Source organism: Enoplosus armatus, chromosome 11 (genome assembly GCF_043641665.1).
Source record: "Enoplosus armatus isolate fEnoArm2 chromosome 11, fEnoArm2.hap1, whole genome shotgun sequence".
NCBI lineage: Eukaryota > Metazoa > Chordata > Actinopteri > Centrarchiformes > Enoplosidae > Enoplosus > Enoplosus armatus.
Window position 1 is genome coordinate 2,691,728 of NC_092190.1, and position 141,950 is coordinate 2,833,677.

The 141,950-nt window shown below is 44.4% G+C and overlaps 8 protein-coding genes across 13 annotated transcripts in view; 4 read left to right on the top strand and 4 right to left on the bottom strand.

Moving 5' to 3' along the window:
- Positions 1 to 7,733, bottom strand: part of armc8 (armadillo repeat containing 8) — a 10,975-nt gene extending 3,242 nt beyond the window's left edge. For 2 of the 4 annotated variants that reach the window (XM_070914430.1, XM_070914429.1), the window contains exons 1-17: positions 7,689 to 7,733; positions 5,933 to 6,009; positions 4,993 to 5,064; positions 4,739 to 4,881; positions 4,529 to 4,626; positions 3,719 to 3,811; positions 3,540 to 3,620; positions 3,342 to 3,417; positions 3,160 to 3,250; positions 2,999 to 3,059; positions 2,662 to 2,862; positions 1,921 to 2,016; positions 1,735 to 1,817; positions 1,154 to 1,235; positions 907 to 993; positions 680 to 772; positions 352 to 501 (exon numbers count right to left, since the gene is read on the bottom strand). In XM_070914430.1, coding sequence (XP_070770531.1) covers positions 352 to 501; positions 680 to 772; positions 907 to 993; positions 1,154 to 1,235; positions 1,735 to 1,817; positions 1,921 to 2,016; positions 2,662 to 2,862; positions 2,999 to 3,059; positions 3,160 to 3,250; positions 3,342 to 3,417; positions 3,540 to 3,620; positions 3,719 to 3,811; positions 4,529 to 4,626; positions 4,739 to 4,881; positions 4,993 to 5,064; positions 5,933 to 6,009; positions 7,689 to 7,733 — 1,629 coding nt within the window. The remainder of the gene's footprint in view (positions 1 to 351; positions 502 to 679; positions 773 to 906; positions 994 to 1,153; positions 1,236 to 1,734; positions 1,818 to 1,920; positions 2,017 to 2,661; positions 2,863 to 2,998; positions 3,060 to 3,159; positions 3,251 to 3,341; positions 3,418 to 3,539; positions 3,621 to 3,718; positions 3,812 to 4,528; positions 4,627 to 4,738; positions 4,882 to 4,992; positions 5,065 to 5,932; positions 6,010 to 7,688) is intronic. The other 2 variants (XM_070914431.1, XM_070914432.1) reach the window with 2 other exon arrangements.
- A 552-nt stretch (positions 7,734 to 8,285) lies between these two features.
- On the top strand, positions 8,286 to 12,720 carry dbr1 (debranching RNA lariats 1). Its single transcript, XM_070915112.1, has 9 exons — positions 8,286 to 8,375; positions 9,071 to 9,405; positions 9,512 to 9,636; positions 9,726 to 9,806; positions 9,891 to 9,976; positions 10,087 to 10,311; positions 10,508 to 10,585; positions 10,690 to 10,835; positions 11,587 to 12,720. Exons 2-9 carry the CDS (start codon positions 9,209 to 9,211, stop codon positions 12,344 to 12,346), a joined length of 1,698 nt encoding a protein of 565 aa, XP_070771213.1. The 5' UTR covers positions 8,286 to 8,375; positions 9,071 to 9,208; the 3' UTR covers positions 12,347 to 12,720.
- Positions 12,721 to 12,923: 203 nt separating this feature from the next.
- rab5b (RAB5B, member RAS oncogene family) lies at positions 12,924 to 18,276 on the bottom strand. The gene is made up of 6 exons (XM_070914383.1): positions 18,209 to 18,276; positions 17,023 to 17,342; positions 16,739 to 16,890; positions 16,283 to 16,405; positions 16,032 to 16,125; positions 12,924 to 15,446 (listed from the first exon to the last, which is right to left on the bottom strand). Exons 2-6 carry the CDS (start codon positions 17,186 to 17,188, stop codon positions 15,331 to 15,333), a joined length of 651 nt encoding a protein of 216 aa, XP_070770484.1. The 5' UTR covers positions 17,189 to 17,342; positions 18,209 to 18,276; the 3' UTR covers positions 12,924 to 15,330.
- Positions 18,277 to 18,661: 385 nt separating this feature from the next.
- On the top strand, positions 18,662 to 24,072 carry lcmt2 (leucine carboxyl methyltransferase 2). The gene is made up of 14 exons (XM_070915246.1): positions 18,662 to 18,773; positions 19,697 to 19,821; positions 20,410 to 20,491; positions 20,653 to 20,833; positions 20,931 to 21,087; positions 21,240 to 21,429; positions 21,582 to 21,689; positions 21,813 to 21,900; positions 22,024 to 22,251; positions 22,506 to 22,751; positions 22,846 to 22,943; positions 23,166 to 23,353; positions 23,462 to 23,597; positions 23,818 to 24,072. The coding sequence occupies exons 1-14, from the start codon at positions 18,726 to 18,728 to the stop codon at positions 23,980 to 23,982; spliced, it is 2,040 nt and encodes a 679-aa protein (XP_070771347.1). The 5' UTR covers positions 18,662 to 18,725; the 3' UTR covers positions 23,983 to 24,072.
- Positions 24,073 to 24,325: 253 nt separating this feature from the next.
- Positions 24,326 to 25,947, bottom strand: crygs2 (crystallin, gamma S2). Of its 2 annotated transcripts, none has more exons than XM_070914396.1 (3): positions 25,939 to 25,947; positions 25,455 to 25,688; positions 24,326 to 24,598 (listed from the first exon to the last, which is right to left on the bottom strand). In XM_070914396.1, the coding sequence occupies exons 1-3, from the start codon at positions 25,945 to 25,947 to the stop codon at positions 24,326 to 24,328; spliced, it is 516 nt and encodes a 171-aa protein (XP_070770497.1). The 2 variants fall into 2 exon arrangements, with proteins under 2 accessions (XP_070770497.1, XP_070770496.1); XM_070914395.1 differs by having other exon boundaries at positions 25,446 to 25,688.
- A 3,024-nt stretch (positions 25,948 to 28,971) lies between these two features.
- tbccd1 (TBCC domain containing 1) lies at positions 28,972 to 32,527 on the bottom strand. The gene is made up of 8 exons (XM_070915232.1): positions 32,465 to 32,527; positions 32,119 to 32,385; positions 31,691 to 31,849; positions 31,384 to 31,500; positions 30,533 to 30,782; positions 30,206 to 30,392; positions 29,589 to 30,119; positions 28,972 to 29,185 (listed from the first exon to the last, which is right to left on the bottom strand). Exons 1-8 carry the CDS (start codon positions 32,525 to 32,527, stop codon positions 28,972 to 28,974), a joined length of 1,788 nt encoding a protein of 595 aa, XP_070771333.1.
- A 1,194-nt stretch (positions 32,528 to 33,721) lies between these two features.
- On the top strand, positions 33,722 to 40,142 carry dnajb11 (DnaJ heat shock protein family (Hsp40) member B11). 2 transcript variants are annotated; one of them, XM_070914719.1, is made up of 10 exons: positions 33,722 to 33,795; positions 34,251 to 34,407; positions 35,525 to 35,622; positions 36,054 to 36,186; positions 36,902 to 37,044; positions 37,346 to 37,428; positions 37,514 to 37,571; positions 37,680 to 37,791; positions 37,951 to 38,110; positions 38,734 to 40,142. In XM_070914719.1, exons 1-10 carry the CDS (start codon positions 33,722 to 33,724, stop codon positions 38,796 to 38,798), a joined length of 1,083 nt encoding a protein of 360 aa, XP_070770820.1. In that variant the 3' UTR covers positions 38,799 to 40,142. The 2 variants fall into 2 exon arrangements, with proteins under 2 accessions (XP_070770820.1, XP_070770821.1); XM_070914720.1 differs by lacking the exons at positions 36,054 to 36,186; positions 36,902 to 37,044.
- Positions 40,143 to 58,333: 18,191 nt separating this feature from the next.
- satb2 (SATB homeobox 2) lies at positions 58,334 to 99,387 on the top strand. The gene is made up of 14 exons (XM_070914461.1): positions 58,334 to 58,925; positions 66,029 to 66,244; positions 69,852 to 70,037; positions 78,576 to 78,702; positions 80,161 to 80,284; positions 80,980 to 81,082; positions 81,869 to 81,919; positions 82,002 to 82,588; positions 83,981 to 84,193; positions 84,392 to 84,478; positions 85,199 to 85,351; positions 87,330 to 87,524; positions 96,332 to 96,538; positions 96,673 to 99,387. Exons 2-14 carry the CDS (start codon positions 66,073 to 66,075, stop codon positions 97,165 to 97,167), a joined length of 2,700 nt encoding a protein of 899 aa, XP_070770562.1. The 5' UTR covers positions 58,334 to 58,925; positions 66,029 to 66,072; the 3' UTR covers positions 97,168 to 99,387.
- Positions 99,388 to 141,950: the final 42,563 nt, after the last annotated feature.

A 141,950-nucleotide genomic window follows, 5' to 3' on the forward strand; every position in this document is an offset into this window, starting at 1 on the left:
ATCTGACGGCAGTCCAGGCAGCCTACATGCTGACCTGTGACAGCACTGAAACCTGAGAAGGGTGCTACTTTGCACACACTTGTTTTCCATGAGATGGATTTGGACAATACTACACTGTACTGCGTAGTGCACACTGTTTCTAAGGATGTTAAAGACCGCAGGAACCAGGAAAAAAAGGCAGCATTCCTGAAATTCAATGACCAGTAAACCCTCCTCATTCAAGGCTGTCATTTCCAAATTATTATTTTTTTTTCAAAAGGATTCTCCAAACATGAATTTACTGTACATTAATAATGCTTTAAGTCTCTAATAATGCTTGTGTGTGTGTGTGTGTGTGTTTGTGTCTCTCACTGGCCGCGTTGACAGCAGATTACGCAGCAAACCGAGGGTCTTCATCAGCACATTGGTGTCAGGGTCTGAGAGCAGCCGGAACAGCTGTTCTGTACCCAAACTCCGGACAATCTCCACCTTCACCTTCTGATCTGCCTGGAACGCCATGTTCTACACACACACACACACACACACACACACACACACACACACACACACACACACACAGCAATGGATCTGCTTTATTATGTTCTAACTCACTGTGGAAATGAGACAAAAAACCAAAACATTTACAGTCCTGGTCCATTCAATAAACTTTCCAGGACTTGGTTGTAAGAAGCCTACTTACCATCAGGGCCCAGATCCCATTGACCCTCAGTGCAGGACTGTCACTCTGGGTCAGACTGCATAGTAATTCGATCACCCCTGACTCCAAGATGGGCTGCAGATAAACAGAACCAAATGGTCTCAGTATTAAAGTAATACAATCTGTTCTCTTTGCAGTGTTATGAATATGTGTGTGTGTGTGTGTGTGTGTGTGTGTGTGTGTGAGTGAGAGAGAGAGAGAGCGCGTACCTCTTTGCTGGGTGAGAACTCCAGCAGTAGATTGCATAGTGTAGAAGAGGCCATGACCAGGACTTCATCTGGGGCGTTCTGCAACAGCTGCATACAACAGAAGCAGCACGTGTGAGTCGGCATGCATCTATTTATTCAGCCTGAGAGATGACAAGTACCCAAATGCAAGTTCTCCCCATACAAAGACGTACAGAGACGTGCTTTGCTGCGTGCACTCAGTCAAACTTTCTTTAAAAAGTCCACTGACCTTCATGAGGGGTTTCCACACCGCGTGGTCATGGAAGCTGGTCCTCAGCTGCTGCACCGACCGCGAAAGACTGTGAAGACACCTGAACCCCCCAAAAAAACAACAAAACAAATATGAACAGACACACAGTTGCTTGGTATTTAGTAGACATTTAACCAGTTAAAAAGGCTGGTTTGATATATCATCCAGATTTGATATTAACACAAGATTCCCAACAAAACCTGAATTAAATCGACAGCATTTTAATATCCCTTCAATGCATTTAAAAACAAGCCTAAAGAGTAAACAGACATGTGGATTCGAGAGGGTGAACTGTATGCAGAGAAACAGGAAAGCGTCTTAAGACCTCTCAGTAAAGAAATATGCAAATTAGAAAGTAATACATATCCTGTTATCTCAGAGGGGAAGAAATGACAGCACAGTTTAAGTTAAATATCAATTCAATGCTCATCAAATTTCGTAGAACTGAATTTTGCTTCACAGTGTCAGTTAAATTCTTGGTACAGGGACGAGGGGGGAATTGAGAGGGTCACTCTTGGTCAAGCCATGTCAGCGTAGGAAGACAAAGCGGGGCACCGTACCTGACAGCCGCCAAACGGACTTTGATGCTGGATTCTGATAGGCCACTGACTATCCTGTCCATCATGTTCTCCGTCTCTGTAATCTGAAGTCACAGAAAAACAGGAGGAGGATGGATTACAATATAAACAACGCGTGGGCACGATTACATATGCAAACAAAAAAAAACACACCCAAGGAGAGGTCACCTTTTTGCGGATGTCCTCGTCGTTGGAGCCGAGTGAGGCGTAAAGTTTGAAAGCAGCTTGTCTCAGCTCATGTGCGTGCTTCAGGTCATGGTCCAGCTGCAAACGGCAGAGTGGACAGAAAGTCAACTGGTGCAACAAGCGACATCGCTGGCGTTGATAAAAGACTCAAACATTTAGATTATAATCACACGCTAACATAAATCAATAAAAAAAAACCTCCTTGGCATCACTTATTAGTTGCTGGGAAACAAAAAGCTGCATATGACACTAAGGCTTACTGGGTCACAGCTGATTATAGTAGACTGGCCAAAATTAAAAGAAGAATCTATTCTTATTAAAAAAAATAATAATAATTGCCTTTAAGTTGGCCTCATTAAGAAAAACATAATAGTGGTTATCATTTTTTTGGCTCTGAAAACCTGCAAAACTAATGATGCTCCCATCAGCCTCAGCTGTCCTTTGTGTTTAGTGCTAATTAGCAAATGCTTGCATGCTAACATGCTAAACTAAGACGATGAACATGATAAACATTCTACCTGCTTCACGTTAGCATGTTAGCATAGCGTTTAGCTCAAAGTACAGCTTCACAGTGTTGCTAGCATTGGCTGTGCACTCTCATTAGTCTGATGTTACAGCCCTAACACACATTAAACACCTGGTGAACACCTGCACCCCCCCCCCCCACCCGCCCACCCTTCACCTCGATATAAGGATGTCACATGAACGTGAACACTGCCTCACCCTCTTGATGTCAGTAATGGCGGACACAGAGCTGGGGTATTTGAAGTAGTCGGCCAACATCGCCACCAGGTGGTCGGTAGTGCTTGCGATCCTCTGCAGCTCCACGTCGGGCTCCATCAGGTAGGCCAGCGTCTCTGCCCCCTCCACCCTCTCCTCAAGCAAGTGCTCTTTACTGCACATCCGCACGAGGCACGGCAGGGTCTGCATGAAGAACAGGAAGTAACACGCACGTTAACTAAACGAAGCGCCATTGAGAGAATACATAATAATATAGAATATCATAACAATAACGATGATGAGCAGAGGCGCAGTTGCAGAGGTCTCAGAAAAGCCGGACCTTTAGGACTATGCAGCTGTCGTCTGTCCTGATGGCACCCGCTCGACACATGTACGTTAGACTGGGACGGAAGAAGAGGGAGGAGGAGTCACATTCAAAGAAAACATATAGTATAATAATAACATATGTATGAATAATTCATTTGGTTTCCCGCCACTCACCATTTGGCTGCCGTTAGCTGCATGTCAATGGGCTGGTCCCTTTGCATCATTCTAACAAATACCTGAGAGAGCAGCTCGCCATCCACCAGCACTGGCAACAAAAATGCAGATACACTGGGGTTGAAAAGTGAAGCTCATATGAAGAGAAGAGACGAGAAAAGACGAGAAGAGAATTTCCTCACCATTCACCAGTGTCATGGAGACCTGAGTGTTCTCATAGGCCAGGACTGAGAAACACTTTAACGCCTGCATCCGGACCTGGAGACCAGAGGTAATGAGGTTGGAAGGGGGGGGGGGGGCAATATACAGAGGTGACCAAGAACTGTGTGTGAAAGGTCTTATCGTCCAACATATACACTCACAGAGAAACAGCCGTATACCTTATAAGAGGGCGAGATAAGTAGAGGGGCAATGTTCTGGATGGCGCCGTGGTTGAAAAGAACCGTCTGGTGCTCCGGAGTCTGGGGACAACAAACGTCCAATCAGCAATGAATCTTGGTTTGGCCACAAGTGTGATGGACTCCGCTGTGTTTGTGTGTGAGCAAATACCAATAAATACCTTACAACAGTGGGAGAAAATCTGTGTGATGTACTCCTGGGTTCTCTGTGAGAGGCTCAGTAGAGACATTAAATGGGGAATCACAGTGGGGTCCTAAAAAAGAAAAATATATATATATACAAATTTAATTTAGAAATAGGAAGGGCGTTAGAACTGGCCTTGTCCTTGCTATAATACACACTTAGAGGTACACTTAACTGATACTATCTGAAGCATAAACATCAGTGCGAATACAGCTTATAAGCACCTGCACTCTGTATGGATTTGTGTGTTTCAAAAGCTACAACAAACACTGAAGACGTGTTCTTCATGCATTTAAATACGCATTCGTCAATATCCGTGATATTATCATTAAACCCAACGTATGTGTAATGTGAAAGGGGTGGCTCGTGGTACAGAAGCGACTGAGATTTAAACTTTTGGTCTCTTTTTGCTCACTGCTTTGGTTTCGCAGCCTGCACCATTTACAGAGCGGCTGAGCGTTGGCCACCTAGTGGCCAAAAATGAATCCATGCAGCCTTAAACTTTTATTAGTGCACAACAGTTTTGTCCGATCTAAATATTACAGTTTGTCGAGGCATAGAGTTTTGTGCACAACAGGCTAAATGTATGTTAAGCTAAGCTGTTATATGAATGAATGTATTTGATGCACACATTTATGTAATTATCACATTTAATGGTATAACAACAATATAAATGACTTAATTAACACTGAGACTGGTACTCTGCACACGGCGTGCTTGCTAACCAGGCAGGTTACGTACTGGCGCTCATGTATATAGCAGGCAGAACATGTGCAAGGCAACCTACAGTATAGAGCAGCTGCACGGGGGTGACTGGACTGATGAAGACCGTTCTGAGACATCGAAGACAAGCTTCAATGAAGATCAGTTCCGGACACAGGAGACCTGCGAGCAAAAAAAAACACACAGGTGTTGTACAGGTGTGTTCCGCTGCAGGTCACCAAAGGTGTTGTCCTCTGCAGTAAGTATTTGCATGCATGAGTATGTGTGTGTGAACCTTGAAGAAGGGCAGGGATGATGTGACAGTCCACCAGGGACTTGATGTTGTTCTCGGTGCCCATGGCTAGGCTGCCCAGCACCACTGCACATTCTGTCCGTAGCTCCAGACTGGACGAGCTCTGCTGGAGCAGGTATAATAACCTGGAACCAATGAACAAACACACTGTAGAGGGCGCTAAGCACCCTGTTATGTACCACCATCGTCATGTCTGCATCTCCAGTTTACTTGAATAAAAAAATGTTGACACATACCTCGGCACGGCCCCGAGGACGATCAGATTGGCCTTCTGCTTGTTGTTTCCTATGACAGCGTTCTTCATGTCACTGAGGTCAGACATAGAGGTCAGGAGAAAAAAGGAACTTTTATTCTAAAACTAAGAAGCATGCTTTAAGTACAGCACATTACGTTTCACCCTGTGGTGTCCTTTGATAATGGAAGTTCAGCTAATAGCCGTCAGACTGTTCAGAGAGTGTGAAGGGCAGACAGCAGGGGACATGAGCTAGATCGTCTGAGAAGTTATAAAGACACCAGGCAGACAAAGGTCAACCAGGCCGTCATTTGCAAATTGGAACAGAGAAAAGTTTACGTCAAGCAGATGCACCACATGTTCTTGTAGGACAAAGAATGAGCCCGTTCATTTGTATTCAGTGCATTTTGTTTTCCATGCAGCGTTTTCCTCTGTTCCGCAAGTGCCCCAGATTATATCAAATAGCAGGTGAGTGAGGCTAGTGGAAAAGTACAGCTGTAGCAGGCAGTCAGATCAGTCAGGTGCTCGGCTAGTGGAGCGGTACAAGCCGTAACCAGAGCTAGTCTCTTCAGAAGTTAAAAATAACGATGAAATAGTCAGAGTCCAGGTCAGGTGGAGAAAGAGAGTGAGTTAGAGTGAGACAGCGATATGAAGTCACACTGAAGAGTGAAATACATTTTGAAATAGACCGTCACATGAAAGCCTGAGCATGTAAACAGAGGTCACGCTCACTCAAGAACGCCACCATCAGTAATGTATTCTATAGAATAAATGTATGATATTCCAAAGAAGTACTTTTTTTATAGCAAATTCAATCGACGACCTGTTAAAGACATTAACAACAGCTGATTAGCTGGAAGAGTGTGGACTTACTTCTACCAACACATTTTAGCACAATTCAGCACCGGCTGAATAAAGTATTTATTAAGTGCTGCTGTACTTACATGACTCCCTGCAGCACTTTCTGTGGGTCGGGGTCAAACAGTCTGTCAACATAATGGCGACTAGTAGCAGTGACTTCCTGCATGAGGACAAATGCAACAAGAACATTAGTGACAAAATTCACTGATATATATATATATATATACATATATACACACATTTCCAAGCTTGGGCTACTTTGCTCGAAAGTCAATGAGACTGTACGTTGCTCAGTTTCTCACATACAGAAACACACACAATCTATAATAACAAATGTAGCGTGCAGATTTGAAGACTTACTGACTTCATACTTAAAGACCTTCTTTTTACATTTGAAGAACAATTTGACAAAACAAGTTAAGTTGGAAAGCTAAGAGAAAGAGCCTGTCAAACTATATGTCTGTCTACAGGTTAATTTCTTGCTGGAAAACTCGAAAGCATTTACCAAACTCCAAATATTAGAAAAACAACAGCAATTAAGCACAATTTTAAACAATCAATTTGTGATCATTTAACCAAAATTAAAATAAAGGCTTTTTAATTGCTTGCAGACACCGACAGACCCACAGTTCACGCACACTGGCACATACAGCAGCCTCCATGGCAGGGCCCTTTAAAAGCTGTTATACATGACACCCAGTGGCTACATGTGACACCAGAAAACTTTGTTTATATCATTGACAGCTTTAACCAGAACTTTCCACATGACCCAGCTGACAACAAGCTGCTGACAAGGTGCTCAGCACATTCTGTACCTGCATAAACCGACTGTCTTTGATGTACATTCATTTTATTTTAGCTTTTTTTTTTAATCAGACAAATACAATACACACAACAACGGAGCTGCTTATGCTCAGAAAAGTAAAGGTGGTCTAATAAAATAAAAGTTACCAAGTAATATCTTGGAGGGTCTAAAACTAAGTCTCCTTTCTACATGCACCTAACGTGGGGGGCGTTTCACCAGTGCAATCCTGAGTATGCTCGTTTTAGGTGCCCATTTAACTAAAAGCAAGTCACACCTGACAGCCATTATCACCTGCTAGAATAAATTACAATAACGTTGCCATACTAATTGGTAGTCTTTCGGCTGCCGACAGAGCTAATTTTACCCAGTCGACAACTCAAGAGGTGGGCAATCAGTGAGTTATGTTAGCTTCTCTAGCTTAACCGTATGCTAATGGTTAGCTAACGTTACTTTGAGCGCCTAATGTTAGCTAGCTTAACAACGTTAAGTTTGCTATTGTAATTAGCAAGCTGCAAAGGTTAAAGGCAAAAAAATATCGAATGGCCGGAATAAAAAGCTAATTCCTGCTACTTATTTTCCACTGTGCATTATGCAATATTTTAAACGCATTTGGATATTTTCAAAATGATCATTAGTGACAGCACTCTCACTCTTAGCAGTTAGCTGCTAACTCATTCCGAGTGACACTGACAGGTACTTCGTTCGTTTGGTTTGGTTTCCTTAATACACCGACGGGACGAACGGACACTTTAACCGCGTGCATCCCTTCACATGTTCAGAACGTCCCCGCCCGTCCGGGCGAGGTCAGGATGAAAACCGTTCTCACCATCAGCTACGTAGGCGGACCGCTACTGTGCTACATGTTGCAAAGCCCTTAACTTAGCTTGCAAGCTAACAGAAGGCATAAACCCTTCATAGTTTGATAGCTCCTAGCTTCTTTATATGACTGATCAAATGACATTAACCACTCACTGTTGGAGTGAGCACACTGTAAATTTGACAATGCTACTTGAAAGTATGAGAGTGACACTCACAGACAGCACACTGATGCGGAGAGGGGCCTCCAACAAGCACGCCATCTCTCTTCCCCCGATCGAGCGCCCCAATCGGCGCAGCACTTTGCAGACACTCCGCCCCCCAGAGCAGCTGTGAGCGGCTTTTAAAAAAGTAACTGCAGCTAAATCAAGCAACTCCTCGCTAGCGTTATAATAAGAACAGGTAACTATATTCCTCTATGGGATCGGTTGTAAACACTAGCAGCAGATACACAACAAAAAACAACACCGCTAACTTGGCGAGCTGTCTGTCAGACAGTGGATTTGTGAATTAAGTAAATTTTGTTTATAAATGTGACGTAGAGGTTGTCTCTTTGAGTTAGTTTCGATACAATAACTTAACCCCATATGAACCATGTAATGGATACAAAAATATACGTAAAAAAAACAGATTGTGTAACAGACACCACTTCTGGCTATGTGTATACAATACAGAATACAGAAATATAAATAGTTGCAGTCCACAAGTATTTTGAGGAATCTGCTGCCAATGATCACAAACGGTTTGCTTAAGTCGGTGACGTACTGCGCATGCGCTTCAAGGGGTAAATGCGAGGTGGGAAAATTCGTTCTATGGTGTCTCTGGTCATCTGTAACATAAACATGATTTTCAGAAAAAGTTTGTAACGTTACGACGTACAAAACTGGACAAAACATTCGTTCACCGTAAGTTTTCAGTTTGTTAGCTTATTTCGTTCTGGTGTGCTCGTGCGAGATGCATGGTTCGATGTTTGCTGTCGGGTCGTTTCAACACGATGTATCGTTACGGTAGCTACGTTAGATGAACTGCGTAGCCTAGCTAGCTATTGCATGTTCTGCTTTGTTGCCAGTCTTTGCCGTTAAAGTTGCTAATAGTGTGTCGTAGCTGGACGTTGCTACACAGAGTAGACTTCATATTGCCAAGGCCTTGTTTACACGTACGAAAGTAGCTGTAGCAGCAGCAGCCCCAGTTGTCAGATACAAAAAGCTGGTTTGGCATTACGTTTCAAGCCAACGGTAAGCCACCAAGAGCTGTACAGTATCATTTTAACCAGTGGTTATTTGTATTCAGAGAAACTGTTTAACCAAGACAATCCAAGATAAAACAAACAACTACTATTTCAGCTCTCTGTACACTGACTGACAGTACTGTTGATGTGTGTGTAACCTAATAGGAGTCAGCTTTTTGTATCAGTCTTATGAGTAATATAATTCATTTTCCATTGTCTGGTTTTTGTGTCCACGTCCATGTATATTCCACCTGTACAAACTTGACATTTAATTGTCCAACCTACTGACCTTAAAACTATATTATTGCTCTCCTGTCATGACTCATACGTTTTAGTGAAAGGAATAGCATCATTTTGTTTTTATCTCCACAGATCGCCAAAAGATTATCTACGAAGGAGCGAGCCTCGCCATCCCTGTGTGTGGCGGCTGGCAGCCCCCAGGCGGGCACAAAATACAAACCAACCCTCCCTGTTTTCTGTGGGGATCCACAGCTTACCTCTTTGCGCAGCATGAAGATTGCAGTAGAAGGCTGTTGCCATGGGGAGCTGGACAAGATCTACGAGACTATCGGCTATCTGGAGAAGAAGGAAGGGGTAAAAGTGGACCTGCTGCTTTGCTGTGGAGACTTCCAAGCAGTGCGAAATGAAGGAGACATGAAGTGCATGGCAGTACCAGCCAAGTACAGAACGATGCAGACCTTTTACAAGTCAGTTCTTTGTTTTGTTTTGTTTTGTTTTTTTCCAATGTTGTATAAAAGTGCAAAATGTGACGGAGAGCATCTAAAACTTTTAATATTACTGTCTTTGTTGCAGATACTATTCTGGAGAGAAGAAGGCTCCAGTCCTGACCATCTTCATTGGAGGCAACCATGAGGCTTCCAACCACCTGCAGGAGCTACCTTATGGAGGCTGGGTGGCACCCAACATTTATTATCTGGGTAGGGACCAGCAGACAGTAGATGTGATTATTCTGTCTACCTGTCTGTATCTGTGAATTCCCCGACCTGACATGACCATATTTCCCTAGGTTATGCTGGTGTTATTCGCTACAAAGGGATTAGAATTGGTGGCTTATCTGGGATCTTCAAGTCACGTGACTACAGAAGAGGTGAGTCTTTTTTTTTTGATTGTCTAAATGGTGGAGGTTTTACACACGTTGCAGTATGTTTACAAGAAATGTGTGCTCTTGAAGGTCACCATGAATTCCCTCCATACAATTCTGACACGCTTCGAAGTGTATACCACATCCGAAACATTGAGGTATTCAAGTTAAAACAGGTAAATATCTTACATTGCAACTTGTTCTCTCGCACACAGCAGCTCAAAATGCTGTCAATATATTTATCTAAACAATGTATATTGATTCATAAACGTTTATTTCCACTCAGATCCAGATGCCCATAGACATTTTCATGAGCCATGACTGGCCTCGTGGAATCTACTACTATGGAAGTACAGGGGAGTTGTTGCGAAAGAAGAAGTTTCTGCGTCAGGAAGTGGAGTCCAACACTCTGGGCAGCCCTGCTGCTGAGGAGCTTCTAGCTCACCTCCAGCCCAGCTACTGGTTCTCTGCACATCTCCATGTGAAATTTGCTGCCATTATGCAGCATCCGGTGAGAGTGACAGTTTTTCTGCAGCTAGCTGTATTGCTGCTAATGTCAGTATTAGCCGCTGATACATTATAGATTATGATTTCAGTAATTCTGGGTGCCAATCTACTACACAAATGTGTTGTGTAATTTCCCCCCAGAGATCAATAAAGTATTTCTGATTCTGATTCTGATACACCAACTCTTCTCTTGTCCTTAGCCTAAAGGTAATGCTGCCCCACGTGTAACTAAATTCCTGTCCCTGGATAAATGTCTGCCCTACAGGGAATTCTTACAGGTGAGAGAGAGTTTTTTTTCCCCCTTAAATATACAAAGGTCACAGTCTAGTTTAAGGTGTAATGGAGATAATACCAAGCAATCATATATACACTTATGTTGCAGATTGTGGATGTTCCAGAGAGACCAGGTTCATCTGAGGGTCTTGAGTATGATCCAGAGTGGCTTGCTATACTGAAGGCCACCAACAGTCTGCAAAGGACTACCCCTCACCCCTGGAACCCCCCAGAGAATAACGGCCTGCACGAACGGTACACTGATATTTAGGCTTAAAATTACAGGCAGAGCAAAGGTGAAAATGAGACATCCAGGTGAAACGTACCCAAGAGTTCCTCAAAGTTCACTCATGGATATGAAGAGGCCTGTACCTATTGATATGATATTTCAATGATTATCTAGCTTACTACAATGTGCTACTTTGACAAGTGGCTCATACCAGCCATCAAGCTAATGCGTACAGGAACATTATAATGTTACAACAACGTTCAACACGCTCATAACATAACAGCGCTGGGCTACACCAAGACTGAATGTGTCACATAACGTTAGCTACAGTACAGCTGTTGGGTAACATTAGTCAACTCATCTAATGGTAAAGTAATGGTTAAGGTACATTACATGAATAAAACATAAGATAGACTTTCATCTGCGATGGTGGTCGTTTACCAGTGAAGACAACAACTCCCATAATGCCATGCTACTTCACAACGTCATCAAACTGCGTCTTTTGCTGTTGTTTTGATCGAGAGACCCCTAGCGGCAGAAATTGCAAAGTGCTTTTAAGCGTTTTCTCTTTTTCATATTCAGTTTACTGACTTATGAGACAAGACGAGCATAACATAGTGTTCGCTATTGATGCTTAAAAAAGTTGTTAAAATTATTTTTGTTCAAATTGACGATTCCTTCTCATACTTTTGCAGTTTACTTAAACATAACGACACAGCTGTTGGGCTAGCAGTTTTGGTTCATGCTGTCTTTTATAACATTGTCTATAACCATCAGGTGGGACTTTAGACCTTCAGAAGCAGCTATGATGCAGGTGGTGGAGGATCTCAGCGGTGAACTTGCCATTCCAGACAACTTTAGCCGGACTGTGCCATCCTATGACCCCAACAGGCCCCAGCCCCATGCCACCCCCAGCTGTAGCACCAACCCTCAGACGACCGAGCTCTGCGCCACGTTAGGTCTCACAGACATCTACGCCCAGTGTGGGCAGGGAGGCGATGAGTTGGGGAGAGTTCAGGGCAGTACTGGAGGGGAGGAGGAGGAGGATGAAGATGGACATAGCGTAGCGAGCGCGGACGAGCCCAGCGAGTACCCGACCGACACTTCGGGATTGTCGAGCTCATTCAATCCTGATGAGATCACAATAGAGGATGAGTGGGAGGAAGAGGAGGTTGAGGGTTCTAACTCAAAAGCAGCAGTGAAGGGAGACGAGCTCTCTGATGCACCTGTAGGTGAAATCCACACCCCCAACCGTATGGTTCTGCCCGAGCCCAAATCTGATTTGTCACCCACTCATCTGTCTGTAATGAACCTGCCGCCTCCCGCCCACTCTACCCCGGCAGTCCCCCGCTCGCACTCTGAAGCAGAAAGAGAAGGACACTGTGAGGGCGATGAGGAGGATGCCGCCGCTGTACGTATCCTAAAACGTACGAGCGATGAGACCGAGGCTCCTGGCAGTAGAGGCACAACTCCCAGAATCAAACGCAGGAACCAGGTCATCTATACAACAGTGGAGGATGAGGAGAGTGAGGATTAGAGGTCAGGGTGAGATGAGGCAGAAGGTGAGGACTCATTCCATACCATTTATCACAGAGTGGACAATTCTCCATTAGTTTATATTGATTTGGAAAAAAACTTGTGTTCATTTATGTATTTACTTTCTGCCTTTTTTATACAGCTACTGACATGAGCTGTACAACGCAGAGGAACGGCTCTATTAAAATGCCCTAAAAGTAGACTGTACACAACAAAAGAGCGCTAGTTTCTGGATTCGATTATAGTCATGAAAATGTTGTCCCTCTGTTTAAATATGATTTTTTTATATATTTTAACCAAACAAAGACAATTTTTAGGAAGCGAGACTTATTTTTTGAAAAGATTTTCTTTTTAGTTTTGTGTTAAATGTTTTTGTACATGTTATTTTGACAATTGCAAGAGGCTGGAAAATTAAAATATCCCTTTTTTTAAATGAATTAATGACATCATACACCATTGTGCAGCCACTTGGCAAATTCTCAAAAGGAACTAATAAAACTAGTTAATGTTATAATGTCTTTTGTTTCACTTATCCGAGGCTCGAGGCAAGTGAAAGAAAAGCAATCAGCATTCTGCACTCACAGCGGCGTTCACAGCTTTATTGAACACTATACATACTCAAGGTACTGATGAGAAACCACACCTTGTTGTAATTACCTTCGTCCTCTTAATTGCACCGAACACTGAACCTACTTGTGATCGCTGCAGAATGAATAAGTGAATGATGAGCTGTTAGTGTCCTCGGAAGAACGAATCATTTTAGCTTTTATTTGAATACTGATTGAAAATGGCATTGTACGTTCAAATGCCAATCTTATTTTGAGAGTCTTTAGTTCACCATATTTTTATCAAAATGCCTTAATATGCATGGTTGTGAATCTGAAAATAAAAAGCAGAGCAAAGTATTTTCCCGGACACCAATCATTTGTTTCAATCAAACAGATTTATAACATTGATAGGAGTCTTTGATAGGAGTTTTTTTTTAAATGATCCATTCCAGGTTCACAGGTGTGCTCTGCTAAAATCAACATACACTTTCATTAAAATTAAAAACAATAACATATAACATACAGTGTATTCAACAAGATCTCTTTACATCCATACAAAGAGCCAATACAGTATATAGCCTAATGACGGTGCCGAGTTATTGGTTTATTGTTCAAGCCGATGTCAGGGAAGTGGTTTTCCTGCACTTTGCCTACGAAGCACACACTTAAAAAGAAAGCCCCAAACATGATTCACATAAAAAGAAAACTGGGAATAGGCACTTCTGTTTTTTTTTTTTTTGTGTGTGTGTTTTCATCAATTCTTTCCTCATTTTCTTGGACAGCAATCAAGCACACAACTCTGTTTTTAGAGCATCATATTAAGTTAAATGAATCAAATCAATAAAACCATTTAAGGTCACTCAGATTTCATGTTCACCACCTTAGCATTAGGATAAGGGACAGATGAGGGACACATTAAACACAAGATGGGCAGATTTGCTCTTAAAGAAGGTGGCACAGGTTTATTACAAGTCTTCCTGCCTTTCATTCTGTCCTGAACAGTTCTACAAGGACACACCGGCCCCCAATATGTCATTTATGTGATGCCAATAATAGATGGACTACTACATTTCCTGCTATTACAAGTAGCTCCATCACTCACTGTAATAACTGAGAAATGAGATTAAGCTATTTATTCAAAACAGGGATTTATTAAGTCTTGTATTTGATGCAACACTACTTTCTTTGGGTTTGAAGGATATGTTTTCTGCTACAGACGTATAATTAGTTAGAGCTAACAGTTTCCTGCTCATACATAGCAATATTAAAGTCGTGTGACTACATACACTCCAAATCAAGTCTATATTGTTGCTGTAAAGAGCGACAGCCTGTGGTACTTCAAATGTTTCTTTATGAGCACTCAAGCAAGGCAATGAAACCCAAAATACTCCCAACACTGCACTTCAGCCATCTTTAAACAAGCAAGTCTGTTAGACCGAATGTTATCTATGAGAAACACAATGTAAAAGCTTCAGTCTGGTAAAGAAAAAAAACATCCCATTAAATCAGAACTTTGTAGAAGTTTAAATGTTTGCCTCACACAATGAGTTTCTATCTGGATAAAAGGAGGAGAAATGTGTGTGGAAGCAGTGCCTCAGAGACACCGGAGGATCACTACCAGCAGTCAAGAGAAGTCAAAACACAGGACAATAAATACGTACAAAGTGACTTGTGTTGGGCAAACTGTGCTGCGGGTCTTATCTAACGTGGGCCCGGACAGTGCCAGTGACACCGGGGAAGGTCAGGCAGGACAGAGAGGGATTATGAATTATGGGATCATTCCAGGGGTACAATATGTGGCGTTATTCACAGCAGGATTTGACTGATTCATGACGAGGAGGCGGCAAAGCAAGCAGGCGCAAGCTCTGACAAAGGGGAAGAAGAAAGCAGCCACAACCTTACCATTTGGCTTCTTTATGTCATGTCTTGACTGTTTTTTTTTGTTTTTTTTTCTCCTTTCCTGTCTTGGCCGCTCGCCAGCGTGTGCTGCTCATTTTGTGCATTTTTTTTTTCCGCGATCGGGCTGAATGATGCAAGGCAGAATGAAAACAAAAGAAAACTCACAATTAGTGCTAAATACTACAACAGGCTCGCCACTGTCTTCCACATTCTTTATTTTCCTCCTCCTCTTCACTTTGCTTCCTCTCGTAAATTCCAAATGCAGAATCTCAGTTGTTGGTCGAGAGACACAGATGTGAAACTGCGTCTTCCTCCTCCATCTCTGCTTGCTCTTCCTTTCCTCTTATTCTCTCCTTTTGATTTTCTGTCTCTGAATTTCCGTCTGCTTGGACAGGAGGATGAATGGAGGGTAAGGGGGTGAGTGGATACTGGGTTACCCCACATCAGGCCCACCCCCTGTAAGTTGGTTGAAGGAGACAGGATGGTGGAAGGGCTGTGGTGGTGTGGATGGTGAAATACTGGTGGGAGTTGTGGAGGCCTAGTTCCCACCACAGCAGGCTCGGGTAGAGTGGGCATCTGGGTCCTGGAGATTGACTCCCCGATGTCGCGCTGCATGTGTAGGGTTTTGGGTGTCTGTTTTTGGCATCTTTTTTGCTACATTAAGAAGACAAATATCAAAGTCAACAACAGGCTCCACTTTCTAACTAGAAGGTACTCAGAGCGCATGTATATCCAAAATCACATCTTTTATTTAGGATGGATTCAAGAGAAACGTTCTAATATCTTGATATTGTTAAGAATGATTAAATCCCTGCAGCCACATCGGAATTTAGATCCACACCAAAAAAAGTGACAGATGATCGTGGATACCTGCCCCAGACTTGTTTTTGTTATTCAGATAACTTCAGTAATTTATCAGATATCAATAAGGGGCCGTGGAGAGAGTCACATTGTTCAGAAATCTTTTGAATAAATCCTGAATCTGGACCTCCACCGAAATCCACATAGTGGATGAGCAATCATGGGATACATGTGTCTGGTAATGCTTTCAAAACATTCTTGGATGTATATCAAAAATATAACCATGTGTCCATTGGCCCATGGCTTTAACTTCCCACCAAATTAATTTCATTGAAGTCTGTGAGCAGGCTCTTGACATGCGCTAACTAACGAACAAACAACCTGGACCGAACACATAACCTCATAAGCGTGGGTGATGACTCCTGAAAGGACACTCACCAATGGCCAGGAAGAGCTCATTGACGTTCATGGCTGTCTTGGCAGAGGTCTCCATAAAGAGCAAGCCAGTGTCTTCAGCGTACGTCTGGGCTTCCTATTCCATACGTCACACAAACAAATACAAACACAACATGAGCAGCCATTTGAAAAAACTGAAACGACAAACACTACAAAAATGCCTGAAGGGGAAAAGAACTAAAATGTCTATCTACAAAAAAAAAAAGCAGACAGTAGCAGTTAGAGTGTGTTACCTCATACTCTACTAGTCTCCTCTCTGCCAGGTCAGCCTTGTTCCCGGCCAGGGCAATAACAATGTTAGGACTGGCCTGCCTCTGCAGCTCCTTCACCCAGGCCTTGGCTCTCTCAAAGGTGTCCTGCACAAACACAGCACCGAGGCCAGACAGACCACCGACACACATGTAAATACCAGGCAAAAGCGGTCATGGAAGCTGTGCATGAATAAATACATCGATAGAGAATTCATTCATCAGTTAGGGGAGCATAGAGCTGGGCAGAATACTGCTATAATATTAATATTAATATCAGATAGGCCTTAAAGGCTGTGTCACAGTCGAGTAAAATAACACCTGCGCTTATCTGACAGTTTTAGCCGAGTTAAATAAACCATGAATGTCTGACAAACACTTCTGCGGGCAGCAGGATGAAAATAAAAGCGACTGTACTGTACGAATCTGTTATTACTATACCGGTTTGGTGATGTCAAAGACAACGATAGCAGCCTGAGCGCCACGGTAGTACATAGGAGCCAGGCTGTGGTATCGCTCTTGTCCCGCAGTGTCCCAGATCTCAAACTTCACTGTGGTATCATCTAGACACACCGACTGAGCCAGGAAAGCAGCTGGATGGAAACGGGGGAAAGGACAGGTTACCAGGTGTTAGAAACCTACCATCACTCACCTCTTTGCCACACCATTTTAACCACCTTCTCCCCCTACATTCACACACACAGTCCACATCTCCCAGTCTTCACCTCCTATGGTGGTCTCCTGGAACTCGTCGAATTGTCCCTTAACGAAACGCAGCACCAGGCTGGACTTGCCCACAGCCATGTCACCCAGGAGCACCAGCTTGAACTGGCAGATCTTGGTTTGCGGTAGTGTGCCGTTGGAGCGGCCTCCACTCCCTCTGGAGCTCATACCGGCCCTTGTAGGAGACGGCAGGGGGGCTGGGCCTCCTACCTGGGGTGGATACAGGCGCTTCTGGGATGTCAGCCACTCGCACTGCCCTCCAAACAGAGTGTAGTCAGGTCTCGCTGACAGTGTCTTGACCTCTCTTCACTCTTTGTTTTGCCTGAATGAAGAGGTGAAAGGTTTTGTTTTGGTGCAAGATTACATCATGCCTTACCCCATATACACTTTTCTTTATTTCTCAAGGCAACAGACTTGTAGGGAATCTACAAGTAGGGACTTGTAGATCAGGGTTTTACAAAGGAGGGGTGGATATCTGAATTCAGGGAAAAGCGAAAGTTTGCATTGCAACTGCCATGTTTTACATTCCCCAGCCCTGAATGTCTACTGTGCCCACATCTCACCTTGCCTCACACACACTTTCTTTCTCATGGCACCAAACGCCTCTCCCAGTGCACCCAGTCTCGAGAAGTCTAAAGATTAGGGTTTAATAATGAAGGGTGGAGATCTCCGTGGCATGAAACCAAGAAATAGCAAGAAGTTTGCCCCGCAGCAGCTGCATTGAATTTACCTAACCCCCCCCCCCTGCATGTCGTCTCTGCTCAGTGAAGCAGAGCCACGTTAAAATATTGCAAGCTGTGTCCCATTATCATGCAGTGAAACTTGAGCTTAACAGGGATGCTGCGCCTCGCGTTGCTGCCCCCCCCTCTTAGACAACAATGCTGAACATCCATCACTGCAGCAAATTGTTCATTTGAAACAAACCCGAACGTCAGATTGAAGCACTTGGACAGAGGACATTTCTGCACTCCGTCAGTGTCATCGTTAAGGTTCCTCCCACAGTATGTTATCAGATCGAAAGCCCTTATCTTGCGTTATGTGCTAACGGGACACCGCTCCGTCCACTCGGGTCAGACGAGACAAAACTGAATCCAAGCTTTATATTTCGACGCCCAATCAAACACACCAATACTACCTGTTCGCGTGAGTAACATATGGCTGCTGAGAGGAAAACATAAAAATATTCACCGTATATTCTGTCGTTTCAGCGGCGCGGGTATCGCAGGCTTCACTGTTGACAATTTGGCTATCAGCTGGTTAAAGCAAATGTTAACGCTTCCTGTAAATTGGCGCAGGCGCACTGAGTGCCGCATTGTCAATGCTGAGAAAGAGAAGAAGAACCGCATTTGCCATTCCTTCAGTGACTGTTCACATTTCACGTTTTACAAATGTTGACTGAATTTGCGAACGTATGTAGCCGAAGAATGAATAATTACCATAAGAAAGGCCCAGTCATCCATATTGCCACCGCAATTAATAATCCGAATGCGGTTTTGAACGGCATTTAAATGACCTAGCGCTTTACCACCGCGGCCTCCGGGCCGCAGGGGGGCGCAAGAACGCAGAAAGGAAGGCACCCGGAAGTCTGTGCCACATGACGGAAGTTTGAGTTATTTTGATCAGTGGACCGCTCGCAGTACCGGCAACCCTCCTGTCACCGCTTATTTATTCCTCTGTACAGTGTGTGTAGGAGTTCACTGACACTATGCCAACGACAAACAGAAAGAAGCAGAAGCAGGGGAGGGACACGGCGGTAAGTCGAACTTATTCTGTCACTGCAGCCAACAAAGCCTGATATGTAAAGTATATAAAAGTCAGTGGTGGATTGTAACTAAATACTGTGTTTTTGATGTGCTTTAGTATCCCCCATTGCATGCCACTGTATACTTATATTCTACTACAATTCAAAGGGGAATGCTTCTACTTTTTACTCCTCTACATTTATTTGACTGTCAAATGAAGATTTCACACACAAAACATGATGGCCTTATACATTATGAAGCATTGTCAAAGATGAATCTACCCAACAGTGTATGAAATACTTGTTTGAGCTCAGCCTACTACAACATAACAATGCTACTTACATATTAATACATAAGTAATCCAGTAACTTAATGTATACCAGTATAACAGTCACAGGAGCCTGCCTAAGATAACTACATACCTTTTAGACTTAGACTTTATTAATCCCACAGCGGGGAAATTTATAGTCACAGCAGCAAAGACAGAAAGGTGCAGAAGCACACAGCAGACAAGCACTGTGTCAATAAGAATTAGAAGTATTTTTTTAAAAAGTAAAACAATATACAAATAATAAATACAGATATAAAAAAAAATATGGGGGACAAAAATAAATATATTCACGGAAAATATAAAGTATGTACAAATTGTGCAGGTTTATGTGCTGTTAAACAGTCTTATAGCTGTAGGCATGAACGACCTGCGGTAGCGCTCCTTCTTACACCGTGGGTGTAACAGTCTGCTGCTAAAGGAGCTGCTCAGGGCCCCCACAGTCTTTTACGGACTTTTACTTGTAATGGCTTGTTTTTAGTGTGATTTTTGCCACTTTTACTTAAGCAAAGGAGTGTGAGCATTTCTTCCACCACTGGAAAAAAAATGTAAACGAATCAAGGCATTTAAAGTTATGATGACTGTGTTTTTGATTGCTTGAGCCAGGTACAGGGAACCAACGACAGCAGTGTGGTGAGCAAGGTGTCGGCCGCAGCGCAGGGCTACTTCCGGGACGTCTTCCTCCAACACTTTGTGTGCAAAGTGGCGAGGAGGGCCCCGCTCATCAACAGGTCAGCAGGGATCTTCGTCTTGTTATACTCAGTTGTGCACGGGACTCAGTGATCAAGGTCACAGTCACTTTGTTGAGCACAAAATACATGTGCAGGAGCTGGCCTTGGTTGACAGTGGTGGTGAAATATATGGAGATCATTTATGCAGTGACAGAACCGCCACACACTTGGAAGGAAGGATGGAATGTGCTGTCATGTGCAAGGGAAGAGTGCCGGAGACATAGCTGTACAATAACTGCAGATATAGAGGGTACAAGATGTGTAAAGCATCATATCTTGTATGTATATGTAGTACAAGGTAATAAAAAGAGTATTAAGTGATAATAATGACACTAAACTGCAATTAAATCAGGATTCCTGTCAATTCCTGTACAGGGCATTGAGGGTAGACATTGGGATTAGGGCTGGAACCACACTAACAATAATTTTCATTATGGATTGATTGACAGATTTGAAAGTGAAACATGTCCGTCACAGTTTCTTAGAGCTCAAAAGTATGTCTTCAAATTGCATGCAGTAGTATACTGAACGCACAAAATACTGATCTGTTGTGCAAATGAGAGTCTTAGGTGTATTTTCTTGTTTTAGGGGCTACTATGTGCGCTGGAGAGCCGTGGACCACTGTGTGAGGAGGTTCCTACACATCACTGGAGACTGCCCCAAGAGACAGGCAGGTTAACAGTATATTGTCCAACACTATTTTGTTTAAAAAGTCAGCATTATGAAGGGTTGTGTATTTTATATGCCATCATTTGTGTGGGGGGGGGGGGGGGGGGGGGTTCACTCACTCTGTCGTTATCTTTCACTTCGCTTGCTATCTTTTTTTTTTAGATTTTGTCACTGGGCGCAGGGTTCGACTCTACGTACTTCCGCCTACACGCAGATGAAGCTCTTGACAGGACTGTTGTGTTTGAGGTCGATTTTCCTGATGTCGCACGGCGCAAGGCAGCCCTGATCAGTGCTGATGTTACACTGAGGGGGACGTTAGACTCCCATTTACCTTCGCTCACAGGTTTGTCAACTCCTTCACAAGTCTGGAAAAAAATTGCACATCGTATAAGAGTATAATGTTAGATTTCATAACCGTTTTTCTGCCTGTGTGTCTTCAGGACCTTTATATGTGTCTAGTGGTCGGTACCATCTGCTAGGGGTGGATGTTAGAGAGGAGTCCCAGGTGGAAGAAGCTCTGGGTGCAGCTGGTCTGGACTGGGCTGCCCCCACCTTAATTCTGTCTGAAGTGGTGCTTACCTACATGGAAACACAATGGTAAGGACTGCAATGCGGTCTATTTAGGGGCCCACATCATCCTTTTATATGCATACATGCTAAATAAGCTGCTGTAGTTTGGTCTTTGGTACAATCGTACGGCTCTAATGTGAATGTCTGTTTGTAGTGGTTATATGTCGTGTGTCTTCCAGGTCCGATGCTGTCATTAGTTGGGCGGCAAAGCTCTTGCCACAGTCGCTCTTCGTTATGTATGAGCAGATGCATCCGCGTGATCCCTTCGGTCGGATCATGCAAGATCATTTCCTGAAACTAAATTCAACTCTGCACGCACTTCGACAATACCCAGACACTGCCGCACAGAGACACAGGTTCCTGGACAAGGCCAGTGTACAGACAATATATATTTTATTTACTACATCTTGTGTAATTGACTTTGAATGAAGTGCTATCTGCAACAGAGGTGTTTTATTTCTTATTTCCTTGATGGTTGGTTACATTCAGAAATATGTGGTGTTTTTTTTGTGTGTGTTCAGGGCTGGGAGCAATGTGTGTGTCTGGATATGAATGACTTCTACCTTGGGCTGGTCCCTGGGGAGGAGAGACGCAGGGTGGAGGGGCTGGAGCCTTTTGATGAATATGAGGTTATCCGTTTAAATGTGTTTATATATTCTTACTCTGTGGAGTTGTGGCCGCCTCTCTGTCCTACCCTTTATAAAATCATACTTCCTAGTATAAATATTGGCTCTATATCTGTCTACCTTCAGGAGTGGCACCAGAAGTGTTCCCACTACTTCATCCTTACTGCATCTCGAGGCCCTTCGTTGGTGCAGGCTTTACTCCCGCGTGCTCCAGGTAGCACCAACGAACAAGTCTTTAAGACACCTTGTTTACAAAGTCTACACACGTTTCGTGGCTGAGGTTGTGACGTTTGTGTGTTTCTGATGTTTGTTTGTTTGTTTGTTTGTTTTGCCTCAGCTTCTCCAGTGCCATCCATTTGCTCATCTTGGAGCTCCACAACCCTCAGTGTGCGGACCATACCAGTTTGTGTGGAGGGGCTGGGGATGGCTTCCACCTTGGTGAGCCCAGGGCAGGTCCTGCTGACAGGAGGCTCTGGCAAAGGAGGCAGGGGGGCAGCGACTAGGATCCTCCTGAGGGGCCAGGAAGGCTGGAGATCTGTCAGCGTGGAACCATCTGTAGATTTGGGTGAGAGGTCTTTCTGCTTCTGTAGTAGTTTTTGCTCTTACACTACATTTAGACAGAATATGCAGACAGTTATAGTTTAATTGATCCTTAAAAAGTGGTTGTAACTAGCACTGACCAAGACATCTGTTCAGAAAAGCTAGCTGCTATCGCCGTATCGATTATTTTTCTTGTTGAATTATCAAATCGTGCAAGTAAAGTGAGACCAGTTTAGCTTCCGGTGTGAACAGTTGAGTTGTTGCGTTGCCTCCTTGCAGGCGTTCGACTCTACCACACCGTTACCTCTCGTCCTGGAGGAGGTATTGTGGTGTACGGCGGTCGCTCGTCTCCACTCAACCCAATCAGAGGCCTTTTCAGAGTAAACCTGGACCCTGGCGGTCCACCTGGTCCTCTCGACTCAGAGGGCCGAGACACAGTGAAACTTTGCGGAGAGCAGATGGTCTGTGGGGGTGATTCACCACCGCCAAGGTGGAGGCACACTGCTACTGTGGTCGGTCACAAAGGTGAGATAAAACAGGAAGTCTCATGTGATTTCTTTCTTTCATCCCTACTTACTTATTGAACAATAAAGACTTTTCTTTTTTTTTTTGTCTGTAGGCAGAGACTTCCTGTTTGTGTTTGGTGGAAAGAATGAATCAGAAGCAGTCCTGGGTGACGGACACTTCCTGTGTCTAGACCAGCAGCACTGGACCGAGGTTTGCTTAGTCCCCATCCATGTTTTTAATTGCACACACACACACACTTGTAGCACTGAGATTGTCTTGTCTCTCTCCACTTTAACTTACATTGGGCCTCATTCCTAAGTGAGACGTCTGAACTATGAACATGTCGACTGTGAAATTCTTCTTTTTACCTTTTGGTAACATGTTTGTGTGTGTGTGTGTGTGTGTGTGTTTGTGTGTATGTATTATTTACAGATTCCAGTAGAGGGCACTGTACCAGAGGCCCGCCATTCCCACTCAGCATGTACCTATCAGGGAGGTGTGGTGTTGTTTGGGGGACTAGACAGAAGGGGAGTGCCACTGGGGGACACAGTGGTGTTAAGGCCAACTGAGAGAGGCTTCTTCTGGGAAAGAATAGACGTGGAGCCCCCTCCTGTTCCCAGGTCTGTTGTGTCAAAACATAACTCTTAAGACCATGTCCCTGAAGTCTCTACTTCAGAAAACCACCCACTAAAGGGCAAAAAGAAATTCAATTGTTTGTTTTGGTTTAGGTACTCTCATTCTGCCCACGTGATTGGTGAAAAGCTGGTTGTAGTTGGTGGAGTTTGGCTGCATTCCGACGGAGTACCAGGTGTTGTCATGATCAACCTCACCACGTGCAGCAGTGTGGAGTTCATCCTGGACACGGTCAGTTCACGTTTAGACACAGACTTCACAGCAATATGTGGCACTCGCTGTATTGATGCATCCGCCGCAGGTTGTAAAGGCCTGTGCTGTGAAAAGAAGCATGTGTGCTACTTATGAAGTCAATTGTCAACATTGCATTTTCATTGATCACGTAGCCTCTGGATGGATCGATTAGACAAGACACTGAATAAGAAATCACTGTGTGTTCTGCCGCCCGCAGACCTCGGTGCCCCGGCCTCTGATGCTCCACTCGTTCTGCTCTGAGCTGACGGACCCGGAAGAACCAGAGCTGCTCCTGATGGGTGGGGGAGGGAACTGCTTCTCCTTTGGGACTCACTTCAACCTTCAGCCTATCACTGTGGACCTCAGACCTGCGCTGGGATGAAATAGCCTCAAGCGTTTCTATAGAGTTCTGCAATCCAAACTCCACCCGTCAGACATCTCAGACAGGATGAAATGGATAAAGTTGAGTTATTTGGGACAGTTTTAGCCTTAAAAGCTCCAGACGTGAAGTGTTATTGAGGCCTGAAGTGTGGATGTCTAAGTAGACAAGGGCGCAACAGGTTCAAAAGACATTAAACAACTCGTGTATGGAAAACCCAAACAAACGTCCTCAGTCTGCTTATTGGACAGGTTTTTATTTGTGAGACCTCAGTTCAAAATCACAAAATAGTCAAATATCAACGTGGTAAGTTGTTTTCTTTTATCGTTTTTGGATGGAGGCGGAATCATTCAGTGAAGCGCCTGAAGGACTGGACCGTAGGACTGACAGCACCCCAGTCGCCAGGCTTGCGGTATTCCCCCTTCTCCAGGAAGTACTGGCGTCCACGGTAGTTGGGGTGCTCGTAGAAAACCCACCAGCCGTCGAAGACCTTACAGGAGTTGACCTCCCTCCAGCGGAACTTCTCCAGAAGTGAGGGACAGTCCTCTGTGGCCTCGAAGGCCTGGCCCCCGAAGTCTGCCTTCTCATAGAGCTGCATCTTGTACAGGGTCCCGCTGGTCTGGAAGGTGACGGGAGGACGCGAGGGAGATGGTAGAGGTATGGGAGTAGGTGACAGGGGGGTTAAAATGGAAGATAGGTGGAGAGTGGTGGATGAAGGGTGGAGGTGGCAGTTAGTGCAGGGGGTTGGGAAAGAATAGGGAGGGGATATGGGGTAAGAGAAAAGGGGAAGGGGGGGTATATAGGGAGATGAGATTTGCGTCTAACGAAAGGAAAAGATGTTTTGTAGCACTGCGTGTATAATTAGGCTCTTAACAATAACACGAGCATCATGGCGGACTAGTCTGGCGTGATCGACCGCGTCAATCGGATAACTGACTTCCCCTCAGTGTTTGACTTCTGTAGGCTCACTGTTTCATGCCGTTATAAATAGCTCAAACTGTACACATGCAGCTTGCACTAACTAGATTGATTTTTTTTTTGTTGTTGTATGAAAGTGGGATCCCTGAATCTGCCTGGAGGCTGTGGGTCGACTGCACCGAAGCCTGATCATACAAATAGACCCAAAGTATTGGTCTCCAATCGACAAAGCCCTGCAGCCACTGGTAGCATCAACGCCACAGCATGCCCTCTCTGATGTGCCCAGTTTGTTTGACACCCCCCTGATCTCACTGCGGCTGTTATCAGTTCACCTAACTGCCTGAGTCATGAACCTCAAGTTCATAACCCACAAAGTCAGACCCCCCCTCCCCCCCCTGCTTCACAGCCGAGGAAAAAAAAAATCCTACTAGGAGTCAAATTTGGACAGGGTAGCGGTTAATTAAGAGATCCGCACGCAGCGTTCGGCAAATTCAATAAAAGAGGTCAGATCTCAGCAGCAGATCAGATCACAGCGATGGCTGACTTACAAAGTGGACCATCTTGCAGGAGCTGAGGCGGTCGTTGAGGCCCATCCAGCGCTGGTACTCTGGGTACTCCCCCCTGGTCAGGACATACTGGTAGCCCATGTAGTTGGGCCTCTCGAACACCACCCAGGCCCCACTCTCCACCCGGATGGAGTTGCAGCGGCTCAGGTAGGAGTGGAAATCCGAGCAGTCGCTGTCGCACTCATAGCGGCGGCCCTGGAAGTTCTTGTCCTCGTAGAAGACGATCTGGGGGGGACAACACATTTCATCCAGTGCAGCTTTGACCTCCAGCTGACTAAAACCATCAATACCTAGCAATGCAAAGTCAGGCCAGTCCTGTCAACAGAGTTTCCAACTCGCCTCGCCTGAAAACCAAACCTGTAGAGCTCAATACTGTACATCCTCGTCCACCGCTTAAACTCGCACATTCATACTTAACCTACATGCCACAGTGTCTCCGGACTGTCAATGCCAGTCCCCCTTTGTCCCGACTCACCCTGCCCATCTTGGATGTGATGTGTGGGATAGCCTTGGTGATGGTAGTGGTGGTTCCCCCCTGAGGTCTCGATGTTGCACTGGCCCCTCACCAGTCCCTTTTATATCCCCGCTTTCCCACGTTTATAAACAGCAACAGCGGAGGGGAAAGGGGAACAATCGCTTTGTCATGAAAATGAGATCCAAAAATTGAGTCAGTGATTCTAGTGCTATTCAGTTTTTCCAGAAAAGCGAGGAAGGATTACGGCATAATGGCCGGGCATGGTAAACGTCCATTGACCCCACTTCTCTACTGGCTGGGTCCAGTGCCCACCACCCGCTCCAGCTCTCGCACCATAATTACACATGCCAGCTCCACCAGCTTGCCCCCACCTGGCGAGGACCTGCCAACTCATGACTTATTTCTGCCTTATGGATGAATCCAGACAGAGCAGTGGTGGGAGAAGTATTCAGATCCTTTATTTAAGTGCAAGTGGCAATGTCGCACTATAAAAATACTACTATTATCAGCAAAATATACTTCAGTATCAAAAGTAGCAAAAAAAAAGGCCCCTGTGAGTGGCGTATTATTATATTTTGCATATATGTTATTATATATGTGATTATTATTGATGTATCCATTTTCAAGCTGCATTTTATGATTGCAGTTGGTCAATGTGGATCACATTTGAACTGTTTTATGCATTGTAGAGTTCAGTGTTGGTACAAAGTCTTGAAAGTTTTGGAAATGCTTAATTATAACCGTTATGTTTTCAAGGTTAGGAATATGCTTGAATTTGAATATACTCTTTGAAAAATGTAAAAAAAAAAAACATACAATCAAAGTTAATATGAACAGCTGGCAAAACAAACAAAGTGACAATATACACTGAATGCTGTGGATATAAAGGAATTCTGATAAAAGGCTTTGAGTTTGGACATTTTTGGTTTAGTGACCTTGAAAGTACTTGTGCTTGAATTTCACTCTACTACTGACTAAAAAGCTGTACGAACCGTGAGAGTTGTTTATAACTTTAATAATAACTGCATGTTTTCTATAGTGGAAAACGAGTGTAGTGGAGTAAAAAGTGCACTATTTCCTCCTGTCACACAAATGTAAAGGCAGAATCAAAACATCCACAACAATAAACAGGAGGTGAACGTGGTTTTTATTCATTTATTTTTTTTTTTTAAACAATCTATATTATGCTCTTCATATAGTAACTGCATAGAGGTGCATGTGTTCAAACCAAAGGGTACATTTTCAAAGTAAGCACCAGCAGTAAGGCATTCTACAGTGTAATCACAGCGACACATCCCAGCATTTTGAAAACTTTTTACGGTAATATTCTCCAATATGTAACAGCACTTTAACAGTATCTATTTTTATCGAGTCCATCTTCCCTTAACGTCCTATAACAAATTAAAATGCTGCGCTGAGGACACACGCAGCAGTTGTTGTTGTTGTTATTGTATGTTAAGTATTTCTCAATCTGAAAACTCGAAGTTTAGCTGGGAAGAGTGGAAGCTAATGAAGCCTGTGCTTCATGCTAAATGCTAAAAAAAAAAAAAAAGGAGCAAGGCAAGGTAGATTTATGAAAAATAATCTTACTATCATGCAAAAATATACATACAGGTGAATCCATTCAAAAATATATTTACATTCAGGCAACAGTCCTGCAAACTGACCAAATATTTGACACATCTGCGATTCAGCCACTTCGGTTGTACTGACGAAATTAGGAAGGACAAGTCGGCAATAAATCAGCGCAGACGATTTGCTGCTGCACTTTCATGTTGTGGCCACACAGCTGTCACTGACGTCAGAGCATAATATTTCCTTTCGAAAACACCTGCTGTGAAATGAATGACTGGGGTGTGGCAATAGATCCAACATGCTGGAAAGGTTGAGCTCGTGGAGAAGCAGTGTAGCTACAGGTATTGTTGACTTATGCTCTACACATACATACATTAATATACCTTCATTTTTCCCCATAATGGGCAATGCTTGCGATTTTATAATATTCTAATAACACAAAAATACTATGACCTGAGTGAGTAACTGTAGGTGCACTAACATGTCCTTAATACCCGTTTAGTTAGCATCTACATCCTCCATCTTTAAACGCAAACGCGTCAACGTCCCTTAATGACGGTTTCTTCTCTTTTACTGAATATAGCACGTAGTTTGCACACGTGGGCGCAGTTTGGGAAGAAATGGGGACAATCGCTCCAGGCTGTATGAAAGAGAGCCAAAGTGTTCACAGCAGTCATGGTTCTCCAGGAACTTGACCATATAGAGCCACAGCTCCCACTAAAGCAGCTACCACCAATGCAGAACGGTGACACCAATCACAAGCGCTTTCAGTTTAAAGTTCCACTAATAGTCGCTAAATACTGACCCCAAAACGTCTGACAATATTGAGTTTACACAAGAAGCAGTGAGTGGGTTTCCAAACTGTGTCTTAATGTAGATTTTAGGAATTATTTTTACATTAAAGAGCGATTAATGCTTCCAGAGACCACAGAAGACTGGCTGACCGGTCTCTCAGCCTGTCAGTCAGGGCCTTGTCCTTGTCCCTCCTCAGCTGCACCCACTTTTTTTTTTTTTTTTGGGACCAAATTTAGATTTTGTGTCTCAAAAAGGGTGACATTCAGCAGTAAACCCAAACCTACGCTTTTTCAAAATGTCCCTTTAAAGTCTGTGGCGATGCTGAAACGCGTGTGCTGACAGCTGCAGCTCTCCTTAAAAGAGTGACACCTGCGATGCTGTTTGACAACATGCCGATCCACTCCCTACTTGGCTTAACCGTGTTAAGGGCTTAGCTGCCTTTTCTTAAGAAGGAACTGTAGGGCAGCCCATGCTAGCCTTCCCCTCAAGAACGAGTGGGACATGAGTTGTAAGGTGTGAACACTCACAAACATACTGCACAATAATACTTGCAGTAAGCATACTCATCTGTTTGCTTAGAACTTACAGGAGCTCCATATGTAGCCCGTCATTTACAGGTACAATCATCCTGCTGACTGAGACCCAAACAACGAACCCAACAGCTCAACAAGCCATAGGCGACTGTCCCACTGCCCGTCCAGTCCTAGTGTGTTTGGTGTCATTAACTAGGGGTGTGTCTGTTGCAGGCCCATCAGAGTCCTTGAAAGAGGCCATCGTGGGCGGGATAAGGCTGTCAAGTTCCTGCCTGTGCCCCTTCTCCAGAAGCCACTCATGGAACTTGACCTCCACCAACTCCTGGAACTGCTGCTTCTGCACCCTTCGGAACATGAAGGAGAAATCAGTTACAACGGGAAAAACTGCAGAGCAGGAAAGAGGCGGGGTGTAGGAGAGATAGGCGTTAAAGCACTGTAATATAGAAATCGATCCTATGATGAGCTCCCTGTGCTGTCAGGGTCAGGTCGAGCGTGGAGCCCCTCGAGCATGTTTTCTGACTCCATGCCTTCACTGAACTACATAATACACCACCAGCTGAGTCGCTAACTCGCATTTTTATTGATCTTTGAATGGCTGCTCTGTTATAACTCTCCACAAATAGCAGGCTGGATAATGGGATAATAAAACTTGTTTTTGCACATGCATAGACGGCCAAGTATCAAAGTGCTATCATATGATTCCACTCATTGATAATAGTGTTGAGAGGTGCCTGACGTGCCACTCACTTGTTCAGCCGGGCCTCCGTCACAGTCTTCTGCCAGTTCTGTATCCTCTTCTGCTTTTCATCAAGTGCCGCCTGATATGGAGGAGGCAATCCGCCTGGCACCTCACACGTGTCGCCCTCCATCTGGAACGGCACAACCAGCGTGTGAAACTCAGCCGGGGGCAGCAGGCGGTAGCAGGCAGGGTCCGGGTTGGATGACGCGTTGAGCGAGGGGTTGACGAGGCCGTCGGTCCCCAGAAGCAAGGCTCGATCCCAGGCATTGGGGACTACAGCCAGCCCCACGCTGGCCATATGATCCTCCAGGGAGGGGTAGAAAGTGTGGAAAGGCCCCAGTGTGATGTCTGTGTTTCCAGGTAGGAGCAAGGGCCGGGTGGGCGTCAAGGCGTGGATAGTGCAGCATGAGGAGGCTCCAACAGCAATCCTGCCGGCAATACACACCACCCGCAGGTTCTGGCAGCTGTGAATGTGGACGCTGGTCTCAACAGGACCCAGAACCACTGTGCTGTCCCGACATTTGTCCACGCTGACTGACCTGAAGGAGGAAACGGAAAACAAAAACCATGACAGATGTCCCAAAAAGTCCATAACACAACCCATCTTAATAGCAGCGCGCCTTACCTGAGAGGTGAGAGAAGGTATATGAAGGCATCTGAGCATCTGTGGATTTTGATGTTGGCACCGGTCAGCTTGTCTGACGTTTTAGCCAGGGTCTGTTTGAAGACCTGCGACATCAGCACCATCTTGCTGCCGGGTGGAGCCATGTGGGTGTTTCGGGCTATTTTGGCTCTCTTCATGGAGCCCTCCACTATCACACACAAACAAAGAACAAAGAGACAGTCAAAGAAATGTAGACCGACAGGTAGAGAGAGAGAGAGAGGGGACTGTAAAGGAGCGAGCTACATAAACTGCAATATAAAACCATAGTTCCAGAAGATTTAAGGATACCTTGTTGAGCCCAGGCTAGCTTCTTGCCTGAGCGCAGGCAGGCGGTCATCCCAAAGGGGTTTAGTGTGAGACTGTGCTGGAGACACGAGAGTAGCTTGTGCAGGGGGAAGGAGCGGCTGAGCGTGGAGTAGCCAGCTTGTGTCTGGAGAGGACCTTTGGTCAGCAGCCTGTGGACAGGCTGCACAGCTCTGCCGTGGCTAACCAGGCCCTCCAGGAGCAGGCCCAAGCTCCGCACAGCCTCCAGGGATATCTGGCAAAACACAACTGTAAAATCAGCTGCAACATGTGAACGGTAGGTTTACTTCGGTCAAAGATAATTATCTCTGCAAAACATGCAGTAGTCATTCTGTAAGCAAAGACGGAACTTTTACGGAAACGGAAAGTTTTCTTTGCCATCTTCAATAACTGATTTTTTTGGCCACTTGGGGGCAGCGCAAACAAGTTGTGAACAACACTGACACATAATCACCTTTTGAGATGATATGGTGAACAACGTTATCATTCATTTGGAGTTGTGTTTCTGGCCACTTGCGAGTCCAGTATTCACTCTCTTTTAGCTGCGTCTTGTCAGAAATATCTGTCTCTTTAGCTGCTACATGCTCCACTAAGTTCACCAGCTCGTCTCTGTCGGCCTGCTGTCTGCTGCTGAGCTGGTGGCGTACAGTGGCTTTATACAGCTTTTTTCTAACTGAAAAAGGACGCCATTGAGAGCAGTGAGAGTGAACCAAAACAGTGAAGTTATAGCCGGACAGACTATGTTCTTTCACACTGTTAAGAAAATATTATATTTTAGCTGCTTTGAATATTGATGCTGTAGAGTATCGCAGGATGTGTGCTGGCTGTCCACAGACCTGGCAGTCTCTGAGGGCCTGTCCAGATTGTGACAATTGTCCTGGCTCCACCAGCAGCTCCAGAATCTCAGCGAGATGACTTTGCACAAATGACAGGTGGGCTTGATCATCCCAGTTCTGCTGAACCAAACAGAAACAACAACAACAAAAAAAATAAAAAGGACCGAGTGGCACACCATGAAGACGACAATAACATTTGCATGTTAACACTGATCAAGTAGATGCTTTGGGCTGGGTAATCTGAATTACAGAATATTGCAATGATGTTATCAGTTATCAGTCTTTCGTCCTTCACAGTCACAGGGACCTTGTTCTGAGAGCTTGTCTTGGCCTCTCGGTCTGATGGAGAGGGGGAGCGAGTGCGTTGACTGGGCCATTCTTCACCGATCAGAGAGGTGCGCAGAGACACGCGGTTCAGCTGCTGGATGTAGAGGAAGAGGAGGAACTGCAGGGTGTCCACAGCCAACTGGAGTGAAGAGGAGAAAAGGAAACAAGAGGTGTACATCAGTGTGTGGCTCCTACTCCGATTTGAGAGCAGTGTTACAACAATATCAACCTCTGCCTGAGGCGAAACACAACAACACAATGAGCGACACACCCTCATGAAAGAATCCCACACGATACAAAGAAGTTGACAGAAGAGACGATGAGATAGTATTACGCTCTTAGGTAAATCGAGCCATTTGCACACGTAATCTTTAACTAAATTGTACCCCACCCCTGTCATCTTTTTACCTTGTTCCTTTGTTCGTCCAGCTCGCTTTTAGAAGAGCACTGAGAAAGACACTCTGCCCACTCCAGCCTCTCCTCTGCAGTGTGGCCTACAAGAAGGTCAAAGGTCTCAAAGTAGAGCCATGCCAGGTCCTCTGGAAGCTGCAGCTTTCCACAGGCAATGTGCCTCCACATGGGCCAGCCCAGAATGGGGAAGCAGCCGTCCCGTGTCCGCACATAGATCGCCATCTTGCGAAGATAGTGCAGGCTGAGCTTGGAGGAGGGAGACACCTACGAGGGCATTAACTCCAGTTACTTTACAACACTGGGTGATGTCATTGCATTGAATAGGTAGGAAGAGTATATTCACCTGCAGGGCTCCCAGTAAGAAGGGTTCCATGCGTGGCCATATGCTCACACGATCTGCCTCCATGTCTGCGGAGAGAGGAAACATGACACACTGATAATACGCGAGAAACTCCCAGTGTAAGAGAGCAGTGAAGTTTAACCACTGAAAGTCAAGCCTTTGACTCACATGACATCACAGTGCAATGATGGTATTATTAGGCTGAGGGCGGAGCCGAGGAGCAGCCTTCCTCAATAACCAGCTGCAGCAAGGCTCAGCGTGCAGGCACACAGCCACGATAATAACAAAAAGCAAGAGTTCACATGTCATTCATTTAACATGGCGGCAAATATCTCCTTCGATGCCCCAGTGACGCTTTGATGCTCCCATGACAACTGGCAACCGGGCTGCTCGTGTCATCTAAACCGGACTGGGCATCATAATATTACGTTTGGCTCGTTAAACTGTTGAAACTCATCCAGTCAGATAGCTAATAAATGTGCACAAAACTCACTACTTCTTATTCTTCCTCTTCCTCCTCTTCTTCTTCTTCTTCTTCTTCTTCTTGACGGAATGTGAAAGGCAGCTTGTTAGCTGGAGGAATGAGTGAACTTCACCAAACTCGGGCTCGCCTGCTAACTTGGCTACCGTTAGCTAGCAAAGCTAGCCAGGCAATGGAGAACAGGGAGCGCGTCTTTACTCTTACCTTCAGCCTGTGCCTTCGTCCAGGCGAACCGGTGTTCCGTCTCGACGGCTCAAGTCGCTCATAAGTGAAAGTAATGATGAGAGCGGGTCCTGTCGTTGATGCGGTTTGTTGTGGTTAGAGGCAGATCCGGGAGTCACACACACATCTGCGGCTCTTCCTATTTGGCGCCCTCCTCTCCATCGGGACCTGAACTGACATCTGTTGCGCGCAGGTCGCGGGGGCGCGCGTTGGTCCGCACTGACGGCCGTTTTCACAAGACGAAGAAGAAGAAGAAGAAGAAGAAGAAGAAGAAGAAGAAAAACGTGCTGTTTCTGCTGTAGCTGAATTCATCCATGCAGTTTGAACACTTCGCTGCAAACCTTTACACAGTGGAGCCAACGGATGCTGCGTTCAAATGAAGCAGCAGACGTGTTTCTTTAATGGTGGGCGGGGTTTTGACCGGGAGGCGGATCTGAACGACATCCAGTGGGTGTGCTTTCTCTGACAGGAGGAAGAAGGCTTGTGACCGGCAGTGGCTTCCAACCCTCAAAAGCCGGCTGTTCTTTTGCTGCTTCCTTTATAAAATACTGGGATCTATGGCTGCCAAAGGGATGAATCTCTGCAGTGTGTGCTGCCTGCTTCTGTATGTTATCACTGCGGTGCTGGCGGGGTGAGTCTGAGAGTCCGCGTAGACAGCGGTGAAACAGCATCGCCAGGTGGTACACATGTTCCACTGTGATTGGTCCAGAGCGGCTCTACATGTGTGGAGTGGACTGGAGCAGGCTGACACCCTGAGCTAACTTGCTAATAAGTGTTTCGTTGTGAGTTGCTGTTACCTAGCTAAGCGTTCACGTTCAGCGAGCACCACGTAGGAGTGTAACGGCCATGTTTTGTAGGACTAGCTAGCTTACTTAGCTAGGAGCTAGCCTTCATACAAGGGAAACTAAACCGGCTTCCTTGTAGCTAGCTAGCTAGCCGGCTGCTTTTTTTAAATGAATAATTCACTCTGTAACCATAACAGCAGCGTTATGTAGCTATAGCTCGTCTTGTCTTGTACATTTTGCTCTTGCCGTCTGCCTCTGTGTTGTGTATAACATCTGTTACTTCCCTGTCTCTCTCCTGTAGGCGAGATTTCTATAAGATATTGGGGGTGAGCAAGAGTGCATCGATCAGGGACATCAAGAAGGCCTACAGAAAGCTGGCTCTCCAGTTACACCCCGACAGAAACCCAGACGACCCAAAGGCTCAAGACAAATTTGCAGACTTGGGAGCAGCTTATGAGGTTGGTATTGTTGTGTTCTTGGTGCCAGCGGGAGCTGAAGAGAGGCGCGGTAAACTTACATTGAATCAAAAGATGGCTGTATTTACATAACTCTCAGGATACCGTGCTGTAGATTCTGTATGAAAGTATGTGATTTGTGTGCGGAAGCGCCTGAGGCACCGACACAAAAGTATCTTGTACGCTGGCTTTTTGGTTGTTGTTGGAAACGGTAGGGTCACCGTGATTGGTTGACTAGACCGTGTGGCTGCACCTGATTGGCTGTTACGCAGCACAGCTGGCACTCAGGAAAACCAGACGTGGTGAGCTGGGAGTGGATTCAGATCAGCAGGTGTTTCCCTATCAAGTGTTCACATTGATCCCAGAAATGACAGTGATTAAACAGTGGTGTCATTTAAGTACATCTACTCAAGTACTGTACATAAGTATATTTTTGAGGTACTTGTACTTTACTGAAGTATTTCCATTTATACTTTTAAACTCTACTATATTTCAGAGGGAAATACAGTATTTCCACTCCATTACATTTACACCTGTGGTTACAAATGCAAATTCAGATTAATAATATAAAATATAATCGACAAATAAGTTATTATGGATAAAGATAAGACTGTATTGTTCCCTTTGTGGAATTCATAAGCTACCCAGCAGTACAGACAGTAAAACAATAAAGTGATGAACACATTAATGAATCAATAACTTATAATTCAGTTATACAGCAGGGACATTCTGCCTAAGAACTAGTGTAAGTTTTTGTACTTTAAGTATATTTTGATGCTGATACTTTTGTACTTTTAGTAAGAAGTAAAATATTGAATGCAGGACTTTTACTTGCAAGAGAGTATTTCTACACTGTGTCTTGCTACTTTTTAGTAAAAGAAGTAAAAGATCTGAGCACTTCTTCCACCACTGGAGATTAGTCTTGTGATTTGATATTACAGAGAGTGGACACCCTTATCACATGAGCACCTGTGCAGTATGATGCAATTCAGCATGCTAATAATACTGCTTTTGCGAATATTCTAATATTCAAGTTCTGTTAAGACTGTGTGAAAGAGGTGTTGACGGTGTTTGAGGTTGTGTTTTGAATGTTGACTGACAGGTTTTTTTTATTTTGTAGGTGCTCTCAGATGAAGAGAAAAGGAAACAGTATGACGCGTACGGAGAAGATGGACTCAAAGAGGGTCACCACGGCTCACACAACGACATCTTCTCCAGGTGGGTTTCATGAGCTCAGGTGGTTTCATACAAAGGCAGCAGCTAAATGGCTGATGTTAGGTCAACTTAAAGGGCCAGTTCAACACTTGATTTCTAGTAACTGTTGACATTGTGTTCTGTGGATTATCGAGAGTAATGTGTCACACTGACTCTTTGTCAGCGTGACACTGATTCTGTAAACAAATACTGCTAAATTATCATTTCAGTCCTTTCAGCAAGACGAGCTAAATTCTGTTCATCTCTGTTAAATTGTTTCGGTAGAGAAATCTGAAATATTTTATCTCAAATCCTGGACAAATTCAACCAAAGCGCTAGATGGAGAAAACAGGGTGAACCAGCCCTTCAGGGAAATTGGTAATGTAATATAATATAATAGACGGATAGAAGTCTACTGATGCTACTACCACTCTGACTCTGTCCTCCTTCTGTAGCTTCTTCGGTGACTTTGGCTTCATGTTTGGAGGCAACCGACAGCAACAGGACAGGAACATCCCCAGAGGAAATGACATCGTACTAGACCTGGAGGTCACGCTTGAAGAGGTGTACTCTGGGAACTTTGTTGAGGTGAGGAGAAAACTACTGTATATTATAAGGCCTTGTATATAATGTTTTGCTCACTTATACTTCCTTATATATCTTATTGTGTGGTATTGTTCACATTATTAGTTATATTAACAATAATTAATTGTGAAAATAATCATGTTGTGAAATTGAATGATTTGGTATATTATAAGATAATGCAAATGCTGTTCAGATCTAAATCAAAGTCACTTCCAGACTGTGTACAAAAGTTTTTATCAGTGCAGGAGAGCAACTATGATTTGAGAAGTACTGTACAAAAAGGAGATGTGTTTCTGTTGTTGGAGTTAAATTATGGAACAATGCTAATATAAATGGAAGTGTGTGTGTATAAGTGCGTAGTTTGCTTTTGGTTTTCAAAAGAATGGTTTACAAAGCTATTTTTGAGGGTTACAAGTGTGAATGATTATTTTTCCTTTTCTTTTATTTCTGGAGGGTAGCTTCAAATTGACGAGAATGTAGGTTAGGCATATATAAGCATGTGTTTATACTATTTATACTTACTGTATTATGTGTGATGACTGAATGAAATACTACTACTACTACGACTACTACTACTACTACTACCTGTTTTCTAAATGAACCACCTGCTCTCATTTATCCACGTTTGAAATTTGTGTGTGTTTTGAAAGAAAGACTGTCAGATTTACTCCCTGCCCATTAACTTGTTTACTTTTCATAAAACCGCTTTGTTGCACAGGTTGTTCGTGTCAAGCCTGTAGCCAAAGAAGCCCCCGGCAAGAGGAAGTGTAACTGCCGACAGGAGATGAGGACGACGCAGCTGGGACCTGGACGCTTCCAGATGACTCAGGAGATGGTGTGCGACGAGTGTCCTAATGTAAAGTAAGTCATTGCTTTGTGGTGAAACTCATTTTGTTATCCTCAATAATGCCGGAAACACCTGTCGCCAATCTAACTGTAACGAAGTACGACTCAGCCCCCCCCCCCCCCCGAAATGATCCGAACTTGAATCAACACATCTCATCACTTTACAGTTTCAACAAAATGAACATCATAACCTTCATGAAGGGAAGATTTATAGCAGTTTAAGCTAGGTGTACCTAATAAACTGGCAGCTGAGTGTACGTTAGAGGTGTAACAACATTGAGTTATTGTGTTTTCTGCGATGTCTTCTTCACCACAGGCTGGTGAACGAAGAGAGAACCTTGGAGGTGGAGATTGAACAGGGCGTGAGAGATGAAATGGAGTACCCTTTCATTGGAGAAGGTAAATCTTTGTAAAGCTTAATATAACTCATCTTTGTTTGTTTTCCAAATATTATCAGTTGTTAACGTCTTACATGTGACCACAGGGGAACCTCACATCGATGGCGAACCTGGAGATCTACGTTTCCGCATCAAAGTGTTGAAGTATGAATACGTTGTATTCCCGGTGTGTTTGTGGCTTGCAAGCAAAATACGTTTATAGTGCCGAATATTGACAATAGTAACGTGGTATGGGGATGCTTTTCTTTTTAGACATCCTGTGTTTGAGCGCAGAGGAGATGACCTGTACACCAACGTCACCATCTCCCTGGTGGAGGCACTGGTGGGCTTTGAGATGGACATCGTGCATTTGGACGGACACAAGGTTCTGGACTGTACATACTGGTGTTTTTACAGAGCTGTCTTAATCGTTTTGTTATCTGCTGTGACTGTTTCAGAACTTAAAACTATTTTGAAGTTTCATATTATTTAAAAAAAAAGGAGCATGTGATTGAATGTTAAGTAGAATTTCTTTGCCTGACAGGTCCATATAGTGAGAGATAAGATCACCAAGCCCGGTGCTCGAATGTGGAAGAAAGGAGAGGGCCTGCCGAACTTTGACAACATAAACATCCGAGGTTCCCTCATCATCACCTTCGATGTGGAGTTCCCTCAGACACAGCTGGATGATCAGCAGAAAGATGGTGAGAATGGAAGGAAGTGTTTAAAGGACGTGCTGGGACACTGGTCCTGGTGGGGTCTTTATTCCAGGACTTACCTCAAATAGAAACCAGGCAAATGCTATTGGTTGTATTTAAAATGTAAGGTCCAGTGACGTTTGTAGCCTGGCCCATACGAGACTAAAAGCTTCTCGAATGGGAGCGTTTGATGCTTTTCTCCGTCTCCATTCATCATAAATGAAATCTTCAGGAAAATGGAGACAAAACATCTTAAACTCCATGATTAGCAATTGTTTTTTTACAGACATTTATAGACTAAATAATTCATTGATACCTTTTTTTTTTCTTTTTTACGTTTTTTTGATGAATTCATAATGATCATAATCATTAGTTGCAGCCATAATTACGACGTATATACCAAGTGACTGAAAGTGTCGCGTTCATCCTATCGAGTCAAATTGGTTTTTCATGCTGACGTACATTCATCAATAATGTGTGCACCTGAAACATGTATTTGTTCCAGAGTTGAAGCTGAGACACGATTGGTTGTGTAGAACATGGTGGGATCAGTAGCCAAAAAGGATCCCGGTACAGTTTTGTAGCTTTTCTGATGTGTTTCTGTTTTCGATATGTTGCTGTCGCTGCAGGTATTCGGGGCCTTCTGAAGCAGGGCTCTGTACAGAAGATTTATAATGGACTACAAGGATACTAACACACCAACAGACACAGCCTGGACTGAGTTATCTGCCACACACAAACACACACACAGACACACACATCTTCAATCAACAGGAGGTGCCCCATCATCTGGCCAGGGTGTATTTATTATTTTCAGATTGTTCTCAGGATGGCTTGAATCCATTTAGTTTTTACTTTTTGACGTTGTACGGTTTGACAGAAGCGGCGCAATTGCAGATGTTCTATTTGAAGCGTGTAAATGGAAAGGAGGCCAACGTCTGTCGTGTACTACTTTCTGTCCCTCCATTATATTGTAATGCGGCCTTTTTTGTTCATTTTCAAAAAAAAGTGATTCGCTTGTTTCCACCTGAGCGAGTGTTAAGATCAAACTAACGCCGTCTACTAACGTGCCCGCCACTGCACCTCTCCGGAGAAGACAGTCTGGTGCAGCCCACTACATCTGCTGAAGGATGAGCCGCCGACAAACGGGACCTCTGAAGAAGAATAAAACCCCCCACCAACCTTTGAACAACTTTCAACCTGTACAAGAGCAGAAGAAGCTCCATTTGACCCTTTATTTAATTCGTTTCACGAATGTAACGGCTTCACCTGTTGAGTGATGAAACTGTTTCTTTGCTCTGGTCAGATTCCTGTTCCAATAATACTTCTTTGTAAATAGGGAAGAACAAAGCTTTCTGTTGTGTTTTAGTTTTCCTAATTTATGTTGCCTCTTACGTTGAGGCGAACTGCCCCCCCCCCCACCCAGGTTCACTGTGACAAGAGTTGACCTCTTACATGAAACAGTGAAGTTTTTATTATTTTGGATAAAAGGGGGGCAGTTTGCACATCCTCCACTGTACTCTCCACAGTTTCACACACCTCTGACGCTCTCCCAGCCCGGGCCGAAGACCTCCTCAGACCACGAGGTATCAGCGTCCCTGTCGGGTAGTGATGGCCGGTTTGATTTATAATGTGGTTTTAGGATTCCCCTTCTCTCTGGCTTTTCCTGTCGACTGCAACGCTGCCTCCCAATTTTAAGAGTGCCGTGGCCTTAAATGTGAATTATTTGGCCGTTTTTACTGAGGGCATAATGTACTTTTGACTGACTATATGAATAAAGATTTCTACAAATTCTGAAGCGATGTCATACCCCAAATTCACCAGCAGATGACATCAGAGTTTAGTTGGAGGCCGTTAGTGAGTAACCCTGAGCTCCAGGGAGTGATAGAGCTGCAGTGAGACCGGCTACGAGCCCTGAATTCGGCCTGTCAGGTAGCAGACCAGAGCTGCCTGAGGGCCATGCCACATCTACATCAGGTGTTCCTTACTGGTCTATTGGTTGTGGGGAACAGCTTAACCTATATTATGGTTACTTGCTATCACAGGTTATATATTTGTCAAAATGAATGAATGTTTTGTTGTTTAATTATGGTTTAGATTTAATGATTTGTTTTGACGATTAAATATATGTAAGGTTTCACCCAATGAAACAACATGTAAAGCTCCGTTGTTTGTGTTGGAGCAGATTTATGAGGGAAAGTTTATCTTGAGCAAGTTAAAAACTTGCCATCAGTGTGTTCTCATGTATCTTGAAAGTGAGAACGGTTTTGGAGAGTGTGGACATTTTCACTATTCTCACTATTTCATGGTTAAACCTGCGTCAATTGATATTTTTTTGCCACCTGTGGGCAGCACAATAAGCTTTAAACACATAATTGACATTTCATCACTTTATTTACACATCCGCCAACTACTGAGGGAAATACTGGACTCTATCCACTATGTTGACCAGTTGATTAATAACTTTGTCTGCTGGTTATTTTTCAGCTTTTTTTGCTGAAAGCAGGTTCTTTCTGTGCAGAGCAGAGAGAGTTGGGGGGGCCATAAAACCAAAGCAATTTGCCAAAAGATGCTAAAACACTTTTCACAAGTCATTTTAAGCCAAAGACGCTCCGATGAACCCACTGTAAACTACCTCCCCAGCACCAGACCAAGTTAGCGAGCATTTAGCGGAATAAAAACTGAATGCAGCTTTAAGAATGCATTATATCAATGAGGGTGGAGGTGTACACGTGTGTGCGGTCCACGTGATAGAAGAACGACCTCTAACATGTCCTGACCCTGTGACCCCTCTGCGGTCTGTTTTACTGTAACACAAGTGGTTCAGTGTCGCAGACATCAGGCCAGCCACTCCGACACACACACACACACACACACACACACACACCCCACACCTTGTGGGTGGAGAGACTGTGGGGGAGTCGGTCTGTATGGGTGGAGCAGGGGATGTCCACAGAAACATATTCACGGATGGTTAGTTCACAGTGTGGTGAATGGTGAACACATCTGCCCACCAGCGCTCATGCCATGGCCGTGTGTGTAACAATCTCCACAATGGATGTCGCATGTGTATTGTACATACAATATGTGTGTGTGCTGCATGTGTGTTTCGAGTGTGTGTGTATGTATAATGAACTCCCACAGAGATAGCAGGGCTGTGGTGAAGGGAGTTTCCTCCCCGGCCCGCCACACATCCCGTAGTCATTTTCAGACTGAAGAGGCTCCAGAGAGGAGGAGAAGAGGAGCTTTGTGATGCAGCTCAGATAAAACATCTCACTGTTCCACCTCCAGCGGTTGCATCCTAATAGGACCAGAGAGATCCAGACCTTTTAAAGGCCACCATAACACACACAGAGCTGTCTGTGTGGGTGAGCTGGATCTCTCAAGTCGAGCAATATTTCTCCGAAGACCTGCACTTATGTCAGACTGTTCTTATTTATTATTCATTTTCACAAAAGCGCACGTATTTCAAGAGCTATAGCACGCATTTCTATTTCCACCGCCCTTTTTTTTGTGCAAAGTCTTTCAAGTCTATCCTAAAACAATACACACATACTGAGATACTGTATGTACATTCAAACTGTTTTTGGATGCAGTAGTTGTTCCTCCTGTCCATGCTGGTCCTGAAGAGATCCATATTAATGTTAGAGGTAGAAAATGCATTTCAACAGTTCAGTCAAAGCTAATGTGAGGCTTCAGTAATGTGAGTTCAATCCAAATCTGCAGTCTTTTAACTCCCTCTTTGTGACTGTAGTGTCTCGCTGAGCAGCAGGAGATATATAGCAGCACTACAGGGGATTTATTTATTTATTACTTTTTACTAAAAACACAGTAACGTTGGAAGATTTGACCAATTTGACTTGTTTGTTCAGCGCTTAGAAGTCAGCATGTGGGTCTCTCTGTACATGAGGTGGCTGTTCGTGACCCTCTCTACGAGAAGTGGCTCCGAGGAGAGCGAGCGGCGTGAGTTATGTTGGGGATTTACCAATCGTCCACAAATAATATCTTCCAACCACTTGTAATTACAAAGCGTGGAGCACATGAGGGCAGCATTGCCTCTTCAATCACATCCGTCTGTAAATCACTTTTTATTACCCACGACGCTCACCAGAGGTCTGCGTAGTTTGAGTGTTTGTGTGTGTGTGTGTGTGTGTGTGTGTGTGCGCAAGAGAAGGCCTGCACTTGCCAGTTGTTGATGCAGATAAGCACAGGGATCACACTTGACCCTGAGTCTAATGACTTATAAGTGTAGCTGCAGGGTTGAGAGAGGCACAGGCTAAAGGAGGGCTAATTGAGCAATCTGTGTGTGTGTGTGTGTGTGTGTGTGTGTGTGTGTGTGTGTGTGTGTGTGTGTGTGTGTGTGGTGGCGCCAACGGGTGTTTTGACCTGCTCTGACTCGGCAGTGTGCTCGGTTAATGGTGCCTGACCTGTCAGACGTTTGTAAAGACTACAGCCGCCAATCGACACCGGAGCAGAGCTTAGAAATGTTACAGTCGTCTCCCATTTTGTTATTTTATTATAGCGTTTCAAAAGCAAAAATGACATTGCTGGAGATTCGCAGGGAGATTTAAAAGCAGATCTGCGTACACATGAACGCCTCGGTTGTGATTTGAGATGTTTGATGCACTGAAACCTCTGAATCCAAAATTGTAATTCAAGTGAATTGCATCTTCCAAAATGTACATGAGAACCCTGATGACTTATTATCATTATGAAATGAAATATTGTTTTGGCTTTTATATTTTGATGAACTGACACAGAGCGGTGATGTCTTGCTGATTTGATCGTGTACCCTCCATGATTTTCTTTTGGCAGCCAAACTAAAATCTCTTTTCCTCCAAGAGACCTAAAACAAATGGTCAGATTTTTCTTTCCCTACACATCGAGGTGTGTGAAAGACACTGCAGATGATTTTTGTTGAGGAACAATATAATTCGGACTCATTTGTCACATTTGAATTCCATAAAAACACTGAGAATGAGCTCCTGCAACAAAACGGAGGCCTTTAAGGGCGAGAAAGGAAACTGGAATTATCACCTTCATGAAGTGAGAAGTCTCTGGGATGAGCGCAGCGCAGGCTGAAGTCACCTCCTTCCCTTCCAGCCGCTGCGGCACATGAATTCAACAGACAACGGGAAAAAAAAAGTCATCCGACTTTTCAATGTGCGTGTAGTTATCGATGGCGTGAAGCACCAACACATGCCGAGGCCAGGGAGGACAGCAGGAGGGTGGGGGGTGGGGGGGGGGGGGGGAGAAAAGGACTCTGCCCGAAATAAGAAATGTTGACGGACAAAGCCTACAATTTGTGGGATCTGAGCATAAAGCAAACAAAGGGCAGCTTTTGTAAGGAATAATGCATGTCAGCCGTGTCCTTCTCCCGCCACAGCTTTGAACGCTGCTGGGGACGTCCATTGCTTCACTGTGTATGTCGTGTTGCTATATTAAAGCCAGTCACCTCAAAGGGAAAAGCCTCAACTATTCAACAATTGAATGGCGGGGCTCTCATTATGGCCAATGTGGGCAGGAAAAAGTGGCTTTGGGGGTTTTCAATTCAGCGACTTAAAGCCCTCCCGTTAGCTGGGACGAGCTGCTGTTTATCCCAGTGCCTTTCTGGGGGCTAAACATAGTCAACTGTCATTATGGATCTCACTCTCTCTCTCTCTCTCTCTCTCTCTCTCTCTCTCTCTCTCTCTCTGTCCTCCCCCTCACTAACATTTATTTATTTCTCTCCCAATTTTGTCATCTAATGACCCGTGTTGTGTTGTTGTTTGAAGGGGCTGATGGCTCTCCGGTCTCCCACATCCTGAGGAAGAAGAGGGGTGGCTGGGATACTGGAGGGCGAGCGCAGGACAAACAGTGCTACAGACCACCTATACGGATGAAAGCCACAAGTCTATGGACAGCATTCCATAGGCAACATGAAGCCCACGAGGCGGCTCAGTACATGCCTGTGCAGCCGTCTGTATATGTATATGCCCCCCAGTAATCCTTCATAAAAGAACCACCTTCACGGTTGTCCTTTTAAAAAAGCAGTTCTATTCCGCCCATCAGTGTCGGGGGCCTGGACGGTTGGAGGAGCAGCTTCCCAGCAGTCTCGGGGCCACATGAATAAGGCCGTATTAGAAAAACTGTATGCAGCAGTATATGAAATGATGTAAATATGTATTAGCGGGTGGGGGGGGGGGGGGGGGGGGGGGTCAGAGGAGACTGCGAGAGAGGTGAAAGCGGTCTTTGTGTTTAGAGCAGAGCCCTCTGGTGGACCCTCCCCTCGGCTGCGGGGTTGCCCAGGCCCTGTGGTGGCGGATCACAGTTAATAACTGTGCGGTGGGCTGTCAGAGGCACTTAGCCTGACGCTGGGCAGGCCGGGGGCCAGGCTGGGCCCGCATACACAGCCTCCTGAGCCTGGACCAGAGCGCTCAGCCGTGAAGGAGAAGAGACAGACGGAGAGAGATGCGAGGGCGGAGAGGATGGGCACATGAAGGAGACAAAAACAAACAGAGAAACCTTCGCTGTGTGTGGATCCTTTTTTGTCTAATAGGCATGAAGAGGGTTCATAACTGGGACAAGGCCAAGCTTTCCAGACTGAGCTCAGGTGTCTTCAGTGCCAACCTCAGTCCAGGATCAAGCATGACGGACAAGTTCACTTTTCTTTAAAAAAAAAGGGTCCCCGGTCACGCTGTATCTAACAATATATGACCAACAACAATATCGAAAATACATTTCTTTGTATTTTCATATCAAAACAACACGCGCTTTCAACCAATGATATCACGGCACACGCCCATCAATCAATCTAACATTCATTAGTTAGCTAGCTAGCTAGCAACTGCATGGTATGCCAGTTAAGACGCGCCCACTTTCAAGCGTTCAAATCAAATTCCTCCCAGCGTCGTTTATCGTCAACTGAACTTTTTACCACCGTTAGAATCGCGACAGGAAGGGGTCTCTTCAGGGCCGGTGTGAACAGGAGGAACAACCAAAATCGGTTTTAACGGACGTGTGGGCATGTAAGTATCGTTTTAAGGTGGACTTTTAAAAAAAATGTGAACCCTCGCACGGGTTGAACAGCTTCAGCCTTTTAAAATATCCTTGAATCTGAATCTACAGACCACAGCACCATCTCCAGTCATCAGCACCAGACGTTATCTGACCCTCAACAAAGCACCGCCACAAAACTCTTATCTGATCCCCACTCATAAAGCGCCGAATGAGGTCCGTCGTGGGGGAATCGACCCGACGAGGGCTCGTCTGATCTTGAGTGGCGTTTTATTCCAGTGCCAAACAATACTAGCAGACAAACTGCTCTGCCTGTCTGCGAACTCCAAAGTCCAGCTCATCCCTGTTGACTAGATTAGATAACCCGGTTTTAAAGGCAGGGATACTGTTTGCTCAGTGACTCCTCTCTGCCCTAATAGCATCTGATCTAATGGGAGATTGCAGGCTGCTTGTTGACAGTGCAGGGCCACACAGCGTCATGGCAATGGCCAAACAACACAGGGAAACAAAGCAGGGCTGAGCTTCAGTACCTGTATTTACCAGATAAATATCAGCTTCTTTGCTTTAAACTGGCAGCAATAAATACGATATGCTGCCTTAATTACAGCTATTTTATTGTCTGTATTGGTTTAAAATGTGAAGGGCGTGTGGAGACCGGACCAAAGTGGTCTTTCATGTTCATTCATTCATTTCTTACGTAGAAAAACACGAACACAACAGTCCTGCATTAAATCCAGGGCTATCATGTGTTGAAACTGTTTTAGAGACGAGTTGATTCAACTGTTTGATCGTTTTGGAGGATGTAGTTTGTGGGCCGCCGTTGGACCGTGTTACATTATACAGAGAGGTGATGCTCTCATTTACCCTTGTTGACATACATGCATTAGCTTTAGTTAGGTGTGCCTAATAAACTGGCGACAAGAAGGAATAGCATACGTGCTAAATGTTGACATTGAAAACTGAATAAAAGGAAAACAATCGAATTGATTTGATACAATTTTTTTATTTGTCTTCTTTGGATCGATCGCAACTCTCTGCGAGATAAGTGCATTTCCCAAGATGTTGAATGATTTAAGTTGGTGTGGTGAACTTATTAGCAAACGGTTTCACATTCACACATCCAGTGGATATAAAGCAGCATTATCCTTCATGTGGAGTCGTGTTTGTGTCACCTGATGGATGTAAGTCTCTGTTAGCTCTGTTTCTGGTCTCCTCCACCTCCTGAGGGAGACATCTGTCTCTTCAGCTGCTAAATGCTCCGCCGTGTTCAGCGGCTCGTCTCTCACTTTGTCTCCCTTTTGTAAGGACAGCAGGTTTATTGGAGCTGTTCGAGCAAAACAACCAGCTGAAAGATGCTGAGAAAGAGCTCCTCGGTGTATTGTCTTATAGAAGTAGTTATGTGATCCAAAGCCGATGGCAACGGAAGAGCGATTGCAGCCGCTTTAGATTAAATGACTGTGTAGCGTGAAACATAACTCAAAGTTTACCTGTTGCTTATAGCTTCGGAGTGAGAGAGAGAGAGAGAGAGACGGAGGGTAAGCAGCTCCGTTGCTGGCGTCTCTGGCGCTCTGTTTAAATCATCACTTCCTGTTCTCAATCCCCACGTCTGCTTATCCATCATTTCATAAGCGTGTGTGTGTGTGTGTGTGTTGATACACTCGGGGTCCTATTGCACCTACCCCTGCCTCCCATGGGTGGTGGCGGTGGGCGAAAAGGGGGCTGCTCCCTCAAGACACCCCTCAAATTATGGCCTAATCAGTTAGCCCCAAGAGCAGGCTCCCAGACAGACAGACAGACAGACCCCCAGACCTACAGCAGCCTCATCTTATCCCCCCCCCCCCCCCCCCCCTCTGCCAGCCACATAACGCCGAGCCTGGCCTTGTCCCTGCAAAGACCTCTTTCTGTCCTCACGTTGAGATAAAACAGGTCCGGCTTCGGTTTGAGAAAAGTGTCGGCCGTTCCTGTCGCTCACTTATCCACTCCTCTTGTCTAGTCTACCTGGCCCTTTCACCTCTCTCTCTCTCTCTCTCTCTCTCTCTCTCACACACACACACACACACACACAGCCACACACACAGCCACACACACAGCCACATGCAGACATACTGTAAGTAGCAGCAGTAGATGTAGTTTCACGCTCTGTTTTTCAGCTGATCTCCGGCTTTTCTTTTCCTCATCCGAAAGGTTTTACGCCCCTTCATGAGTCGACTAAGCTCCGTGAACTCGAGGTCCATGAAACCAGTTCCAAACCCATTGTATAATTTCAAAAAGGCATGTCTGCTGGTCGGAAAGTACCGTTCGTATTCCTGACACTGAAACTCAAAGGTTTCACCCGGTTGGATTTCATGAAAATAATCAGCTGAATTGTTTTGGACTTCTGGTGTAATTACCATCATTTCTATAACAATGGGCAAACAACTGCTGTCCTGCTTTGTTCCGTTTTCATATTTACTGTTGCTGCAAAGTGTTTTGCATGAATCATGTTTGCAAGAACCCGTTCCAAGAAAGTGTTGCAGTCACACTCGATAATCTCTTGGTAATAAAAGAAAAAAATAGCACCGTGAGAAATAAAACAATGTCATGATATCGCTCTGGCAGCAAGTATCTGGCTTTTCCCTGGATCATTAATCTACACACACACACACACACACACACACACACACACACACTTGGACCCACTGCACTAATGTGATGCTTTGTCAACTAAATCATTGCAACTCTACCCGGTTAATCAATGACACATGGCAGGTTCTGGCAATGTCAGACCTTCACTGACTCCATCCCACCATTCCCCTCATCTGCGTTGTCATTCCCATTCCTCTATTACCACCCCCCCTCACACACACACACACACACACACACACACACACACCCCATGTGCCAAACCAGACCACTCGCCGTATACACTAATGCTTCTGTTCCCTCCGAGCAGCTTCATCCGTCATGTTCACCTCGCTTAGGATTCCCATTTGTTTTCATTTCACATCTTTCACAAAAACACCACACACACACACACACACACACACACACACACACACACACACACACACACACACACAGAGGCAAGTATCTGCATATGCATGTGTGCATATGCACTCCCACATGCACACATCTACTATCACCTTTCCTGAACATTTACAGGACGTCACAGAGCAGTAATTCTGTCAAATGCCAAAACAGCAAAGAAAAGGGAAGAGGGAAGCAAACAGGTGTTGCTTCAGAAAACGAGCTAAACGCTGGGATTTATTAGTCAGATGGGACATAAACACTTATATGGATATCAGAGAAAGAACCTCAGGGCTGAGATGGAGGCATGTGAAGGGGCTGAGGAGGAGCGATCCATATCTAGCATCTGAGCTGTGATTATTTGAACCTGGCCCACGGCTCCTGAACATGTTGATTTTACAACTATAAATAATGACCGATTAAGTCTCGTCTCCTTCTTTCTTTCTTTCTTTCACTCACTCTTTGTCTGTCTTACATGTCCAGCTCCAATATGTTCTGTATTAGTGGGTCTTTGTTGAGTGTTTGAAGTACGAAAATGAAGGAGGTGGGTGGGCATCCGACCACCACACTCAGAGGAGACCTGTGACGCACACAGAACTATCCTCTGACTCCATTAGCATACCTCTGCTTGGCACCGCTACAGTCAGCACAACTGCCTCTACAGCTCTCTCATGTGGCTGCTGTTGTGTTTGTATGGAGGCTGCGCCACAGAGGGGCCCGGAGGCTGGGGCCTGTCGCTTAAACACACCAAAATCCTGTGAGATCTGCGGCTTTGAGGACGTCTACGTATAACGAGACTTCCTTATCAGCTGAAGAATCCTGAAAATAAGCCTTTTACCAAAGTCTGAAATGCAGCACGCTCGGCCGTGCTTCGGTTTTGCACTACTCAAAGTTTATGGGCTCATTTTATTTAATTGTCCCTTCAAAAAACACACGTGAAATTCATGTTTTCACATGAGAAATGCCTGAAAATCACATGGACTTTAATGTGAACTGCTGCGATGTTTTTCTGCATGTGATGATTTACATTTCCCACGAGAAACAGCTGAAGATGTGAAATGATGTTCTGCATGTGACCAACGAGTTCTTTTATTAAATGTTTTTTCTACGGAATCTCTGTTCTCTCTTGTGAATATTTGGAGATTATTTGTTTTTAGTCTTGTGTATACGTTGTTTATATTGTTTTATGATAAATTAACAAATAAAGTATCAGATCTAACCTTTTTAAATCACTGTACACACACGTTAGAGAGCCACAACATCAGTCACATCTGGAAACAAGAGAAGCTTGTCGATGAGCTTGTAGAAAGGAAATGTTGGGATTCTGGAAAGATTGACTGGAATGAATACAGTTTATTAAATCTAATCAGGTTGACTTCTCTCATCAACCTTTTAAACTCTCCCGCTGGTGGCTCCATGCCATGCAAGTCAAACATGCAAACCCACAGAAAAACGAAGTTTAATTCTAGTGAAGATCCCAAAATGAAAAAACAAAACAAAAGCAGATATGTTGGTACAATAGTGCGGCCATGACATCACACACCGTCGACGGAGTGAAACACAGAATGTGATGCCGTCACTGGGATTTATTTCTCTGAGTCTGAAGAAATTCGCGTGAAAGCGTTCAAGCGAAACGACGAAATTCAAGACATTGATGTGTTTTTGTTCTTTCAGAATGGGAAACTGACTGGTGATAAGAACCATTGACGTTTTGTGCTGAACACGAGCTGTCAGGTGGTTCAGTTGAGATTACTTTAAAACAAAAAAACAAACGAATCTTATGGGAAATATTAAAGAAAATCACAAAGGAATCCTTGAAAGCAACACTTTTTTTTTTTTTTTTTACCTCAAACCAAAGTACTGTGTGGAAAACCTCTGAGCTCCACAGTAACATGGATCTCTTGTTCCCTGAACATTAGGGGATAAAGAGAGTCACAGTGGGGCCACTTGGGCTCCTGTCCTCCCTGCAGAGGGGTAACATTTCACCAGTTTAGATTAGTCCACTCAGGGCCCATCAACACATGTGGAAGTGACCCTCAGACGCCTCTCACACACTGAGCCCTGTCTGTGTGTGTGTGTGTGTGTGTGTGTGTGAGTCAGAGGAAGTGCACAGACCAGCTGATGCAGTGTGTGCTATGTTAACCCGTCCAAGGGCAGCATAGCAATAACAAACACGAGATCACAGCAGTGAGGTCACCTCTGACCCTGCACCCTCCGCTCAGCCGGCCAGATCATTATCACTCTGACAGCCACTCAGGAATCAGCCAGCACACACACACACACACACATATTCAGACACACTAAATACTCCACAGGCCAATACGGGTGTCCCTCAATGCATGTTTTCAATCATTGACTCCCTTTAGGGGAATCAAAGGGATTTACTTAGGGAGACAAAAGCTTCCTCATTGGTGTCTGACAGTAAATGATTGACAGTTACTTTGAATGCCGTGGCTCCGCCCACCCAGGGGGGGACCTGTGCAAAGTGAAACCATCCACTGTCCCGCGCCCTTGTTTACCCACAAGGCCGTCGGTTCGCCTGCGTCCAAGTGGCGAAGGGTCGGAGACGAGATGTTCGGGAGGTTTGTGACGCCGACGTCGACTGTGGACGAAGCCTGTGAGGACCGCCACGCTTCATGGTAGGGTCTGTGTGTGTGTGTGTGTGTGTGTGTGTGTGTCCTGGTCCTCAGACTCAATCATGTGCAGCTCTTGTATCAATAGTTTTATTCGCCTCAGCTGACATCCTAGAGCTCCACCTGCGACCTCTCCCTCTCTGCACCTCCTCCTCATCTTCATCCTCTCCCTCTTTAATAACTGCAGTTTTTTCCAGCCCTGCTCCACCTCCTGCAACTCCTCCACTTTTAAACCGTATCAGTTTCCGTTTCCTCCACACATCAGCCTGCTCTGGACGCGAGGCTCTCGGCTGCCTGGTTATTAGTCCGGACAGCTTGACGTGGGGAGTGTATGAGCTTGCCAGGGTGATTGTGTCAGCCTTACAGCGAGGTGACCGCTGGGAGCGGAACGGAGTTGAATTTGGAGTGACTTCACGGTGTGTGTGTGTGTGTGTGTGTGTGTGTGTGTGTGTGTGTGTGTGTGTAGCCTAAATGATCTTAGAGCCAGAGAGCATTTCATTTTACTGGCAGGCTTTGTGTGCGCCGGTCTGAAGACTGTCCTGCCTGTTCGGCTGCTGAAGGGCTTCATTTAGATGCTGAATTTTTTAAGGAGAGAAACGAGGATCCATGAAGGAAAACTCGCAGTATAAACAGTCGACTGGCAGGGGCTGAACTGCATTATTTCATTGAGGCTGAATATTAAGGGCCAAGTTGCAAGATGGATCAGGCTCACCTATTTTTTTTTTTTTGATGAGTTGACCCCGTTTGTCTGGGGCACTTTGAGAAACTCAGATTTCCTCATTTCTTAACGCAGTTGGTTGTGAACGCAGCTCAGCTCCACTTCTGGCACGCTGTCCATTTGGAAGACAATCCCTCTGGCAGGTCAAGTAAACCCCGGCCCCCAAACACTGAACACACTTTCCAAACCTCATTACAGAGACCTCCGCTGTTTTGTTGCTCGTGGGCCCCAATCAAATTCTCCCAACCCCCCCACCCCACCCCACCCCAATGCAATTCTTTTCAAATGAGAATTGAATTTCTTTTTCTTTTCCCAAAGTGTTTATGTTATCATTTGTAAATCTTACCAGAGGTGGACCATGAGGCACAAGACGGGAACTCATACACACTTTAATGAAGTATTTACAGATAATTCCAACTGTCAAATACTTGTGCCCAATGACATAGTGCAGAGTGCCGACGCTCGCAACTGCCTTTCTCCCTCCAACTCGCTGCCTCCTCGTTAAGCAGGCGGATTTGATTTCAGGTAAGAACTTATTGGGAGGAAAAGAGGCTGCGGGGGCCGCCTGCGAGGGCCACGGCTTTTACTGGAAGGAAAAACAATCGCAGCTCAAAGGGCCGAGAACTGAGAGGCTGAGATAGACATCAGGACGTTATAACTACTGAAATAAAACTTCTACACAGTGAGTCCGTCAAGTGCTTTTGGACTAAATGAATCTTAAAGCACTTAATGAGTCCTTGTTTAACAGCGATGATGAAGACGTGATGAAGCACTTTTTAACAAGGCACCCAACGTTGGAACTTTATCAACGCATCAGTTAAAAGTCACCAACATAATTTGGGTTTCCTGGTTAAAAGTGTTCGTCAGGTCAACGTGGCGAATATGCAGTTATAAATGTTCATAATCCACCAATAAATACTTAATAAGTAGGTAATATTTTTGTCCAAATCCTCAATGTTATTCACAACCTGGCAACCAAAGGGTTTTTTATTATTAATGGCTTGTAGCTGATCTGCAGCAAATCATTTATTAAGCATTTTAAGAAAGCCATTAGATTTCCCTCAACGTTTAGACTTTTTTTTATTTTTTTTTATTAATGGTGTTTTATTAGTAATTAAAGTAAAATCATTTCATGTCACAGAAACTTTGCTTGCTCGATTCTACACAGTCTTTAATATGTATTAACACATTTCAATTAGAATCCTATCAGAATATTCATCTTCTTAATATCAGCAAAATTAAAATTACAGCCTGGTAATACTTATTCACAAAATAATTGATATAATGATGACCAATACTACTACTAAATTATTATTATTATTATCATCATTATTATTGTTACTAGTATTATTATTTCTTTAAATATCTTTCCAGTGGTAGGCTAATAATTAGTGATAAAAAACTAATTGAAATGAGAGTCCGGTCTCCTCAGCTTCTCGGTGGAAAGAGCGACCAGTGAAATCGGTCTCGAGCAGCAGTCCGTGGCTCGTGACTCGTGGCTCGTGACCTCTGCATGGAAGCAATTTGGAAAAAGTGTTGAAGGTGATTTAAAAGAGGAATTAATCCTCGACGGAAACGAGATACATCCTCTGAAAACAAGCCATTTGGAGCGATTTGGCCGTCAGTTACATGGAGGGAGGGGGGGGGGCACAATAAGGATAATAATAATCGTAATAATAAATTTGGCTTCTTAATATTTCCTATGGATTAATAGAAAATAAATGAATGACTTCGGGCCTTTAAACGTTACACCTTCATCCCCCGTGATTCAGTTCAATCATCTGCTTATTCCTTCTCGTTCGTTCCGACCGAGAGCCGTTCACTCGTTCAGTTCATTTAACACGTTTGTCTCAGTCACGGAATGCTATAATAATAATAATAATAATAATAATAATAACAATAATAATAATAGTGACAATAATCATGTCAATAAACAAATGTCTCTGGTTAGTCTACTATTTAATTTCGAATTAGAATCATTTATTATTATTATTATTATCATTATTATTATTGTTATTATTATTATTATGATAGGTATTTGCAGTAAATATGGAGTTAATTGATTTTAATTCAACATTACGTTATTATAATATTGTGGTTTCCATGATCTACTTCTTCGCTTTACTTTGCACCTGAACCTTCCGACCTCAGGTCAGTTTCTGAGAGTCTTGCCTCCACTTGAAGCATTTTGGCCGCGGCTGACTCGACTTCATATTTTGGCCTTGAGGGCCTTTTCTTGTGTTGTTGTTTTTTTTTTTTGTTTTGTTTTGTTTTGTTTTACACATCATGCTCTGAGGGGGCCTTCTCCCGCCATCAGCCCCACAGAGCTGCCCATGAATAAAGGATCCAGTCTGAGAAGGACAAGCCTCTCAGCTGCACTTCTGAACATATCGCACACCGACAGTCTCCCGGTAAATATCTGCTGTATCATCAGCCCGTCAGACACTGCGCGTTTGAATTGTTTTAACTCCGCCAACAGAGCGTTTTTGTCTGGTTGCGTTTCGGTTCCTTTATTACAAATAACACACTGATTTAAATGTAGTATATATAAATAAATAAATAAATAAATATATATATATGTGTGTGTGTGTGTGTGTGTGTGTGTGTGTGTGTGTGTGTGTGTGTGTGTGTGTTCAGCCTCGACACTCTCGGTTATCGTCATTAGTTCCAAATGGACGATTCTTACATTAATTGGAGTTTAAAGAGAGTAAAAGTGGAGTTTCGGGGGGGAATATAACGCCAACAGAGAGGCTGAAAGGATTCCTGTCTCTGCTGAGAGAGCCATTCAAGAGACGTGGAGCTGTCACTGAATCTGACTTTTAATGAATGGACTCTGGTCTGGCCTCGTTTTCCCCTGTTCTCTCGGTTGTTTCTGTCTTTTCCCCTTCACCACACAGCCGCGCTGTTTGCACAAAGGATGCTTCTGGTTTTCTCAGCCCCTCTGACAAGGTGACAAAATCCTACAAGAGCAAAAAAAAAAAAAAAAACCCCAATACAGGAGCACGACATGTAACCTCGCCTGCAGAGGATAAATGAAACAGCTGGAGATCTTTGTCAGATCATCATCATCAGAAGTAGAAGAAGAAGAAGAAGCACCAATAGAAGCAAAACTGTACAGGACAGCATTTGTTTTCTTTCTTGGCATTTTGTCATGAAGATAAAAGTTTACTGAATTAATATCAAAAGATGAAGCAAAGGCAGTGGATGTTAAAGTGTCTGTGACGCGTCCCATAACGCAAATTCATCATGCAATTCTGGTTATTTATTAATGTTTCATCTCTTGCTTGATCCAAACCAGATGCATTCTCCTCTCAATTGTTCTGCTGACTTCTTGAATTTGAAATGAGTTTCGAGCTCTGCTTAAAATCACAGGGTCGCTTTCTATAAATTGCTCTGCTCCTTGGAAGTGAAATAAATAAAAGCGTGTTATTCTTTTTCTTTTTTTTTTTTTTGGAAAGGGTAAGGAGGAGGAGGAGGGGGGGGGGGGTGATAGGTAGGTGGTACTTAGAGAAGGTGATCGGCCGCAGCACTGAACCCCAGGCCATGCTTCACACACACACACACACACACACACACACACACACACACACACGCACACACACACCTTCCCTGCGCTCTCAATAACTGCCCCCCACATTACACCTCCAATCACTACCATGTCGAACACTCGCATCAATTATTCACTCCGGTCCTCCGAATTTGTTTTCCCATCGGGCTTATTTCAGGGCTCAATATTTCATTCAGCTTCGCGGCATTGCGGAGCTCTTCACGCTCGTTTGGGCTCGCTCCTAGACTCCCAGTTCCCCAAGAAGTGGAAAACAGATAAAGGGACGGTGAGTCGGTGAGTGATGCAGCGGAGGAGCTCTGCGGGCGGACGAGTCCCCGCCGGGCTTCAATAATTCACAGCGCCCGCTGCAGCCGGGAGTCTCCCGCATGATGAGCCGAGCTGCACACGATGCAGTTAGTAAACATTCCTCTGAATAAATACAGCGCGGTGAACATCTCACTTGACCGAATAAAAATAAAGCTCTTGTCGAAATGTTAGAATCAAATGAACTCTGAGTCTCTGTGTGTGTGTGTGTCTTTATTTCTTTTATTCTTTATATTATTTTATTTTATTCCATTCCAAAAATACATTTTTCGTTGGATGAGCTGGATGCGGCCGAGATGAATTAAAGATGAGCTACATGCGTGACACTCCAAATTTAAAAGGGGGGGGGGGGCCTGTGAAGCGACAAACAAAACGAAATATTTATGTGAATCCGGCAGGAGAGGCTGGGAGTTCATCAAGCGCCCCCCCCCCCCCCCCCCCGGCAGCCCCAATTAACTTGAAGACAATTGTCTTTTTATAAATCATAAAAACAGACGCGATGAAGAGGGAGCAGTGTTTGGAGCCTAATATCGCCGCAGACACTCCGGGTTTAACGGGCTGCATGGCGAGAAGTGAAGCTTTAAAACGGCCTTTTAACGCTCTTTGTTTGTAACCTCTAACGAGCTCTTCACGGTGAAACTAAAGCCACTGCGAAGTCTAATGTTTTAATAACATTTTTAATAACTTATCTTTCATATATATATATATATATATATCTACACTCTGTCTGTCTCACACAGGTTTCCATCTCGCGCCCATCGGGCCTGCACTTACTCCTCTACAGCGGACTTTTACTCTCGCGCTGCTGCCGACAGTCTCGCCCGCGCGCACCGACATCACCGTCGGCGTCATTATCATATTTAATAATATTGACGAATGAGCGGCGAGCAGCGGCGAGCCTGTCTCCACTTAATGCTCACTCCGGCGCCTCCGGAGCAGCAGAGCCGCCAGGTGACCGGACGCCGATCACCAGACTTCATTCGGAAGGTGAGTGTTTTACGGCGGCGTTGTTGTGTGTGTGTGTGTGTGTGTGTTGTTGTTGTTGTTTTTTTTTACGGGTTTGGTTCAGTGATGATGATGATGATGATGATCTCGCTCTTGATGTAGTGCACGAGACTAATGCCTTAAATGTGCTTGTAAGTGTGAAGTGGTGAGGAGCCGGACCCGGTTCTAACTAAGACGAAGCAGCTCTCTGTGGCGGACTTCAGTCAGCTGATTATCAGTAGAGGTTTGGTCGGAGGTGATTTTCAGTCACTTCATTCTCGCAGAATATTTAAAGTCCGGCCTGCCATCAGATCCAGAGGGCAGACCTCCGCACAGCGGGCCCCTGCAGCCTCGAGTCGCAGCTCCAGCCTCTTTCCTGGAAAGCTATACGCGCACGACTGGCGACGCGCACACGCGGTACGGCTCGCTCGCGCGCCCTTTTAGGGGGATCCCCTCCAGGTCTCCATCTACCCAGAGGCCAGGAGCAGGCAGTAAACCGCCCCCCCCCCCTTCTCCCCGTTGCCCGCCGCGGAGTCACAGAGCGTTGCAGATGTTGCAAACCTGTGGCTTCACTTGTGTTGCTCAACTCGGTTGCGCGTGCTCTTGTGAAAATGTGCGTGAAAGGCTCCCTTGTTGCAGTTTACCGCGAGGCCATAGACACGGTGGGGGGGGCTGCAAAATCTGAGCCTCTGAACTAATAAATTGAACAACATCAGATATTTACTGCAGTTTCTACACTGGAATGCTCACGTGTGGGCAGATATAGCAACGCACGGAAGAAGTGAAATGATCTCATTCACCTGCATTTACACCCCCCCCCCCCCCCCCCGCATGACTTCATGAAAGTGATACTTTCAGAATAAATGTTATTTTGCCTTCAGAGAAACATTTCGCATGTCAGTGTTTCGTGTCATTTGACCCTCGCCGGCTTCCTTATCTGCAGTGACATCTGTCTGTCACGTCAGGGTCAAGGTCAGGTGTGTTTACAACCTTTACAGTCCTCTGGGGGGGGGGGGCACGCGCGCGCACACACACCTGACCATCTGTATGTATTTTCAACCAGCAGCGCACGCACAGACAGCGCGCGCTCTGCCGCACGGAGCGCAGCGGTGACCTGGTCAGCCGCCTCGCGCACAGCTGCCGCGTGCGTTTAACAGTCGACGCCGGGGGAAGAAGATGTTCGTTGCGCGTGTTGATCACATCATCGCTTCTCTGACTTATTATTAGGCTACTTATTAACACGCATCAGCGCGTGGACTTCAGCTCGGGCGGATTATCAGCGGGACGATACCGGCGCGTGTGACAGCGCTGCGGAGGCTGCGGCGCCGATAAGTTTCTGCTGCGGGAGGCAGAAACGGTGCGCTCCGCCGCTTCTGCCAAGTCAAGGTCTCTCCGGGGATTGTTACACAACGGACACGAAGTCACGATCTACACCTCTGACACAAGGATGTGGTCTACAGGCCGTCCTGGTCTGGATGCCTAAAGGCCTCGTTAGGGAAATAAAAGTCTGACGGACTCTTCTGTATCACGTTATGAGTCCTGTAAGCGAGATCCGGCCCCCAAACTGCCTCCATGGGTCAGATTAGTTTTCCTGACACTCCTCCCTCTCCTCCCCCCTCTCGCTGGGTCTCTCCTCCCCCCCCTCGCTGGGTCTCTCCTCCCCTCTCTCTCTCTCCCCCTCTCCTCCCCTATGTCTCTCTCTCCTCCCTCTCTCTCCGTGTCTCTCCTCCCCTCTCTCTCTCTCTCTCTCTCTGGGTCTCTCCTCCCTCTCCTCCCCCCTCTCTCCGTGTCTCTCCTCCCCTCTCTCTCTCTCTCTCTCTCTCTCTCTGGGTCTCTCCTCCCTCTCCTCCCCCCTCTCTCCGTGTCTCTCTCTCTCTCTCTCTCTCTGGGTCTCTCCTCCCTCTCCTCCCCCCTCTCTCCGTGTCTCTCCTCCCCTCTCTCCTCCCTCTATCAGTCAGTGCGCCCGTTGGCACAGGAACGATTGAAAGTGACACTCTGATTAGCACCCGGTCCTCTGCGCCGATAAGTCCCGTTATTACTGAGACCCGGACACACCGGGTCCCTGCTCCTCGGTCGTCGTTAGTCTCTTTTCTTTTCCCGGTTGTGTCGCGTTGTTTTTCCCTCTCTCCCGAGGATGAAGCCCTGACTTCAGAGGAGGGCAGTCTTTTGCCGCTGAGACGCGTTTTGAGCTAAACGGCGAGCAGACGCGAGAGGGCGGAAGAAAAGTGCCGGTCGAAAACATCAAGTTTGTTTGCGAAACTCCGGTCCGACAGACGGGTCCACGGCTTCAGGACAAGACCGCCACACAAAGTCTCTCTCTCCGCCAGCATCCTCCGTCCTCCTCGCCACTCACTCCGCTGCTTTGCGCGCTCTCTTCTCCGCCCCCCCCTTCCTCCCTCCCTCCCTCCCAAACAAACCGCCACCAGTAACTTAACTTTTTGTCTTTGTGGATCTCCGGTCCGGTTCCGACGTCGAGTCCAGATTCAGCAGGGAAGCAGCGTGACCCGCAGTGTATCCAGGAGCCGAACCACAGCCCAGCCCTGGATTCAATACTCCTGATCAATGGACAGAGCCTCCTCAGCGGCCAGCAGCGCTACAGACACGCCGTAAACAGTGAGTCCCCCCCCCCCCCCCACACACACACACACACACACACACACACACACGAGCTCTGGACTGAAGACTGCACGTTCACCTGCGCACCAAACTGCCTGTAAATTACAGTGAAAATAAAATATAAAGGATTTTAAAGGAATTATTATTGCAATTATAAAAACAAATACAAATAATAAATTGATCCAGTATTAGTCACACTGATAACTGCTAATAATAATAATAATAATAATAATAACAATAATAATATTAAGAAGAAGAGCACTTAATAACTTCTACTGTGGATAAAGGTCACTGTCCCTTTAGTTAATACAACTAACTATAAATCATCATTATTATTATTGTTGTTGTTATGATTATTAGTGCTTTTATTGTAACTTAGGCCTGTTAGTCTAATAATATCGAACGTCCAACTGTTTGAATATTACTTTAATAATTGTTACTATTTTCTAAATGAGCAGGTAAATTTTCTGTCATAATACACTCATTTTGTCACGTTTTTACAAATTGTATTAAACACATACATGACATCTCGTGTGTTTTGAACGAAAACGTATTTTCTCTCCTGGGAATATTTTTCCTTTTTACGAAATATTACTTGCATTTGAAGCATTTTAAATATGCAACAAGCTGCAGACGCGTTAATAAAATGACATCTAAGTTATTAAAGAAGTCAAACAGTAACATATTAATATTTATGGTTGTGTTTTGCTCCTTTTTCTTTCTTTTTTTTTTTTTTTAAAAGCTGTTTTGGAGCCTCGGCTGTGTTCCGATTTATAACACACGTTGAGAATTTAATACCAAACTTTATGTCTGCAAGTTATTTATAGAAATATATCACAGATATTAAACGTGTGTGTGTGTGTGTGTGTGTGTGTGAGAATTAAAACACGGATAAAAAACAAAAACAAGAAAACGTCTTAAAATCTCTCTCTAATGCGATTCTGTGACTTTTTAACTTCAATAATAATTAATGAGCGGTTAGTGCGCGAGGTGTCGTGATGTCACTGATTAACACGTGCAGAGTTGAAATAAAATAGCATCAGTTTCAGTCAACCTGTGAGCGGGGCACGTGACGAACAAAACAAACCATACCGGAGTGGTTCTGCGGCTACACGCGCCTTTTAGACCCCCGAGGCTGCAGCACGCGGGGCAGCAAGCACCCTGTAGCAGCCCCTGATGTCCTCAGGTGTGAGGGGGGGGGGGGGGGGTAGGACAAACAGGATCGCACAGTTCGGGTCTAACCGGGGACCGTGAGGCGGGTTCAAAGGCCTCCGGTCTGAGGAAAGTGAAGCCAGACGAGAAATAGTCCGTCTGCGGACTCAGCAGGCCTGCCGGGTCCTGCCGGGTCCTCCTCGAAAACAAATCCAACGCCTACACCCTCGTGCTCATTTTAGAATGAACTGTTCATGTTGAGGATCAGTTGTCAGGTCAGGTGGCGGCCTCTCGTTATTAAAGGTCCCGGACCGGAGCCTCCGTCCCCTCGGACCTTTAGCCGGCCCCTCGGTGTCGACGGGCCATTTGGATAATAATGACACATGTGATTACTGGTGTAAAATTAAAACAGGCCGTCACAACACTGCACGCCACTTCTTCCTCTTTCCCACGGGGCGTCCATCGCTTAGACATCAATCAATAAATAAATAAATAAATACATAAATAAACAATAATAAATAAAGGCAGGATATTTTTTTGGGAGCGGACCGCGAGGGGAAACGGAATTGCTTTCAGTCGGTGTGATGGAGACGTCCTGCAGGTTTCTGGCCTGGTCTTGTCGGTGTAAAGTTTGCTCACATGTTAAAAAAGTTGACGGGCCTCTTGTGAGGGGTGGTGGCGGTGGTGGTGGTGGTGGTGGTGTTAATGTGTAAAAAGAAATAGTGGGGAACTCGTACTTTCTTTGGCTTCTTTCACTGAAGTTTCGTGTGTGCGCGAGTCTTTGAGGCTTTTTCCCTTTTTCTTCTTTCCTCCTTCTGCCGCCAAATGTTGAGGAGAAGACGCGAAACGCTGCGAACGATTTGTGCGTCGAACTTTGTAGTTCCTCCAGTGGCTGCAGTATCTCTCTGCTCCATCAGCCGGCCACTTGGAACCTCTGAAAGGCCAGAAGTTAACGGTTAATAATCTTTATAAGCCGTCAATATTTCAGAACCTCTCCTTCTTTATTCATACTGTGTGTGTGTGTGTGTGTGTGTGTGTGTGTGTGTTATTAAACTGCAGATTAGATAATGAAGACGCTCAGTGGTCCTCTCTCTCTCTCTCTCTCTCTATGGCTGTGGGCGTCACTCTCAGATCACTATAATGTATTTCACCATCATCACCATCATCATCATCATCCTCATCATCATCGTCGTCGGCTGGCGGCGGAGTGTTGATGATAAATTCAGGTCTTTTAAAGTCTAATGTAAGTGAGGAAACCTGAACTCCCCACAGTTACTCCCACTCTGGTGAGGCTGGTGGGAGCTGTGGTGGACGGGTTTGGCACTGGCGTGTGTGTGTGTGTGTGTGTGTGTGTGCGTGTGTAAAGTTTTACCATGTGACCATCCTCTCTGAGCAGCATTGGCCCTCTAAATGTCTGACAGGCTGCCCTGTGCATGTGGTGGACAATATAACGGGAACACCTTATGATGTGACGCAGCTGCAGAAGTTGCATCACTGCACTGGACTGCAGCACGCCATGACACCCCACCCCCACCCCCAACCCCACCCCATACTGTACACATGCATGTGTGTTTGCTGCTGTGTGTGGCTGCACTCTGAGTCAGTGTGTGTGTGTGTGTGTGTGTGTGTGTGTGTGGTCCCTGGAAGTGTTAAAGCAGAGAGTCTGCGTAGCGTGCTGGCTGTGGTTTGTGTGGCTTAGTGTCTGTCTGTGTGTGTGTGTGTGTGTGTGTGTGTGTGTGTGTGTGTGCATGCGTGTGCATCCTCTAGCTGGAAGGGCGAGGCTATAAACGCTCGCTGTTCACTCTTCATCCCGTATTATCAAATGAGATGTTTACGAGAGAGACAAACATGTTTGCCAGAAGGCCTTCGTCTCTCCCCCCCCCCCCCCCCCCCCCCCCCCCTCTCACCCTGGTTATTTTCCTCTGTCAGTGTGTGTGTGTTTGTGTGTGTGTGTTTGAGCCCGTGGACCCTCACCAGAGCTACAAAGTTGTGTAAGAGTGTGTGTTTTCTCTTTGTGATGGAAGTCGCAGGCATTCTAACACATCCCAGCTTCATCATGTCTGTCCCTCCCTGTGCATACATGTATGTGTGTTTCTCTGACAGCGGGGCTTTTAATGTCACTCCTCCTCCTCCTCCTCCTCCTCCTGCCTTCTTTTATCTGCGCTGCAGAGCCAAGCATTAACCAATAGCTTGATAACCCTGCTATAAAAGTGGATCTCGAACAGGAAGAACGGCATTATCGGGATATTTTCTTCTACATAGGGTGACGCCCCCTGCTGTCAGAGCTAATAATGCCCTCATAGGTCACTCTCCCTGTCTGTCTGTCTCTCTGTCTGTCTGTCTGTCTGCTTTGCATGTTGAAGGCACAGCCCTTCACGTACCGTAGCGGTAGAAGAGATACGGGAGAGGCAGTTAAGAGCAGGACAGACTTCCTCTCTCCAGCTCTGCAGTGTTAGAGGTCAGTTGTGTTTCTTACTAACACTGCCGAGATCCGCCGGTTTCATGCGTGGACGCAACTTAAATTGTGTTTTCCAAACCTTAGTCCAGGTGAGACAGAGAGAGAGAGAGACACAGAGAGAGACAGAGAGAGAGAGGGAGAGAGAGAGAGAGAGCAAAATAAACTCAAAAAAAGAGAGAGAGGAAGATTAAAGGACAGAAGTGCAGCAACGTACATGGAGCTCCTACTTTTTTTCTTTCAGATGGAGGGACTTACCATGCAGTGTTTGCAGAGTTTAGACTGGCTTTGGATTACACGTTAGCGTCTGTTTGTGTGTGTTTACGTCTTTGAGCCGGACGTATTGTTTATAGGTGTGTTTGCTGTCGCGTCCCGCTCCTCTATTTCTTTGGGTGTGTCGACATTTTTTTTTTTTTTTTGTTGCTCTGCAATCTTGCCTTTGGCCCTCGGTGTGTATTTGTTATGTCTGCGATGTGTAATAATGTGGAATTTGATAGCGAGCGGGCTTATCATCAAAACAGTGTCCCAGAAATGAAACACGGTGCGGGACAAACATCTCTCAGCAGAAATATTTAAAGTGGAGATTGTGTTTTTTTTTTGTTTTTTTTTGTTGTTGTTGTTGTAAAAAAAAAAAAAAGACACAGCAGCGGCTTATCCTCGGATGTCAAAGGAGACTTCTTAATAATTCATTGTTCAGTGTCTCTGAGAGGCTTGACAGTTGCCCAGAGAAGCAATAAATTGGGAAATGTGTCATGACCCCCCGCCCCTCCTTATCAAAAAAAAAAAAGACATTACATTTGGTCTCCATAGCAGATATATAACCTCTCTCCGCTTATCGCGTCTTTATTAACTGCTTATCAAACAATGCATGCAGATGGATCTGGGATGCGTTTGAAAGGCTGATATCAGGGTGAGCTCGGTGTCAGTCGGAGGCGGTAACGTGTGACGTGCTGTGTCCTGTTTAAAGACGCCCTCTAGAACAAAAGGTTATCGCTCGACACCCGCAATAATTGCATAAAATGCATTGTATCAGTCGGCGTCTGTTCTGGTGTTTACATGTCAGTCAGCAGCGTCTGCAGGGGTTTTTTTTACTTTCCAACCACTGCACCTATTCTCGGCCTATAAATCTCCAGATGCTCCAGCTGTAAGGGAGCATGCTCGTTTCTTACAGACCCCAGCAAAAAAATAAATAAAAAATAAAAAAAATAAATAAATCACATTATCTTTTTTTATATTTTTTTCAGTGGAAATAAAAGGAATAAATAACTCTGACTAATAACTTGGAACACAGTCCCTAAAACGTTTCCTTAAGGTCTTTTAATTTCTCATTCTTAAGCGGTATAAAACATTTAACCAATTGCTAAGACATTATAATGTAGTTATCTAATTAATGCAATATTTGTTGAGGCATGTTTCATCTTATTTTACGACACTGTCCTTCATCATCTGTTCATAAACCAGCCTCCACTTATAGATATTATCAATAAACATTAACATACACTTAAAAAATATGCTTCATGTGACCGCACGTGACCTGACTGTTGAGGTGGGACATCTTAGAGGGGGGAACACGATAATATTCTTTATCTTTTGAGTCAAATACCGAATGAAATGTGATGGAAGGAGGATGTGTTCAGAGATTAGACGATGCTGGGAAGCTGTGAGTGTTACAGTGTGTGTGTGTGTTGTGTGTGTGTGTGATCCCAGGTTAGATGGTGAGATGTCGGCGAGGCCAGGTCTTGATAGGGATCGTCAGTAGCGGGGAGAGCTACAGCAGGTTACGACCTGTCTGTGATGAAGACAGACTCTCTGGAGGACTATTTCTAAATAAATTAAATCGCGTGGTCCTCACAAGTCTGTCTCTCCCTGTTGCAGTCACACCTCTTACAAGGCAGGTGAAGTCATCCTCACGCTGAAGAGCAGCGCCGACAGCAGCCGCTGAATGTCTTTCTACGTCCTGTTATCTTCAGTCGTTCTTTATTGAAGCTACAACATTGTTAGCGGTTAGATTTATTTGCAAAGCCTCCCTTTTTCTCAGCGAGCCTCACATTGTGAATTATAGCCGCCACTTTGCTCACATTTAAAGCCATTGCTTTCCACTCAGCGTAGCTCTTTGAACTTGTTTTCTTTTTTTTTTAAGCCACTTTTATTAAACTCTTGCCACTCACATTTTTGGCCTCTTTGCCTCCCACACTTTTTAATCACGCCAAAGCTAATGTTTTTTTAATTTATTGTACATTTTGAAATTTTGCCCAAGCGCTTAATACTTCTCAGATTGAGAGTTTGTTTGTTTTTCTTTGCTGTTTGTGGTGGATGGTGTTTTTCAGCTGTGTTGTTGTGTAAGAAAGGGAGTCGGTGAAGAAGGTAGAGCAAAGACGAGAGGGAGGAGGAGGAGGAGGAGGAGGAGGAGGAGGAGGAAGGCAGAGAGACACCACCACACAAAACACTGTCTTCTGTTCAGAGTTACGACAGCTGCAGAAATATTGCAAATATTGCAAAGTGGGGGGGGGGGGGGGGGGGGGGGGGGTGCAGCTTCTAATCAAGCTCAGTGGAATATGTCACTCTCAGACAATAACCACGGATTCTCCCTCATTTGTTCTGCTGAATTTCTGGCCAATGTCACTCAGACTCTCCGTGTTTTTCCACTCCTAAATCTGGTCACTAACTTGATTTCCATACTCTTAATATAAAACCCACCCATGCCTGCTCTCCTCTCTCTCTTCCCCATTTTTCCACAGGCAGCTTCTAATCTCTTTCTTCCTCACCGAGGGTCACACATGCTGGCGGATATTGTCCAGGGGCTCGTATGTAAATAAAAGCAGTCCATTTGGCCCGAGTGAGCCGGCTGCTCTTTCCTACGTTGGCGTGTGTCCCCTGTCTGGCCTGGCAGCGTTTCTAATGGCATTACCCCGTATTAGACGTTTGGCTGACGCTCCCTTATCAGGGGACACCGACCCACGAGGCTCACGCTCTCATGAATGTGTGTTGGGGGGCTGTGGCCACACATGCTACGATGTATATGTGCTCATGCATATTAAACAAAGTGATCCCGCTTGCAGTCCCAACAAAACACTGATAAAGGACGGCCTCTCTTTTTGTTTTCTGTCCCCGTTTCAGTTCTTTTAATTAAAAGCTGCCATTTTTGCCACTTAAAGGATAAGTCAGGTGTTATTCTATATTTTTCTTGTTCAACAAATCCCATGAAAAGACTAAAACCAACAATGTGTCAGTCCGTCTCTCAATGCTGTCTGACTTCCCTTCCTTGTCTGTGGCCCTATGCTCTGAGTCCATTTGTTACTGAAGACATCAATCTTTAAAAATGGATCACAAATATGTAGTTTCATTTTTTTTAAATGTCCTAAAACAGCTGGACGCTGTAGTTTTTTAGCTCAAGCAGGAGGAAATAGTGCTGGGGACTATTTTCAGTTGTGTATTAATACACATATGATGCTCTAGTGAGTATTGACAACTTGTACCTTTACATTTGTTCCAGACTCGTTCTCTCTGGCTGGAGCTCCTCTGGGGGTCTGGAGGAGGATGGAGCGAGGAGGGGAGAGTCCCATCACCCAGGACAGTCCTGAGCGGAGGGGAGGCAGCCCAGACCTCAGCGGCCTCCCGCCGCCGGGGAAGAAGGGTCGACTGGAGCTCAATGGGAGCCCCACTGGGCCGCGCATACGCCACAACGGAGCCCCACTAAGACCCCTAGGAGGTAAGCAACATGTTGATCAAGAGATATGTGGACGTGGAAGAGCGAAAACATCTTGTTGTTTATTTATTGTATGAGGAGGGTCATTTTAAAGCGGCAAACTCACTCTAAGTGGGTTTCCATCCAAATGTTTTTATGCACATTTGTGCTTGAAAACACGCGAGTGGAAAATAAAAGAAACGTCTTCACGCTTGTCTGAGGTGGAAAAGTTGATGTATCGATAAAAAGTGCAATGTGAAACAGATGAAAACATCAGATCTGTAACCTTCCTCACATCAATTCATAAAACAGAAATATTTTCATCATGTTGTCTACATGGTTTTCCATCATTTGAGAGTTTTGACTGCCGCTCATGCCATCTTCCTCTTCCTCTTCTTCTTCTTCTGTGATGGTTTAATGGCCCCTGACTGGAGAATTAACCGTTTCTCTCCATGAACCAAAGTCTTAATACTCACCTAACTGCAGTGGGTAGAAAGCTGCATTTTCTTTTGCTGACTTCCTGGAAATTTGGTTAAAAGGTGCGCTAAGTTGAAAAAAAAAATGAAAACCTGATCCATTAAAAGTGAATAATTGATTGATACCTACTCTTTTTAATATTTGAAATGAACAAAAAGGTAATAATCCTTTTTCCATCTTTGGATTCTTGGAACGTTGCATTCTGCTGAGATAGAGAAAGCTGGAATGACATTTGAAACCAGCTCTTGCCTTTTCACCAGGTGTCAGAGGTTTCTGAGCTCTTGGCTCTGCAGCGAGCCACGTCCTGGCCGCGAGCTGCGTTTGGCTCAGCGAGCTGCGTTGTAGTGTGGCAGCGCTGCTGCGAGAACCCCCGAGCTGTTTCTGCACTGTTAATCTATAAGTCTGGGGGGAACTGTATAATACAGGCTTTCCAAATAAAGGAGATTGCTCCATATAAACAAGATTTATACAACTCACTCCGGGCTATCGATCCCTGCCTTCGTTGTGAAAGTTGTTTCTTGTTTATGTGTGTGCGAGTCTGTCTGCGTGTTTGTTGCCGTGCGTTTCGCAGAAATGTGTCTTGATTTCCCTTCAAGTTTCGAAAACTACGCTTTGTTTTGTTTTTGTTCCAACACACTATTGACCTAAATGGTTCTGACATTTTTACAGTTTACATTCAAAACATCAAACTGAAACATTCTAGATATTGTGTGCATCATTATATACAAATTTTCTCTAACATTCCTCCCTGAATATTTCTGCAAAACTCTGGGATCTTTGCTAGAATAAGAAAAATAAACGTCTGTGGGTCTGAACAGAGTTTGGCTGCACGGTTTGTAAAGACGAGCCCGTCTGTGGTTTTGGAGGTTAACAAATCAACGTGGAGCTCAGATTTGACCGCAGAAAGAAGAGAAGAAGAGCCAGTGTGTTGAAGTGAACGTTTAAATGTAAAGCAGAAGAAGAAGAAGAAGAGAGAAAAAGTGACGAGGGATGGAGGGAGGGACAGAGAGAGGAAGGAGGAAGGGGTTTCCTGAGCTGAACGGATGGCTGGCCTGTAATAATGACGGGTTGTCTTTGAAGACAGGAAACTCGACGTGTCTCCTCCAAACCACACTGCTGCCACGAGGAGGGGGCCACACACACACACACACACACACACACACACACACACACACACACAAGCAGAGCAGCATGCAAACACACAGATTTACATGCTCACACACACACACACACACACACACACACATATCTTATTTTAATATCCCCGTTCACTCATCCCCATACATATTAGAGGGATTAGAGGTTTGAGGCAACATCACATCATCCAAACCAGATCACACAGTCAGCGGGCGAATCACAGGACACTGGATATAAGAGAAGACAGACTGAGGTGGAGACAGAGGACAGAGCGAGAGAGAGAGAGAGCGAGAGAGAGAGAGAGAGAGAGAGAGAGAGAGGGAGCTGCTCTGTGTTGACAGTTATATTTCCCTGTTGGGGGAAATTCACTTACTTGAATTGGCACCGAGCTCCAGTGTGTAATTCACTCCATGAGAGCCTGGAGGACTGGGAGCAGAGTGATTAATGAGGAGGAAATAGAAATATAGGAATTGACTGATTAAAACAACGGGTGGGATGGATCTGGATTGGGGGGGGGGGGGGCGCGCTAATGCTGCATACACCTCGTGTGTTTGTATGGAGAAGCATGTGTGCATGCTGGGGGAAAGGAGGCGTGTGTGTGTGTGTGTTTGGTGTTGTGTGGTATCCATGCGGTAAAACACTTTGCCGTGCCCTGTATTATTAGTGCTGGGACGCTGCCTAATGCTCCCTCTCCATCATTTCTTCAGAGAGCTTTAATTAATTGCCAGCTGACAGGTGGCCCAAAACCAAAAGCCTTTTAGGAAAAAGGCTGATATTGGAGAGGAAGGATTGATATCAGTGCGGGCGGCCAGAAGGACACGGACGCTGGGACGCTCAACCGGATACTGAACATACTGAGGAGGAACAAGTGTCTCCATGTACATGTTCACGGAGATGCTGATAAATAGATGTGCAGCAATGCACGTCAAGGTGTCCTGGTGTCAGATGCTAATGTAGTAAGCAAGCTGGGGGTGAAGAATGCTGAGATGTAAAGCAGAGGAGTCACATTGTTCGAGCCTATCATCGTGTATTATCATGGAAATACAACATGAGAGGATGTGTCCGTGTTTGTTTGTCGTCAGATTAACTTCTGCTTAAGGTTAATAATAACGCGGTGGTTAAATAGACTCTCCGCCAGAAAAAGGAGCTCAACTATGGTGTTCAACTATTTTAACTGACAAGGAACCCTTCAAACAGCGACTGTCTGTCTGTCTGTCTGTCTGTCTGTCTGTCTGTCTGTCTGAAAGAAAAGGTGTGGCGACGTTGTCAAAGTGTCCTAAAACCTCGTAGGGCTTTTGTATCTTTGGTGTTTATTTGCTGAGTTTGACTGTCTTCACATCCATGTCAACTGTTTCCTTTCATTAGTTTTATTTGGCTGTGTGTGTGTGTGTGTGTGTGTGTGTGTGTGTGTGTGTGTGAGCTCCCCTTCGTGCAAACTATTCAAACTTTTCTGGAGAATCTGGTTTGGTTTTCACCGGACCTGAATTTGCATCTCAACTCACGGCATCATGTGAATGCAATAAGTTTCCTTTTGACCATAAACTTCTGCATTAACATTTATTAACTGCATTGACAAAATTATTCTTAAATCCCTCATTTACTTGTTTTGTTACTTGTTAAATAGTTTTATAATAATAGTAATAATTTGTATCTTATTAATGCTCTGATGAAAGCAGCAGTCATTGTCAGTGTGTCTTTAGTATATTTGTATAGTGTTTGCATATCTGTTATGGAGCCATTATTATGACTGTCTATCTAACAAGCCGTTAGATTAAATGTGTGGAAACGTCCAGTGGACACTGAGCAGCACTGTTACAGTCCATTTAGGAATGCGCATCTTTTTGCTTTACATCCTTTATCATAGCGCAATGAGAATGTCAGGTGTCGCAATAATCAACAGCGTGATCCACAAAGAAACGTGATCCGCATGTTTGAGGGCTAAACTGTGCCGTGATCGCAGTTCATCAATAAAAGGACCTACTTGTTGTTTTCTCCTTTTTCCGTCGTCCGTCGACAGGTCTGATGATTCCAGTCTTCTGTGTGGTGGAGCAGTCGGACGGAGGGATTCAGACGGACGGCTGTGAGGGAAGAGAGGAGCACGCAGAGTTTGTGCTGGTCAGGAAGGACATCCTCTTCTCTCAGCTGGTGGAGACGGCTCTGCTGGCCCTCGGCTACTCCCACAGCTCGGCCGCGCAAGCTCACGGTCAGTCAGCGAGACACTGCAAACACCGAAACACCAGACTGTCATATCTCTGCATTCTGTTTCCGTAGACAAGGCCTGTGGTGCCCACGATTATAACTCGAACATTAAAGTGAATCATGTGTAAAATCATGAGTACGACAGAAGTTTTGAACCCACGACAGAAGCTGTGACCCTAAAACTGCGGGCCGATCTTGACTCACGATTTATGAAGTTCGTCCTCAAAGGAGAAGTTAGGAATGGACATTTTGGGAAATAGCTTATTTGCTTTCTGCCTGAGAGTTTGATGAGAAGGTCGATATCACTTGTGTTTGAATATTATATATGACGTTGCAGCCAGCAGCCAGTTAGCTTAGCTTAGCATAAAGACTGTAAAACAGGGGGAAAGTAACAAAGTCTGCTACTAGCACCTCTAAAGCTCATTAATGAACACGTTATAACCCTTACATCTGAAATGTAATGTAACGACAAGCTGTGGTTTCGCAGGGGTTTATGTGATGGGAGCAGTTGCCAGGCAACCAGGGGAGACTTCAGGAAGTTACTGGTCCCTAGTCCCTAGTAAGCTGAGCTAACCAGCTGCTGGCTCCAGCTACATATGTACCGTACAGACATGAGAGTGGTATTGACTTCGTCATGAATAAAATGCCGTAACATTTGGCATAAACCCACCTCATGAAAGCAGATGAAAGCCATTGTCTGGTGGGTCGTTCTTTGGGGGCAAAAAGTCAGAAGTTAGCGTGGCATTCATTCCACAAATTGAAGTAAACAAGAAGACGCCGACAGCGAGCTGGAGAAGCGATGGTCGTAGAGGTAGCCGTCACAACTAAACAAATACAAGAGTGCCACCTACAAAGTCAAACAAACAGAAAACCAGCAGCAATGGACTTTGCGGAAGTACAACTGTTTGTTTGAGACGCCACAAAAGAAGAGTGCTTAGCAACAACGATGCTGCTTGAATCAATAAAACAGATTGCAAACTTGAAACCCTCAGCTTGGCAGAGAAACATCGGTAGTCTTCAAATCCTGTCGCTGTAATATCTGAGGTCAAGCTACCCCTTTCTGTTAGCAAGAAGAGGGTTTCCTCAAGGCCGTTAATAACAGGCATGATTTTCCAACCTCCGAGTGTCTCTAGCTGTGTAAACTGACTCGGTATGAAACAGCGTGCAGCTCAGGGGTCAAGACGAGAACGATGTTTGAAAGGAGGCTCTCCCTCTAATCAGCGGCCTGAGAAGAAAACTGGATGTGAGGTTGTCTATTTAGAGCCGACACTGTACTGTCACAGTGGCAACGAGCACAGGAATGCTTTAAAAACACAACTAAGACACAGACAGAGGCTGTAAAAGTCATTAAAGACACAACAAAGAGCTGGACAACAGGAATGTCTCCACAAGACAAAAATACACTGTGTGTTTGTGTGTGTGTGTGTGTGTGTGTACAGTATGTGTGAGAATGTTTATGAAGCAGAGGAAAATAAAAACTCTGTAATTTATTGTCGCACACATGTTAGTCATCTGCAGCAGGACAGTGTCATTTACTGCTGTCTTTTCTCAAGTATGCAGAAAATGCCATCTGGGGACGTTGCCTCACATCGATATATAAAATGGTAACAACTGAGCGACAGCGAGCAACACGGCTATTGCAATAGACTGAAAGTGGTGGGAGATCCCCATCTGTTTGAGATCTCGCTCCAGTCTTCATGTGTGTGTGTGTGTGTGTGTGTGTGTGCCATCCTCTGCAGACCTACGAGCGTGCAGACATGTTTAAGAGACTGCATGTGTGTGTGTGTGTGTGTGCTCTGCCCATCCCATAAACACACTGCCACAGGTAATCCCTTTACTGCCTCAAGGCCAACAGCTCTTATCATCAGGCCTCCAGCCCACCTGAAACAGACTCTTGACCTTCACCTCTCTGGTTCCCCTTTAATAGTCCCAACTCTCATCTCAAACCAGTCGCATGTTTCAGTCCGTTACACGAGGGGCTCCGATAGTCGGAGTTGTAGGCAACTCAAACGCAAGAGCAACTTCAAAAATGGCTGACGTTTCGCTGCCTTCCTTGGTTGAAAGTTTTGAGCCGGTTGCACCTCACACACACAGACACACCCTGGGGTACACCTTCACATCACTGCGGCAAGGTCAAACATTAAACAGCTGGAACTCTTTAAAAAGGTCACTCTTGTTCATGCTGGAGCAAAACTATCATTTGCTGCAGACAAGAAATCATCTTTCGGGCCTAGACGACACTTAATACAACTTATCATAATGTTGTTGCACATCAAAAACTTTTTCAAGAAAGTTTCCCTGTTTTACAGGAGAAGTCTGGCATTTTTGTTCCATATTCTGGTACTTTCCCACAACTGAAAAAAAGCTGCATTACAGAACTCCAGGTTTCATTTCATCACCAACTTTAATTAATTCATCAATGAATTCTTTTTTTCAATTTCTAAAACTGTCCATTTAAACATCCATCAGAAGTCAGAGCGCTGACTTCCTGGTTAAGTCAATTTCATTTATATAGCCCAATATCACAAGGGGGCTTTAAACTTTGGTTCAACTTCGACCTACTGTACTTACTGTACTCTCCGGTGCAATACTGGATTATTACCTGCGTCACCTCCAAATAAAGAGGTTTAGATAACCTGGCCGGAATAGTTCTTGTTCTTGTTTCCAAACGGACACAGTTGTCGTGAAAGACCACAAAGTTTCCATATCTCAAGAATTTGCCAGAAATGGTGACCAAAACAACAAAAGTTAAGCTTATTGCAAGAATGAAGTAAAGCATAAAATAGAAGCAAATACAAGTTGAGGTAACACCTGAGAGACTAAAGGATATTCAATTAAAAGGCTCTTTTAAGGGTAATTAATAATTCTTAATAATATTTTGGATAACTTGTAATTAGCCATTCACCATGTTCATGCTTGCTAGTGAACTGCACTGCACCCTATTTGCCATCCGATCATCTCAGATGTTGTGTAAATGTGTCCCTGTTGCTGGCGCCTTTGTCCTTCCAGTATTAACCCCTTCTCGCCTGCTGGTTATGTTGCACGTCTTTTTTTTTTTTTTAATTTCTTCTTCTGGTTGTAAAATCCAGAACTGCAATTGACGATCTGTTAAAGCGAGTTGGAAAAATAAACAACACGCAGAAGCACGTTATCCTGCAGCGGTGGCCCTAAAATAGCCCACGAAATTGTACGGCGAGTGTTTGCTACGGCTTGCAGATGAATGCCATTAGTAGCACTTTTAGCCTCAGTGTTTTTGCCAAGTATCAGGGGAGGTCTCCCTCCGTCTGTCTCATCAGTGTGTGTGTGGAAAACAGCGAGCCACATTGGTCCCCTGTCCACATCAATGCACTCCCCCCCTCTGAAAAGCACCACACCAGGGGCTTCAAAGGCGAGACTAAACGGGACATCACAGCTCGACACAAACAAAACTCTTAACAATTGACTCGAGCACTGGTCGCCTACAGTGTGTGTGTGTGTGTGTGTGTGTGCACAAAGCACACACTTGTAAACTCTACTTAACCCATGCAAGGATGCATTCGCACACGCTGAAGTTCACATACACTCGGCGTAGATACCATGTAGTCATGGAGCATCACAGACAAAACACACACACACACACACACACACACACACACACACACACTTCCCCCCAGCTTCTCTCAAATGAATACTTTTTGTTTTTTAAAACAAGCGTTTATGTTAAATGAATAATTTCTGGCTTAAATTATACATTTTTTCCCCTGCGGTCCACGACCAAAATTACACAGAGTCCCAGCTATTTTCTCCCTGTTTGAATTGTGTCCTGCATTCTTGTGTCCCAGCGGTGTATTTAAAGTCCCCGCCGAGGACCACGGCCTTTCTTTAATTAGCTTAGCCCAGCAATTAACTGGGAGATATTGTTTATTTCAATTATAAGGGTCTGAAGGCTTTTATAGAATGGATGGGAGCAGACCTGTACTTTACGGCTTTAGTCAGCGAACAGTTAACAGTGGTCAGTGAGAGAGAGAGAGAGAGACAGTGGGTAGAGAGAGCATTGTTGCAGTGCCACGTCTAACAGGCCACAAAGGGTCACTGCTGCAGACCATGTCACTGAATCACTTGACATCTGAGTTCAGACCGTCTGTCAGCAGGGCGCGGTTACATTTGACTTGTTCGGCATTCTTATTTATTCAAGGCGCACTTTGCTTCTGTATTTATTAATAGTTAATACATTTAATAATCAGTAATAGTACATTCTTATGAACATCTTTCGGGTTTCCGGGTTTGGCTGGTGTGAATCCATTAGTTTATCTTAAAGGCTACTTCTGGTTTATCAAAACTTGGGTCTTATTTTGTAGTTTTTGCCATTATTCCTGTTGATAGCAACAGCATTGTGGAGATCTGAGAACGTGGTGATCATAAAGGTCTTCCTGACTTTAATCCCTAGTTTATATCAACTTTACGTGTTTGAAATGAGGGATTATTATTAAGGGATTATTGCCAACGTTCCGGGTGTGTTCCCTTAAACTTTCACCTCAGAATAAAGTGGTTTAGATCATCTGCTGGCTTGTTTACAACCTGTCTGATTGTCTGACAGCACGTGTTATTATGTTTGTATGTATTATGTCTCCGTGTTCCCAGATCTCAGCAATGGGTCGTGAGCTCCCCGTTTAAAAATATACGTAGAGTTAGGAAGTCATGTCTAAAAAGCTTATTCTACAAACATAACTCATCAAGTCTGGACTTATAAATGTTAAGTTATTAAATGGAGTTTGGTCCAAATGCTCTGCAGCTTTATTCCACCGGGTAAATGTTCTTCTAATAACCAAAAGAGTGAGCTAAAAAGACAAAGCTGAGAAACATTTGAAAGCTGCAGAGCCATTTTTAAGTGTTCTGGATCAAAGTGAGTTGCATCATAACTTATAACAAGCCTGAAACTCTTTGCTGCCGTTCGTCAGGCTGTCGCTCCCTCAGCGGAGGGCCCGGCCTCGTTGTTTTACAGATGAGCAGAAGCGTTTCAGCGGAGGGTTGCTCTCCCTGAACTGACAGCATGACAGACTTTCATCAAGAGGAGTTCCTCAGGGTGCAATGATAGGGATGAGTCAGGCGTGTGGGGTTTCCCTCAGTGTGTGCCAGGGGTGGAAGCTGGAACCAGTTTGGAAGAAGCCCTGCATGCGTGTGCAGACTGCTGCGACCATTAAGACTTATTCTAGCATGGGACAATAGGATTACTGTGTGTACACGTGTGTGTGTGTGTGTGTGTGTGTGTGCGTGCGCGCAGGCATCCATGCGTGCAGGCCTGTGCGAGTGTTGATGAGAGCAGTTGGAGACATCAGTGTGTGTTTGTGTATGGATTTGCGTTTGTGCGGATGGGCACACTCAGACATGAGCCAAGCCACCAGCCGGCCACATAAAAGCATGTCTCTGGGAGGTGGAATTTTAATGTGGAAATGGGAACAATGATTTCTACTTTTAAATGTGGACAAGAAGCAGAGCCCATTGAACAGCAGACCAAAAATGATGGATCAATTATTAATGCATTCACCATCAAACTGTGAGCGTGTGAGTGTGTGTGGGTGCGGGTGGGTGTGTGTGTGCTCGCATGCGAGCTGGTACATGTACGTGTCCACGTCTCTGTGTGCTGTCATGTGTCCTCGGTGAGTTTGTGTTTGTCTGCTTATTCACGCGTTTGCTTCCACCCAACTTGGCATTAGCGAAATTGTTACGGCTTATTTTCAGATGCTGCATGCTGAAGAGAAACTGTGTCTTTGTGTGTGTGTGTGTGTGTGTGTGTGTGTGAAAGAGAAAGAGACAGAAACAATAAGAGAGAGGAAGGTCGGCTCAGTGTTTTCCTCTCTGTCATAATAGAGTATTTTATTCCATCGCTTTAAGACACTCATTAAAACAACAAACCCCACAAAAACAAAAAGTCTTTTGCATGTGAAATTCGTCACGTGTGCAATATTTTACGTCACATGATCATTTCAGACTTACAATAACATTTCAAATGCCATATTAAATGCAATGACTTACATTTAATATGTAGAATATCTGAAAATCACGTTTGCCAATATGCTAATCTATGACTAATCTAATGTCTCAAAATCACATGAGAAATGGTGCTCCAGGAGTTCAAAATGTAAATATTATTCTCACAAACATGATGTTGCATCGTGTATAAAGACAGAAAACTAAGCTTCCATATTGGAAAAAAAAATCATTTTCAGGTGGCCCACATGAACTAAAACGCACTACTGCTGTTCTAATAAAGCTATCTGGTTTGGTTCGGGTTCTTAAACGTTGTGTAGGTGGTCTTGGGTTCCTCTGGGGTTCTTCCCTGCCCTGAGGGGTCCAGTCCAGACCCCCCCATCCCCCCCCCACCCCCCGCTCATAGTGGATTAAATGATGCCCCCCCTCCCTGTACGGCCAGATAATTAAGAACACAGCTCGGCCTGACTGGAATCAAAGATATAACTGAGATATAAACACAGTAGAAGAGAACAAAAAGAGAAAGAGAGACATCAGAGAGGTCTGTGGAGAAGTCTGAAGAGAGGAGGAAGATATGGGGGGAGGGAGAGAGGGAGGAACAAGGGGACAGAAAGAGAGAGAGAGAGAGACTTCTCAGGACCCGTCTGGATCTCATTTAGAGGATAGTAATGTGATTAGCTTTGTTTAGTTTTCACAGCTCCAGCCAGTCCCCATGAAAAACCTCTGTGAATGTGTGTGTGTGTGTGTGTGTGTGTGTGTGTGTGTGTGTGAATGTGGTGGGTGAACGAGTAGGCGAAGTGCACGTGTGTGTATTATGTCTTGTGCTTGCATGGTTTTTTACCTTCGTCTTAAAAGAAATTCAGCTAGATTTGAGAGACATTTACACATGGCGCCGCTGCAGAAACACAAACGCACACACACACGATTAGACATAAAAAACTGTTGCAGGACTATTTGCCGGTGATGTTGTGTCCATCGCTTGTTTTCTCATCCGTGTGAGACGCCAGTCGTCCCGATGAAGACTAATGACAATGTGGTCCAACAGTTATTCTGAGTAGCCAGGACGTCGTTTCAGTAAAGAAAATCTCAAATGTAATTTTTCGATGCTTCGAGCTGCACATATGAAATTCGCCTCCGTTACATTTGGGCGGAGGCAAAAGTTCCACAGGCAACACATCTCTGTGAAACTGAAACTGTGTGTATGGTGAGACGCCACTGAGGCGACTGTCTTTTATTTTGTAATTTGGTTGAACTGACTGGATTGCTGGTTGTCACTCTGCCTCTCTGAAGGGACGAGCTCTTCATTAAAAATACAGTAAAACATAAACTGACTGAAACGACTTCTATTAGCAACAATATCAGCAGTTCTGAGGCGCTGTCAGAAATATGAGTCACGTTTTCACAGCCGACCAAGAAAGCTAACAGCTGGAACATCTAGTTATAGCTGCATTAAAGTATTAGCGTATTATCTGTTGTATAAACATTTATTCAACTTCAAAATGTTTGCTGGGTTTGAGCTAAACGCATCCGTTGCCATAACTTCCCCAGTTATAATTCAGCATAGTAGTAAAGTCAAGATGTCAACCCTGTCTGCTAGAAATTATTTTTTACAGAGCACATAATTAAGAAACATTTTTAGCGTTCAGTGACAACTCTTCGTACATTTGGTTTCCCACCAGTATCTACTCTTGTAATTCAATATCCGCTCGCAGCGACTGAAGCAACATTTCTTCTGGTTGTTCAGGCGCTCGCAGCTCTCGGTTCGTGTTCGGGAAACATCGTGGTCTTGGTTAAATATTGAACAAGTCAAAAGTGACTTGAAGCACGAGACAGGACGTGTTTACTTTACCACTAACCAGGATCTTTCCCTAACCTGAACCAAAGTGCCGCTGTTGCCTAAACCCGACCACATGCGGGACTCAGGATGTGAGCCTCGAGTCTCGGGTGCCAAAGAAAACCACCAGTTTGGTCCTTTAATAATAAAAACTTGTTGGTTCAAGCTCACTTTTTTCAGAATCGGATGCAGTGAAGCAAATAAATATTTCATGCTAAAAAATCTCAAATACTAAAACTAGAATGTGACGAAGGGATCTTGACGGTGAGATTGGGAAAGATTTCTGGCAGCACGTGATCTCAACTGTAGGCTGGGCAACAGAATTGTACATAGGTATTATTTTACACCCCTCAAACTGGGCGTAACCCAAGATAATAAATGTTGGAAATGTAAGAAGGACATGTAGAAATGTGCCCACTTCGGGCATGTTCTGTAGGATTGTCTGAAACAAGTTGAATGGCTCTTTAAATCTCTCTTACTAAAGCAGAGTTTGGGTTTCTGCTAACAGGTTTTATTGTAGCAGCCAGGCTTATTCTACGTATCTGGAAGAGCCCACATAGACCAGAGTGCATCCCGGTGGTACGAGGTACTAGTTAACAGTATATAAAGGAATATTGGGGTGCTGGAGTTCTTTTTTTCCCCTTTTTTTTTAATTTTACTATATTACCTCTATTTTTGTACAATGTCAAAACAAATTTTGACAAATCAAAAAAAAAAAAGATCTTTCATGTGTCTGTCCAGGTATCATCAAGGTGGGCAGGTGGAACCCGCTGCCCATCCACTTCCTGACTGACGCACCAGAAGCTACAGTTGCCGACATGTTGATGGAGGTCTACCACATGGTCACACTACGCATCCAGCTGCAAAGGTCAGACGTCACAGGATGCAGTTTTACAGACGTGTTTTGGACCCGATTCTTTGGGTTTCACGAGAAATTGTGTGTGTGTGTGTGTGTGTGTGTGTGTGTGTGGCATTTCAGAGTGAGAAAGCAGTAAAAAATGTTTACTCACCAGCGCTCCTCCCTTGAATGTGAAAAACATTTGAGGGACTGCACGTCCGTATTTCATGAACACAGTGAGGCTTGTAAACCATACACACTGTGTGCGGCTGCACTGAATCAGACACTTGGTCCGTTGGGCGGCTGATGTCATTGCAGCTGATTGCAGCTCAAGAATTTACCATATCTATCGCATTAGAAAGCAGCAATATTGAAACACTAAAGCTACAGTTAAACAACCCGGTGGGGATTTATCTATTATCTGCCTCCGTCAGGGAGAGTCCGCGTGCCAGGAACTCCTCGTTCCCTCAAATAAGTGAGGCAGGATCTTGATGGACAGATAAAAACAGATAAACTCCAGATGAGAGGGTTATTATTGTTATTGTCTTGGCGCATACCAGCCAGGTTTGTTTACGTGTTTGTGCGTGTATCCATGGCAACAGCAGAGCTTTGGCGCACTTTGTGCTCAGTGTCGAAAAGATTTATTTGAGGTTAAAATGAAATAATAACAGGAGGATTGCAGGAAGATAGGTCCATACAGGAAGCAGTGGTTTGAGGTTGAGGTTAATACAGGAGGTCTGAGAGATCAGTGGGCTTAGAGGTTTCTTTAGGATTAAAGGAACAGTTTGACATTTTGGGGAGCTGCGCATGTTCTCTTTCTTGCCAAGAGTTAGATGAGAAGATTGATGCCACTCTCATGTCTGTACAGTAAATATGAAGCTACAGCCAGCAGCCTGTTAGCATAGCTTAGCATAACGACTGTACATCGCATCTTGTCTATTTAATATGTACAAAAACAACAAGAGCAAAAACATCCAGTTGTGGTTTTATGACGGGGTAATGTGTCTGACTGTTGGCCCGGAGGAGTTGCCAGAGGAGGAATTCCAGGAAGTCGCAACTCCCGGCGAAGAAATTTGACCAAAAAATTGAGATGAGGAATTTAGATAATTTGTTTGATGTGAGATGGAAGAGGATACAAAAAAAAAAAAACCATTACACAAATCCACCTTTTATGTATTTCTTTATTTTATATTAATTAAAGCACAAAAAAACAAACATTAGTATAACCCCCCAATAAAACCACAATGTTTTTGCTTTTATATTTCTGTTACTTTTGGACATGCTACCTTTGATTATGCTAAGCTAAGAGGTTGCTGGTTGTACCTCCCTATTTATCGATCTTCTTATCTAATTCTTCGCGAGAAAGTGAGAGCCTGTTTACGAAAATGTTGGTGAGCAATAGTTTTTTATGTTCAGTCCTCTTGTGCTGAAACTCATTAACCGGAAGAAGTGACTGACTCCTGCGTGTGTTGTTTTGTCTCGTTGTAGTTTCTCAAAGCTGGAGGATCTGCCCTGTGAACAGTGGAACCACGCGACTGTCAGGAACGCTCTCAAAGAGCTGCTGAAGGAAATGAACCAAAGCACTCTGGCCAAAGAGTGCCCTCTGTCGCAGGTAACATCTGGCTGCTGCTGCTGCACAACAACAACAACAACAACACATCGCACCTCGTGTTCTTCAACCTCATCGTCACCTTCGCCTCAGAATGTGCTCACCAGAGAGCGGCTCATCAATACAACACAATCTGCTAGATCTGCTCTTTAAGATATTCTTTACGTCAAGCGTCTCTAGACCATCACATCCTCGGGCTGATACCTTACGTCGGTTTCAATTAGAAATTCAGGATTGATCGTATATATGTATTGTATTGATTATTTCTACATTTCAATGAAACTCCACCCCACAAAATGTCTCCACAATCATGTTAAACTCCCCAGCTGCATGTTTAGCCCCCTATCCTGGTCTCATAATGACTGCTGTGTGTGTGTGTGTGTGTGTGTGTGTGTGTGTGTGTGTGTGTGTGTGTGTGCATACTGTGTTTAAATGGAGCTCTGGTGTGGGTGTTGATCGCAGCATCAATTGCAAGCATATGTGTGTGTGGCTGGAGATTCCCTCTCTGCACTGTACTGGCTGAGTTTCCATGGGTGGCTTCCAATCATGATGAATGTTTGTCTATTTCTATTATGTGAATGTGAATGTGTGTGTGTGTGTGTGTGTGTGTGTGTGTGTGAGCATGCCATGTGGTTGTTGACTGAGTGTAAGCATTTCATATTATGTTGGTTATTAATTATCTTTCCCCTCTCTCTCAGAGTATGATTTCCTCCATAGTGAATAGTTCCTACTATGCCAACGTCTCCACTGCCAAATGTCAGGAGTTTGGTCGTTGGTACAAGAAGTATAAGAAAATCAAAGGTGAGCCGTAAAAAAAAGACAGTAGTCCAACTTCCTTGAATGCTCCTACGGTTGACCAATGGTTCCCAACCTGGGGTTTAGGACCCCAACAAGGGGTTGCAAGATGATTACTGGGGTAGGAAATACCACTTCCAGCTTCAGACATGCAACCCGTGATGAAGGGTAGAAGTAAACATGGCTTGGTATAAAAGGTTGGGAACCCCTGTTATAGGCCGACGTATCGACTGCAGTACAATGATTCTGATCGGCAACATGCTTCCATGACTTTTCTCAAACAAAATCATCTCTAAAGACTCTTCTTCCCAACAAACATAACTTGTCAACATCATCACATCAGCCCGTCCCGCTCCTGTGAAGCTACACATTAAATCATCACTTTAAACACTGAGCCTGAACGTAAAGAGGGATAAAGGAGGGGAGAAAATGAGAGAGGATGGGGTGATGGTGGAGCCTGGTGCTGACGGAGGGACGAATGTCGGGTTAAACCTGGTTATTAGTTCTTCACCTGGCAGTAAGACCAGCACACAGCTCCGTACCAGATGTAAATACACACACATAGAGCTCTCTGATTGGATGATACACGTCACAAAAACCAATCAATCTCAACTCAAGGCCACTTCCACTGCAGATATTCCATTTTACATTTTTTCTGGGCAAATCAAGGAGTTCTCGCTCATGTCGTCTTAAAAGTTGAGCTTCAAAGTTCATTCTGTTCATCATCATCATCATCAACAACAGCAGCACCTTCTCCTCTGACTGATCTTCTGTATTTGTCTTGTTGAGCAGTAGACTACCTGGAGAAGATGTGGTCTGGACGAGATGCTACTGACATCAAAAGTAAGGGATCTTTTCAGTCTTGCTGACACTCTTCTAATGTAAAGTGATGTTTGTTTGACCACACCGCCTGTCTCCTCTCCAGTAGAGAGAGACAACATGGCAGACTTCTGCGTGCTGGGCCAGAGACCTCCTCCTCACTTGGCCGGCCTGGCCCAGCTCAGTCACCTGGGGGCCGGCAATCCCCTCCTCAAGGCGGGATCTGGGGAGCCGCAGGCACCCTCCCAGCCACCACCTCCTCCTCCCCAACAACAGCCCTCGCCTCACGGCCCCCTCCACCACAGCCCTCCTCTCCGTGCGGGCCAGGTGCCTCCTCCGCCCCCACCGCCCCCGCCAGGTGCCCTGCAGCCCCTGCTGGGGCCAAGCGGGCTGCTCTCCCCCCAACTCTCCCCACAGCTGGTGCGTCAACAGCTCGCCATGGCCCACCTCATCAACCAGCAACTGGCCGTTAGCCGCCTGCTGGCCCATCAGCACCCCCAGGCCCTCAACCAGCAGTTCCTCAACCACCCGCCCATCCCTCGGGGCTCATCCAAAGTTGGCGGCGACCATCCCGGGAGCAACCCCTCGGCCGCCGAGGTCTCCTCTGAAATCTACCAGCAGGTCAGAGACGAGCTGAAGAGAGCTAGTGTCTCCCAGGCCGTGTTCGCCCGTGTGGCTTTCAACCGCACACAGGTAGGAAAACAGACAGACCGTGGTCAAGAAGGTTAGGAGACAGGTGGGAAAGTGTGGTGGCAAAATGGTCAGAGGAAGAGGAAGAGCGAGGTGCTGCATCAAGGATAGGAGAGGGTAGCTTCAGGTAGAGAAATCTGAAAATGAGTATATTGCATCCTGCGGTGGCAGGCGAGAGCAACATGTCCGATCCTTACTGCGTTTCCTCACAATGTATCAGGTGAGAGATAATTGGCATATTTGATAGAAATAAATAGAAATTGACGTCACTGATAGACCGTAATTCCTCACACAGGGCTCGAGTAATTGTGTGGTCACCCGCCTCGTGGTATTTTCAGTGGGATTAGCGGAAGCGTGGCGGGGTAGCTTGCTGGGTCATTGAGTCTCCTTCCCCGCCCTCGCAGCAGCACAAACACCTGATGCATTCAGGCTGTGCTAAACTGGTTACTACACGCCCCATTAGATCACTGTAATGGGAGGTGGCTGATAGACCTACTGGTATAGAGGCCAGGTGTGTTTTAGTGAGTTTTGCATGTGTGTGTCTCTGTGTACAAGTGTATGTATTTGTGTGAGCATCCAACTCATATGTTAATACTGAATATTTTCAGTTTTTACCAACTTTTACCAAAGAATAGCATTCATTCTTTCAAAAGGAGCAGGTCCATATGGAAAGTAGTGGAAAGTAACTAAGTACATTTACTCAAGTACTTAAGTACGCCTTTTTTTCATGCTGCTTTATACTACTACTACATTTCAGAGGGAAATAGAGTACTTTTTACTCATCTACAGTTATTTGACAGCTTTAGTTACTGGTTACTTTACACATCAATATTTTTTTTAAACCTATTTTATGAAAAAGTTTTTAAGATATGATGCTTTGCTATAAATAAATGATTTTGATTATCATGTTTCATGTAAAAATGCCAAACATGCCATTGTTTCAGCTTCTCAAATGTGAAAATGTCCTGCTTTTCCTTTTAATTACTGCAATAGTTTTGAGGTTTGGACTGTTGGTGGGACAAAACAAGCATTGTGAAGGCGTCACTTTGGGTTCTGGGTCATTGTGACAGCATTTCTCACCATTGTCAGATTTTTTTATAAACCAAACAACCAAGCAGCAGGTTATGATGTGTAGAAAGTGTAAATAAGCATAATAACCTTTTATGTATAAGTAAAAAATATAGATCAAATGTTTAACCCATTTTTTAACAATTGCACGTTTCCCAATCATCCAACATTTAGAAGAAATCATGTAAAGATGCACTGGAACAATCCACTTCAATGCATTTTAGCTTGTATTGTATATTTTAAGGGATAGCGGTTTGTGATTAGAGAGACATTGTCACCTTCTGGCAAACTTAATAGTGCAAATGTGTGTGTTTCTTTGTTGTGCAGGGCTTGCTGTCAGAGATCCTGCGGAAGGAGGAAGACCCTCGCACGGCCTCGCAGTCTCTGCTGGTGAACCTGAAAGCGATGCAGAACTTCCTCAACCTGCCTGAGAGCGAGAGAGACCGGATCTACCAGGAGGAGCGAGAGCGCACCATGAACCCTTCAGTTGGCCTTCCTGCCTCCAACTCCTCCAGCCCCGGAGCTCCACGCCTCTCACAGGTTGGTGTGCCTTGTAGCCAGAAGAGCCTACACTGTGTTATCACACGTTTCAAGAGGATTTTCAAAATGGTTGCTTTTGTGGGAGCAAACGTGCCACAATAGAAAGAAAACAGTGAGATGACTGCACGTGCGGTCATCATGCAAAACATCTGATTGTAACATGCCATGTGTCTCGTGTGTGTGTGTGTGTGCGCATAGAAAGTGTGGGAGAGGAGCTTGGATGACCAGATAACCCCTGATACCTGGGCCTCCATCTGGAAGAACAAGACTAAGATCTCCAACTCGGTGAGTTATCTACGATCTTCAACTTGCCCTCACAAAGCGCGTCATGTGCTGCGTCTTAAAAACCTATGCTGGGAGTTTTTATCTTAAACAAAGTCCATTTATAATGCAGAAACAGCTTCAAAGCTATCATAGGAGCATGTTGTAAACAGAAAGGGCATTATACAGCATTTGGACATTTCTTTCCATCATCTGCACATAACAATTTAGCAACATCAGTGATAAGAACCTCTCTGTGATGTCAGGGCAAATGGCCATTCATGGCTCTGGGTGAAGTTGTGTATATTCTTATTATGTCTATGTAAAATTATCTCAGCATCGTTTACACTGAGGGAATGTGAGCTAGCTGGTCTGTACATGTCTTGTGGACGACTTCAAACACTGTGTATACAAGCTTTCTGAGAGCCAATACATGTTCATTCAAACAGAAACAACAAAGAAAGACAAAAGGGAAGGACTTAATGACTTTGATCTGTAAACAAAATTCATGTGGAGACGTGCGCTGCAGATGTGCAGCTGATGCTCATACAGGGAACACCGCATGTCTGTTCTCAGAGCAGCTTTGCCTGATCATCAGCTGATAACCTCTCCTCACATGTATACACAACATTTGCTTTTGCGGATAAATCTCTTAGTAGTTTTAGTATATATATATGAGTCCTAGATGGTATGCCTGTAATTTGTACTTACTGTGTGTTACATCATGTCGATCCTCTCGCCCAGCCGAAGCCGTCCGGCCCGGCCCCTGACCTCCCGCTGAAGCTGGAATCGCTGGTCAACATTACGTCAGGCATCTATGACGAAATTCAGCAGGAGATGAAGAGAGCCAAGGTGTCCCAAGCTCTGTTCGCAAAGGTGGCCGCCAACAAGAGCCAGGTGAGGGGCTCGCTGGGGAAAAGGAAGCCACCAAAGGTCCAGTCTTACATCTCAGTCGGCTCAGTCTTGTGGGCCAATCGGGAATTTAACTCAGCAATGAGGGAGCTTTTTTTTTTATCCCCAGACAAGTCAAGAAAATAAGATATCATTTACTGCTTGATAAATATCACAAAACGTGGGGCATTCAGGGGGCATCAGAGCCAAAACGGCAAAGCTGGAGCGCTGTCACAGAGTACACAGTCAGCTGTATCACCTGCCACTCAGTATGAACAGTTCTGTATCACTATAACATGATGTACTGCAGCACTGGAAGTTACTGAATGTTAGCTATTGCTTAAGTTTTTTATTCATTCCTTAATTTTTAATTCATTAATCTGAAACTGTAATCTGTTTAAATCACAGTCAGACCAGAATTGCTGAAGCAAACGTACTTGCACACGGTTGAAAGCATGAGGTGCTGGAGCTAACTTGGCTAGCAGGCTAACAACTGATATTCAACATAGATCCAGCTGTGGTTCCCTAGAAACATCACCGCCTTACAACATTTTAGCAATAGCACCAGGTGAAGGAGGAGGATAACAAGGACAACGTCCGGCTGGCGCCCACTCTTACCAGCCGTGCAGCTTCTCTCCTCTGCTGCTTGTAGATATATAAACACTTAATATTTCCTGAAGCACATGCCAATCCCACCTGAAGGAAACGAGAGGAGGAGAGACGCAGGCTTGTTCCCCTCCTCAGACCAAAGGAGAGTTTGGCTGTGACAGGAAGGACTACATTTGAGAGAAAATGTGGAAAAACAAACAAACAAAAATAATACTCTTACATCTAAAACATATTTCTAAAGAGGTCAAAAGTCACTCATTGTTGAACAGAGGGGGGACGGGCTAAATCCCTTCATTTATGGATACGGTTTGAATTCAAACGTAGCCACATGTGGCTGTGCCAGGTGTAAGCGTGAGAAAGGTGGTATGTAGAGATGTGTGCATCATGTATACAGTATGTGCGTGCTTGTGTGCGTATGTGTGTGTGTGTGTGTGCGGTTAGCGAGGTCCCCCAGGTTGGCGGGTCTGGGGGTGGCTGAGGGTCACGGCTCAGTGCACCCATCTGCTGCAGCTGGCCACAAGGACGGAGAGAGAGGAAGAGAGGAGATGATCAGGCTATTAGCGGTGCATGCTGCCCGAGGTGGCTGGTTGAACACAACAGCTGGTGTCACAAACTGAACCAGTCTAGCAGATATAATTGAATCTTCTCCATCTCTCCTCCCCCCGTCTTCCTTTCCCACATTTACCTCACACATCCTGCACATTTATAACTTTTTCAACTTTTGGCTTAAATCTCTTTAACTTGTCCGTCCTCTCAAGTTCCTTATTATCCTTCTTCTTCACCCAGTGTCATTACAAGTAGGTGGAAGGTGTTGATTCTCGGGCTCCACAGCTAGGAGGGGGCCCATAAAATGGTTCATAAAACAGAAGAAACGAGGACGGCCCACAGGGATATTCCTTCAGGGGGAACAGAAACCCCCCCCCCATCCTTTAAAATCTATGTACAAGACAGGTTTAACGGAACAGTCTGACATTGTGGGAAACACACTTATTGTCTTTCTTGCCCGAGAGTTCGCTGAGAATATTGACACCACTCTCATATCTGTACGAAAAATATGAAGCTACATCCAGCTGCAGGTTAGCTTAGCTTAGCATAAACTCACATTGATGTCAAGACTTTTGTTTTTAGAAACATGACATGTTAATTAGGTTTAAGGAAATTAGGAAGATGTTTTAACCTTTAGACTGAGCTAGCCTAGCTGTTTCCACCTGTTTCCAGTCTTTGTGCTAAGCTAAGCTAACCTGCTGTAGCCTTATATTTACTGGTGCCGTACTTCCCCAAAAATATGGAAGTATTCCTTTAACTGCCCAACTCCACCTCTCTCTCTCTAACCCCCACCTTCTTTCTCCATGTCCTGTCTGTGTCTCCTCTCCAGGGTTGGCTGTGTGAGCTGCTTCGGTGGAAGGAGAACCCCAGCCCAGAGAACCGCACTCTGTGGGAGAACCTGTGCACCATCCGGAGGTTTCTGACCCTGCAGCAGGCCGACAGAGACCTGGCGTACGAGGAGGAGTCCAGACACCATCACAACGAGAGGCTGCACACCGTCCTCCACCTGCCACAGGACACACAGGTAAGAACCAGACATCGGGATAAGTGTTAACAGCTGGCGTTAACATGCACCTCCGGTATATGCATTGAAAACACATTTCCCCGCACACGTCACCTCATCTGACAACATTTACATCTGTTGAAATTGGCTGGAAACACCTTGTCCTCCTTCACCGCCATGTACAAGAATCCTTTTTACCACATCGTCTTGACCCGTTTTCATTTTGGATCAGTGTACAAAAGCTAATTTTCCATTGTCATTATTTACATTTTGTTGATCGCCTGCAGTGGTAGTGTGTGATCAAACCTGCAACATGTCTTAATGCTTACAACATTTTGTGCAAAATAATCAGCACAAAACCCAAAGTGTAATAACGACAATTTGCCGTTTTACAGAGGGGGGGGGGGGTTATGTGCCAGACTATTTTTTGGCTGGGAGCACTAACTGGCTTCCTGGCAACTGGTCCCAGTCATGAAATGGTCCAACTTGTAACCCCCAGTAAAACCACAACTTGTCCTTTTTTACACTTCTAGTTTTGTACACATTCAACAACACACAAACATGTTAATTAGTGATTTTTAGGGGCGCTGGATTTCGTTACCTCTGGACAGAGACAGGCTAGCTGTTTCCCCTCCGTTTACAGTCTTTGTGCTAAGCTAAGCTAAGCTAACCATCGGTTGTTGTTATCAAATCAATGTAGAGGAGTAAAAAGTACAATATCATGTAGATAAAGTACAATTACCTCAAAATTGTACTTAAGTTGAGCCAGATAGCAATGTTATTATTGAGCATACCAGGAATTTTCAATCATGTGGGGGGAAAAGGATGAAACTGTGTCTCTCCACCCTCAGAGACCACACCCGTCGTTATTAATTCCTTATTATATTCATTTGGTATAAGTATGTCCTGCGCTGTTTGATCTGGTTGCGTGTGCACATGTGTTTGTGTGTGTGTGTGTCCATGCCCCAGTGGAACGAAGAGTAAACAGTGTTGCTGGGTGGTGTGGCACTGGAGGAAATGCCCCATTAGTTTTTGAGGAGGGAGGCAGGGGCTGGATGAGGGCTGGGGGAGATCGATGCGGGAAACACTGACATGTTTTTACTTTCCTCCTACTCTGACAAACACACACACACTGAACTATGTCTATCTGCCTGTCTGTCTCTGTCTTTTTATGACGCTGAAGCGATATAGATGATACCTTATCTGCCATTGATTTTAAGTAGCAGACACCACAGAAATGTAAGAAAAAACATCTTTTCTCACCCTCTACATCCACAATGTTTGTTTTGTCGGCTCTCTACTCAGATGGTGGGGCGTTTCGATCTAGTGACTTCAGCAGAGTCTGGTATTTTCGGTACTGAAGCCACTTTTACTGCTCGCTTGTTTCAGGGGATCTTTGGTCATTGGTCACGTGATCTTCATCAGCAGATTAACTTTAAGCTTACATGGAGAAGAAGTCCTGAAACAATGTTAATCTATAATTCCATGACATCTAGCAAACTCTGCCTGCTGAAGAATATCATATGGTATGATAGAAAGCTCAGGAATAGCAACTGAATATAACTTGAGAGGAGAATGTTGTCGTGTCAACCTGATAGTCGCAGCGTCATTTTTTAAAGAACTTCAGGAAGTCACTGCTCCTGGCCAAGAAATAGTCCCTTTGTATACTTAAGTGTCTGTACGGATCAGACAAACGAGCTGTAACATGTTAATTAGTGAGCTTTAGAGGTGCCGCGAGCCAGGCTAGCTCTTTCCCCCTGTTTTCTATTCTTTATCGTAAGCTAAGCTAACCGTCTGCCAGCTCCAGCTTCATTTGGACAGATTAGAGAGTGATATTGATCTTCTCATCATTTGAAAGAAAGTGAATAAGCACATTTCAGAGCAACAACAATAGAATATGCGTCACTAACCTACAAAAAGGTCAAAAGGTCAGGGTCAGAAACACAAACTGAATTCCCTGCTTACTGAATACACTTCAGAATGAGCCCAGGTCCTCCGGCTGAGAGATAGTCTGTCTAACCGCCGGCCCACCCTGCCCCCCAATGCAGAGCTATTATATACCACATATAGTATATACCATATGCCATAAATCAAAAACAGGCAAACACTGAAACCCATTTAGCGTCTCAACATGAATCCTATGGGCTGTTTTGTGGCTCCGCCCACCTCCAACCTCCATTCAGAGCTCTGTATTAAAGGCTGATGGGAAGACGGGGAGGAAGCTGTGGTGGCACCATTAACACATTCCTCTGCTCCTCTCACACTCTCAGCAAAGACTAAAAATAAAGTTCACCCTCATGACGCCCATGTTGTAACCCCGCCACCACCACCATCACCCCCACCCACCTCGAGAGACACAGGGAGATGAACTGTGGTGAAACACTGGTGATTTATTAATGGGGAAATGAGGTGTGTGCACGAGTGTATAAACTCAGTGTGTGTTCGTGTTGCTGTCTTCAGACCCCCCCCGCGGTCCCAGATGAAGCCACCCCCCCCCCCCCCACCAACCTCAGGCTCCAGCCAGCCTGCCACCACAGACCACACATGTGTCCCATCTGCCCCACATGCACATACACAGCATCTCACACTGATAGTTGGTAATGTGAGCCCTCTTTTGTGTTGTGGACAATAAGAGGGTCTCTAAAACTGCACACCAGCAACCACACAATACACATGAAAAATGGATGCAGCGCTGAGGCATAGCTGTACAGTTAGTGTGTGTGTGTGTGTGTGTGTTTGGACTGGACTGTATTTACAGTAGCGTGAGCCATTTCTGCATGTTGGGCGCTCTGGGAGTTCTCCGACTGTGTCACAGTGTGTCTGCAGGTGCTGTGTGTGTGTGTGTGTGTGTGTGTGTGTGTGTGTGTATGTGTGCATGTCAGTAACCTCAGCAGCATCACATTTCTTCATGACTGACACCGTCCTGGTGCTCGCTCCACAGCTCTTATTCATACGGCTGTAGCAGTTAAGTGCGTCCCTCAGCTAATTTGGCACAGTCTGCCCTTATAAATTATTTCTTTATTGTTTTTGCTAAATTGATTTCTGCTGCAAGTCTGGGGGTGTTTATGCGTGTGTGTATATGACCACTCACCGTGGCCGAGACCCCAGGAGTGGTGGACTAGAACAAGAAGTAACAGCCACTGCGCCCTTCCTCCCATCTCTTTGTGTCTCACTTCAATCCGAAGGCGCTTCACTGGCATCTCATACAGACGGTGCCTACTGCCAAAAGAGCAACAAATCGCTGCCGTCAAGAAAAACCGCTATTCTCTCTCTTTTTAGGTGATCATCATGTGTGAGCCAATAAATCCATAAAGAGGCGAGAGGCAAATTACGACCAGAGAGGTCAAAAAATGGTGCAGCAGAGGCCGAGACGTCTGACTTTTACGGTGGTCCCTTAAATGGGTCAGCGCTGCGCTTCCCATAATGCAACTCGATAGCGTCTCCTCATTAGACCCTCACTGCCCACGTCTTTTAAACTCCAATCTGAAGCCTCCGAGCCCAGGGCAAGAAAATCATGACATCACCAGGTATCACTTTCTCAGAGAAAGTTCCCACCAGAGACTTCAGACGTTGTGTTTACAGCAGCGGAGCGGTGCTTCCCATGATGAGTAAACTGATCTCGATGTGTTAAATCACTGGAGTGGCCCTTTAAGAGATCACGTGATCCTCCACAACGACCCTGACCTCTTGGTAACTAATCTTGAAAAATAAAGTTTAAAAAAAGTCATTGAATTAAAAAAAAAGTTTTCACAGAAGACATTTTGACGTGTCGCTGCAGGGAAAAGCACAGGTGTAAAAATGGCTTGATTCCATTTAGCTTCAGGATCCTGGTATTGTGCATGCTGGTTCACGGTCACACTTTCATGGCTTACTGGGACACTTTAATGGAACTGAGCCATCGTTAATGTTATTAGTAATAGTAGTGAGTAGTGTAATTAGTAGTGATTTAGGTGGTTTGATCTCCGGGTCCTTGTGGTATTGGTACTTTTACTTTAGTGAAAAACTGAAGTACTTCTTCCACCACTGCATCCACATGTTTAGCTGCAGTTTCTCATATTGTATTTTCTTTTACATTTGGGGAATAATGTCAAAGCTACAACAATATGTGTGTATTCTTCATTCATTCCCTTAGAGAGGAAGTAACTGCCTCGCCCTCCCCCAACCCCCTCTCCCCCTTCTCTCCCTCCCCCCCTCTACATTCAGTTCAGTTCATCCCGGTGGCCTCTTATTCACTGTAGCAGGGTGGAGTTTGGGCTTTTTGGCAAACCACAATTAAGTTAATTGTTTAATTGCAGATAAATGGAATGAATACCACACACAGTTTGAGCGAAATAAAAATGCAACAATGCAAGTGTGTGCACGCACATACACACATACATGACCACACAAACACACACACACACACACACTCAGCCTGCACTCCCAGCTAGCCTCAATAACATTACGTGTACACAGTTTTTCATCAAAGAAACATTATTTTACAAAAAATAAAGAGGAAATGTGCAGTGACTCATCTACTCCTTTAGCCTGGATCCAGTCCTCATGAATCGCAGCAACGCACACACTTATTGAAATACAACAGTGAGAGAAAGACAGACAGACAGACAGACAGACAGATGGAGAGAGAGAAAATAAAATAAAAAAAACACACTGATTAACAGGAAAGGTGAAGTCATGCACAAAACTAACAGAAAAGTGATTTTTCCTTCATTACATATTTATCTCTGTGTTAATGGTGTCTCTGGTGGTCACACACACCCCCAATCCCCCCCACAACAAAACAGAGAGTGAACAAGAGAGCGAGCGAGAGAGAGCGAGAGAGAGAGAGAGAGAGAGAGAGTTAGGGGCCCTGGAGGACCAGAGCTCATTAAGGAGAAGATGAATATTTCATGTTCTATAATTCTTTCATAGTTCTGCGCCGTAATTTGCCTTGATTTACGTTTAAAAGAAAACTTTTTCATTTTACTGCAGTGCACTCACAGCGCTGCCAGGAGAGAGAGACACAGAGAGAGAGAGAGAGAGTGAGAGGAAATAGTGAGACGAATGGAAGGGGGGGGGGGGGGAAAGAGAGACGTTTTTCAGGAATATTGAATCATGCCATGAGAAGAGCTGCTCTGGCCGCGGGGCTCCAGTGCTTGTGGTTTTGGGAGAGCAGCGCTGTATTGTGTTGCTCTGAAGTGACATGAAGTCTCTTCCAAAGTGTAATGGTCAGAGCTGATGGGAGGAGGAAAAGGCAGGAAGGGAGGGATGAAGGTGAAAGGGGCCAAACATACTGTGAGCTCCTACCACTTTCGACCACTATTTAAAAAAATACTCCTCTATGAGTACAATTCCTACAGTCAAAGTGTCCAAAAATAAAAAGTACAGAAGTATTATCAGCTAAGTATACTTATAGGTATTAAAAGTAAAAGTACTAATTATTATTAAGCAAAGGAGGAAGGTGCTTGTCGTTATTGTGGCGGAGGAGGTCGGGGGTGTGACGTCTGCTTCTTCTGACAAGTCATTGTTTTATTTTAACCATGACCTCAACTAATGCTGTAGGTCTTCTTTTAACCATGACCATGACCTTTTCTTGCCCTTAAACAAGTGGTTGTTCAACCCAAACCACCATCTGTCCTTTTTTCTTTGACCAAGTAGCTTTCGTCTCTAAACCTAACCAAAAAATGGCCAATAGAAAATCAGAAAATGGCTGAAATGACAAATGACCTTTTTTTGTCATTTAGCTTGGAGGACTTGTTGGTCAGTGACGTGCAGGGGTTTCCAGTCATCCTGCCCCCCCTTGGGTAACATTTCTAGGTAATTGTTCCGGGGGGTGTAAGTCTAGTCTCCATGACTTATGACTAAGGCTCACTGTTTTTCAGTTTTTAAATCATATTTACTGAAAGGAGCAGATCAGTTTAATGACTATCACCTGGATTTGATGCTCCCACACACCCAAAAGTCGAGTTGCCTGCTGTAAGAAGACTGACTGATTACCACGAGTCATTTCGCCATGTGGAGCTCAGAAAACGCTCGCAGTGAGAAAGTGTGGCGAAGATCCAGAGTCCAGATCTTTGCACCAGTTTATTGTAGATTTATGTGCCAGACTTTTGAATTTGTAATTTCTTAAAATCAGATTTTCACCCATTCTGAAGAATTCAGAGGAATTTCTTAATATAGACCGAATATAATAAGTCTCAGCTTAACTAAGACCCAAGACTGTAACAGACAATATCTACGGACCGACGGTGGAGGTCGAAGAGCACAAGGCCTCAGCCAGCTGGGACTGAAGGTGTAAAGAGTGGGGAGTTACAATGGGAGGGACAGCGGTGAGAAGGAGAGGGGTGGAGGGAGGTGGAGGACATAAAGAGGTGAGGGTGGGGGCTCCTGGCATCCACCAGTTCAGGGCTGATTTGGATGTGGAGTCATGTTGGCTTGGCAGAGGCCCACTTCATTAGTGTCCTGATGCATTAGAACTGAGGGGCGAGCAGGGGCGGGAGGAGGGAGGAGAGAGTGTAGTCGGGGAGAGGAAGAGAAGGAAAAGACACTAAAGGGAGAAAAACTTAAGGTATGAAAGAAGCACGGAAGAAAGAGGACGGCCGGTTGAATGAAGAGAGAGACGAGATAAACTTCGGAGGAGCCAAACTGTGTGTGTTTGGCTCTGCTCTCTAACATCATCATTAGTGCATGAGGGAGACCAGGCCTCGCCATCGGTGCATGCGTGTGTGTGTGTGTGTGTGTGTGTGTGTGTGTGTGTGTGGCGACTGATCCAAGAGTCCTTGCTGTCAGCCCAAATAAGCGTAGCAAGGGGTGGAGGCCGGAAGATGGTAGGTTTCGCAATCCCCACCATGATTTACCCTCAATTTAGTTATTAAGTGTCTCAGTGAGTTTGTATGGGGGGGGGATGTTTGTGGCTGTGTGGTCCTCATTAGGGCAGGGGTAAATATATTTTTTTCTCTCTGGTCTGTGTCTCTCACTCTCTCTGCTGTTGGTTTTCCAGCATTCTTACAGTCGTTTCTCAATATCTAAAACCGTCACTTCGCGTGAAGGAAACAGAAGATTTGGGGGAGGGAGAGAGAAAAATGACAAAAAAAAAGGAAAAAAAACCTACTGAATTCCTGTAAATTGGTCACCCCCGCCCCCTGAAAATAAAGCCCCTGCGAATGAAATCGGAGCAATTTCATGGTCTGGCCTGCCCTCAATATTATTTAAGTAATACCCTGTTATTATTGAAGAGAGGGAGAGAAAAGCGAATGACTATTATCTTTATGTGGGTCCTTTAATTTTAATGCGCCACAGATTTATAGCTGGGCATTCCAGTGGGGAGGCCCCTCCCTGCTCTTAAAGCGAGCGGGCGGGACACGACCGCAACGCTCTCACAACAGCCACTACCTTCTGACAAACAACCAAAGTCCCCACTTTCCCTCCCAACACTCCTCGCTGCTGTCAAACAGCCCTCACGCCGCTCCTGACAGCCAGAGGAGAGAGATCCACCCATCAGAACAACAAACACACATATCTACACCTTCTCTCTTTGTCTTTATTTACCAGCTCTGTTTTCTCTTTACACCTTCCCAGCCCTTCTCACGTGTGTGTGTGTAAATGTTGCTGGAAAGCTGTTTAACATTGAGCTCCTTTTGCCAAACTGTCATAACCTGGATCACTGGAAAATCTGAGTTGATAAAAGTCCAGAAGCGCTCATCTGAAGTTCCTCTTTTTCCAGTGTGAATGTGCTGCAGTATCAACTGCTTTACCAGCAGCAGTAAAAGTGCACTTTTTTGCCCTGAGTTTGGTTTCTCAAGCTGCGCTTCCGCTCAGGCTGCAGACGTTGTTGTTCAATCAAACAGGTCAAATTGAATCAATAACCAGGCAGCCAGTCAGGGAGCTCCACTTGATTGGTAATGAACAGTTTAAGGCCAGATATATTATGTGTGTATAATATACTGCTTAACTGAGAATATCATTCGACAAACTGGAGTTCTAAAGTGGCTCAAAAAAAGATCAAACTGAAATAATCATTTCGTTGTTTTGGTGTTTTTTTTTGTCGTCAGATCTGTACTAGCTACCAGGGTGTCAAAGGAGCGATTTTTTACATTTTATTACTTGTTATCTGCTTGTGTGATATTCACAATTAGCATTTTTTCTGTTTGCACCATAAACTGTTTTGTTTCTGTGCACCAAATATCAAACAAACTTCTGTAAGACTTGAAGTACGTTCTTAAATTAAGGCTGAAAACAACGTTTCTCCCACTGCTTTGTAATACGTTGAAAGTAATTGTCCAATTCATTGAATTTGCACTCTTGCAACAGTGTTAATTTAAGAGATTTACATGAAAGGTTTCATTGACTCTGGCAACCTTTTCCTCCACATTTTGCATGTTTCCTCTCGCTCTCTGCTGTAGAACCACAGCAGTTGTTACTGAACGAATCGAAGTACTAATCTAAAATGATTGCATTACTTTGTCCTCTTGAATGGGGCTGGTTAAATAGTGATGGGGTGTCATAAGTTTGTAAATAAGAGACTTCCTGGCAGACAGGTGGTTGGCGTTTTACTAGAGCTAATCTAACACCCATTAGGTCAAAGGTATACTGGACACGGTCTAAACGCCAGCCTTGGAGGTGGTTAATAGACCGTGACGCTCTGTGAGCTGTGAAACACTTGTTCTCACCCTCTGTTCACCCTGCAGCCCTGGCTACTGTGTGCTGGAGTGTTACGGGTTGTTTTATAAGACGTGTTGCATCATACAACTTATTATTAAGTAACATAATTGTCATTCATTTCATTACATAGGTTTGAATGAAGTCCTGGCTGCAGTCTTGATCAGGGGTCACTGTGCCCCATTAATCAGCTCTTTTGTCTCTCTCGTCAGGCACTTCACAGGCCACCCCCGGCCCCGATGAAGGAGCACCGCCTGTCTCCGATGCGTGAAGAGCAGCTATCTGCCCCGGTGAACGAGGAGGCGTCCCAGAATGTGGGGGCAGGAGCTGCAGGCGGATGTCTCCACGGTACTGTTGGCAGTACTGGGAGCAACAAGAAGCCACGATCCCGCACTAAGGTACAGTATGTTGTTCTACTCTCTCTGTTCAGGACCCTCATCAGGACCGACGACGTGATGATTGTGTATTTCGGCGTGTGGGTCAGTTGGTTTTAATTCACGTTCTCTATCCATGTATCCTTCCTGAATTCTAGATTTCCCTGGAGGCCTTGGGTATCCTGCAGAGCTTCATCCAAGATGTTGGCCTGTACCCAGACCAGGAGGCCATCCACACCTTGTCAGCACAGCTTGACCTGCCCAAACACACCATCATCAAGTTCTTCCAGAACCAGCGCTACCACGTCAAGCACCACGGGCGCCTCAAGGAGCTGTGTGAGGGGGCTGCCGCCAGCGGAGGTGTGGACGTCAGTGAATACAGAGAAGAGGAGCTGCTTTCGGGCTCAGAGGACCCAGAGTCCAGCGAGGACGGAGCTGAGGAGATCTACCAGTCCACAGAGGGGAGCGGTGGGAGCACAGGGGGGCTGAACCAGCTTCCGGCCTCCTCCAGCTCCAACTCCAGCCAGTCGTCCTCAGGGACCAACGTTGCTCAGGAGGAAGGCAAGGACAAGGGGCTCGGCCGGCCTGGTGGCCCTCTGGCCCCCGGGAGCTCCTCATCCAGTCCCAGAGAGCAGGCTGACTACCAGAGGTAGAGACTGACTAACAGAGAGGAGAGGACCGAGGAAAAAAACGAGAGAGGGAGAGAAAACAAGATAAAGAGAAGGTCTATGATAATGAAGCGAGGAACTGGGCTTGAATTGATGGAAGATGGCTGCATAGAAGCTGTGTGAGGTGAATGTCTGAGGAGGCACAGATCAACCAAGAAACCATTCGGCTGAAATACTGTACATCTCTGAAACAACCGGACAGACTCTTTATAGCGACACTCTCAGACAGACATCTGTGAAAACCTGTGAAAACCTCAGCGAAAGACAGGCAGGTTCGCAGTGTGCTGTGACCCAACAGCGTGTCTAACTGTGAAAGAAAGTTTTCCCAAACACATTTACAACAATTCACTCGCAAACTATTGCTGCTCATGCCGCCAAACAGACGCAAACACGAAACTAAATCTCCGCAAGTGAAACGTGGACAACTGAAATCATCACAGAACTTTCTCCTAATCAGCCAATCGGCAGAAAAGACACTGGGCTCTGGCCAGAAATCGTTCCCGCTCCTCATCTCTGAAGTCTGAGCACAGTCACATACAGACTCCCTACATACAAGCTGGGTTGAATTTGCCCCGCTGAGTGACATTTATGGACTGGATCCCGGGGCCTTTCCGAGACCCCTGCAATCCTATAAATCCTCAGGACACACACTGATGTTGCTAATGCTGTTGCCTGCCTGAGAGCGTGGACAGACGGCACCCGCTGTTCATCTACGAGCTTCGTTTCGTGGTGGAAACAGGAAATGACCACGCCACGACCTGCCCTCGCCCCTCACCGTCCCACTCCAGAATCACTACCAGTCCTATCAAGCACTTACTGTTCACAAAGACACTGATATATTTGTGGATGTGATGTACTCCTGCCGCCCCTCCCTCTGCGTCTCCTCTCAAGGCTCATCGTGAGGTTTAGAAATGACAGTGGACAGTTTGGCTGGAGGACAGTGGACCGACATCGAGAGGATGTGGCGTGGAGGGACACTCTGGGCCTGTGTACCCACGACTCTGAGCCCTTCCTGGCATCGCCTGCCAACATGTGGCGAGAAAAATGTCAAGAAAGGAAGGACAGAGCGGAGATTCAGCAGCCAAACAATCAGTCACTTTATGTGCGGTAGTCCACCCCTTCCACTCTTCCTCTCCTCTCTCCATCTCACTCTCTCCCCCCCCTTTTCCTCTCTCTAATTGGTGCCCACAGTCTTGTGTTTCACCACACCTACCCGCACTTAAACTTCACCAACCCTATTTATTGCTATCTTTATCCATGATTATTATTATCATTATTGTTATTATTGTTGTTATTATGGTTAGAATTGCTGTCATCGCGTGCTATTTTTAGTTTTTATTTCCATGGTTTTTAAATATTGGTTTTCAGAACTGGGCGGCTGTTTGGGCAACAAGAGACATTAAGAGCCCTCTGCCCTGAAAGAAGAGGACGAAAGGGAGCGGAGAGTGAAAGGAAATAAAAAAAAGAAGCAGTTACTGAGTGTTATTGGGTAAAAAAAAAAGAAAAAAAGAAAAGTCCTTTTATGTTGTATTATGCCAATTTTTTCATAGTTCTGTTTCCCAAAAATAGTAGATAAGACTTATTGAAAAGAGAAATAGTTAAAGAAAGCGAAACTGTGCTATTATGCTGCAGTTGATGACAATCTACTTTTTTGAGCCATTCAAGAAACGTGGCAGGTTTGAGTCTGTTCTTCACTTTTGATGTCTGTAAATACCCGACACGGGATAAATTGATATTGATATACTTTTATTTTTTATTTTGCTGAGTGACTTTAAGTGTTTGAGCCAGTTTGGAGTACAAGAAGAGTCTGTTTTTGTTTTGTTTCTGTTTCCTTCGGACGACTCGGTGAAATCAATTCATTTCATTGTGCCAGGCAAATTCAAATCACAAGAGTATTTAAAAAAGAATTCAAACTGTTTTTTGTTTTTTTTTGTTTGTTTGTTTGATGTCTGGTGCCAGTTGTGTACAAGTATACAGTATGTTCAAAACAATCTCTGAGAACGGATAGCGTCTTGTTTGACTATCCTGATCGGCTGCTACAATCAAACAGATGACCTGCCTTTTAATTATTACGTCGACTCCAATAACTCCATGACAATATTGTGCTTTTCTGTATGACAGGAATCAGGGTTCGACTCAAATGCAGTTCCAATGAAAAATCATCCAGCGTTGACGTGAATTAAAATTTGTGAATTCAAAAAAAGAAAAAAAGAAAAAATGGCCTGTTTTCATTTCAATAACATTATCACACTTTTACACACCGAACACTCACATACACAAAGGCACGCACATTGTGTTGCTGGGCATCAATTAAAAGTCTGCGTAAAAGCCACAGGGGCTGGGGTTCCTAATAAGAGCGTGGGGGAGTGACAGTAATTCCCACAGAAACTCTCAGAGTCTCTCTGCTGTCCCACAAGATTAGAGCAACTGGAAGCTGCAGAGTCCCACTTCACCGAGTAGACATCAACAACAATGAGCCGGTCCTGGGAATCAGTCTCACTGTCACCGAAGCTCCCTTTCTTCATTGTTTCAAACGACAATATATGAAAATGCGATGCGGAAAATGGCCCTAATGAGCAGAGGGATTATATATGTGTACATGCAGACTTCAGATAGATGTCTAAGTTCATTGGTTGCACAAAGCGGTATAATTCTGGTGTGTTTTGGGCAAATTAGGACTTTTTTTTTGAAAAGGCCAAAACCAATAATGCCTTAGTGCGTCTCTCAGCACTAGTTCTCTCTGACTTCGCCTCGCTGTCTGTGGCTCTCAGTCCGAAGCCAATTTGAGCCGTAGCAAATGTTTCCCAAAAGGGGAGTGAGCTGTGGGGACTATTCACAGCCGCGGATTTGGTGGAGTAGTGAGCAGGATCGTGTACTTGGTAGCAAAGAAGCAAATGGAAAAATGTGGCTTATTGATGTGCTCTTGGACAACAATGGAGGTCTATGACGAAAACTGTGTCACACATAACAACCCACACAGCTGGGTTCTGTAGTTTTTTATCAGAGGTTACTCAAACAGGAGGAAAGACTGCATCTGCTGGGGACTACTTTGGTTGGATTTCAAATAAACTACAGTGCCATGTTCATCGAAGTGAAGGAACATGTCACCCAGTTCAAAGGTTTGTGTTTTTAATAGCTTCTGGACAACAATGGAGCTCTATGGCACAGAGGAATAAAATACATCAGGCTTTGGCTTCACAGACAGTACTTGTTAGTAGGATCATTTCATTGTCAGCTTTAGTCCTCTCGATGGATTTGCTGACAATAAGAGTCTCAAATATCATCAAACGTATGCTTTAAATTATAAAAACATGGCCATTGGAGCTACGGCTTCACGCAGCTGACCTGAAATTAAACAGTTTAAACAAGCTGTTCTACGAGACGCCGAGCAAAAAAGTTAAACCTGGCTACACTCAGCAGGGCGCCGCTTTGGCCAATCAAATACATACGAGCACACATTAATCAATTTGTAACATGAACACCGTATTTCTACTGTTCATCTCACGATCTGTGCGACGAATGATGATTTAGCTGCTGCTTTCCAGAGTTGTAAAACCCTGTCTGTCAGTATTATTAAGTGTTTTGGCATAGGATGCGCCTTAACTGCATTATTCTGTTACTCAAACTGGACTTCCTGGTTTTTCATGTCTCACCGGTACCTTAAACAACAGGCGCCCACTAACGCAGCCCCCTCCACTGTTTAAAAGCAGAGCTGTGTCCGGTCTGAATCCCCTCTTACTCCTCATCAGCTCAACGTCCACTATCTCTGCCTCCGGAGGCGTCCGTTGCTCATCTGTTCGGTAGAAAAAAGGCCTTTCTTTTAATTGGTGACTTTAAGAAACTACAAAGACTCGACTGAATCAAGAAGGGGGTGTGTCTCAAATTTTAAACAAGACAGACCCGTCAATCAGGATCCATGTGGCATCCCTAAAATCAACTTGAATAAACGAGTAAAATAAAATAGCTCATCTGACAGACTACCTCAGAACAATCAGCTACTCAAGCAGCGCACACACACACACACACACACACACACACACACACACACACACACACACACAGTTAGCTCTCTATATAATTTCGACTCTGATGAGTGTGATGATGTGTGGCAGGGCAGAACAATCTTGGTGTTTAACCTGCCTCTAGGGGTTGGGTCAAGCATATGTGTGTGTGTGTGTGTGTGTGTGTGTGTGTGTGTGTGTGTGTGTGTGTGTGTGCGTGTCAGCCTGTTGGACTCCTTCAGTAAACAATAGAGCCTAAGTGTTGGTGATGAGCTGGAGGGTCGAGGTCTTCATGCAGAAGCGTTTTCCACTCAGCTCGTCTTCTCTGGCTGAAGACAATCAGCTCCCGCTGTGACTCTGCCACGGTGGGGCAATTATACCTGCCGAGATACACCGATGCCTCCCCATGCCGCCCCCCCCCCAAAATAACTGTCTGCCCGTCTCCTTGCTGTATGCCTCTGGAGGCTAACAAGGCTAGAACTGAGCTAACCAAGCTACAAGAAGAATTAATTCACTGGTGCTTCTTGAAATGGAGCAGCTGTTCCACTTCTGTTTAGCGCTCATTTCACTGGTACCCGTGATATTTTCATTATTCGGCAAACAGAAACCCGTCATCAACTTCTTCCTTTCAGCATGAATCATTCTTCTCTGAGTTTATGTTTAGCCGTCCAAGTTAACCTTGGAATGACTCGTTTCATGATGTTCAAAGGCTTCCAGACTATTTCAGAGCGCCTTGTCTTCTGAACAATGTTGTGCATTGTGTATAAACTTAAATAGGGCTCGGCTTGAGGGAGGGGAGGGGGGGGGGGGGGGGGGGCGGCAGGCTGGGCCGAGTCAACTACGTGGCCACAGGAACCAAATATTGCTTCATTTGTACATGTATGCAATCAAAGAAAACCAGGAATGGAAAAAAATACAACCCAAGAGGCTGTTTTGGGAGGAATTTACTGGAAATTGTTGATGACAATGCAGCTTCCTGTGTTTATACAGTAAAGGAATACACTTTTAAAAGCACTATTACCAAAGACGGGTGCTACGGATGGTCCAGGAAATTTAAAAAAAGTCTACTTTGACAAGGCATTGCTGGGCCAACTCGCAACAGTCAATCTGCTGAGTTTTCATTTAAACAGCCCAAACTAATCAGCCTCAAACTGAGAATATTATGCTAAGATAAAGCTAATAAGTGGCCAACAACTCACTCTGAATGGTAATGCTATTCATTCTGCTCATTCTATTCAGAAAACTGGACTGGAAATTGTATTACCTAAGGAGGCCTCTGTGGATGTTCTGGGAAATTAAAAACGAAACCTCCTCAAACTGTCGCCTGGCCTCCTCAAAGCTGATAAACGCCGAGACGCACATTTTCCTTTTAATGGTCCGAACTCATCAGTCTGAAACAAATATTATGCGAAAAAACAGACAACAACTCAATCTGGATGGAAATGATTTTCTCACCCGCATAATCTTCTGCCAGCAAACAGAACTCAATGTTCTGATTAAGAAGTTATTTCCTCACAGTGATGACATTTGTTCCAGTAATAATATTTGTGCGCCGGTCGCCGCTCTCATCGCGGTAACTAAAATCTATATTACAGCTACATCTACATCTATCGGCAGCATGGCGGTGCAGTGGGTTCCAACCTGCTGCAGACGTCCAGGTTAGGTTGAATGGTGACTCTAAATTGCCTGTGGTGACCTGAATGTACACCAATGTCAGCGGAGATCAGCTCCAGCCCCCCGACGACCCTTCAAAGGATGAGCTGGTACAGCTATATGGATCTCTAAATGTGTTTGTCAGAGCATTACAGGAATATCGTAGTTTTGTGCTGAACTGAACGTGACAGCTTGGACTAGCAACAGACTGAGTGTACTCCTGAACTGAAGACAGTCCGAATCAGCGCTGTTATTGCAACCGTTTAGTTTAGGGGGAAAAAGAACAAATGACAAAGTCAGTGACTACGAATCTTGAACTGAATGAAGCGATTTGGATCAGCGAAGTGATTTCCACCTCTATATCAGAATGTTTTCTCCTCCCTTCACCCTGCACCACCTCCCCATTACACTCCCAACACACAGCCTCTCTGCTCTGCAGCTTTGCGGTAAGCACCTCTGGTTTTCATTCAGTACCACCCGTCCCCTTCTCCTTCCACCTCATCCCTAAATCTCCTAATTCAACTCATTATTCGCTCAATTGGTGGGCTTTAACCCCTCCTGCCTGGGGTCCTATAGAGCTGGTAGTCATTAGCAGAAAGGATTTGTGACGGAGCGGAGCAGGGGGTAAGCAGGCCCAAACTCTCTCTCTCTCACACACACACACACACACACACACACACACACACACACACAGTGTCATAAAGCGCCTGAAGAGCCTGCAGGGTGTCGCTGCAGTTAAACACATATCAGCCTCCCAGTGTTAAACAGCGGGTCCGTCAGAAGTTGGATGGGAGTCAGGTCTGCTTGGTTAGACGCTGCAAGACCACCCAGAGCTCTGTGGTTCTCAGAGATGCTAGCTGCAGTCTGTGAGCGCTTGGCTGATGTGAGCCGAGCATCCGTCTGGGTGATGGCTTCTGGGAAGTCTCTGGGGAAACTGGCCGCTAATTTGACCCCCTCTTTGAAATGTTTTTTTTGTTTTTGTTTTGAAGGCAAATGAAGCTTACAGGCTTCTGTTGTCCATTGCAGACGTGATAACAGTCGTCGTGATCATCTGCACTTACACAAATCTATAGGTGAAATAGAGCTTTCCAGTCCAAAATAAGCACCCGCAACTCACCAAAAGCGAGTTGGTGAATAAAGTAAATGAGGTCTGCCGCCATTGGCATGTTGCTGAAATACTTCACTACAAACTCTCATCACTACAACACAGAAGTTGGCCACGTTTTGTTTTGCATCGGCATTGATCGCCAGTAATTGTATTGCAGTTCTCTGACTGACCCTCGCTGTCCACCGTCGCTACGCTTCCGCTTACTTTATCCAGCCAGCTACTCGGCTCGATACTCGGTACTGGTAACAGAGCCGGGTACCACAGAGTAGAATTTCGGAGTGCGCTTCACAGATAAGGGGGTGACAGGGGAGATTGGCTTTTCAATGAAAGCAACAACACAATTAGCAGCTAAAGAGCTAAATTTCCCCTCCTTCTGTTTCAAAGTCGGACATTTTTGTTGGCCTGTCTGCCCTGACCTCCTCCCTCTTCGTACTTTGTGGCCCCGTGACAACACCGCACCACATTTGTTTTGCTCCAGATGGACAAGAGCCATAATTCCTTCGACTACTAGAGGTCTTTGTCACCTGAACATAAACATATGTCAGCATACGGCTGACACATTTTTCTTGGGAGGAAAGCCTCATCTGGTATCGAGTTGATGTCAAACATGTGAAAGTGGGTCGTTTCATTTTTGGCCTGTGTTTCTGTTTCTGTGTGTGTGTGTGTGTGTGTGTATATGTGTGTGTGTGCACGTGTGTGTGTGTGTGTGACAGCGAGATTGACAGGTGTCTCGATACCCAAGGCCCCTCAGACAGCTGTGAGGGCACCACTGCAGGGTATTAGGCCATATAGAGGGATGATTAGAGGACATTAGAGGTGAAGGGGGGAGAGGGGGCACAGCTGTTGCTGCTAACTATTATTTCGCACAATGCAGCATCAGAGCGGACGCTCTCTGTGGAGTGGGCTCACACACCTGTGGCCTCCCGCTGCGTTCAGGAGAGATGTGTGGATACACCCTCAGATAGTCTGTGTGGGTCAAGAACATACAAATGACCTGATAGTCAAGAGAATCACAGGGATTTCCTTGCTTTAAAACTCTGATTTCTGCACATTTCCCCCATTAAAACATTTTGTCGTCATGCTTTTAATCACAGCACATAACCAAATAATGTCCCGTAAGCTGGAATAAGAGGTGCAGATGTGAGAAGAGCAAAGAGTCGTTCCTTTCCGTGGAGCCATCTCCCACGGCAGCTTCGCCACGCAGCCGCCGAGCGGCGAGGCAGCTGGTGGGCTCGTGGCGTGGCACCGCTGTACGTCAACGCTAATGCACCGAAGAAACAGAAGGCAGCGGTGGTAGTCACTCGAGGGGCAACATGGAAAACAAACAATAAACAACAGCAGACATTCAATTAGCCAAATGTTACGGCGAGATTAACAACTGCTTGTCAGGACTAAGCCTTTCATCGAATCCTCAGCGAAAATGGCTTGTGACATTTGAAGTTGATCAGAATACTTTCAGATGTTGCTTTGGGAGACGGAGCGAGTGCGACGGGAAACCGCAGTTGTGTTGGTTTGATTGGACATGTGTGTTTGAGAGAGTGAATTAATTTGGTATGAAGCGAAGACCGAGCCTGCTGAAAACTGAAAACATGGCCGTCTCATCTGTAAAATGTTGAACGCTGTGTGAATTAAAAATGGCGTGGGTCGCATGGGGTCAGATTTGTCTCCTCCAATCTGAGTCTTTGTCAGGCGAGATCTTCAATACGAGAAGGCAAACAGCTGCTGTGATTAAAAATAAATCGCACTCAGCATTTCTCTAAACCCTGGAATAACTAATCTGGACTGGGACATGAAATATACATGAGGGCAAATATAATGATTTCATCCATCAAAGGATTTACTCAAACACTTTAAACCAAAGTCTTGGATGCACACACACACACACACACACACACACAGAGGATTGTTCCACCACAGCAGCATCCAATGATGAAGATAATATTAGTTTAAGGAGTCACCTGGGGAAGACGTCACTCAGTGTTTGTCTGTGGTTGTTAACTCTTTACCAGCATAAATTAAAATGATCTCAGTGGATCACATCTTACATTTGGCTGTTTCATGGAGGTAGCTAAAGCAAAAGTAGCAACTATCTCACAAACATCATGGTTTCCTAAACTTTTTCACATGATAGACTCGGAGACACATCAGCTGATGACTGGGCTGTCCGTCAAATGGAGCTTGGAGTTCCTGTTCTGCCCTAATGAGGATGATTTAGTAGGTAAAGAAAGCCACCATTAAAAGGTCCTAACGGCTGTGAAGAACTGTGCATGTGGCTCATTGGTTTTGGTGTGCCCGCATCATTCATGGAGGATCAACTTTGAGGCTGTTTCAGAGTCTGATGATGAGGTGTCACACAGAGGATCAAGCAGGGAACATCAGGGGCCATAAGATCAGCCGTCAGTTCCCCAGCACCCTTCACCTCTCCCTGGGGCACAGCTCAGTCTCCCCTCAGGCTGTGACGGTGGGTGGGTAGGAGGGCTGACGCGCTGGGTGAGCAGAGGCAGGTGTGTAGGACAGCGCAGCCTGGGGCCGTCCCTGGGTACCGGTCTCCGCCTTGCCCAGTACTGATGCTTCCTGACAGAGAAGCTGGAACAACTGCTGGAATGAGGCAGCGATGAGAATAGCAAAGCAGACCTGGTGAGCAGAGACTGTTGCTACTGAAACAACCTCAAAGTCGAGCCAGTTCCCTATTTTAATAGGAAAGCAATTTGTATTTAGAGAAGCAATCAATGTTTTTGTAACTGTACTGTAGCCTCAAAGAAATGCTGTAAATGTCTGTTTAAAGTAAGTAACACAAAAAGAAATACTCTTCAGCTCTACAGAGGGTTTCAGAGTCTTTCAGCTGAAAGTTTTCTGAACTGAAAACCAATAAACAAACGTAACAAGAGAAGGATTATCTGGATAAACGTATTTTACTGTGAGTAAAATAATAAATTACATTCAAATAAATGATTCAAAAAATGAAAATAAAACATTGCATTTGTCACTGTACTGTATGAGACTTCCTGTTGACTTTGTGTCATGTTTGTCAGCATGAAAAATCTGTAAAAGTGGCTGTAATTTGGCAAAATATCACTTATGTCACTGTTTCAAACCCCCGTCATTAGAATATATATATATATATATATATATATATATATATATTTTAATAGGCTTTTTTTCCCCCAGCAGACATTTTGACTTGTCACAGCAGGGAAAGCACAGGTCTTATAGTAACGACAGTGAGCCAGCATGCACACCCGGGCCCTGAAACTTAGGCAGCTAAATGGAATTCAGCCATCATCAACTTGATCATTTACACCTGTGCTTGTCCTACTGTGACGTGTCAAAACGCCGTCCACGAACAAGGCGATCCAGCAGCTGAAGGGAAGTGAAGGAAAGTAAACTTTTCGGAAGTGTCCTCTCCAGCTCCTGAGTCACATTTATACTTATTGGACTTTACTTTTGGTGGTCTTGAAGTTCCAGCTCGTTTAAGCCTCGTAGACACGTCTCACACCTGTCCGTATAATTTCACGTCTTTACATTAAAGTGTCCAAAACGTGAGAGCAGCACGCTGTCAGTCAGTAACTATTCGCTACAGCATTGAGCGACCGGCGGTGGTGAATTCTCATTAGGCATTAACTGCATCAGTAGCCTATTGAGCAGCATGTCGTGGTTGAATGGACTTCTGTCACTTATTCTCTCTGTCTGTTTATCTTAATACATCCAAATGATCATTCTGTAGATCGGCACAACGTCAGAGTCCTTCCACCTCTGGTCTCCAGCTATTCATTCAGAACAAAGATAAACAAGAATCATTCAAATATTTACTACTGTGAAAATAAGTAATAAGCACAGTGTGTGTGGTAAATATGTGCCTGTGTGTGTGTGTGTGTGTGTCTGTGTGCTAATAAAATCAAATCAAATCAAGATGAGCGTGCAGCTTCTACATTGCATGCATTTCCTCCCCAAGAAATGATCATTCAGATCTTATCACACGTTCTACAAAAGCAACACACACGCATTAACATGGGCACACAGTGTATTCAATATTCATCACCACAAGCTGTCACATAATGGGCTCCTTCCGTTGAAATAGTTAAACAGCTGACAGAGCAGCACACACACACACACACACACACACACACACACACACACACACAGCATTCCTCCGCAAAGGGGAAAATGACAAAATGAGAAGAGACCGAAATACAAGCGATGAGAAGTGAACAGAAGAGGAGAGAAGAAGCATGTCCTCATTAAACAAGACTAGGAGTCCACAGCCATGCTAGCAGCGTGAAGCATGCAAACACTTGCTAATTACCACGAAAAACAAAGTACAGCTGAGGCTGACGGGAATGTCATCGCTTCGCAGGTATTTAGTCATGTTGCAAAGTGTTGGACTATTTAAAAGTTTGACCTGATGTTGGCGCTAGATGAAAATTCAGAGGACCCTAACCCTTATCCTGAGGGACTCCAATAGTTGTTGAGGTGTTTCAATAAAGACCAAAAGGAACAGTCAGAGGATCGCCAAAGTCATCAGGGTACATGGCCTGGAGACCATGAATACCTGAACAAAGATTTTGATGCATCAAGTCGATGTTGATATATTTCACTGAATAACTAAAAACCAGCTGGTGGCACGAGAGGAAAAGTCAGAGGATCATCAAAGTTATTAGAATTTTGCACTCTGGACAACAAACGTCAACGTCATTGTGGCACTCGAGGAAAGGATTCATCCTCCGGGGAACATGAATGTCTGTACAAAATGTCATGGCAATCAAATAGTTCGTTTAGACACTGCCATAAAAATACATTCAAGTAGTTTTTCTGTCTCAGTCACATTTGTACCATAACACCAACTTCTTCTTTATTCTGTATCAACAGTGGAAGCTGGAGAAGTTTTGTTCTTGTGTACGTGTTCCACCTCAGTCTCACCTCTGCATAAGAAAGGTGTATTAGCTCACCTGCACGGCAACAATACCAGCCATCTCCACTGTCACGCTAAATTAGCCTTCATTGGGCACGTACACACAAACGCACACAGACGATAGCAGTGATTGGGTGATGACAGCGGCGATATGACTGCACCTCCGTCTGCCAGGTAACGATGCCTGTCTGTTGATGCCAGCGTGGATAACATTCACAGCTCCGCTCAGAAGTCTTTCATCCACTCCCATCTGGACCAGGACACATACAAACCACAGATTTCCTCTCACTTTGTTTGTTTTTCCAATGTTAACCTTTATCTCGTGTTACTGGGATGGCTGGGATGATACAGGCCCAGAAATACAACCATAAAGGGCATACCAGTGCAGTTCCAAGTGCCCAGAGGCTTCCAAAGGCTGCACATTTGAAATAATGCCCCTCGTTTTTGTTTTTACATTTGAGCAGCATGCGTGTGAGAGTGAGTCATCGTGTCACACAGCAGGCTTGTTTGAGTGGAGATCTGGAAAAGGCTGCCGACTGGAAGGCCAGATGATATGGAGGGCTGGAGTGACGTGTTGTGATCGGTGACTGCTGGAACTCGGGCGCATGTGACACTGGATACGAGCTGAAGGTGAGAGGGGGCCGACTGAGAAAGAGAAGCAGAGGACTGATGTGTTTTTTATTATTCCCCAAATGTTTCCTGGCCTCCTTATATGCCAACATACGCCTGCCATCACCTCGCCAGCAGTGGGGCGAAGTAACTAAGGGCATTTACTCAAAAACTGTACTTAAACTGTACGTTCTGTTACTTCACTACGTTTCAGAAACATTACACTTTTACTCCTACTACTTAACGTAACTTCAGATTAAGATTTGACATTAAAAACGTTGGATTCATTTATAAAGTACAATGTTAAAGATGAAACCAGTGGTTCCCAACCTTTTTGGCCGGTGACCCCTTACTAAACAGAGTCTAGTAGGGGCCCCTCGTCATATTTAAACAAAACCATTTGAGACATCTTTGCTTCTGAAACAACTGTTCAAGGCCCAAAGAGGTCACATTATTTCTTTCCCAAGAAACAACTAAATAATGAACATAAATTTGTGCAGAGTTTAGTTCTTTTCTACCCCATTACTTATCTCAGGACCCCCCAGATTAGACACTAAACTAGTAACTAGTAAACTGTACTGTATAGGGTAGATCAAACTAGTTACATTTCAACCAGCTACAACAGTAAAATGCTAATCCTAATAATGTAATATATTTCATAATATAACAGTCACAGGAAACATTTTTATCTGGAATAAGTATTTTTACTTTCGATACTTTGAATACCTTTTGCTGATAGCACTTGTGTACTTTTACTTAATGCAGGACTTTTATTTGTAATGGAGTATTTCTCTATTGTTGTACTGGTCCGTCTACTTAAGGATCGGAGTACTTCTCCCACCACTGCTCACCAGGTCACTGCAGGTCAGCCATTTTGGTCACTAATGGGTTCGTTTGAAGGCTGCTGAGTAAATTACAACTCCACTCTTATTTCTTACCTCTCTCTTTTCCCTCTCCGCTCTGTTTTACCTGCTCTATCGCCTCCTTCCTTCTTTTCCTCTCCTCCCTCCCCTCTTCCTGCTATTCTACTTCCCTCCCTCCCTCCCTCCCTCCCTCTCTTTGCTTTAACTAGGCCGTGCCAGTCAGTGGGATGAGGCCTGGGCCTCCTAGCCTCGCCTCCCAGACAACTGCAAACAATTAGGGAAATTAGTGGCTCCAGCATCACCATCAGGAGGCCTGCTTGTTTATAATTTAATCGGGGCGCATGTCAAAACAGTCAGAGCTTGAGAGAAACAAGATGCGTCGGCAAGATGAAATTCAAACTGCCAGCCAGCTCAAAATATTAGGACTGTTTGTTTAATAGCGTGCGACCAACTGGGTACAAGCAACATGTAGAAGGCAGCAGGAGGAGGGAGGTGGGGGGGGGCGGCAAGGCAGAAAAGGAAAATACTAATGAAGAAATGAGGAAAGAAAACAGCATGGGAAAAAATGAAGATGTATTAATTTAGATGTTTTTTAATCCATTCCACATTTTGTGAGTTAATGCACTTTTTTTTCCTCTTTCTCTCTCTGCCCCCCCGTTTTTCACTTAGCAGTGCTCTGGGAATTTCCAATGCTTGGATCTGTGCCGCCTTTCAAATTCATTATAAAAGCTTTTTGCTAACTAAATAGAGAGCGAAAAAAACTGCCACATTCATCTCTTAGCCCCCGTGCTCCCTCCCCCCCCCTGCCCCCTGACAATATATAAATAAACTAGAGTGACCTGATTGAGATGTAAAAGGCAGGGAGTTAGCACTGGGACCCATACATTACTTCCCAACATTAACAGTAGTCTACTCAGCCGACACATGGTGGTGGGAGTATGGCCCCTGGGCAAATGGTGAGGTTAGAACTATTGCCCCCCTCCTTTAACCACTCGCCTGTGCCCACACCCTTGGAAAGTACGGGCTACGGTTGGCAGCGCAATGATACTGCCGCAAAACTGACATACTTCACATAGTGCAGACGCTCCTGGATTGTGGTATCCGTTAATGTAAAGAGTTATCATATTCGGACCACTTTTCCTGCCCAGATTCAACGCTCCTCCGTTTACCCAAGAAAGAAAAACACTGAAGCCGTGATTTGCAAAGGCTCTTGAAGCAAATCCAAAATTAGAAATATAGAGCTCGGTCAAATGAGAAGGTTTCATCTCGTGTGCTCTACAGTCCATTGTGTGGAGTAAAACAGGCACCACGGTGGAAACTTAAGGCTCCATATTTTTTGACAAGGATGGAAAAATGCAGCCTCTACAACCCAAAGAATGACAATCACACTCATTACACTTACGGTAAACAAAAGAAACGACAAAAAGAAGTCATTGAAAGCATGTCATTCACTCTGTGAGCCGAGTATAGATGGAGGGTGAAGGGTGAGGCTGATAGCGCCCTGACGATGATGGTCTCGGTGGAACGTCATTAAGCTGATGAGAATCACAACAAGGCAGTAATTGGTGATAAGCTGATGTATGGTGAAAGTGATCCAGAGCCAGGGATCATGATAGCAGAAATACAGAGCCCCACACACACACACACACACACACACACACACACACACACACACACTTCAGTGATAGACAGCCCAGCGAGTAGACTGCGAGGCTGGCAGACGTGCAGGGTCCCGGTCAAAGAGCATTATTCAGAGTACATGACTGCATGCAGCGCGGCACCAAACGGCTTTCATTACGTCAGTCTGCTAGCCCTCTAATGCGTGTTCCCCCAGCTACCTTGGCCCGACCAGTCAGACAGACACACAGGCTCTGACCATCAGCCGCCAGTCCGCGCAATCAGCCGCCTGCTATCAGCTCTCTAATTGGATCAGTGGCACGAATGTGATTACAGCAGGCGTATTTATTTACATAATAATTATTACCGCCCTCCCCAGAGGAGCCAGGGGAGAACGGCAGGGTCCAGGGAGAGATGAAGGGTGGGATAGAAGGGGGGTGTGGGAGGGGGTGGGGGGGTGGACAGTGAAAACAGCAGGAAGGGTGAAGAGTCTTCCTGTTGAGAAAGACAGATGGACCAGAAGACAAACAGTGGGAGAATAGAAGTGAGCAGCGGATTCATTGGAGACACAAAAGGTCAGGGTTTGCCACAAAGCCCCATTCAAAAGAGACGTTATGGACATGAATTAGCATTTTTAGCTTCAAAGTGAAAGTGTAAGGAAAAAGACACCACAGAAGACACAGTGAAGAAGTGAGTAGAGGCGTATTTTGTGGAGTTACAGATCACCTTAAAAAGATCCACTGTGTAGTATTTCTCCACTGTGTGGGAGCCCCTCCTGGCTGCTGTCAGAGTGTAGTCTAACGTCAGAGGCTCCGTCTTGCTCTTGGATTTGGGGAAATTTACGCTCCAGCAAGCTGAGCCAAACTTATTATCCCAGAGAACTTCACATTCGCCAGAACACATTGGCTAGTCCTCATCCTAAAAGCATTTTCTCTTGCAACGTTAAAAGTGAAACACACTGTTTACAAATGTTAAAAAATAAAGCAAAAATCTAACCTCAGTCCGGCCTGTCCGAGGTATGTAAGCTTAGCCACCGAACAAGGTTATGTTAGAATGAAAAAAAAGAGTCTGATCTTACACTTTTCCGTACACTTACAAGAACAACACGGTTTCCTTATTTCCATGTCTTTCTTTGTGGATCGTCAGCTGGTGAGGATGGTGACTTTTTGCCCGACATAAAATGCATATTTAAAGACCCTTTTACGTGGCTCTAATCTTTATACAATCTTTTTAGCCATCTTGGAGCAAAGGTTAGCTTATTTGGCTAGCTATAGCAACCACTGATAAAATCTGCTGTCACTTCAGCCGGCGAAATCGTTGGTCACTATGAGCTCGAGATGAGAAGCTGTTTTGTCCACCTTTGTCTGAAATCAAGTGCCCATATTTCCAAAACTTTTCAGAATTTAGAGGAGTAAACGTGCCTGCTATTCCCTTCAGTTCCCTGTTGGAACTGCGTTAGTGGCTGACTGTGTGGTCTGAGTTTTAGGCTAACCAGATTAGCATGCAGGTGCGGAGAAAATGGAACCAGGTTAGCCATTAGCATGCTAATGGCAGGGCCCTCAGTTATTGCAGTCTGTCTGGGGATGCAGTGTGGCACAGCGCCAGACTCCCTCCGAGCTGCCTTTCTTCACACCAACATGTACTGTACAAAATGACGTACATCACACAAACACACAGATGCAGGGACAGATTAATTCGGTCTCACAATTTCGCAGAGTGGGAGCGGGCGTGGACATGGATTTCCCATTTTGCCAATGGCTAGTGACGTGATATGTCTTTACTGTTTGAACAAAATTTAGATAAATTTGTCCCCCCTGAGAATCCTTCTCCAAACTCAATATAAATACAGCTCTCCATTTCAATAACAGAGGCAGACAGACAGGCAGAGAGACCGGGTGAGACAGACAGAGAGGGATGGAGGGACTCTGGGGACACGGTTGCGTTTACGTTTGCTGCCATTGAAGTTGTCCAAAGCCTGGCTTTGCTTGCCGCTTAATGGCGCTTAATCACAGAGCTCCTAAAATAGGCCATTATATCAGCACCGAGCTCTAGAATTACACAGAGCCCTCAGGGCCTGAACAACAGAGCTTTTGTTAATAAGCTGCCATTAATCAGATCCATTACGGAAGCCACTGGTCCAACGGGCGGCACCGCGGTTGATAAATACCTCAAGAATAAAAAACAATTTACTCACCTAGTGTAAACCGCAATTGATGTGTGTGTACGGGTGGTGTGTGTGTGTGTGTGTGTGTGTGTGTGTGTTAACAGAGGCTGGGTGGGACAGGAACCACGTAGGCTGACTAAAGACACCCAGAGGACTGGTAGCAGAGCGGTTGTGGTGTAAATACTCCTCTGTGAGTAGAAGATAGAGATTAATACTACACACCGGATTATTACAGAGCTGAAACAGCAAATATCTGCTAACCTCATTCTCGGGAAAGCCTGTGTGTGAGAGTTCACTGTGCAGGCTGAAGCTTTCTGCTGTTGCTCAGTGAGGGACACCCATCAGGCGCTCGCTGTCACCACAAAGGCTCCTCTGGGGGCAAACACTGTCCACGCTAATGGGGGTTAATTAAATATCTGGCAACCCTGCTCCCACTAACAGCCGCTGAGACCGCGTGCAATTGCACCATAAGTCATTGATCTGCTCTTTTCAATACTTGTAATTAACTGACTAACACAACAGTAAAGCTGACAGACTATCAAAGCAGCTAATTGAAACGCATGCTGACTGCCGCATGCTGTGCTCTCATATTGAAGGAAACACGTCTCACTGGTTTTTATCGTCACAAACTTTTCACCAATCATTGTCTCTGTGGCTCTGTTGAAGCATCATATGTATGCACTTGCTCTCAGCTCAACTCTCTGTACTCATTACTGCCACTCCTGTTAATCAGTTGTGTCTTTCCCATCAATCTCTCCCTCCTTGCCGCCCCCCCCCCCCGCCTCCTTCTCCCTGTTTCACCCCCTCCTCCCGCCGTCGTCTCCCTACCCTATCTGTCTCTCTCCAGTCAGCCAGAGACAGACGCAGGGCTCTTCATAGCAGATAAAGCCGCTAATTTCATTAATTATGAACCAATATGTTACAGTGTGTGTGTGTGTGTGTGTGTGTCTGGAGCAATGGGGGGATTTGAGGGTCCCTTGAACTGGCATCTGGTCCACTCCGGCATCCAGGGAACAAGGGAATAGAAAGGAAGAAGGGAGAGACAGCAGCAGAAGGAGATGAAGGACGAAAGTGAGAGGAAACGGCACTACAAGAGGAAAGGATTAGGGTCATTTGGAGAAGAACGTAACAGACCAATCCTGCAGAGAAAGTGACAGTGACAAGAAAGACTTAATGAGACACACTGAGTTCACTGTAGAGACATTAATATGTGGTCAAAGTGACTGATTACCGGACCCGATGGCTCAACAAGCCCACATATACAGAGCTGTGTGTTTGTCAATATGGTATAACTTTTATGATCCGACTCCCAGCATCAGTTTTTATGAGATCTCACTGCTGCACGTGGACTGACGCAGCTGCTGTATGAAGGTCTGTGCATTAGCGTGTAAGAGGTGGTGGCCGACAGGTTAAAAGTTTTGTAGTGCACACAATAATACTGTGACACTGAGATAAAAATGTCAGTGATAAGTGAAAAGAAGTGGCGGGCAACACGCGGGTCATGCATGGCCGGCTTTATCCCCAGGACAACACTGGAAGTGAAAATAAATGTATATATTTCAAATAATCATTCACGCCAATGTGATTTATAGTTATAGATTTTCTGTTCAAAACAAAGCAAGAAAAAGTAACTAGTTATTCTTTGTGAATAAGTCATTTTTTATCAAGGATGGCACTTGCAAGTAAAATTTACAACACTGGCTTTCACACAAATATTTTTTTTCTCCAGAAGTATTTCATCTGTAAATGTGCGTTCAGACTAACATGTTCATGTCACAGTAGGAGAAGCTTACTGGGACAGTTGAATAGCGCCGGTGCTATTTCCAGTCCAGCCAGTCTGTTTCACGAGCTTCTGTAACCCAACGTGATGTCTCTCCTTGTTCCTGGTGTTTGCGGTCCGTATTCGAACGTAAATGAGTATCTAAATGTTTTAGCATTTTGCATCGAAACGATCATCGTAACCGTTCCCTATATTATATCCATCCAAGCTCTTTTCTAACGCCATCTTTCCCACTTTTTTTTTGCTGTAATCTCTGCCATCTAAAAATGGCATTTAACCCTCACTGTCCTGCTATTATTACAGCCATGTCTGGGCGATCGGCTCCTTCGAGGCCTCAGTCCATCAAGTTGGTGACGTTTAACTCATTTAACTGAAGTTAAACTTGCCAAAGACCAAATGTGGTCAAAAAGTAGGCCATAAAATAAAATAATAAAGACTATAAAATATAATATAATAAATATAAAAGAATGAAGTCACTGTCATTAACGGCACCTAATCCTACAACTCAGGCTCAACATTGTGATGACATCTAGAACATTTGACGGGATGATTCAGCCACTGAAAAGTCTTGGTTGTAAATATTTCACTCATATAGCTTCGGTGAAGATGTGGAACAAAGAAAATACATTAAAATATCAGACAACATGGGGAAGCACTTTTCCAACCTTAAAGCCACTAAACAGGATGTTAAGGGGTTAAAGAGCGGCCCATCACCAACATATAGTGTCAACGTGTTCATATATAGAACATATAAATTCCCCAAATACAAAACAGACTTGACGCCTCTGATAACAGACTCGTCACGCCGGTTTGTTTTCTCACACAGAGACTAAAACTGACCCTTTAATCATCCTTATCATTGCAGCCCACTCACACTCAACTTGCAGGGTCACTAAATACTCCTATTGTGCGATAACCTTGCCTGCGAGCTGCTCTGTGTTGGTGGATGTTCGTGTCTCTGCCTATGCTTGTGTGTGTCCCCTAACAGGTGTGTCCCTCACGCTACACTGCCTCCTGCCTCTTAGCTCGGTCTTTCGCTCTCAAACATACATGAACACACACACACACACACACACACACACACACACCCAAAGCAGCCTAATCAGTCGCGCTTCACATCCAAAAGATGGCACAGTGTGAGCTGGATAAATAGCGGAGGCGCATGTGTCTTTGGTATTAATAGTAATTGTGTGTGTAAACTGTTTCACATCAACCCACTCTATTACAACAGCTGCCCTGCAAATCACCACAGGCTGTGGCAGCTGATGACTGTGTGTGTGTGCGCGTGCGCGTGTGTGTGTGTGTGTGTGTGTGTGTGTGTGTGTGACAGAGAAAAGAGCCTCCATAAGCCATAACCCTTTTTACAAAGGCGTATGGATTCATGTGACAAAGTTTTATATGGTAAAGGTGACCAAGTGCACTTTTATCGAAGGATTATTGCCATTTCATTGGCTGATAAATAGTGCTTTAACAGTCCGGATATTGGAGGGAAGCGACAGTATTGGATGGGATGGGTGTGTTGTGTGAGTTATACACAAGAGGACGGCCCAGGTTGTTAAATCGTACTCATAAGCCAGCAGTTAAATGCTGGTTAATGATGCGCCCAGAAACACAGAGAGACACACAGCAGAGCAACCTTTGGACTCTGCAGAGTGTCCTCAGGATAATCCCTGGTCATAAATATCACCTTGTTCACTCTGCACGTACACACATCCATGCATAAGCACACTATAAAGTAACACACACGCAGAGCCATTGGTTTTTGTCCTGCTGTGGAGAGGTCCTGTTGTCCATAAGGGTCAGTGGTGGTTGTTACAGTCATTGCTGCGCACAAACACAAACACAAACACACAAACACACACACACACACACACCATGTCCACAGCCCTGGCCACAGACGCCTAGCCATGCCTCATGATTAGCATTGCCTGCTCCATGCTTTTGTTTTTTGCTTTGTTTGTTTGCCACTGTGCAGAAATATTTCTGTGGAATCTAGCGTGATTGCACCATAGGTTAGCGACACCCATCTATTACAGCGAAGAGGAGCCTTGTATTTAGGCTGCCTCAGCGGCAGCTATATTTATCAGCACATGCCTAGCCGGGGCCAGACGCAGGCCCAGTCGCTCCACTTTACTGCTGAGCTTTCCCCACACATTCCTGCAGCCATCACGATACACGTCTAAAACTGGCCTGAAGATGAACACCAATTCCACAAATCAGTGTGTGTGTGTGTGTATGTGTGTGTCACTGCCTGTGAGGAAACATTTATTCAAGTACAATTTTGATCTTTACTTCAACTCTTCTACATTTTAGAGGGGAATATTTTACTTATACAACGTGTACCTTAGGTTAAACCTAAAAAGGATGAAGTAGTGCTACTATAATATAGTTGGACCAACTAAAACACTAAAATACTGATTACAATTTACTCTCTGAGAGGGCCTTTATGCATAATGAGGACTTTGACTAGTGATATTCAGTGCAAGTGTGTTTTACTGACCCCAATACAACCCGTAATAAAATTATTATATAGACAATTCTACTGGAAACATAAGAAACCAAGAATAAAACTGTCCACATGGAAAAAAACAGAGATCATGGAGGCCTAGCTGGCCGACCCTTCAGACACTATCATCTGGAAAATCCTCTTCAACACGCTATAGCTGCAACAAAGTCAACAATCACAGCATCCTTGGCTGGATGTATAGAGTCAATATTAGACCGTCCATCTCTCACCCAGTCAATAAAAAAAGCATAACTGCTTCAAAAATCCAGTCTTATCAGTGACTCATAGAGGAAGCTTAGAGGAAATTCAGCCAAATTCATTGGACACTGCCTGAAAAGAACACATCTCTAATGTTTAACTTGTATCACCCATGTAGAGCGCATATTCAAAGATTTGGTTTTGTGTTTGTCAACAGAAGGTAAATGCTGCTGCAGTAGCACGTACATGTGTGTCAGCTGGATGAGTTATCAAGGTGCTGTTTGATCTCATGACAGTTGAGGACAAAAGAAAGACAGTTTTGGTTGCTAAAGAGCGCCTGTGTTGCTGCACGGCTTCGCTGCCCTGCCCATTATCGCCTCCCACAACCCAACACACACTTGTTTACCATGTTTGCAGGCGCTGATTCCCTAAATAATGCAGGATAAGAGGAAAGTGAAGGACTGACTGTGTGTGAATGCATTTTTTCTGCATTTGAGTGGAGGTGAAATTCTCTGCGTGTGCATAGGTGTTCACATGTACGTATGGCTGCATGTGTGTATGTTTGTGTGTGTGTGTGTGCATCCAAACCCAAGTTATGAAGATAAAGACTGAGCAAAGAGAGAACATGAGACGGTGAAAGAGGGAGGGGTGAGAGCAGAGGTGAATCAAGCAAATCATCACTTTGACTTAAAAACGCACTCATTATGTGCAGTCATGAATTATTTTGTACCAAAACACTAATTTTGCATTAGACTTACAGTACGCTGATTCTGCAGCTCAGGAATATTCATACACTCGTGGGGATTTTTTTTTTTTTTCCTGTGTTTTTTTCCCATTTAGTGATGCTTTCCTGGCACAGAGAGCGCTGCAGTGAATATAGGTCATATACGCAGTGGGCTCACTGGTGGCACTAAGGATGGCACTGCAGGTCTCCAGGCGAGAGCGCCAGTACCAGGGGAGTCCCCCTCTGCAAGGGCTTTGCTTGTGTACACACACACACACACACACACACACACACACACAAAGTGACGAGCACACCACAGTGCTATTAATACAGCCACAGCCATTTTAATATTTAATTGCGTTGATGGACTGCATCTGTGCTGCTCTGTGATGCAAACATTATTATACATACTAAGTGGCTTAATTGTAATTAGAGCTGAAAATTTAATTAAACTCAACAATAAAGGAGATCACAGCGGTTTTTTCTCCCCCGAGCGGACCCTTTCTTCCCCCTCACTGCATTTTAACTCCTTCCGTGCTGCAGCGCTGCTCGTGTCCAGATGCCTCGGCTCAGTCGGTTGGTTTCATTACAGACCAAAGAGTCAAACTGACTGAGCCAACGTTTTATATATTTTAATGCTTTAAATGCTTATGGTCAAATATCAAAGCTAAAATATGTCCTAAATTGTGGCTTATTAAATTAATTGTGCTTTGTCCTTGAACAGCATGAGAAACACTGTCGCCTTTTGCAAAAGGGATAGCTTGACATTTTGGGGAATTTGCTTTTTTGCAGATAGTTAGATGAGATCAGTACAACTCGTTTAACGTTTGTCTGTTTAATATGAAACTATAAATTAAACAGACAAGACGGACGAAGCCAGGCCAGCTGTTTCCCCCGCTTTCCAGTCTTTATGCTAAGCTACGCCTCTCCTAGCTATAGCTTCATATTAAATGGAGCTCTAAGAGAGGTATCGATCTTCTCATCTAACTCTCGGTAAGAAGGGGGATAAGGGTATTCATCAAAGCGATTTCTTTAAAACAAAGCCAAGCTGCATCTCCTCATTACAGGTTACACGTGTCTATGAGCTGTGAGGACATTTGAATCATTATCAGAGACCTGAAATGTCAAAAACTAGCCCACATTTTTACCAAAAAAGGTGCAAAAATGAAAGAAAAGTTCAGCATCATTTATGCAGCAGAAATATATATATTCTGTTCCGTTACATGTCATGACACCCCATTAGGGTCCCTGACGCCCAAGATTGGGAACCTCTGATCTAGGGCACTGTTAATCCTCCCTCTCAATACATCACAATAACGCAGACTTAAAACTACAATATATCAACTCAAACACACACACACACACACACACACACACACACACACACACACACGGTAGATGCACGCAGCAGTGGCCGTCTGGTGGTGTGTGTATTATTCATCAGGAGCGAGGCGTGTCGGTGTGGAGTGTTTGCGGCCTGGTGTGTAAACAGCTGTGTGTTGCTTGACATGCTTTTGCACTCTCAGCTCAGCGCTAACCGGGTCTGTTGGTACTGATCAGACCGGAGCTGAGGCGACAGGACAGCCTGCCAAACAACAACCACTGGCCTGCCCCACCCCCGTCCACTCACACACACACACACACACACAAGGATACAGCCACTTAAATTGTCACATAAATCGACAGACCCTCACATATGGATAAATATGAAACACAGACACATAAACACACAAGCTGAGCCCAAGTAACAAATCAACACAGCTTTACAGTAATACATAAATAAATGAACAGAGCTCCAGTCTGTCTTGGTTTTTGTTTCAGGTTACACGACTCTTCTGGAGCTGCAGGCTCCGTGTCTGGAGATAATAGTTGGGTGGAGACCAGAGGATATTTTCTTCAACAAACTAAGAACAAAGACACACCGGTTTCATGAGGACCGAATAATGTGGCATCTGAAGTTAGTCTGTAAACACAGTGAGAGTGTGAATCAGAAGTCTCTGCAGCTTCAGTTTTTTTTTTACACTTTCTTCTTCTGTCTTTTTAAATCCTTTTAGCCTTTTGTGACATGAAGAAGAGCAGAGGAAAAACTAAATGATCTGTGGGGTGACTGTCATCAGATTGTCATTAGGCCTGTAGATGCTGTCATCACATAACCCTTTAGCAGAATAAGTGTGTGTGTGTGTGTGTGTGTGTGTGTGTGTGTGTGGTGAATATTCAGCCCATTTGCACTACTGGTACAGAGATTACTACAATTAGGACAAACAGGCAATCAGCGTGGACACCATCAAACAGCTAGGACCCCCAAGTGGGAGCGCCTCTTTACATCACACCCACCGTCTTTTAAATTCAGTTTACAGGAATTTGCTTCCCACAAACTGTAGTCAAAGTCATGCAGTGAGCACTGCTGCTGCTCCATCATATACTATATTTCAAACACTAAAAGAGAAGACATGAGAAGGAGGGAGGGTGACTGATGCTGGGAGAAAAAGAGGAGAGGAAAACAGGAGGAAAAGGGAAGTTAAATTGAGAAATGGAGTGAAGGCGGGGTGGAGAGGCGGCGTTTGGAAGGAAAGGTTCAAATCGATGCAGGGACTAATGTATTCAATGCCCACTCTGTTTACAGAGCATGTAGCAGGCCTGATGATATCCAGACGTTTGGCCACGATCGAATGAAAACCTTCCACCAACTGCTTCTAATGCTCGTGTCTGAGCGCTTTCAGTCAAAAGACTCTGCTCTGCAAACGCCATGTGAACAAGCTGTTTCGGGGCACTGCACTGTGTGCTGCAGTGGATAATACTGATTTAACTTTTTATGAGCCTTATCAAATAGACTACAATGCATCGTAGCCTCGACATTGTGGTTTAAAATCATTTTATTTATACCATTGCCACTGAATTCTCAATTCTGATCGGCTTGAAGGTGTGGATTAACGTTTTGTAACCGGACACCTAACACACAGCTATCTAACTTAATGCACTGGTATTAAACTGTCAGGACAGCAACAGTGAGATTTAGCTAAAGAACTTTGAACTGGAACACTGGTTTGTGCAACCAATCCAAAAAACTAAACATAAACAGCTTCTCAGTGAGAATAACACAAATTAAAAGTTGGATATTTGCATAAATCTGGACGTTCAAATCAACAAATGGATAGAGGAGGAAAACATGGGCTTTTATAATTAGCTTAGCATTTAGCTAACATGAGGCTGCTAGCATGTGGGGGCCGCTACAGGACCGACACTCAGCAGTTAATCTGTGAGTTTGTCATCATCACTGACAATTTCAAAAATGCAAAGCATTGCATTGTGGGACTGTTAGTGGAAAGTGAACCCCATTGTGGGGACTTTTAGGGGCACTGTAGGGCGCACAAATTTCAGTCAAATAAAGTGGTGGACAGTAAATATAGTGCAGTATAATAAATAGGGAGTGATTTCACACACAGCCTGCTCAGGTTCTCTCCTCCATTGTTTTCTTCTGCTGTACATTATCACTTATATACAGGTAGAAGAAGAAGATATTATTCTGGACGATAGCTTTCAGCCTGGAAACAAACTGACTCCAGTGAAAAAAGTGAATACGAAGAAGAAATTCATTAGAATAAACATTCAAAGCAACGTTAAGTCAAAGGTGCGTCCACCAACAAAGCTCTGTAATCTGAATGGATCCAGGAAGTACCTTTCAGCATCATTAGCTAATTGAATCCAGTATTGATTCCATATCAGTAATAAGTGATATATGGGGCTCATATTAGTTATATTAGGTTAAATAGGCAGCCATAAGGTCATGTGTATGAGACATTTCGTATTCAGTCATAAATTGATCTGCCATGTTTTATTAGATTGGTGTGTTGCAGCGGCTGCGTCGGGTACTTATTAAAAGCACAGTGTGGTTGATGCAGTGCAGCGGGTAGTGGAGGCATTTTCACAATAAATGCAATGGGAGATGTGTTTTCAGTTTTTCTGATTTCTGTAATATCATATTTTATGTGAAGCACTTTTACCGTCTTCTGAAACAATTTCACATATTTCACATTGCTCTTAAAACTGTCCTTTATAAGTTAGCTTCCACTTTTTATCTCTTTTGTACTATCTAGCAACTATTTTGATCAATTACAGTTTTTCCTCTGGTTTCGGCTTCTCAAATGTGTGTATTTCTGTTTTTCTTTGTCATATTAACAGTCTATTTATTATCTTTAGGTTTTTGAGTGTGGGTTGGTTGAAAAATAGCTAATTGAAGGCATCAATTTGGGCTCTTACAAAGTGCGGATGGCATTTTTTTTCACTATTTCTGCACAATTCATACATTAAACGACCAATCAAGCAGATTAATCGACACTGAAAATCGTATTTTTACTTTACAGAGCATCAGCAAAATCTGCAAGTGTGAACACAGCTGTTTTGAAGAAGGCCAGCAAAAAAAAAAAAAATCTCATAAAAAATCACCGGGCTGATACTCTTCTTGTAATTTCATCCATCTTTATAGGCTGGTCAAGGTTTAAAGTGCATAACAGCCACTGCAGCAACGTGTTTTCCATGTTTTTATGACAGTGGAGTGTGATGTATTGGCAAACGGCGTCGTAGTTAATGACAGCGCTGTTTTATGAGTGGTGTCACTTGTCAATGTGTGTAACCAAACCCACATTTGACCCCTGATGGTGCGACACAAATGTTGGTGACACTGTGTGTGTTTGTTTGTGCGTGTGCGGGCGGGCGCGTGAGCACGCATGAACAACTGACTGCATGCATCGCTGTGCACGCGCGCCCGTAATGTTCGACACTGCGCCTTAATCAATGTAATTTGACCATTTGTAAGCATTACTGGATTAGTGTGCCCAATTATCCGCCATCCTCAACGCTGATATGAACAAATGCCGTATCCATAACCCAGACTTAATAGACGTATGTTGGGTTGATGTATCACACAGCTAATTTCGTGATTACATTTTCAGTGACCAGACCTTTTCCTGTCTGCTAATTGCAGCAGGTTAAGTAGCAAGGCAATAGGAATCTATTGGGTCCTGTTGCAAACACAGAGGTCTGTTCTGTGTGTGTACTGGCCGCCATCAATCCTCAGTGATGTACATGTTTGTGTGGATGGGTGTGTGTATTTGCACATCCAGTCCCCGTGAACTCTCGCCTTGTCCTATTGATGACTTTCATATGACCACCCTCTATAAAGCAGCATCTCCATTAAAATGAAATACATGTTCAGCAGTTCAGCAGGTACTTTTTTATAACTCCAGTAAAAATAAAAGTGTTTTACAGCATTATTGTTTTCAGTCAGCAGGTAATGACAGAGATGAGGAGGTATTTTATGGGGATTTTATGGGGGTCGTCTTTATGGAGAATCTGGTGGTTACAGATATAGTAAATGGACTGATTCTCACGCTACATCCTGACCTGAAGTGACCTGGGGCACCTGGGACCAGAAACTTCATTTAAAACTTCTATTAAACAAACCCGACTGCACTTCAGGACTTAACTCTCTTAATAAATATATTCATTAATCACCCACTGACTCCGTTCCTTGAGCTTTGACAGAATAAAAGCTTCTGAAGAACTTATTTTGCAACTACTCACTTTCATTAACTGGAGAATCTATTAGCAAGTTTACTATTGTACCAGAGAGAGAAGCGCGTGTCAATAACTCAAGTGGCTGAGCGAGCGATTTCAAAAGGAATGAAAGAACCTCTAATGCTTCTATTAATGCCCGTATGTATATTTTACAAAGAACATACAGTATTTAAATAACCCTAGTACATAAGTGCTCAGAATCTGGATGAATTAATGACAAGCATCAATGATCAAAAGTCAAATTCAAAGGGAATGCATTAATCACTATTATTTAATTCATATTCATTTAAAATGTAGAAAACCAATAGATGATTATGAATGTCTATCAATAGCTGTGTTTTTATTTCTGATCGAGATCTGGGCTTCAGATCAGGCAGTGTGTCATACTGCAAATAACATCTCCAAATATAACTGATCCGACTACAGACAAAACGCCTTTATGGCTTTTTACAGTGGTTCATTCACCGATATATACATTCAGACATCCATCTTCTCACTAGAGTGTCTGTCAAGCTAACTGTCCAAAACTTAAGTCTCATTATTAAAGATGTTTTTAGAAGGCAAGATTATGTGTAACATCCTGTAAATATAAAGCTGTGCATTAGGCGTACACGCGCACTGAATTATGCAGTTAAAAATACAGAATGAAAATGAAAAGAAACTAATAACAGACAAAGACCAGGACATTACAGATTTAAGCCTGGATTAAAAGGAGTTCAGAAGTTGTTTAGTTTGAACCCTCAGAACAGGAACAAACCCCAGAGAGTTCATACTGCAGGAGCAGATCAGAGATCTGTTTAGGCTGGTGATAGTATTAGTAAGAAATAGTACATTTAAAATTGGTCCACTGACACGGCAGCAGCCAACAGGGACCTAAGATCAGGAGGCATGTGCTTTACCGTCTTAATAAATCATTTAATTCCCACTGAGGCAGAGTTTGTCTCGATGATTGAAAATTTAGGTCGATAACATTTTCTGACTTCTATGAAGGCGAGCAAACTATTTTCTGTCAGATAAAATCATCGATTGTTGTAAATCATGAATTGTTTATTACATTGAACACATCAGGGTGTCAGATTTACTGTCGGATCATTTGTTTTCTCAATATGAGCACATGTTGCGTCAGTTGGAGCCAACTGACAAATTATTAAATGATAGTAATAATTGTCGTGTGTGTTTAGGGATATCGTTGCCTTCCAGCGAAAATCGTGCAAGAACTCGAGGAACTAAAAATAAAACAGTTTTCAGTGTGACCACCAAGTGTTTCAGAGTTTTTCCGACAGGATCTGAAAGTGGTTGGGGAATTTTCCTCAGAGAGGAGCACAAGAAGCTAAAGCTGAGGTTAAAATATGAACATGTGAGGTTTTCACGGCACATTGGTGATTAGTGTGTTCTTTGTGTATTGGGGCTCACAGCTCGTTGCTGTCTGGGTGTGAGCAGATGCCAAGCAGCGCTGCACTGCGGTTACCCCCCCCCACACACACTCTGTTGTTGTCCAGTGTGTTTACGGTCCGTGGGCTGCAGCGGGCCAGAAAAGGCCCTCGGTTGGCCCGGACTGAAGGCGCCTATGTGGGTCAGCGCTGGTTCCTGCCCCCCCCTTCATCATCTTGACCACAGCCTCAAGCCCTGCCCAGAGTAGCCTGGCCTCAGCCGCAGGAGTGACCAGAGCCTGTCAGGTTAGAGCCTGGGAAAAAAAAGCTCCACTGGTCACTGCATGGACAGAGAGCTGATGAGGAAACAGCCAGCAGGACAGGGCCGAGTGAGGGGTGTCAGGAGGGGCAGGTAAACACAGACGAGTCAAAGATGAGATGTTTTCACTCAACCTGCAGGCACATCGACAGTTTCTCTCTCCAGAGCATAAACTTCCGACTCAAACTGGCAGCACGCCCATCCCAACGGCCCTGAAGTCTGAAGAGAATATGAGTGCTCACTAATATGATGATATTAAAGGGTAGGTTCACACTTTGTCTTAAAACAACAACCAGGTGCCCAAAGGTACATTGCAACGCTTCCTGTTCACACTGACCATTAAAACATCCCTTCATGATGCACTTCCAATGTAAGTGATGGGGGACAAAAACCAGTCCTGGATCTGTGTAAAAACATTTCAAAGGTTTATCTGAAGTTGGACTGATTAAGTGGTTTCTTTCTTGTTAGTACAAAATGTCCTCTTTGTGTAATTATCCCTCCACCGCAGATCAGCAGGAAACACTGCACAGAGAAACTCAAACAGGGAATTTGTTGTTGTTGATCGACTGTAACTTTGGGGAGGAGACCCCTTAATTTGTCCAATTGAGAAGTCTCATATAAGCTTCAGATAAACATCTGTTAAAGGCCGGTATTGACAGGAGGAACGATTACAGCAAGCAAAAAACTGTTGCAGTGTAACGGACATGCAAGAATGTGAACCTATAATTTTACTATATTAATATACTGTATATCAGGATATGGCATAAAAAATAAGATAGAGTAAGTGATGTTCAGTGCAAAGAACTCTTTACACGTGTTAAACAACGACTATAATAACTTCTTTTGTGGCCTTTAACATACACTTTGCACGGAAACACTAATAAAGCAAAGTGTGTGAAACATTACTACAATATAATCACACTGTATCTAGGGCTGCAACTAAGGAATGTTTTCATTATTATGTTTTGATCAATTCATTAATTGTTCAGTCTAGAAAACTGTAACAAGAAACAAACTGTTTGTTTTGTTGGACCAAAAGTCCAGTGCTTCATTTCCAGTGATATAAATCACAGTAAAGCAGCAAATCTTCACATTTGAAGATTTCATAAAACGTTGTTGCCAATCATTCTTCTGTTGATTAATTGATTAATCTGCTTATAGTTTCAGAACTAATGATATAACCACAATGCATTTCCAGTGAAAGTCAATCAAGGATCAAATTGATTAACACCTCAAACACACGCAGGCATCAAAGATTTTAGACTAGATGACTCTGAAATCGACTATTTGAAACTGTTGCTAACTTCGGTGATTATTGCAAAAAAGCTTTAAGTAAATGAAATCTTTTGAACGCCCACAGTGATGTCAGTGATGTCTCTTAAACTTGCATGGCATGCCGAGCCGTGACATGTACTCACGCTCGCTCCTCAGCAGATAAATTCCCACAGGACACATATTTTAACACACACTGGTTATCATAAAACATTTGGCGGAGCAGAGCGGCGATCCTATACTTAGCAGAGTAATGACTGGTGCCGTTTTACATGGACATGTATTCTGATTAGACTGTCATTTGGAGGGATGTCTGCGGCGGCCGCAAGGCCACCAGATACAGTTCACATGGAAAACAACAGAAAAACAACACAGATTCAGATATGCTCACCGTCACTCACTCACACACACACACACACACACACACACACACACAGATGTCCACCAGTCACATTTGTTTCAAGCCAGCACTGTATATATGCAGTCTTGGTGAGAGATATTTCACAGCACCCCGGCCTGACTGGAGGGTGCTGGGAAGGCAGGGTGAGAGTCTGGGCCAGAAGTAGAGGCCAGCAGAGGTGAGGAGAGCGTTTCATGTGGAGCGTTGGTGTCAATATTAAAGAGGAGAACATGCTGTTAGAGCCACGAGCTTTACCAGGCCTCTACTGCTCCCTGTTGGTCGCAGAGGAAACCTTCCAGCTCGCAGCACTCAGTCGTGTCGCCTCGGTGTATATCTCTATGGGTTGTGAGGATTTTAGGCTCTTATTGTAGTGTTTATGCTCTTATGTTCATGCTCATGTGTGTCCACACTCAAAATGCCTTCGAACTCTAAACCTGCGGCGCTTTCCCTTCAAAAGGCCCCCCCGAGAACCCGAGACAGAGTTTATTTGATTGCTGGTCAAAATATGTGGTGTCACTATGGGCTAACAAAGCCTGTAACCCTCCTGCATTACAGAGCGCAGCACAACACGCCGTATGCATCCACACAAGCAGATAGAGTTTCAGCCACTGACCGCCGCAACCTGTTATTCAAGCTTCTCTCCTGTAAACACGCCGCGTCTCTCTGGCTTTGCTCTCTTTCATCTCATCCTCCTTCTGATTGTTGTGGAGAGGTGTTTTTTGAGAGACTACCACCCCCCCCCCCCCCCCCCCCACCGATACACACACACGTAAACACACACACGCAGTGAGAGTCTTTGTGAGGAGCAGTTCACAAATATATACACTTGCAAGCATGCAAATGTGGTCCAGCACAAATATAAGCAGTCGAGACAAGACGCAGACCAGAGAGGCTTTAAAAAGTTGTGTGTGTGGGGGGGGGGGGGGGGTTCTCCCTAATGACATGTGAGTGTTTGTGTGCTCATGTGTGTCCACAGCATCTTAACAAGTCTGTTAGTGTCACAGTAATTATATATATATATATGTATATAATTTAAATTAGTGAGAACAGAGAGGATGTGGTAAATCCTGTTGTTTCTTCTAATAATAGAAAAGTCGTTATCTGGATATTAATATCAGACAAATTACACCTGATTCAAATGAATTTCCTTTGGAGAAAGGATGTATGAGTGAGACAGCAAGAGTGAGAAGTAACCAATTACATGTACTCAAGTACTGTACTTAAATAGCATTTTATGCCCCTCCACCATTTCATAAACTGCTATAATTAAATTAAGATTTTACGACTTAAATAATCTTCTAATTTTATGATGACATACACACACATGTATGTACATCTATACAATATATACAGTAATAAAAGACTCTGCATAATGTGTTTTTTCTTTTACTACTTAAGTATAGTTGTACATCAACGTTTGTTTTATTCAAACATCTGAACACTTCCTCCATCACTGTTAAATACAATCTTGAGGTACTTGTACTGTACTTGAGTATTTCCATTATATGTTACTTTACACTTCTACAACACTACATTTTAGGGGAAGTGCTGTACTTTTTACTCCACTCATTTACTCTGGCATCGACAGTTGCTCTACTTAGTTTGCAGCTTGAACTTTTATGATACATTTTATAATATATAATGCATATTATATATTAAACTACCCAACAGTATATAAAGCTATAAAAATCAGCTTCACCTCAATGAAAATTATATAATACATAAATCACAATTTGAAGTCTCCCTCCAGTCAGAAAGGTGTTACCACTAAATTTTACTTGAGGAAAGGCACAGCAGTATAATCAGCCAAATGTGTACCAAAAGTATTTTCAGAAATATATAGATCTAGATATATACATATATTCGGATTATAATTATTGATGCATTAATGTGTCCTTCACTTTAATGTTGCAGCTGGTGGAAAGGTGTATTTCACCCCAGGGATCAATAATGTATTATATTCACCTATAATAATACATCATATACGTATCACATATATTTATTTGTTGATTATATTTTGCATTACTAATCTGAAACTGCAACTTAAGTTGTGAAATAAATGTAGTAAAAAGTACAATATTTCCCTCTCAAATGTAGTGAAGCAGAAGATCAAAGTAGCAGAAAATTTAATTATTCAAGGAAAGTAAAAGTACCTCAAAATTGCACTTAAGTACAGTAAATGTACTTAGTTACTCTCCACAAAATTGTCAATGAAGAAGAAGGAGTAGACATTTAAGTTGAACCTTTTTGCGGAGAAGACAATTGATTATGTAAAGATTTTGTCTTCAACATAAAATAACATAACAATAATTTTGTCTTCATAAAATAATCCCTTCATCTTACTTTAGATTCATGTACATGTTGCTGTTCACTCTTGAACTTGCTATGTTGTATATTTCCCGCAGTATTACGACATTTCCTTCAGTTATGGTTCTGAATACGTCGTCCACCAGCAGCGCGAGTCACCTCCAGAGTGTGAGTTCGCTCCTGCCTGTTGTTCACACGGAGCTCCAGTCTTATCAGGGGGGCTATCTGAGCGCTGCATGCCCAGCAGAAGAGGCAGGGAGGGGGGGATGGAAGGTATGACACACTGCCTGGTCCGAAGCCCAGACCCCCAGCTCCTGTTACCAATGAGAGAGGCATGAAGAAAAAAACACAATGGTGGTGGCAGGAGTTAGCATGGGAGCAGAAGCTCTGTGTGCTGCAGGTTTGTGGGTGCAGCCATCACCGAGGATCTCCTGCAGAGTTAGCAGCCGTCTCTGCTCACTGTGGGTGCCTGTTAACATGCACCGTATGTGGATGTACAAGCATATGATGTGTGTGTCTGATTCTGACCATTTGATTGATATATTAGAGCCTCTGGGTGTCCAAGAATGTGTGCCCCTCGTTTTGTGTGTCACTTGCTTTTTGTGTCTCCTTTTACAAATTGCTCAGACTGCGCATTTGAACTCAAAGCCACATTAACAGCAGGAAGTTGTGAGAAAACCATCAAAGGGGAAGAAAGACCCGGTTAAAAAAGCATCGACAGTGGAGAGAGGGGAGGCAGAACGAGAGAGCGAGAGACGGAGCTGGACGAGAAAGAAGATGTCGAGTCAGAGCGAGTCGGCGACATGTGTTATTTATTTCCCCCATGTAAACACAGAGAGAAGGCAGACATAATCAATAGGAAACTCCAGATTGTATATAGACGGCTCTAATAGCCTAAACACTGGCCGCTATAGTTACACTCACACACACACACACACATATCAGCAGCACTTAGACTCCACACACAGAGACGAGGAGGGAGGAGAGGAGGGAGGGGTGGGAAGGGTAGATGGAGTAAAAGGAACATGTAAGAGCTTAAGGAGTGAGAGAAAAAGGAGAGAGAGAGAGAGAGAAGGGGGCCAGGCTGGGCGGCCCACCCTTATTTACCAATAAAGAGCCCTGATGAGAAGATAAACACACAGGAGACAGTCTGGGCAGGAGGAGGGAGGGAGGGAGGGAGGGAGGGAGGGAGAGAGAGGATTTGAGCCTTTATCCTCCACTTTGTTCCAGCAATAAATAAGCAGAGCGGTGAGAGGCTGGGAGGGAAAAGGTGTGAAGGTACAGACTTTAGAAGAGCGAGGAAACAGATCCCAGTTCAGCATCATTTAGACGTTTGGTCCACACAGACTGTAGGTTGAGTCAAAGGTTCTTATCAACCCTGAAGATTTATACATTTCATTTTACATTAACAATCTTTAGAATAGTATGTGCAATCTGAAACTGTTCATTCATAGTGATAATTATGAGAATTACTACTGTGAGTCCGCACCTCCAGGTAATCCTTTTGCATTTTTTAGCAAACAATTTTGGTTTAACTGCCCACAACTCTCTGACTGCTACCAACAACCAACTGTACACTAACTGGTGAACTCAGTGGAGCATTTAGCAGCTAGAGAGTTGGCAGAGACCAAAAACGGAGCTAACAGGGAGAGAATACTGGACTTACATTCATCCAAAAAGTCAACTCTAAATAAATGCTAATGTTACTCTGTCTGCTGAATGTGCATCTGTTGACTAAAATGTTTTCCAGGTCAACTCAATGAGGTTATATGTCGATGCTGTGACATAGCTTGCTCTGCTGCCAGCAAATATCAATTCATGCTTTAAAACTGAAACATAATCAACTCGGCCCGATTTGCAGCAGAGAATAATATTACGTTTTCTATTAACATAATGTGGAAGTGTTAATTAACATATCTGACGAGTCAGTAAAATGTTTCTCATTTGTTTAAATCTTACAAGACAATACTACAGCACAGTCAACGTTGTTCATGGTTAGCACTTGGTTAAGGTTAGGGAACGATCACGGTCTTGGTTTAATAGAGAAAGTCCGCAGCGACTTGAAGCACGAGATGCGATGTGTTAACATTAACATTTAATCACGGGTTTCTAGGTTGAATTTTGGGGGAAATGTGTATGAAATGATGCAAAAGAATATTTACATTTGATGGACAGTCTTGGGTTTGAATATTTTATTAAGTGTAAACATCATATAGCATCTGTGACCCTAAAGCTGGATTTTAAGCTGTGTCGTGATTTGTGGATACGAACAGTGCTGTTTAGTTTAACTTCAACAATCAGCATCATACATGTTTCTTAGGCACGTAACCTTTAAAACTATTTCGTTTTCTTAGCTGATAGTTCTCATTTTGACACTCTTCAGAAATAAGTTAATAGGTAAGTTTAGAAACTTTGTCCAACCCTTTCAATATTCCTCCCCTTATTTTCTTTGCCACTCTGTCTTGTCTATCAGACTTTCAAAGAGTACTGTTAAAAACACGTATTATGCGTGATTACATTTCATTTTTAATTACAGCTTGTCTGAGGCTGGTACGCGTAGACATAACCAGGGAGTAAGATGAGACCAGTTTCATTCAGAACCCCAAATTACTGCTAATTTGGTGATATGATTAGAGAGCAACCTTCCCGTAAACATCAACCATGAGCCTGATGTTGACCCATTAATTGTTTGCAACAGCTGCTCAGAAACAGCTTCTTATCAGCTCCTATTTTCACAGGGCTTCATTCGTAATGTGAGAACAGGACGTGAGTACATGAGTGCTTTGTTTAGAAGCGGCTCTTTTACTTTTGAATTGATATTTGAGCAATACTTGTGCAAGAGGAGTTGTACTTGACTTAATTGTATCAATGCTCCAACCATCCCTAAGAGGATGTGGCTTTTAGTGCTCTTGAATTCAAATCCAGTGTGTGTGTGTGTGTGTGTGTGTGTGTGTGTGTGTGTGTGTGTGTGTGTGTGTGTGCACGCGTGTGGTTTTGGTTGCTCATGCGGTGTCAGAAGTCATCAGGGTGAGGCTGAGCGGCGACCCCATGACCCCCATCAGAGATCAGAAGTGAAGCACTTAGCGGTCGCCCCCCCTCCCTCCTTCCTTCCTCCATGATCCACGCAGACAGCCTTCTCTGATTCCACCGCTGCTGCTAATAAAGGCAGCAGGAGACTAATTCAAGTCAACAGTTGAAGGGGAGTCCTTGAGAGGAGAAGAAAAGTTAAAGGCTGCGCTGTCACTCAGCGAGCAGCTCTGCCTTCTTTAAACAACTGATATTATACTGAGAGCGAAACAGGAAATTCATTCCAACAGGACAAATATGAAATAGAGGCCATCATACACTGAGGGAGCACGAGGAGCTGCTGCTGTTTTCTTGTGTTTCTGCCATGTTAATAGTTTATGAGTTCTTTGTATTTCTCGAAATCACATTACATTTAAAGAAAGTGCAAGGTCAGCTTCTTTTAAAAGAGCGCCAGGCTAATCAATTACTATCGCCAGGTACATATACAGGTAACCATGGCAACCTCGCAGAAACAAACATTTTCACAGCAGAGACAGAGAGCACAAATCAAACAGGAAATTCTGGTGAAGCGTTTTTAACACTGCAAAAATCTGTGGCAGTGTTTTATTAACGCTTTGCTAACAGCTGCATCGGCGAGCCAATATTATGAGCCAATACTTATTACAGATACATGAGAGCATACCGTATGTTTGCAGGTTTACAAATTGTTTGTGGTTTGTAGGTAATTGTGTTTATGGGCGGCAACTTTGCTAATTTTAAAGAACACGTTTGTTGCACTATTATGGATTTTATTCATAGCTGTTATTCAGAAAGAGTGACTAAGTCGAGCCTGCTGTTAAAGAAACACTGTTACGGTTGATGTTACTGTCATCTTTGATAGTAAAGTTTATTGTTTCGTCTTTAATTACATTTTCTAACTATTTAATAACCAGATTTGAGGGTTCACAGACGGTTCAAAAAGGATATTAGCTGATACATCCTTACGATTCTTTACTCTCTTAAGTAACAATATCTGCATCAACCTCAAAAATGCTTGGACTCTATTGTTAGCTGCTTGTTGTTGCTTTGATTAGGAAATGTATTGAAACCCTAAGAGTTAATAAACGCGACTGTCAAACAACAACAACATACGGAGCATGACACTTGAGTCATCAAGTCAACAGCACAGATCAGCCACCTGCACACTGCATCTTATGATCATTAGGGCTCTGATAGTTTCGGTGTATAGAAGAACTGAAAAGGCCGACGCAGGCTGAACAAAGACAAACAACAGAGAGACAAGTGATAGCAACATTGTTAGGATAAACCTATTTGCTGCTGCCCGTCTCCTTCCCGGAGGTTGTTGTCTCGAACCATTAATTGCTGGTGCTGCGTGGGACTGTGGGAGTTGTTGCTCATTTCCCTGCGTTGGAATGCCTGCTTCATTAAATTGACTGAGCAGGACGGTTTTGAGGAGAAAAAGATGATAGTTTCTCAGGGTAATAACAGGCCTCAGGATAAGCTATGTTTAAGAGGCTACCGCAATGGCTACCCTGTCCTGCACCGCAGCACTCTCATGACCCTGGCTGCTGGGGACGGCACTGGCCAGACACAATTAGTGGTCACAGATACCTAGGTGCGTGTGTGTTTGTGTGTGTTTGCATGTGTGGGCGGGTGGATGCTTGCATGCTTGGACGGATGGGCGTGTATGCATGCGTGTGTCTGCGTGCGTGCACATACAGTACATGAGTGCATAGTGTGTGTGTGTGTGTGTGTGTGCACGCATTTGTAAGCCCATAAAACCCACATTCCACATTCAGTATCAGTGTCAGTGGGTGTGTACCGTCTGTCTGTCTGTTGTCGACGACAGTGTCTACTGTCAACGTGTCCCTAAATAACAGACGGCCAGACAGACGGCAGGTCAGTACTGATCTATCTGCCACCTACACAAAGTTAAAACATAATGTGATCCAATTACTTCACACATCTGATCATTTTCTTGTCAAACTACATTTTAGTAAAGCTGCGATGATTTTAAACGGAGGAATTATTTTCAGAAACCAACCACTTACTTCACGTTTCAAGGATTATAAAGTCCAGACGAAAGAAAAAACATCTTATTTTTCATGATTACTCATCATTGTACATCATTACCTCTGAATGCATTCGTCCACTGTCTGCTCTCAGCACTCTACAGCGGCTCCTTTTAGGCTTCTTCTTCTGATACTTTCTCTCAGATTAACAAAAGGAGAACACTTTATAGCAAAAGAACAAGAGAAGACATGGAGCTAAGCGTGTGCAACGGGGGGTCTGATCTGGACAATTTGGCCCTGCAGGAGACTGGAAAGCCCTGTGTGTGTGTGTGTGTGTGTGTGTGTGTGTGTGTGTGTCAGAGATTAAGAATGAGGATGAAAAAATAAAGCTGTAATAAAGTTCTGTCTTCTTGTCTGTCTATTATGTTTGCAAAGAACATAACATGAACTTGCAGACAGTGTAAAAATGACTTTCAAGTGTAAGGCCTCTAATCACTTTTCTGTGTCTATTGTCTAAATATTATGGGGGTGTTTTGTACTATTGAGAACAGCTTTGTCATTGTAAACTGTTAAAACATGTGAACATTGAGGTTTAGATCACCTAATTCTGTTAAACTTGAATCTCACTGACCTTAATCTTGAAGACCTACTGTTCTCTAAGAGTTTTTATTGATGCTCACACTTTGTTCTGGGCTTTGTATCAATATTATGTGAATCATTTATTCTCACGTAATTCATTCTCTGATCTACTGTGTCTACATTCTAATATTTCTAACTATTTGTGAGGCAGTCTGTGCTCCAAGCTTTAAAAGGTTTATTTGGAGGTCTCACCAACTGGAGAGTTGCAGGTTGCAAATCACTTATAGTTCAACTGACATAAGTCAGTAACGTCTTCATGTCCTCACTTCGTTATAAAACCTTTACAGACCACATTTTTAATTTATCTGGAATTTTTAAAAAATGAGATGTGCATTTCAGTTGCTCTGTGAACTGTGTCGAGGCTCATGAAAGCCTCTGGTTAGCCTCACTGTACCTGCTGGGGACCAACAGGCTCTCTGAGACGTCATACACACAAACAGCCAGGCTCCACACACACACACACGCAGTGTATGGCAGTTCGATTGGGGCTCTTCACATTGTCCAGACGGCCCAGTGTCAGGCAGCGAAATGAATGACTGTTTATATTAGAAGGCTGGTTTAATGAATTAGACCCACAGCTCCTCTGTGTCAGCGCCAGGCACATACAGACCAGACCCTCTCCTTTCCTCACCCCTCCTTACCCATTACACAAGGTAGGGGGGGACACCCTGATTGCGTCCTTCGGGACGGGTGAGTCAGGACGCCCGACGGCACCCCTCTAAGGACTCCCTGCTTATTTACAAAGGGCATCTGGCAGAGGCTGCGCATGCAGCCTTCCCCTACCATCCCCCTCTTTACTAACCTCACCCATCGCATCTCCCCCATGTTAGCTGAGATGGGCAGAGGCCTGCCTGTTTATATACATGTGTGGCAGGGGAAACAGAGTGGGGAGGATTACTGAGCAACTTGCACGTTTGAACAAATATGTATACAACATGAGGTTTGCCACCCAGCCGTACATATACACAGGCCTCCAACGAGACCCACCTCTGTTTCTACTCAATCTGAGAGAAAAGATGGCTGTCATCTCACATCTTCATCAGCCGGCTGAGAAGACGAGCTTCTGACTCTGCCTCGGGATAGACAAGGACTAACAGATGGAGAGGAGAGGGGAGGAGAGGAGAGGAGGAAACAAGAGGAGAGGAGAGGAGGAAACAAGAGAGGAGAGGAGAGGAGAGAGGAGGAAACAAGAGGAGAGAGGAGAGGAGAGGAGAGGAGGGAACAAGAGGAGAGAGGAGAGGAGAGGAGAGGAGGGAACAAGAGGAGAGAGGAGAGGAGGAAACAAGAGAGGAGCAGAGGATACACAAGAGGACAGAGGAGAGGAGAAACAAAAGGAAAGAGGAGAGGAGAGGAGCAAACATAAGAGGACAGAGGAGAGAAGGAAACAAAAGGAGAGAGGAGGAAACAAGAGGAGAGAGGAGGAAATAAGAGGAGAGGTGAGAGGATGAGGAAACAAGAAGAGAGATGAGAGCTGAGAGGAGAGAGGAGGAAATAAGAGGAGAGGTGAGAGGATGAGGAAACAAGAAGAGAGGAGAGAGGAGAGGAGGAAATAAGAGGAGAGGTGAGAGGAGAGAGAAGAGGAAACAAGAAGAGAGGGGAGAAGAGAGGAGGAAACTAGAGAAGAGATGAGAGGAGGAGGAAACTAGAGAAGAGATGAGAGGAGGAGGAAACAAGAGGAGAGATGAGAGGAGAGAGGAGGAAAGAAGAGGAGAGAGGAGAGGAGAGGAGGAGGCAAGAGGAGAGAGGAGAGGAGGAAACAAGAGGAGAGATGAGAGAAGAGAGGAGAGGAGGAAACAAGAGGAGAGAGAGGAGGAAACAAGAGGAGAGATGAGAGAAGAGAGGAGAGGAGGAAACAAGAGGAGAGAGAGGAGGAAACAAGAGGAGAGATGAGAGAAGAGAGGAGAGGAGGAAACAAGAGGAGAGATGAGAGAAGAGAGGAGAGGAGGAAACAAGAGGAGAGAGAGGAGGAAACAAGAGGAGAGAGGAGAGGAGAGAGGAGGAAGCAAGGGGAGAGAGGAGAGAAGAGAGGAGAGGCGGAAACAAGAGGAGGAGAGGAGGAAAGAAGAGGAGAGAGGAGAGGAGAGAGGAGAGGAGAGAGGAGAGGAGGAAACAAGGGGAGAGAGGAGATGAGAGGAGGAAACAAGGGGAGAGAGGAGAGGAGAGGAGGAAACAAGGGGAGAGAGGAGAGGAGGAAACAAGAGGAGAGATGAGAGAAGAGGGGAGAGGAGGAAACAAGAGGAGGAAACAAGAGGAGAGAGGAGAGGAGAGGAGGAAACAAGAGGAGAGATGAGAGAAGAGAGGAGAGGAGAGATGAGGAAACAAGAGGAGAAATGAGAGAAGAGAGGAGAGGAGAGAGGAGGAAACAAGAGGAGAGAGGACAGGAGGAAACAAGAGGAAAGAGGAGAAGAGGAAACGTAAGAGGAGAGGAGGAAACATAAGAGGAAAGGAGAAAACAAGAGAAGAGGAGTGGAGGAAACAAGAAGAGGAAAGGAAAGGAGAGGAGAGGAATGGAGAGGAAAGGAAAGGAAAGGAAAAGGAGCACTGGAATGGAGGCCGACACAAGTTTGTCTGTCAAGTGACTCTTGAGAACTGTTTCAATAATTTGATGAATCGGAGTGAAGATTTACAGTAAAAAAAATAAAAGAACATGCAGTCACTTTGTGGATGTCAAACACAATTACAACAAAACGAGACAAAGGAGACACATTTTATAATCTGCAATCTTCTCCACACACACACACACACACTCACACACACACTCACTCACACTCACACTTAAGCTTGCACAGGAGCAAATCACCTACTGTTCACACTCGGCCACGTGCTATGAAATGATTCCTTCTTCCCTTCATAAACCAGCAATAATTTTTTTTGCGCTCATCTCCCCTCATTTTCCTTTGTTGTCTCCCTCGCCTGGTCCCTCTCTCCCTCTTATCCTCGTCTCTAATTTACCCAGCATCCTGCAGTGCACAGGAGCCTCTCAAATTGCCTTTGTCCATTTGCGTATGAGGCTGGGGACAGTGTGTGTGGCGTCTGTTTGTGTGTGTGTGTGTGTGTGTGTGAAGGGAGTCTGTAGCAGCGGGGTGGTGGGTTGAGATTGCTGTAATCATGGAGTGCTACCTGTTCATTAAACACACAGTGGGAACCCTGCTTACAGCGTTTAGGAACCAATTAAAGCAGCACAGGCTATTAACATTAGCAACATTAGCTAGAGGAGTGTGTGTCTGTGTGTGTGTGTGTGTGTGTGTGTGTGTGTGTGTGGGGGGTGCCTGTTTGTGGAAAGAAGATGTACTACAATTCAATATGAAAGTGTTTCAGTTATTTGCAAAGCAGTTCCTACAGGAACTACTGTGTGATTCAAGGAGCGACTGTGTGACGAACTCCCTGACTTACTGTTGACTGTTACTGATGAGCCCACGAGCATGCAATCAAGTGAGAAAATAAATGGCAAGAGAAGAGTAGGAGGGGTGATTCAGGTAAATTCAAACTTTAGCAAGTTGTGAATGGCTGTGATTATAATACAGTGTGTCTGAAGATGCCGTGTGATTGCTCAGGTAGGGGGGTGGGACTTCTTAGGTCCTCTGGAACTAGAGGGCTCAGAGAGGTGCAACAGCGACTCTGGGGAGTGTAATTATCCACGTACGCGGCTCTCTAACTCCTCTCCACATCACACAATAGAGTGTGATTGGATGGAGACGAGCAGTTTTGATGGGACCTCCTTCCTCACATACTTGGTTCATGAAACTGATTTTGTGGGATTCATCCAATGAGAAACCTGTTCCAGTGGCTGCCTGTAGTGAATTTAATACTTTGAGGTACTTTATTGTAATAATCTGGAGCTGTTTGTTCTCTCTTTCAATTTAAGTTGCAGTGGTTTTGGTAACAGCAATGTATCTTTCATAATGGAAGAGGGTGAAGAATGATGAAGGAGAGAAGAGCTGAACCCACCAGAGAAAGTACACAGAATGAAAGAAAACAACACTGAAAGTGTACAGCCATGCTAGCAGCTCTTTGAGGCTGTACTTTGGCACAGTCGTGGTTTGAGCTAAAAGCCAACATCAGTGTGCTACTACTCTCACCATGTTTAGTGGGTATAATGTTTACCATCTTAGTTTGGCCTGTTAGCATGCTAACACTTGCTGATTAGCACAAAACTAACTTCACTGAAGCTAATGCGAATGTTATTAGTTGTGCAGGTATTTGCTCATAAACCAAAGTATTGGACAAACTGAAATTTGAACCTGGTGATGCCGTAAAAGTGAGATGATCAAGTAATTACCATTCCTCCTGAAGGGAACATGAATGTGTGTACCAAATTTCGTGGCAATCCATCCAACAGTTCTTGAGACATTTCACTCAAAACCACGAATGTCAACTTCATATTGGCGCTAAATAAATGTCGGTCATTAATGTCATTAATGTGGATGTGCAGCAATATGAAAGGATAGGTGAAAATGTTTAAACCTGCAGGTGGTGCTAGGGAAAAAGTCAGTAGGCTTTGTCCTCTGGGGACCATTATTATCTGTACAAAATTTCATGGCAAGCCATTTAATTGTAGTTGAGATATTTAACCGACAGACAGACATTGCATCCCATTGTGCCACACTGGCAGCGTGGTCAAAAAAAAAGAAGATGGAATCAATATTTAAGTATGATACAAAGTATGTGTAAAACCTAAAACTCAGAATATGCTCCTCCAAACATGAGGCATTAAATCTAAAGCAAAAGGCCTATTTGCATCAAGCAGGTTAAAGGTTGTCTGAGGAAAAAATCTAATTTCTTTCATCTAAACTTTTCCATCAAAGCTTCACTCTGTCATCTCCTGGGTGCCATATTTAATACACATAAAACGATGGACCAGATAATGTCTGAAGTATAATTGTTCACCAGGAGAGGTAGAAACATGCAGTGCCATTGTCTGTCTGCCTTTTGTAGTTAGTTAAAAGATGGATAAATAAGATGCAATTTAGAGACTTTTAAGACCTGATTTTTTTCTCCTGCCTTAATCACGGTGAAATTACCTCTGGGTGAGGGCTGTCATTAAAATAGAAGAGGCACTTGCTTCTTGGATGCTCAAGGCGAGCATGAAGCGCTAATAGCAGAGTGCCTCAATGGCGCTAACAGTTTTAACGGGTCCTGTATTATCCTGCTGTGCATGAAGTCGCGTCTACACCACCCACTCACAGGACGCCTTATGATGGTCTATTTGTAGTTTGTCACAGCTGTTTACTGTGATAAAAACACGGAGAAAGATGATGCATTTATTTTCCTGCTAGTTTTTGCACATTGACCCACTTTGACCAGTTTGTACTGCAGCTCAGTCAGTATCACTCTCAACATAAGCTTGATTTTTTGGCTTTCACTTCACGGTGGAAAGCAAAGTGACTCCCGCTGTATGTGCACCATTATTGCTGCTGCTTCCTGTCTCAGAGGCCCAGGTTTGGCCCTCGGTGTATGTCCCTCAGGGTGGCTTCTGGCCCCAGGCTAGAAGACCCTGCCAGCAGGCAAGAAGTGACGTGGCCAACAACCTCCAGATGTTAGTCTGCATTAGGGCCTGACAGCCTGTCATGTCACCGCCTACACTACCACACAGTTCCATCAACTCCCATCTGCTGCCCAACACCTCCTGAGGGAGAGAAGGGGGACAGATACAAAGACTATGAGACTTTACTGGCCTTCAACCCAGATAAGAGACAATACATCCCAACATTAACAG

Coding starts and splice junctions, on each gene's coding strand:
- dbr1 (XM_070915112.1), top strand. CDS start 9,209: ATGAAGATTGCAGTAGAAGGCTGTTGCCATGGGGAGCTGGACAAGATC. Junction 9,637..9,725: donor ACCCAACATTTATTATCTGG/GTAGGGACCAGC, acceptor ATATTTCCCTAG/GTTATGCTGGTGTTATTCGC. Junction 10,836..11,586: donor AATAACGGCCTGCACGAACG/GTACACTGATAT, acceptor TATAACCATCAG/GTGGGACTTTAGACCTTCAG.
- rab5b (XM_070914383.1), bottom strand. CDS start 17,188: ATGAGCTCCAGAGGGAGTGGAGGCCGCTCCAACGGCACACTACCGCAA. Junction 16,891..17,022: donor CCAGGAGACCACCATAGGAG/GTGAAGACTGGG, acceptor GTTTCCATCCAG/CTGCTTTCCTGGCTCAGTCG. Junction 16,406..16,738: donor TCTTTGACATCACCAAACCG/GTATAGTAATAA, acceptor GTGTTTGTGCAG/GACACCTTTGAGAGAGCCAA.
- lcmt2 (XM_070915246.1), top strand. CDS start 18,726: ATGCCAACGACAAACAGAAAGAAGCAGAAGCAGGGGAGGGACACGGCG. Junction 21,901..22,023: donor TTTACTCCCGCGTGCTCCAG/GTAGCACCAACG, acceptor GTTTTGCCTCAG/CTTCTCCAGTGCCATCCATT. Junction 22,752..22,845: donor TACTGTGGTCGGTCACAAAG/GTGAGATAAAAC, acceptor TTTTGTCTGTAG/GCAGAGACTTCCTGTTTGTG.
- crygs2 (XM_070914395.1), bottom strand. Junction 24,599..25,445: donor CCTGCAAGATGGTCCACTTT/GTAAGTCAGCCA, acceptor GTCACCTTCCAG/ACCAGCGGGACCCTGTACAA.
- tbccd1 (XM_070915232.1), bottom strand. CDS start 32,527: ATGGAGGCAGATCGTGTGAGCATATGGCCACGCATGGAACCCTTCTTA. Junction 32,386..32,464: donor TCTTACTGGGAGCCCTGCAG/GTGAATATACTC, acceptor ATGCCCTCGTAG/GTGTCTCCCTCCTCCAAGCT. Junction 30,783..31,383: donor AGGCCCTCAGAGACTGCCAG/GTCTGTGGACAG, acceptor GTGTTTTGCCAG/ATATCCCTGGAGGCTGTGCG.
- dnajb11 (XM_070914719.1), top strand. CDS start 33,722: ATGGCTGCCAAAGGGATGAATCTCTGCAGTGTGTGCTGCCTGCTTCTG. Junction 34,408..35,524: donor ACTTGGGAGCAGCTTATGAG/GTTGGTATTGTT, acceptor TTTATTTTGTAG/GTGCTCTCAGATGAAGAGAA. Junction 37,429..37,513: donor GTACCCTTTCATTGGAGAAG/GTAAATCTTTGT, acceptor ATGTGACCACAG/GGGAACCTCACATCGATGGC.
- satb2 (XM_070914461.1), top strand. CDS start 66,073: ATGGAGCGAGGAGGGGAGAGTCCCATCACCCAGGACAGTCCTGAGCGG. Junction 66,245..69,851: donor CCCACTAAGACCCCTAGGAG/GTAAGCAACATG, acceptor GTCCGTCGACAG/GTCTGATGATTCCAGTCTTC. Junction 84,479..85,198: donor AGACTAAGATCTCCAACTCG/GTGAGTTATCTA, acceptor CCTCTCGCCCAG/CCGAAGCCGTCCGGCCCGGC.